Source organism: Electrophorus electricus, chromosome 14 (assembly GCF_041902795.1).
Source record: "Electrophorus electricus isolate QZ-2024a chromosome 14, ASM4190279v1, whole genome shotgun sequence".
Classification (NCBI taxonomy): domain Eukaryota; kingdom Metazoa; phylum Chordata; class Actinopteri; order Gymnotiformes; family Gymnotidae; genus Electrophorus; species Electrophorus electricus.
Genome location: NC_137510.1, coordinates 13748446 through 13890198, shown reverse-complemented (window position 1 = coordinate 13890198; position 141753 = coordinate 13748446). Strand labels below are relative to the sequence as shown.

At 38.2% G+C, this 141753-nt stretch overlaps 12 protein-coding genes and 2 non-coding genes across 28 annotated transcripts in view; 5 read left to right on the top strand and 9 right to left on the bottom strand.

Moving 5' to 3' along the window:
• Positions 1–12938, bottom strand: part of nagpa (N-acetylglucosamine-1-phosphodiester alpha-N-acetylglucosaminidase) — a 14031-nt gene extending 1093 nt beyond the window's left edge. The window contains exons 1-12 of one of the 2 annotated variants that reach the window (XM_081696784.1): positions 12765–12903; positions 12183–12282; positions 11551–12033; positions 10151–10290; positions 9817–9925; positions 8163–8291; positions 4650–4852; positions 3245–3292; positions 2762–2890; positions 2385–2519; positions 1369–1447; positions 1–899 (exon numbers count right to left, since the gene is read on the bottom strand). The exon at positions 1–899 is cut by the window's left edge and continues 1093 nt beyond it. In XM_081696784.1, the coding sequence (XP_081552910.1) occupies positions 671–899; positions 1369–1447; positions 2385–2519; positions 2762–2890; positions 3245–3292; positions 4650–4852; positions 8163–8291; positions 9817–9925; positions 10151–10290; positions 11551–11894 (1545 nt within the window). In that variant the 5' untranslated portion in view covers positions 11895–12033; positions 12183–12282; positions 12765–12903 and the 3' untranslated portion in view covers positions 1–670. Of the gene's footprint in view, positions 900–1368; positions 1448–2384; positions 2520–2761; positions 2891–3244; positions 3293–4649; positions 4853–8162; positions 8292–9816; positions 9926–10150; positions 10291–11550; positions 12034–12182; positions 12283–12764 lie in introns of both variants that reach the window. The other variant, XM_027003289.3, reaches the window with a different exon arrangement.
• Positions 12939–13180: 242 nt separating this feature from the next.
• Positions 13181–20906, top strand: ndufaf6 (NADH:ubiquinone oxidoreductase complex assembly factor 6). 2 transcript variants are annotated; one of them, XM_027002506.3, is made up of 9 exons: positions 13181–13413; positions 13679–13778; positions 14314–14436; positions 14719–14775; positions 15420–15522; positions 15958–16091; positions 17827–17928; positions 18443–18499; positions 19419–20906. In XM_027002506.3, exons 1-9 carry the CDS (start codon positions 13241–13243, stop codon positions 19545–19547), a joined length of 978 nt encoding a protein of 325 aa, XP_026858307.2. In that variant the 5' UTR covers positions 13181–13240; the 3' UTR covers positions 19548–20906. The 2 variants fall into 2 exon arrangements, with proteins under 2 accessions (XP_026858307.2, XP_081552977.1); XM_081696851.1 differs by having other exon boundaries at positions 13272–13413; positions 13679–13782.
• A 3414-nt stretch (positions 20907–24320) lies between these two features.
• On the bottom strand, positions 24321–26799 carry LOC113572523 (uncharacterized). Its single transcript, XM_081696445.1, is given in 7 exon segments — positions 24321–24884; positions 24886–24912; positions 24914–25008; positions 25011–25063; positions 25066–25154; positions 25156–25328; positions 26725–26799. Coding segments are annotated over 7 exon segments (675 nt in total). The 3' UTR covers positions 24321–24721.
• plekhf2 (pleckstrin homology domain containing, family F (with FYVE domain) member 2) lies at positions 26765–42709 on the top strand. 6 transcript variants are annotated; one of them, XM_081696626.1, is made up of 4 exons: positions 26830–26848; positions 26934–26966; positions 37140–37179; positions 37973–42709. In XM_081696626.1, exon 4 carries the CDS (start codon positions 37984–37986, stop codon positions 38716–38718), a length of 735 nt encoding a protein of 244 aa, XP_081552752.1. In that variant the 5' UTR covers positions 26830–26848; positions 26934–26966; positions 37140–37179; positions 37973–37983; the 3' UTR covers positions 38719–42709. The 6 variants fall into 6 exon arrangements, with proteins under 6 accessions (XP_026858645.1, XP_026858669.1, XP_081552753.1 ...); XM_027002844.3 differs by having other exon boundaries at positions 26765–26966; XM_081696625.1 differs by lacking the exon at positions 26934–26966 and having other exon boundaries at positions 26771–26876.
• An 8103-nt stretch (positions 42710–50812) lies between these two features.
• On the top strand, positions 50813–60641 carry LOC113572168 (uncharacterized). Of its 2 annotated transcripts, XM_027001522.3 has the most exons (16): positions 50813–51024; positions 52542–52619; positions 53316–53606; positions 53727–54047; positions 54394–54456; positions 54632–54775; positions 55244–55357; positions 55593–55709; positions 56164–56247; positions 56959–57048; positions 57174–57257; positions 57352–57429; positions 57532–57618; positions 57739–57840; positions 58249–58375; positions 60161–60641. In XM_027001522.3, the coding sequence occupies exons 1-16, from the start codon at positions 50973–50975 to the stop codon at positions 60171–60173; spliced, it is 1845 nt and encodes a 614-aa protein (XP_026857323.2). In that variant the 5' UTR covers positions 50813–50972; the 3' UTR covers positions 60174–60641. The 2 variants fall into 2 exon arrangements, with proteins under 2 accessions (XP_026857323.2, XP_081552605.1); XM_081696479.1 differs by lacking the exon at positions 53727–54047.
• On the bottom strand, positions 58397–62902 carry cfap418 (cilia and flagella associated protein 418). Of its 2 annotated transcripts, none has more exons than XM_027001543.3 (6): positions 62711–62902; positions 61907–61997; positions 61762–61820; positions 61499–61564; positions 60955–61050; positions 58397–59660 (listed from the first exon to the last, which is right to left on the bottom strand). In XM_027001543.3, the coding sequence occupies exons 1-6, from the start codon at positions 62719–62721 to the stop codon at positions 59498–59500; spliced, it is 486 nt and encodes a 161-aa protein (XP_026857344.2). In that variant the 5' UTR covers positions 62722–62902; the 3' UTR covers positions 58397–59497. The 2 variants fall into 2 exon arrangements, with proteins under 2 accessions (XP_026857344.2, XP_026857336.2); XM_027001535.3 differs by lacking the exon at positions 62711–62902 and adding an exon at positions 62316–62700.
• Positions 62903–63084: 182 nt separating this feature from the next.
• cd83 (CD83 molecule) lies at positions 63085–65657 on the bottom strand. Its single transcript, XM_035531204.2, has 5 exons — positions 65517–65657; positions 65285–65409; positions 64425–64656; positions 64176–64270; positions 63085–64006 (listed from the first exon to the last, which is right to left on the bottom strand). Exons 1-5 carry the CDS (start codon positions 65551–65553, stop codon positions 63896–63898), a joined length of 600 nt encoding a protein of 199 aa, XP_035387097.1. The 5' UTR covers positions 65554–65657; the 3' UTR covers positions 63085–63895.
• trnas-aga (transfer RNA serine (anticodon AGA)) lies at positions 63347–63428 on the bottom strand. The gene has a single exon. It is a non-coding gene; the product is annotated as a tRNA-Ser (tRNA).
• Positions 63726–63797, bottom strand: trnae-cuc (transfer RNA glutamic acid (anticodon CUC)). The gene has a single exon. It is a non-coding gene; the product is annotated as a tRNA-Glu (tRNA).
• LOC145651171 (uncharacterized) lies at positions 65595–70906 on the top strand. Its single transcript, XM_081696480.1, has 6 exons — positions 65595–65743; positions 66843–66967; positions 67658–67777; positions 67870–67903; positions 68002–68052; positions 68629–70906. The coding sequence occupies exons 1-6, from the start codon at positions 65662–65664 to the stop codon at positions 68697–68699; spliced, it is 483 nt and encodes a 160-aa protein (XP_081552606.1). The 5' UTR covers positions 65595–65661; the 3' UTR covers positions 68700–70906.
• Positions 70907–71035: 129 nt separating this feature from the next.
• Positions 71036–86446, bottom strand: zgc:113232 (uncharacterized). Of its 3 annotated transcripts, XM_027002452.3 has the most exons (26): positions 86309–86446; positions 85688–85948; positions 82677–82761; positions 82450–82518; positions 81104–81375; positions 80973–81026; positions 80821–80874; positions 80678–80731; positions 80545–80598; positions 79010–79063; positions 78553–78606; positions 78251–78304; positions 78096–78149; positions 77953–77997; positions 77671–77724; positions 77531–77584; positions 77323–77376; positions 76630–76701; positions 75189–75224; positions 74920–74964; positions 74760–74792; positions 74067–74213; positions 72963–73139; positions 72718–72808; positions 72535–72612; positions 71036–71668 (listed from the first exon to the last, which is right to left on the bottom strand). In XM_027002452.3, the coding sequence occupies exons 2-26, from the start codon at positions 85706–85708 to the stop codon at positions 71463–71465; spliced, it is 1971 nt and encodes a 656-aa protein (XP_026858253.2). In that variant the 5' UTR covers positions 85709–85948; positions 86309–86446; the 3' UTR covers positions 71036–71462. The 3 variants fall into 3 exon arrangements, with proteins under 3 accessions (XP_026858253.2, XP_081553065.1, XP_081553064.1); XM_081696939.1 differs by lacking the exon at positions 82450–82518 and having other exon boundaries at positions 85370–86368; XM_081696938.1 differs by lacking the exon at positions 82450–82518 and having other exon boundaries at positions 85688–86368.
• Positions 86447–86523: 77 nt separating this feature from the next.
• Positions 86524–90502, bottom strand: snrnp48 (small nuclear ribonucleoprotein 48 (U11/U12)). The gene is made up of 9 exons (XM_027002464.3): positions 90282–90502; positions 89819–89932; positions 89668–89728; positions 88968–89048; positions 88027–88212; positions 87689–87810; positions 87361–87452; positions 86880–87020; positions 86524–86718 (listed from the first exon to the last, which is right to left on the bottom strand). The coding sequence occupies exons 1-9, from the start codon at positions 90426–90428 to the stop codon at positions 86664–86666; spliced, it is 999 nt and encodes a 332-aa protein (XP_026858265.2). The 5' UTR covers positions 90429–90502; the 3' UTR covers positions 86524–86663.
• Positions 90503–90608: 106 nt separating this feature from the next.
• Positions 90609–101254, top strand: pik3r4 (phosphoinositide-3-kinase, regulatory subunit 4). 4 transcript variants are annotated; one of them, XM_081696934.1, is made up of 20 exons: positions 90609–90847; positions 91270–92032; positions 92115–92248; positions 92411–93020; positions 93131–93265; positions 93464–93685; positions 93791–93964; positions 94203–94348; positions 94490–94693; positions 94915–95116; positions 96158–96255; positions 97212–97434; positions 97705–97870; positions 98178–98342; positions 99141–99352; positions 99469–99600; positions 99743–99843; positions 99948–100036; positions 100414–100534; positions 100643–101254. In XM_081696934.1, the coding sequence occupies exons 2-20, from the start codon at positions 91315–91317 to the stop codon at positions 100811–100813; spliced, it is 4023 nt and encodes a 1340-aa protein (XP_081553060.1). In that variant the 5' UTR covers positions 90609–90847; positions 91270–91314; the 3' UTR covers positions 100814–101254. The 4 variants fall into 4 exon arrangements, with proteins under 4 accessions (XP_081553060.1, XP_081553062.1, XP_081553061.1 ...); XM_081696936.1 differs by having other exon boundaries at positions 90609–91036; XM_081696935.1 differs by having other exon boundaries at positions 90609–91161.
• A 20-nt stretch (positions 101255–101274) lies between these two features.
• col6a4a (collagen, type VI, alpha 4a) lies at positions 101275–127171 on the bottom strand. The gene is made up of 41 exons (XM_027002607.3): positions 127047–127171; positions 122839–122928; positions 122084–122707; positions 121416–121991; positions 120572–121186; positions 119546–120163; positions 118856–119416; positions 118145–118702; positions 117089–117664; positions 116246–116824; positions 115713–116056; positions 115386–115464; positions 114446–114591; positions 114005–114097; positions 113859–113912; positions 113596–113667; positions 113473–113499; positions 112996–113040; positions 112757–112810; positions 112478–112540; positions 112087–112152; positions 111701–111754; positions 111572–111607; positions 111135–111197; positions 110132–110194; positions 109968–110030; positions 109371–109433; positions 109021–109071; positions 108882–108917; positions 107664–107726; positions 107465–107527; positions 107336–107371; positions 107213–107249; positions 107079–107090; positions 106411–106904; positions 106209–106305; positions 105338–106003; positions 104964–105078; positions 103751–103899; positions 102930–102977; positions 101275–102842 (listed from the first exon to the last, which is right to left on the bottom strand). Exons 2-41 carry the CDS (start codon positions 122912–122914, stop codon positions 102661–102663), a joined length of 8217 nt encoding a protein of 2738 aa, XP_026858408.2. The 5' UTR covers positions 122915–122928; positions 127047–127171; the 3' UTR covers positions 101275–102660.
• Positions 127172–141753: the final 14582 nt, after the last annotated feature.

Sequence of the window (141753 nt, the reverse complement as noted above, 5' to 3'; positions counted from 1 at the left end):
CTTCTTAGAACACTTACAGTTCGACCCTTGTCTGCTTCCATAGCAACAGATGCAGCATTAGGAACATGAAGAACTCTACAAGTGACCTAACAATATTGTAGGTCTGCAATTCATATTCAAGCCAGATAGACAAAATGGAAGTTTCTAAGGTATCAAATAAAAATTCATGCCAAAGTGGTGATGCATGTTTTTAAGAAACTGCATCATAACATGTTCCAAAAATTATAACAATGAGTGCCAATTAACTATGCATTAACACAGAATGTTGTGCTTAGTCTGAGCCAAAGTATGCAGAGCCACACCACTGTCATGGCCATTGAATGATCAGCTTGTACTGACTCCCGTCTACTCACTCCCGTCTGCTCACTCCAGTATCGTGTTCCTCAGACTTTTAGTTTGGGCACTGTGAACAATTTATCAGTAGGAATGAAAAGTTTAGCTCAAACTCTCTCTGTCCCCGTATGACTTATAAAGAACAATGCCACTGAGAATGAGGTCAGACAGGCAGCCAACTCAAAAAGGGTCCATGCAAGGACATTAGCCACCCATACAATTTCTCACTAATCTTAGTTAGTAATACACACCCACAGACCCACAAATACACAGACCCATCCATACAGGCAGGCTGACACACTCACATACACACACATACACAGATTCCATGCTCAGGTCACAAGGAGTCTTGTGAGTCTGAGTCGTCCTCTTGAAAGAGGCTTTTGCTAGCCTGTGTCCTCTGTGCTGTGTGCGCAGCCCTGGGGCCATTCACCTCTTTTAGAGGCATGTAAGAGTACTGCTGCTGCACACGTCCATAGTATTTTCTGCACACTTGAATCAGGTTTCCAATGAGACTTGCCAGCAAGAGAGCAGCCAAGGCAGTGGTGATAACCAGCCAGCTATGCCTACATACATATACACAAACAGAGAGGAGATAGGGAGAGAGGGAGAGAGAGGGAGAAGGGGAGAGGGAGAGATTTTAACCTCTGAACCCATCATTGCAGCCAAGAATCAACACAATAGCATAGAAGTTCTAAACAATTGCTCACTTGCATTTGAAAGGCAGGCTGGGCTAAAAAATTTACATTTATTTCACCATTGTATGAGCTATTTAATGACACAGTGGTGATCTGTTGTAAAGTCTAGCCTCATCGACAACTGTCTGGGATATTTATGACCTTTTCCATGGAAACAATCAAATTATTATGTGAACTTTCTAAAATATGACATGACTTTCTGGAGTAAGACATGGCTGAAGAATCAGCTTTTGTACTGGGGCAAAGCCATTAGGATTCAGTAATATGAGTCCTTTTGCATTCTATTTCCGGGTGACTAGGATAGAGGTGTTGTTCAAGCACAAGTTTCGACACTTACTCAGACAGATAAGGCCTTGGTGTTTTAGACTCCTGCTCTTTCCATTCTGTCCACATGTGGGTGGCCAGGCAGTGACCAGCTATGAGGAAACAAATAAACATTACCATTCCTCACCAAGGTCACAACTCTCACATGCCACTCTCACACACATCATCATCTCTCTGCCCTCAGTTTGGATGTAAAACAGAAGCAAAGGCAGGTTTTTTGTTTTTTGCAGATATAGGGCATCAAGTGCACATATTTTAAAGGGAGTTGGAAAGGTTGTGTAGTGCATATTCATCAGCAAAGAATAGGGAGGTCAAATAAGGACACTCACGTGTTTGATACACGCTCAGAAAGAGCTTTAAAAAAAGGATGGGCAGTGGTGGCTAATTTTAAACCTTACACATGGGAGGACAGCTACAGCAGCCAGACGGGGCAGTTGGCCAGGCCCAAGTTAGGACCCAAGAGAGAAGCCTAGGCTCTCAGCGGACAGGACTGGAACAGTCTAGTGCACAGTGGCCCTTGAGTTTACTGCCTGTCACAGGAAGACAAATTGGGCTAGGGAGATGGAAACCTCTGGGATGGTCAACGGGATGGGTCACTGCTTCAGAGCAGTTCAGTGTTGCAAGAGTTACACTGAGCTGAGCGGGACTGTATAACAAAACCACACCCTTGCACAAACATCCCTACACTGTGCTCATCCACATGCCTGTGGGCATGTGTGTGAAAGGCATCACTTAGACAGACTGAATAAGGGACCAAGACATGATTAGTTAACATAGAACTCAAGTACATGCTCAAGTACAAAATCTAATAAGATAAGAAAACATTAACAGCAAGAAAAAGTATAAAACCAAAATAAAATAGCATACCCAGATTACACACAGAGCAGCCTCCTAGATTATGTCCCAGATTACATACAGAGCAGCCTCCACAGGAGCGGGCTAACTACCCCTAGTTGTATGCACACCTACTCGTGAACTGATAAACAGAGGAACATCAGTGATCTAGCCACCATGCTATATGATCTGTACCTGCATGTAGACTGCTGTTCCTCTGGCCATGGAGTGTTGTGGCATTGCAACTGCCTGTGACGCGATCACATAGACAGAGGTCATCACACTGGCATGGCTGTTCACAGTCCAGCCCGTAGAAGCCCAGTGCACATTCTGGGAAGGGACAGAGTGTCCACATGTTGTTATGTTCTGTTACATGTGGCCTTTTGGAAACCAATCAAAAAAATGTTTAAACAAGTAGTGTTAGTATTCACTCTCATAAGATGGCCACACAGAATTGGGTTAACATGAATTAAAAACAGACTTTGTACACTAACTTTGTTAAATATAGTTAAGACACACTTAAGTTAAGACTAGCTATGACTTCTGATCTGGTTAAGACTGCTTTTATACACCTTGCTCACAGGAATCTCCTTGAAAACCAGCTGGACAGGTGCATCGTCCATGGACTGAGTCACAGGACCCTCCATTTACACAAGTGCATGACTGATTGCAACCATCACCATAGAAACCTTCTGTACATTCTAGAATGGGGGACAAAGTGAGAGAAGTTTGTCAGAGGGACTGTTCAAATTCAAATGCTTTATTCAAAATACATTATAACTACAATTAAAACCTGGATGAAACAGTGTTCGCAAGTATAACATCATTCAGTGCAGGCCAGTAAGACTGCCGTGACTTCTGTTGCAATTATATTATGAAACAACTGAATTGTGAAACTACATATCACAACTTTTAATAGAGAACATAAATGTTGAATTCATATTTCTTTAATCCTTCAATCTTTGAGTCAAATTTGATGTGTTTCAAATCCTTTATCATCATCTTAAATAATCTAGTTTCTGTGAAACTACTGAGTAGAGTTTGGCCATGTTTACCTTGACTGCAATTGGCACCCATCCACCCTGCATCACAGACACAGCCATCTGTTCAGAGTGAGATAAAAGAGAGAGAACAGTATTTGAAAACTTCATACATGTTTATGGCTAAAATATATTCCTTATGAAATTGGAGAAGCAGGTACTTGAAACATAAATGTTATTTTGTGGAATAATGATTCTATTGCAGTACAGTCTTTGAAAGCCTATTGCAGGATTACTGACACAGACTTAGTAGCCTGCCTCCCAAACCAAAAAACCACAAACAACATTCTACAAAGGACAATACTGCATATACTGTATCACATATCCAGAATCAGGCATAAATAAATATGCATCTTCCTACAAACTGATATTGTCTTAACAAGTCTAACAATATACTGGTGACAATAAACATATATTTTGTATTTTCAGTATATAAAGAATAATAATTGCAAAAATACAAAATTTGACCTTCTAACAGATATGAGTGTCATGGCTCCCACAAACTACACCTGTCCCAGCACTGCCACGCCCATCTCCTCTTCCCACCGTCATCATCTGGTTCGACACACCTGTTACCTATTCTCTCCCTTACCTGCATCTCCTATTTAAGCTTCTCTCTCTCTCGCACTCTCATTGCAAAATATTGCCGATCCAATGACACATACCGAGTCTTTCCTGTATGTGTTAGCTTTCCTGGTTACCAAACACTGTCTGTTTTCTAGACCATCTTCTGCATGACACTCTGACACCTCCCGGACTTTACCCAGCATTTACGACCTTGGACTGACCTGACCTAGAGTACAGACAAGCCTGACTTTGCTACATTCCGGATCCTACTGAAACCTCTCCATTCAGTATAAGGCTGCTTCACAATCCTAATTAAACCTCATGCATTTAGATCATTGCTCTCATGTTTGCTTTTGTTACAACAAGTACTAGTCCCTGTGCTGCATGTTGACATGCACGCCTCTATATCACAGTGTTAACAATTCACTATTAAATCACTGAAAGAACACTGGCCAAGTCTGGGCTTGGTCTTTTCATTTGACCAAGCACATAACAACTAATTGGAGAGGGACAAGAGCAAGGCTATTGATTAATGTCATCATTAACATTACTGGATTTCTGCTTTAGATTATACTTGGAGTGACAGGGTGAGAGCAGCAGCGCTATCCTTCATTAAACTGTGTGTAGGAACTTATCAGTTTTTGTCACCTATAAATGACAAAACTTTTAAACATATTTAAGATACTTTTTTAAGATACCTTAAGATAGCTTACAAAATAAATGCAGCTTAACCATTGCCCATCATTGCACACACACGAACCCTTTTCTACCCACACAAACCCCATATAGGATATAGGTCCAGGGCAATCACACATGCACTTAAGAAAGAAAAGCATATCACAAATGTGATTACCCGGGGTGCAGATACCATGGTCTCCACAGGCTGGAAGCTGGCACATTAGATTGGCACATGTGGGCCCAGCCCAGCCAGGATGGCACACACACTGGCCATCCACACAGGCACCATGCTGGCTGCAGTCCTCAGGTTGGCACTGGCGTTCATGGATACAGAGCACAGTGGAGACAGCTCGCGGGCACCGCCACATCGCCTCAGCACTGCACATAGAGCAAGCAGCAGACCATTCACACTGCATGTAACTCTAAACACCAGGAACACCAGGAACAAACACTGGTTTGATGACACTTTCAAATTTCAAGGCTTTTATTAAGTGTATGTCTCAAACTTACTTGTCACTTTATTAAGAACACTGCATTAATACTAGGTACCATTTCAAACCATTTCACTGCGAGTTATACTGTGTATGACTATGTATGTGACAAATAAACCAAACTTGAACTTGAACCTGAAGGTAGAACACTCAATTACTCTCAGAACAGCCTCAATTCTTTGAGGCATGAATTCTATAAGGTGGCATGGATTCCACAAACATTCCTTTGTGATTTTAGTCCATTTTGACATGACTGCATCATGTTATTGCATGTTATTATCTGGTGACTGAGAAGGCTGCTGATATACAGAGTGGAGTGTGTCATGGTACCTGAACTAATTTAAGATGACTTGTGCTTTGTAGCATGGTGCATTATTATGATAGAAGTAGTCATTATAAGATGGGTAAATTGTGGCCCTAAATGGATGTGCATGGTCAGCAACAACAGCCAGATAGGCTGTAGCATTCCAATGATACTAGACTGGAATGTGTGCCAGAAAAACACTCACAACACTATTATACCACAACCACCAGCCTAAACTGTTGACATAAAGCAGGCTGGGTCAATTGATTCATGCTGTTTATGCCAAATTATGAGCCCATCATCTGCAGCAGAAACCAACATTCATAAGATCAGGCAGTGTTTTCTGATATACAAATGTCCACTGTTAGTGAGCCTGTGCCCACTGTAGCATCAGATTCCTATTCTTGGCTGACAGAAGAGGAACCTGATGTGGTCTTATACTGACACTATTTGTTCTGTTTTCACTGTTGTAAATATGCTTTCCTATCAAAACTGTGGTCATGTTTGACAAATACAAACTATACTTCAGAAAGAAAAGGGGGCACTTAAGAAGGACCAAAGAACAGGCTCACAGAGGAGAGAACAGAGAAGAATACCGGGCTGCCAAACAAAAACTCAACAAAGCATTTACAGGAGCAAAATCCAAGTATAAGGACATACTGGAACAAGTCTCTGAAAACCATGACACCTCTGCAGTGGGGTAGTTACTTAAAACCATTATTTGTTATATGAAAAAAGCTCACACCATCCTCTGAACTGGCTAATCAACTCAACAACTTTTACACCCTCTTTGAAATACAAAAGATTAAGCCACCCTTCACCTGCCTCAAGGTCTGCAACCTCTCCCCCCTCACATTTGAAAAGAAGTACATTTACATGTTATTAAAATTAAAGGAGGACCGTGGGATATTACCTGGCACACTGAAACATAGTGCAAGCCAGCTAGCCTCTGTTTTCACTGAAATTTCAACCACTCCATCGCTCTATGTGAAGTATCCACATGCTTCCTACACCTCCATTATCCTCCCTGTTCTAAAGCAGGATGATTAAATCAACCTGACTATAGGCCAGTAGCTTTAACATCAGTAGCCACAAAATGCTGGGAACAGCTGCTTCTGACATCCTCCTTGATGAACTCAATCATCTGGATACTCCAACCCCCTATGCCAGAGTCATGTTTGTAGATTTTAGCTCTGTTTTCAACACAGTTGTGCCTCAATGGCTCCATGACAAATTCCTACAACTGAGGGTGGACCTCTTCATCTTCACTGGATTGTTGAATTACTGTCAGATAGGAGGCAGCATGTGCAGCTGGGACCCTACCTGTTTGAAAACATCCCCCCTCCCCCACTCCTTGTTCACCATTCCCACCCTACCTGGAGATCAAGTTTATAAATTTTGCTGAAGACACAAGCCAAGTAGGCTTTAATAGCAACAATGACAAGACCATCTACAGGAGTGAAGCAGTCCATTTGGATATATACCTGAAAACAGTTTAAGCTCCACATAGAAAGACAGTAGAGAAGGTAATAGTTTTCCATAAAAACTGACTCTTCCATCTACCTCTAGAAATCACCAACATTACAATCAAAGTCATTCAAATTCTTTCAAAAGCTCCATCAGATATAGAGACTAGCACAACCACCAACATAAAAATAGCTCATCAGTAAATTTTCTTTTTCAGGAAACTGTGGAAACTCCATATCTCTGAACCACTCCTGACTTGGTTTTTCAGATCCACCAACAAAAACGTGTTAACTTCATTCATAAATGTTTGTCATCTCAGCTATTCCTGCTCAAAAGCCAGACAGCAGTGGATCAGGTGCACAAAAGTTGACAAATGCCCTTACCCAGAGCAACTTAAATATTTATCAGTATGACAGCATGTGTATTCCCTGGGAATCAAACCCATGACCTTGGTGTCAGCTATTGTACCAGGTGAGTTGTAGCAGCAGCAGAAAGGCAGAAGCTATTGGAGATGTCATCTCCAAGTACTAGATGACATCACGGCCAGGAAGAAAGGCAAAAAAGAAGCACCACAGACCCCACACTCAGGGAACTATCAGGTAGATGGTACTATTCCATCAAAACCAGAACCAGACAGAACATGTACAGTTTTTCCCCCACCAATGGTGGTCACCCTTCTCAATAAACCACCAATGACAATTAAGCAGATCTGACCTTCCATTAATGTACTCCGTTGAGTGTGATTTCTGCATCTGTATCATACTCATCATATTGTATTTAATTAATTATATTGTCTGCACATTGCATTTGCACTTTTGCTTGTTGCACATTATACTTTCATATGCTGTTCTGCCTATTTACATTTCTATGTACTGAATTCCATTTATAAATACAATTATTTTGTTTCTTCTGCTGTTGCATTCCAGTCACTTTAAGGCTTGATGTGTTTTATGGTTTGAGGTGCTTTTATGCTCACCACCATTATAAAGAGTGGTTATTTGAGATGTCATAGCCTTCTTGTCATCTCAGAGCAGTCTGGCCATTCCCCTCTGACCTCTCTCATCAACAAAGCATTCCCTCCCACTAAACTGCTAATCACTTTATTTTTTGTTTTTACGCACAATTCTGGGTAACCTCTAGAGACTGCTGTCTGTGAAAATCCCAGGAGAGCAATACCTGGGAAATACCAAACCAGTCTGTATGGCACAACCATAACATTGTCATAATCATTCAGATCGCATTTTTCCCCATGCTGATGTTTAATTTGATCTGCATCATTTTTTGCACTGACTAACTGATTGGATAAATACACGAATAAGTAAGGGTATAGGTGTTTCTAATATAGTGTTTATTTTATAGGAAGTCTTTTACTGACTATAATAAAAATATTTTCTTTTAGGTGAAAATAACAGAGTGGCTTACTCACCAGTGATCTGAAGGGAAACTGGCTAAAGAGCCATTAAGGACGTAAGTGGAGGAGCCGCCTCCGTCCAGATTAATGGCATTGATGACTCCCTGTTTCTTCAGGAACTCTGCCACCTCCCACAGGTTCATACTGCACACACACACACACACACACACACACACACACACACACACACACACACACACACACACACACACACACACACACCTTTGATTAAAGAACTCTTAACAAAGTATTAACTAAATGTACAGCAGGTAATAAAATTAGATGAAGAAATTAGATTCCATTTTAAACCCACCAGCTGAGTGTCGTCTAAGGTAAATGTGTTAACTAACTTTTCTAAATAATGTTATGATAGGTGCTAGCCATTGAGGATATTTTTGCAGAACATTGGATGTTTGTAACATTTGTTCTGTGTAATTCAACTGGACAATGAGCAAACAACAGACATGAATCCCTACTACTTAATCAGAATTATATGATGATCTATCAAAATGCACAGCCCAGAGCGATGCCCATGATTTTCTTACTGGCATTCATAGTCTTAATGGACAGTATCTGTATTCCGGAGAGCATTCCTTGGCTTTATCACTAGCTTTAATAACACTAACCAATAGGCTGCTCAACATCTGTTGAGTTGAGGCTGCTTAACTTTTCATAGCAAAAAGAATTCACAAAGCCAGAAACTTTCCAGTGGAGCCAAAAGGTTGTACTTGTCTTAATCATCATCATCCAACCTAAATGTTAAAATCATGGCCTTAGACCCCTTAGCCTTAAACATTTATTATTATAAAGATTACTGTACACATCAGAAACTCTATCTGTAAAATAAATTGAATTAAATGGTTGCTATTTTGTTGCATTGCTTGTATTGATTTATGCTATAAAATGGTGGTGACAATTTGTTTTTAAGATATTAATATGCTATATGTCAACATAACTCAATGGCTGGCAGTCACATCACAGTGAACTGAATGTGTACTATGTTAAAAATGGCATTAAACTGACATTCATTATTTAGAAATATAATAAATAAAATATTAAAATTATAAACACAAACACAGTATGAATTAATAAAATTAATTTGTTGAGTTGAATGGTGCTTAATCCACTGCAAGATCACTCCCAGCTAGAGTGGAAAGGAAATATAATGTTATAATATCTCAAAATTACACCAGTACAAACTATATTTTTATGCAATAAATGAATCGGTACAAACACAACTCAAACAAATTCCAGCTATTGTGTTTAATTTATTTTTAGATATGCCAAATTCAAAAAGGTCATGGCAAAATCTGGACATGGGCACATTTCCACTCTCTGAAGGCTAAAAAAATCATGGAGTAGTGAATCGTTATGGTACACTTAACAGTTGTTGTGGACAGCAGAAAACAGATTATCCAGGAGGGGTTTTGACCAAAAGCAGATCTAACATGATCTCAGATTTTTTGAAAAAGAATGTAAAAGCTGTGGTTCACAGTTCTGAAAGCAGTTAGTTCTTTATTAAATTTTTGAATAAAAAAAGGTATAGTAGCTCTGAGGGTAAAACTACAAAGGAAAGTATGAACCTAAAGCAATCAGACTCTGGGTAGGTGTAGGATTCTGTAAGATTTTTGAGTTCCTTGCTTTGAAAATACACAGTGACCATTCTCACCCTCTGCGATCTGTCTGGCCATCAACGTGGAAGAGAATGAGTCTGCCCTCCATATCATGGCCCACTGCTGTTCGGGCAGATGTCACATCAACAAACCGCTGGAATGTTCCTGTAACATAACGCAGGACTGATGTTATTCTACAACAGTGCCTCAGAATGAGGCAACATTGCTTAAAAAGGGCTTTCACTGATTAGTCTTGAGTTTATGTGACAGTGACTACTGGTCGGTACTGCTGCAGGAACGGAGCTCAGCCTGGGTCAGCTTGGGTGCTACAGAGCTTCCTGGGCTTTGAGTTACTACATTAGTTGGGAAGAGTACTCAGGCTGAGCGTACCTGTCTCCTGAGTCTGGTCACATTCAGCCTGCATGCTTTCGTTGATGTAAACCTCTCCTGCCCTCAGGAGCCACACCACCCCGCTGACCAGCTGCACAAAAGGATTTACCTTGTCCAAAATGTCGTCCTCAGAGAGATAACTGTCACCATGGAGGGGGAGACAAGGAAGTAGATGAGTAAGAGGGAGTTGGGGGGAGGGAGGCAGAGATCATATAGAAGCAGGCAGAGCTGTATCTGGAAGAATTTTTTTGTATTATTGTGCCATTTCCGAAGCACATAAAGAAGCCCATAAAATCATTCAAATGGCAAATCAGTTAATGGGTGTATATTTTTTATAACCACAGTAACTTTGTAAAATAATTATCACAGCCTTTTCCTTGTGGTTACATATGTGCAAAAAACCTTTAACTCATAATGGAAAATTCCATGGAAACTCATAAATTCAAAATGAATGACAGGCTGTGCCAATTTAAGTACACAAAGTTCCTAACTTGTAATTATTATTGTGAGCAGTGGACAATTACATCATAGTTCTGTTTTTGCAGCACTGCTATTTTGAGAAACAGATGGGCTTCTGCATTCCCAGGCCTTTCTTGGCTATTTTTTCATCTTGGGTCTGCTATGTTTATGGTCAGTGTCCTACATTTATCTTGATCTGTCAGCTGATACTGCACCAGTCACTCAGTGTTCGATCAGGTAAGAAAGGGGCGGATCCAAAATAATAACTTTATTATGGAGAGGGCTGTAATTTTCTTTTCTTCCCCCCCCCAAAGATGACAGAGTTTCTTCCACTCCTTTTCTTCAGTATAATGCCACCAGTTGTAGGAATATTAGTTAGGAACATTTATATCTCTTATGGGCCTCAAAACCAAAATATTTAGATACTTTCCTTCTCTTCATATTTAAAAAAAACAACCTAAATTAAAATAAAATGACATTGTAAATTCAGATGAAATGGAAATGAAATTGTAAACTCCCAAAAGTGAAGATTTTCTGAGACCAGCTCAAACAGCTCCACCTGTTTTTTTCTGTCTCCAGTAATCTAGAATGTTTTTCTCTATCTTTACAGTGAATTTTTAAGAAAATCATAATAATTTTCTTGATGTTCATAATAAAGCCTCATTATTACATTTGTGCACTGACAACTGATCCGAATTGTTTGTCAGGTAGAGACAAAGTGTAGTACCTACCTACCTACCCACCCACCCACCCTGGGGTAACCCAGACAATTGTAATGATCGGAATTTCAGTTATTATCCATAAATCATAACTGCTGCCTTGAAATAAGATGCAACATTTCAATTGTCATTCTCTTACAACAAGCAATAAACTCAAAAAGAATACAATTTGCTAAGGTCAGTCATACTGATAATTTAGAATGTAGTACAACACAGACTTACCCAAACACCAGTGTCCCATCCTTTCTGATGCCAAACTGGGCAGTCTGCAGTCCTCGGCTGTTCTGTACCAGTCTGCCATCACTCACAATGTTCCCATAGCACTGTCCACTGTGCATGTTGAAAAAGCCACCGTTCTGAGCGATCACACACTTCCTCATTCTAGCAGTGTTCTCCACCAGCTCTCTGTGGGATATGGCACATCCACCAGGGCCACCAGGTTCCAGGACAGACACTGCTTTCAGAGGGTCATGAACCACTGTGATGTGGCCACTCACCCATTTAGGAGTCTTTGAATTGCTGCTGATGCTTGAGACAAAAATCCTAGATTCCACCACGGGTGACATGGAGCGGTTGCTGGACAACCAGGTTTCCTGTGTTAGGTTGCCGTGATTGATGGGCTGACAGCTCCTCACATGCCGATGAGAATGAGAGGGGCCGTGAGAATTGGCATAGGGCAACAAGATATCATCATCCACAGAGTGGCTGTAGAGGGGAAGGCATAACATGCATTAATTAATACATATTCATGATATACATGCCATTCACTTACCTGGTAATACCTTCTTATTACTGTTAAATTCATGCAAATGTATTTATTGTCTGCAAGCCCTATGGCTAGCCTCATAGCCTACCTTTCTCTATTTTCAAATTTCTTTCTAAAATGGAGCCTTTTTAATGCCTAGTTTCCAGCCAGTATAAATGTTCTCAGTAGTCCACTTCCTAGATGTGGCCCTTGAAATGAATATTCATCCATCCTCATTAGTTTGGTAATAAGTGGTTCCATGGAATCACAAACATTTCTGTCAGTTATTAACAGATGACCAATGTGCACAAGTAGAAAGGTCGTGCAAGGTGAGCAGAGAAGTGAAGAGAGCAGCGTAAGACTGCAACATGTTCTGTTATTCTCGGTTTGCATGTTATAGTGGTGCACAATTTTACATTACATCTTCATTTGCACATTATTTTCTTTAACTGAATGTTGACTCACTGAATTACTGAATCTCTAATAACAGCTGTTTTGATATGGGGTTGAATGGGGTTCACATGCGCTAAAAATGAATCCGATATGCAACACTAAAGGTTGGTTATATCTATTATCTACAGTTGTACATCTAATCATACAGTAAACATTCCTCGCTAATACTCTTCATAGAAAGCAAGATAGCCAGCTCAGTTACCTACTAATTAACGAAAACTTATAATAAGCACCTTACCGAATATTTGTACTCTCTGTTAACCACATTGCAACCCATATCATGAAGAAAAACATATGTCCTAAACTTTTTAAAACTGTTGCCATATGACCATATAATACTTAATACTTAGCTGGCTATCTAATTAAATAAAACAAATACAGCACAATATCTTCCAACTTCCTGGGAAGACTATCACGTGGTAGGCATCATATGCCAAACTGTCACGCCACCTGTTGACGCGGAAGCGTGAAACGTCATATAAAACATAGATTTTTAATTTATGTTCCGAAGTGATAATGTATTTTACTTTAATAAAATGTACAATAAAATATTACTATAAGTGAACAAAACGAACAATATCAGTTTTATTGCTTTATTGCTTTATTGACAGAAGCGGAACACAAAACGAATGGTATTCATTCGGGGGACCGAAACAGGATGCACAAGGTTGAAGTGGAAGACACTAATATGTTAGACTGTGTGTATACATTAATATGGCACCGGGTATTAGCATAAAATATAGCTTTTTAACCAGGAATAGTTTATTTCATAGTAGGGGTTTCCCATATATTGAATGTATACAGAAACCAACAGAAATTAAATGCTTGAGAGCATCAACAAATTCGACCTTGCAACATCATGAAAAATACTGCATTGATCTTGTAAGGTAAGCTATCCTAGCTAGCTAGCTAGTTAACTAGCTACACATCACAGATGGTAAAGCTAAAGTTCTGCATCTAGAGTACGTGTGTGTGTGTGTGTGTGTGTGTGTGTGTGTGTGTGTGTGTGTGTGTGTGTGTGTGTGAGCAAACTTTAGTGTATTTCTGAAGTTTCAGTATGAGTTTGCAAGGTTTGGTCAGTGTACATCGTTGTAAGGAAAAAGGATAAACACTTGATTAAAAAACAAATTAATCATATGTTTTTGGTGTTAGATCACGAGACTATGAAGGGTTCGTCTGTTCATTGCTTCTTCCTGAGGCTGCTCGACGCTCCTCCTTGGCACTGAGGGCTTTCAATGTGGAATTGGCACAGGCAGGTATTCATAATAAATAATCAGTACAATGACACTTGGAAAAGAGTGTGGAAAAGAATAGGAAAATTGTGCATTGAAATGTTTCACAGATTTGTGGAGATTTCTGATGGGTTCAAGTAACATTAAACTGAAAGGGAAGTAATATGATCAGGTAACTCAGTTTCTGCCCACTCTGAATCTTGGTTGTCATTAGGTGAAGTGTTGCATGCAAAAAAATGTAACCAAGGTTCAGGAAAATCTGATGGGTTGCTTTGAACATAGAGTATTCTTTATGTTTGATTCATGTTCCCTGTTTTGTAACTGTTCTTTGTTAAGGGTGGAGTTGGGGGATGGGGTGCATGGGAATATTTTAAATATGTGACATTTTTGTACATCAGATCTCAAGGTACTTTCAGCACAAATAATAAACTCATATCAATTAAATTAAGTAGTATCCCAGGGTAGAAAAGGGCCATATGTGTAATGTCCCAACAATATATAAAATCCATGGTCTCAGTTATCAGTCTTATACATTTTGTTCACCATTTATTTTAGGTTAAGGACACTGTGTCTCAGAAGACCATTGGTTTAATGCGACTGCAGTTTTGGAAGACTGCATTAGAAGACCTCTACAGAGATGACCCTCCAGTTCAGCCTGTCACTGTGGAGCTGTGGAAGGTTCATTGTCTTCTCAATGCAATTGAGCTTGAACTATGTTTAATAAAAACATGAAATACTGAGCTTTGTTTTACTTCTGTACTAGTAAGCTTATATGATTTTCCCTATATCATTGCCTCCCAACATGTGATCATTTAGTGAGGGTACTGCACTGGAATGTTCTCACAGCTGGAATTATCTTGTAAAATGTGTCTTAGTGTGTAGACTTTAATGTAAAGATAAAATTAATTTAATAGTATTTGAAAAAGGGAATTTGACCTGTAACCATGCTTTTCCTTTCAGGCAGTAAGGAAACACACATTGTCAAGACGATGGCTTCTGAGGATCGTGGCTGAAAGGGTAAATTCTGCCTTTGTGTGCTAACTTTGGGATAACCTCTGCAATATTATGAATGATCTGAATGATCAAGTTTCAGTGAATGTTTACACAGTTTATACCACAGGTCACAATATCAGGTTGTAAGTCACATGGCCAATGATGTATTTAAGTATGCAGTTCACCTATAGAAATAAGAGTGTTTCTGTAAATATTTGGTAGTAATTAAAAAATAGTATTACAGCCAAAACATGAATCCAGTAATCTTGTGGTCTTGTGGCATCCAGTCTTTAACATTACTTAGCTCTTTCTCTACCCAGGGAAGATTCTTGTCATTGAGGTCTGAACATAATTATACTGGCTGCTAAATGACCTTGAAATATTGTTCTTTGTTTGGTAAAACATGAATGACTCTATCAAGCTATCACAGACCCCTAGAGCTTCAGGGTACTATTCAATAAAAACATTAAATTTGATAAACTTTTCAAAATATATTAATTTAAAATAAATGAAAGCCCAAAAGGTAATTTAGAAATGGTATGGTGCTTTCATTGTTTCATTTTTATGTGTATGATAGATTATTTTGAGAGAAACTATAGGGTGTTACCACATCATAATGCATGTCATGTTGTTATGCAGGAAGCAATCGTCTCCTTGGTTTTTGACAGGAGAAGGACATGGAGGATCAAGCTTACAGGAATCTTCAGGATCTGGAGACCTATGCAGAGAACACTCATTCTTCCCTCCTATATCTCCTATTGGAGACACTAGGTGAGCTTCCATTTGCCTGTCAGTTTGAAAAGCCTGTCAAGACACAGTGAATTTCACTGAAAAGTTCAATTTCCCGAACAGCAAAAATAAATTAACTATTTAATAAAATCATTGTTGAGTAAGTTTTATTTGTTTATTTAAATGTTCTTTTTTGAATATCAATATCTTTTTTTAATATTTGTCTTATGCTAGACAAATTCTTCTGACATTGTGTGTATTCTGTCTGTTACAAAGCATTTTACTTTATAAATTTTGCTATAATTTGTCACACTAAAGCACACAAACACTTTTATCAGGTAGGTCAAAGTTGAAATTCAGTCATAGCAGACAGATCACAAATCACATCTATTTAAAATGTCATTGGAAACTTTGTCTTAATATGTGCTGCTTTTAACTTGATGTGCTTTTATCTTGTGTGTGTGTGTTTTCATAAAGGAGTAAAAGACATCAACGCAGACCATGCTGCCAGCCACATTGGTAAAGCCCAGGGAATTGTGACATGCCTACGAGCCACGCCCTACCACAGCCAGAGGCACATGGTCTATCTCCCCATGGACATCTGCATGAAGGTGTGTTCACCTGTCTGTGCCATGCAGTATTTTTTATTACCCTTTCCTTCATTTTCTGATCGGCTGACCACCCACTGGCTCTAGGGACAATATGGTGGAGGAGTACAGCTCATGTATATGGCCTTTAAGGTTTGTTCATACTTTTAGTTTGGTCCCTTGGTCCGGAACAAATAAGAAAATTATACATTTTAGTCGTAGATTGCTTAGCATTCACACTAAAAGTTCTGGTTTGCTTAGTGCTCACAATCACAAATTTACCATCGAACCTAAATTTAAAAAAAAAAAATATATATATATATATAATAAAAAGTGACATATGACGCACATATGATTTACAGTTTATGGGCTTAAGGAACATATTGGGGTTGTTTATAGTGATTAGTGATATTTTTTACCATCTGGAAACACAGCAAGAGGCGCTAAAATGGATAAAGGAGTCAAAACAGCACCAGAAATGCCTCTGCTGCACATACCAATGAAGGTACGCTGCAAAGAGAAGACGTACGTTTCCGATGTTTGTACCTAATTGTAATGGAATACATTTTTTGTTTTCAATGTACTCTGTTCCTTCACTGCACATTTAATGTTGCATCTTGTGACATCACATCCTGTGTTTGATTCGTTTAGATGCCTTTGATTCATATTATGTTCATACTTTAAACAAACCGCACCAGAATTCATTTAGAAATGGACTGAGACCCACCTGCTCAGGCTGTCTTGGTCGAACCAGTGCTACCAAGTTTGAACACACCCTAGAAAATTTTAAGGTTTTATTGAACCTTTGTTGAATCACCTCTGCAGTTATGTCCAATCTTGTGTTTGTGTCAGCCATCTGTCATTATGAAATGTATTGTAATTTCAACTGGTAAATGTAGATCATGGTCTGCTGAAGAGAGAAGAAAAATTCTGCTACCTGCCTAGGCTTTATCACAGCTAGCTACACTGTACTGTAGCATTGTATTTGTTGAAAATATATTGTAATCTAGACTACAGGGGGCACCGTTGTAACATGACAGATGTACAGCACAACATGACATGTGTACAGCACAACTGTAATAATGCCCTCCTTATTTGAAGAACATTGTCACAGGGTTTTACCTGAAACTCTGGCGTAAACTCCAGTGTGAATCTCAGGGTCTGCAGGGTCTACACAAATCTGTTACTAACTGTCATTTGAGACCCCATTTTAGTATGCATCTCATTGATACTTTTTCCTATAACAGTACCTCTATATCTTTTTTTTAAGAATAGAACTTTCAGTAATGTTTTGATCTTGTCAGAATGAGCTCAAATGTGTAAAGCCCTGAGGTGGAATTAGAGATAGTTATTTAAGAATTATGTCATACTCTGAGTATGTCTGCTACAATATTTTGTTTGTGTGTGAGAGAGCATGTATTACAGTGACTTACAATGTGAAGCTAATTGTTTTGTTTGCTCAAAGATGAGTTTTACTGCTCTGGATAACAATTGGACACACTGACAGACTAAACAGTTCACATCAGATAAGACTGGGGGCAAAATAGTGCTCTTGATGAACCATTTTTATGGATTATCATGCCTAATAATAATAAAATAGTTTATTATTATTGGTCTTTTTACTTGGCAGAACCATGTGATTATATACAATAAACAAGGAAGTCTCATCCTGCGCAAGTGTGCCAGTTTAAGCAGCCAGTGGACTAGTGATTCTGAAGGTCAATAACTCCAGTAATAACTGCACTGACTATCTTTCCAGCATGGTGCATCTCAAGAGGACTTTATTCGTGGGAGCAGGGAGCAGAACGTCAGGGATGTTGTGTATGACATTGCCAGCCAAGCCCATATTCATCTCCAACACGTAAGTGTCATTCCAAGCCCATATTTATCTCCAACGCGTGTCATTTCAGTTCTCATTTTGCTTGTGTGTAGTTCAGGTAGAGAGAGAGCCTTTGACACTCTGATAGCCTCTCTGGCTCTCACTCTGTGTTGTGCTTTATTTTCTAATCATTTATACTTTATTTTATTTTTCTCTCAAATTACAACACAATTGCCTTTCATGAAGCTTTGAAGAATTGACACTGACTATCAAAATGCATCATGAGCAAAAAAAAAAAAGATTCAATCAAGGTTACTATGGTCATGCAATAAAAGATTAATCCAAATGTATATAGTCACAAAACTATTAATGCTGTTTTCTCATGAGCTATTATTAAGAGGATATTATTCTAAATTTGCTATAAAATGTAGATAGCCAATATGAGATACATGTTTTAAAAATCTTAATATAATTTGTTGAACCAGATATGCATATTTAGTTGAACTGCATCAGTATCATCAAGTCTGTGTAACTGGTGTAACCTTTTTTTATACAGGCTAGATCATTCAGTAAAAAGGTTCCAAATGCAGCCTTGCCTGCTTTCTTGCACACAGTAAGTGGTTTCATTTCCTTCTCTACCTCATACAGAAACACTGTCTTGTCCTCATTCTCATCTATAGTGGAGCCCACCTCCCCCATAAGCCCAAGGGCATGGCTGCCAGCTCTCCATGTTATTACATGGCTAATCAGTGAGCCAGGTTCTTCATCAAATTTCAGTTATTATCAGCTATTTAATCAAGCCTCCAAAAAAGAATAACTATGGCAAAAGAATGAAGCACTTTCAGGGAAAGTTATGGGGCAATTTCCAGCCACTCAGTATGCCTCGCAACCAGAATTATGACATAATTATAACTTTTTATTGTTCACACTTGCATGTAGAAACATTTTGAAAGCCTTTTAAAAGGTTGCTTATATAAGTTGGTTATAAGTAAGGCTTTTATTTTATATCTTTTTTCTCTCTCTCTCTCTCTCTCTCTCTCTCTCTCTCTCTCTATATATATATATATATATATATATATATATATATATATATATATATATATATATATATATATATATATATATATATATATATATATATATATATAAAAACATGGGAGGACTTGTGGGAGACATGGGGGGGGGGGATGCTTGTGTTCACCATTTTCTCTCTGGAGAATGGGACTATACATGAGAGGTCCAGATGGGAGGGTGGAAATAGAAGGAAAGAGACAGGACATTCAGGTCAGCTTCTGGTGGCATTCTATGTTTATTATGGAGCTGAAAGTTATTCAAAAGCCAACAACCTCCAATATGTGCCTTCTAAATTCCATCATCACCTACGCTAAAGCATATCTAAATAAATCAGTTTTTAAAATACTAGTAAACAAATTGTGTTCCTTCTGATGCAAGTAAAATATAACTGAAAACTGTTTGAAACGCTGAACAAAGCTCTAATGGAAATATCTTTTGTGATTGTGTGTGCACTGCAGGTTGCTATTGAGGATTATTTGGAGAGAGTAAGGAAGGTAGACTTTAATGTGTTCCATCATGGCCTACAGAGGAGGAATCCACTTCTGCCCATTCAGCTTTACATTCAATCATGGAAGAAATCATACTGATCTTTTTCACATACACTTTGTGGTATACTGGTAGTTAATTTTTCTTTGTCTTCTTTTTAACAACCATTTTTATTGCTTCAAAATGAAAGCAATAGGTTCTGATATAGGGCCTCCCCCGCTTAACGATTGGCTTATTTGTTAAGATTAAATCTTGTAGGAGAGTTAATTAACTGTTTAAAAAGTCACATTGTGGTTTCAATGCATCAGATGCAGGTATTAGCCAGTCTCAGCTTAAATCACCAGCCAACAGAATTTCATTGTATTTCAGCTGTGACAATTTCAAAAGAGTAGACAATGAATTACTTGGGGAAAATGGAGGTCTGTAAGATCCCACCAACGTGATGATTTCTAGCAAGTTCTGTACCAAGCGAGAACAACTCAAACTCTCTACTTACAGACTCAGTGAGCATAATGCTAAAGTTTCGTGTGTGTGTGTGTGTGTGTGTGTGTGTGTGTGTGTGTGTGTGTGTGTGTGTGTGTGTGTGTGTGTGATGTGTATATATATATATATTTCTTTACTTATCAGTGTGTAGTATATAATATGTGTGAATCAGCATATCTCAGATACTATCTCAAAATAACCCCTAAAAGCATACTCCCATATCCAATCTTTTTATTTTTTTGAAGATTTGACAGATGTGTATACAAGTTTTACTTTGTACTGAGACTTGCATATATCAAATGCACATAATTACCTCTCTGATCTATAAAAGTAAGGTTGAATGGGAGTTTCAAGGTTTTGAAAGAAGAAGTATATCAAGACAATAAACCTTTCTAATAGTCTAAAGTACAATTTAAGGCTCTTATACTTCTGGACTTGATTGAACATATGAATTTCCTTGATTGAACATTGAATTTTCACTGTAAAGTAGAAGAAATATTCAGTTAGAAAATATTCATGCATCAGAGAACCCTTTCTCCAATTACACAAGATAATACCAGAAACACTGGATTGGAATCAGTGTACAATACCCTGGCTTTACTAAATATGAAAAAATATCCAATCCAGTTTTCATGGATGACATATGTTGTTATTATATGATATTGGGTCAACATAATGAAAAATATAAAATATCTTCTGTTTATATTGCATATGTAGCGCATCCAGTCAAGATGTTGACCTTATTACAGATGGATTGTCAAAAACTGGAAAATAAATAAATAAATAAATAGATTAATTAATTAATTAATTTGTGTGAAAAATACAATATGAACATTGTATAATATGTAAAGTGTTTTACTGACAGCATGTAATTGATAGTTGATTCTCTACTGCAAACATTTTTGACAATTTTAAGCTATGGCTTGATATTAATTGAACAGGGTACAATGAAAACCATACATCCTTTGCTTATTGGACCTTTTAAAAGTGTGTGTGTGTGTACATTACCATGTCTGATTCCACAAATTAATAACTGATTGCATATAACAAATAGTATATATCCCAAACTAAAACTCAACTATATCCAAACTAAAAACCGTTACTGTTGATGGGAATTTGTCCTGAAGCTGACAATCATCATGGTATATTAGCAATTCCTAGCCCCTCTACAGGTGTTGAAATAGATAAAGGAAAAGCACTGGGATAATTACAAAAATGATTTATTTATGAAGAACTTAGATAATTTTAAAAATTATTGATATGTAGACACTAAATCAAAATTTGTCATCTCTTTCCGTAATGTTAAAGCTGTTGTCCCTCACTTTCGCTGCTCATCTCCAGTCCTCTCCCCTAATGTCCGTTTCAAAGCTATCCTGTCCTGATGATATTCATTCTATATGTAACGGTTTCAACTTTTGATCTGCTTGAACAGGAAGCACTCTCAAGTCCAGGCATGTTCTCTTCGAGATGTTCCTCTCCACGGTTTACCCCTGAGCTACGTACCCTGAAAACCAGGTCGGCGTCTTGAGTGCCTCTATAAGAAATCTGGTCTTACTGTTCATAAAGAAGCCTATTCTGACCACATGCTTAATTATAGGTCAGCTCTAAATACTACCCATTCACACTTTATTTCTTCTATTATTAATGGTCCCAGACATAAGCCCAAAACACTTTTTTCCACTATTAATAAGCTTCTTCATCCTCCATCATCTACTCCTTCTGGTACTGATGAACAATGTGAAGGTTTTCTTAGATTCTTTAAAGAAAAAATAAGCAAAAATAACCAGTATTTTCCCTCTGCTCTCCCTAAATCTGATTACCATTCTTACTCCTGCTGAACAATTTTCTGCCTTCTCTCTTGCCCAACCTTCCCTAATTTCTCATTTTATAACAATCTAGCTTGTCTACCTGCCAACTTATTTCTGGCCCCACTCCCTTTCTTAAGAAGTGTTGTTCTGCTATTTTTGCTCTCATCTGTCATTTTCTTAATGCATCCCTTACTGCATTTATATTTACATTTACGGCATTTAGCAGACGCTCTTATCCAGAGCGACTTACAAAAGTGCTTTGTCATTTACTCATAGAATATATCCTAGTACAGTACAGTAGGTTAGAATCAAACATACCAATAAACTAGAATACTGTAGAATGCAGCGATGAATGCTGATACCTAGAAGTGCAAAATACATAAGGTCTATCTTAAACAATGATAAGTGCTATAAACAATAAGTGCTGGAGTTTGTTAAACAACATAAACAATACCCTACAATAAGTACTAAATTAGTCAGTCAATATGGGAGCAGTGTCAGTTATCCTTTAAATATTCTGCAAATAGATGGGTCTTGCAGTCTTCAAACAAAGACTGAAGGGACTCTGCCGTCCGGACAGCAAGTGGGAGTTCATTCCACCATCTTGGAGCCAGGACAGAAAATAGTATCTTCTTGTCATCCATGAGACCTGAAGCAAGGTATTTCAAGCCGAGCTGTACTTGAGGTTCAAAGTACTCGAGGTACAGATCGGGCTTTGCCCATTGACCTTGTGTATGAAGGGGCTGGTCCATTTTTGGCTTTGTAGGCAAGCATCAAGGTTTTAAATCTGATGCGTGCTGCTACAGGGAGCCAATGAAGGGAGCGCAGCAGTGGAGTAATGTGTGAACTTCAGAAGATTGAAGACCAGTTGTGCTGCTGCATTCTGGACAAGTTGTAGAGGTTTCATGGCTCTTAGAGGAAGACCAGCAAGTAGCGAGTTGCAGTAGTCTATCTTTGAGATCACAAGAGACTGCACAGGCACCTGGGTAGCTTCCTGTGAAAGAAAGGGTCGAATCCTTTGTATGTTACAAAGGAGGAATCTGCAAGACCGGGTTAGATTAGAAACATGAATTGAGAATGACAACTGGTTGTCCAAAGTTACGCCCTTACAGCAGCTTCAGATGGTGATACCAGTGAGGTCATAGTAAGGGTTGGGAGTACCCGGAATGAACAGAAGCTCAGTTTTACTGGGCTTGAGCTTCAAGTGGTGGGCTGTCATCCATGATGCGATGTCAGTCAAGCATGCCGAGATGCGTCTGGAGACCTGCGTGTCAGAGGGTGGAAAAGAAAAATAATTGAGTGTCATCGGCATAGCAGTGGTAGGAGAAACCATGAGAAGATATTACATCACCAAGAGAATGAGTATACAAATAGAAGAGAAGGGGGCCTAATACTGAGCCTTGTGGAACACCAGTGGAGAGTCTACACGGTTTGGATGTGGATCCTCTTCATGTCACCTGATAGTTTCAGTCCTCTCTCCAAGAAGAGTCAGTCACGCCAAGCCTGGAAAGAACAGAGAAGAATGTTGTGGTTCACTGTGTCAAAGACTGTTGAAAGGTCTAGCAGAATCAAAACAGATGACTGTTTGGCAGCTTTAGCAGCATGAAGTTTCTCAGTCACTGCTATGAGGGCCATTTCTGTAGAATGTGCTGGTTTGTAGCCAGACTGATTGGGATTATGCAGCTGCTTCTGGGTGAGAAAAAGACAATTGATTATAAACCGCTCATTCAAGTGTTTTTGAGAGGAAAGAGAGAAGTGATACCGGTCTGTAGTTGGTAACGCTGGAGCTGTTAAGTGTGGCCTTCTTGAGGATTGGTACCACCCTGGCGGTTTTGAATGCATTAGGCACGTATCCAGAAGATAAGGAGTTGTTGATGACAGAGATGAAAGGAAGCAGATCTCTTGCGACTGTCTGGAACAGAGCGGAAGGAATTGGATCCAGTGGACATGTAGTTGAACTGCTGGAAGTCAGGAGTTGAAGAATTTCATCTTGGAGAGAGGAGAAAAAGAAGTCAGAGAGTTAGATGTTGGGGAATGCACATTGGTTGGAGGAGTGGGAACAGAGGAAAAGGACTGGTGGATTGCTGCAACCTTCTCGTCAAAGAAGTTGATAAAATCCTCCAGAGTAAGAGATGAGGAAGGAGGGGAAGGGGGAGGATTAAGGAGAGAAGAAAAAATAGTTAAGAGCTTGTGTGGATCAGATGATGCTGATGATTTGAATTTCTTTCTGTAGTAGGATGACTTTGCAGATGTTACTTCCAGTGAGAAATTGGAAAGGAGAGACTTGTTTGAGCTGAGGTCTGAATCTACGTGAGATTTCCTCCACCACCTCTCTGCGGTCCTTAGTTCTCTCCTGTGGCAGTGAAGTATTTCTGTTAGCCAGGGTGCAGGTGGGGAGGACTTAGCAGGTCTATAGGAGAGCGGGCACAGAAGATTCATTGATGAGGAGAATGTAGAAATGAAAGTATTTGTAACCGTATCGAAAGAGAGAGAGGATAGAGTGTCAGGGTGAGGAAGGGTGGGCAAAAATAGTAGAAGTAAGGGAAGAGGGAGTTATGGAGTGCAGATTGCGACAGAGGGAGGAGGAACATGTTGGGGAAGACTGGATGGAAAGAAGGAAGGAAGAGAGAGAGAGAAGGATAGAAAGTGATGGTCCGAGAGGTGGAGGGGGGTGACTGCGATGTCTGATGTTGTGGTGGTACGGGTGAAGATCAGGTCCAGAACATTGCCTGCTTCAGGTTTTGTTCCTTCAAATCCTCAGATATCATTCCCATTCTTAAAATACCTGGACTAAATGCTGCACTTCTTGATAATTACCAGCCCATTTACAATCTCACCTTTCTAGCCAAGGTATTAGAAAAGGTTGTGGCCCCTGAGAAAGTTAAACGTATTGTTACATTACAAAAAATCTAAACATGACAATCCTTTTTGGACATCACTGGGAGAGTTCTTCATGCCACTGGACACAAGCAAAATGACGGGCGCTATATCTGAATATATTTTGGTCTCTTACAAGAAAACATAAAATTCCAACAGCTATTTGTGGTCAAAATCCAAAAGGCATATAATGAAAAATTGCACCATTCATTTCCAATAACGTTTCCGACTACAAAGTTTCCTGCTACTGCCATAGGAGTAAAAGACCCTGAGTGCCCCTATAGTCTTTGCAGCCTCTATCAGAAAATGTTTGTTTTGATGGGCTTTAACAGTCTTCAACAGCTTCAGTAAGATTCTTCCTTCTCTTTGAGTGGTGATGAATTGTTGTTAATATTAGACTATATTTATAACACTAGTCCCTCCAAGGAACGTAAAATCGAATGTTGGAAGAGAATATGCCATGGTCAAGAAAGAAACGCAATGGTGTCCTACATGTAATTGCACATTCTGCTGCATGAATTATACTAAGGTGCGATCTCTGCTAAAAGTGAGAGGAGATGTTGCTAGGTAAAAACGAAGTATCTAAGGAAAGGCAATCAGTATAATTGTTCGCTTTCTTGTAATAAAGGACTTATAATGCAGAGGTTTCAAAACAGCAATAATAGCATGTGAGCAATGATGCTGATCTGACGTGGGATATGCAATTTCCAGGAACTTGTTGCTTATTTATTTATTGTTTATCTGTCATATCATTCCATCAAATTTTTCAAATATGCAATCCACAAGTTTTGGCCATATCTGTGAAGTTTTTAGATGTGCTAAAATGGGTTTTGTGATGTAAGAATGTGCAATGAACTAATATACATTTCAGTGAGGGCACTGTTCTCTACAAATCTAAATGTTTAAAGATTTATTTATAGATTTTACATAACTAATAAAATACAAAAGCAATATTTAGGCTTATCTGAAATGTATCTCTATTTTGTGAATAATCTTTTAATCAGAAACATTGTCATTGGGCATTCTGCTCACTTAATGTTAATTTTATATTCAGTCATCTTACTCTCATTGACTTTATAAAGTGTTTGTGAGCACTAATATTCTGGAAGATCCATTTGCAAACCATGGTGCAAATTCCAGGTAAAAACACACAGATTTGGGCTAGAATGTACTGATCTCAATGGCCATCACAAGGACTTTGCTTGTTTATTTATTTATTGCAAGTAAAAAACCTAGAAATCAAATCAATGTTTATTTTATGAATAGGTTTGATTGTAAAATACCTAGAGTTTATTTCATTGTTTATTTTATATTTGGCTTAGTTGTTTATCTTGGGTCAATAATTTTGAACCTGACTGCATATTAGACACATGGGGGCGAAAAAGAGTCAAACCAGGCTCATCATGTAAAATGCATGACAATATCTTATTTTAGGTGACATTTGGCACATTATGATCAAGGGAGTATTTTTTAGTTAGGTAATTTAATATAAAAAAAATCCATGCCTGTTGAAAAAGGAGAAAAAGATTTGGGAAATAGCGTTCGTTGTTATTGAGCCAGTTTAGAAATCCTACTTTGTGAAACTAAATGTTTGATGTATTATGTGTTATTTGCAGTGAACTATGCAATTGAAGTATGATTGTGTATACTTCCCATGAAATCAATTCAATGATCAGAACCTAAAAATCAAAATTAGTTCTGTCGACCATTATCACTATTACTATAACGACACGCGTTATAGACGGCAGATATCACATATCTTCATTTTGTCTGTCTGTTATGGGGAATTATGACATTGGAAAAGAAGTCAAAGCAAAATGCAAAAGAACCTGCACAGATAAACTAAGGTGTTAAAAGAAAGTGGACTAATTGAATTCTTTGCCTAACATAGAAAATGTGTCAATTGTTTGGCCAGGAAACCCTGAAACCAAGTTGTTATTCTAGGTTACTAGAATTTAAATTTTGCAACACATTAACAAAATCAAGCATAGGCTAACTATCAATAGAAGAAATGATTTTTTTATGAAAAAAATACCAAAGTTGTTGAACAACTGGGTATGCAGTCCAAGTGGTTAAACTTCACTACAAGGATCGCTTTAATAGGACATACCCCTTCTCCCACACTAGCTCTTGAGTGGAGAGGAGTGGCGCTTGCATTCCCTTCCTCTCGACCGAACTCAGCCATATTGTTATTGCTCGCCTTGGATTCTACCCCGGCAGAGAAGTTGGAAGGGGTAAACAGTGGACAGACTTCTTAAGAGTGTAACTAGGTTTTACATTTTATTACTATTATTGAAACAGTTTCGCATCTTTACACAGTCGCTGCTAAGGTTGACGCTGTTGCTGTGCTGGGTAAGTTTAAAGTAGCTAGCTAACATTAACCCATTCTGAAGTTAATGCTAATCCATTAGCCAAAACGGTTAGCTAGCTAGCTAGCTGCTTCAATTTCAGTAGAAAAAAAAATCTGAAATGTGTTTTTCATGCAAGCTTCTGGGTTCACTGTCTAGCTAGTTCCAGGTTGTTTTAACAAGCTAGCTTGGCAGTCAGCAATGGTTTAATATCGAACTTAGGTTAGCTAAGATGGACTTACCTATTTTATATCAACAACACTTCGTGTATATAAACATTATATATGCTATAAATATATTAACTTGATACCTTGGTACTACCTGTCGTAATATTTACAAAGTGACTTTACAGTTTTGAAATCACGGATTTACACCTGTTATCCCGACGTCAACGTAGCTTGCTAACCTAACTCTAGCTAACTGCTAACTTCTAGCTACTCGCTGAATTAACCAGCTAGGTTAGATAGTTAGTTAGAATAACTATATTATATTTATAGTCCTGTTGTAGGAATTATGTTAACCTGCAATACCATTTATCCAGTTAGTACGCAAACAAACGTTGTCCATAGCTATGAAACTTTTTATATTACTTAAAGGCGTTCATAGATGGACGACTGATGACTAAGGAGCAGTAGTTAGCTAACCAAGGTTGCCTCATTTAAATGTTTTGTCGAAAACACCGAAGCCTTAGCAAGCTAACCTATCTGGGAAAATCACCACTTTCGCCATCTCATCTCTCCCTGGAATAACTTGTTGGTCTAGCGTTTGGTAATGTTACTGGAGGCTGCTAACGTTCACTTGCTAAACATTTCCTCCTACTTAATACCTTACCGTCCAGTTTTCTGAAATTATAGGTATGCCAATACCAGTAATTTAAATATCTATCAGTCCAGTCATGTTAGCAGGGGAAAACGGCCATTTTCAGGCAGGTTAAGAGTGCACCTGGATGACAGCATATCTTGCTTGCTAGGTTAGCTAGCGGCCACGTTTCCGGGAACTTGCTAGCTAACTATAATAATAAAGTTTTTATCATAGTGGAATACTTGACTGACTGTGTATGTTGATGCACAGCGGCAGTGTGTATGCTGTTTTTTTCTGTGTCCTACTATATGTGGAGCACTTTAGGTCAAAAGTATAAGTTTATCAGGTGGTGGTAATTAGCTAAATCAATGAAATCCTAAGTGTTCATTAGTCGATTTGGGTTTATTGGAGCAATATTTAGTAGTACCATAGACCTTTATAGCCTGCGTTTGATAAACCTTGCTTTAAATGATCTGTTATTGACCACATACAAGTCATCTTTGATAGAGAGTTGAATTAGAGTAGATGTTATAGCAAGGAACAAGATTTGGCACTCATAATAAAAGCGGAGGCTTTTAAGTGCAATATTTATATAAAACAGCAGTAATAAATGTGCTAAATGGCACCATCTGAAAAATGATTAGATTCCTTCCTAATAGATGAAACGAACCAGAAATCTGCTTAGCTACACCAAACCTGTATTCCTCTTTGCAGTGCACTTGGCTTTTTTTTTTTTTTTTTTTTTTATTATTATTATTATTATTATTTTATTTTTTTTTTTTTACCCCAGTACATTTTAGCTGTTTCATTTTATAATTTTCCTTAGGGTAAAACGGTGGTTGGACATTTGATTTTAAAATCAAATACTGATTTCCTGAGAACATTTGTATCTGTTAAGTCAATTTGGAGCTAAGTGCATATTAGCTCATTTAGATTAGCTCCTTGTAGATGAACCAGTAAGAATGTAAGTATTCACAAGTATACCAATAGCAGATGTAATCAAGATGTGAATATTTCCTAGCTCTGTGTACAGGTGTCTTTTAAGAATAATATTTGGTTGTTTTACTAATAATTTCTTGTTGGTGTCTCAAATAAGAGAAGGCTCTACTGTATGAAATTGAAAATATAGCCAAATATAGTCTGAATTACACTTTAGCATGCAGATAGTTGGGGGTGGGGTGTATTCCCCCCACCTACCTTCCTTTCCTGCTTGCTTTTACCAATATATGCTTTTAAGTTTTTCTATACATTTAAAAATGCTTTTAATGCTTTGCGCAGGAGTTTGCCTACAGCTCAATTAATTTTTACAACTGTTTGTCTATATGGAGATATCTGTTATTCTGATGTTCCTTGTACTGTTCATGGGACCCTGCAGAGGAATTGGAAGGGATTGTGAATGAGGGAAACAGATGTTGAAATGCATTCCTCTGACTAGCTTTTCTAGTGGCATCACCCGTGTGGCTTCATGAATTTTATGCATTAAGTTCAGTAGTGTTTTCTATATAACAGAAATGTCAGGGAAAATGTCAGTTAATCATAAAATAGATTATTAGTCTGCGATTAATGGTTAGTCAGAAGTTAACATTTAGATGTCAGAAAACCAGAAGCACCAAAAGGAGTATGGCTTGTTTCTGTTAGCTCTGTTGGTTTATTATCTCTAATCTGGTCATACTGAATCTCACACCGGATTTTGATGTTGATGATAATAGTGTAGGTGCACCCCTGTGTATAATTGTGATAGAAGTGTGTGTACCTGTCATACAAGTACCTCAACTTATTTAATGTATCAGTGATGCAAGACTGTTGCATTATTTCAGGGGGAAAAAATTACTTCTAACTAATAAAAGTGAATATTACAATTACAAAAAAAAAGGGGGGGGGTGTCTCCTGGTTCCTTCTTTGCACCCTGTACTGCCAGTATAGACTCCAGCACCCTGCGACCCTGACTTGGATCAGTGATTTAGAAGATGACTGAATAAACCTTTTTTAAAAATACTTCCCAGTATTTTAAGTGCATATCAACTAAATAATTATAAAGTCTGTCTCATTAATTGCCATAACTACTATGCTAATGTTAATTCTAATCTTGGACAAGTTGCCACAATTTTCCTGTGTCAGGATGGACACTTTTACAAATGTACTACACTGGTATTATAGCCAGTGTAGGTTGCAGGGCATCCCACAACTGTGTTAAAATGCCAAAGGTGATCTTATCTCTTGTTTAGTGGGATGTGCTAGTTTAACAGGATGTTTGATGAGACTGCATGCATGCAAGAGCTTGCTTCATATAATTTTGTGGACTCAAAGACTTAGCACTTTATTTGGACACTCAGTGAGAATTTATTTTGCTACTGACAGTGCTATGAAACAAGGCTCACTGCTATTTTGATTTACAATATCAGCCTCAGTTACCTTTTTTTAAATACATTTATGGCCTGTTTAGCTTCAGTCAGTTAGTGTTGCTAAATAGGATGCCTTATGAGTAGAAGTGAGTTTATGAGCTGAGTGAGTTTAGAAGCTAGGTGGTTTGAAATAATCTCTCTCAAAACACACAGCATTTAGGTGTTTAGGTATTTGAATTTCATTGATCGGTTAGTTTTACTTCAGGCAAAGTTCAGTATGTCTACATCCAATAGGACAGTATTGCCTGCATGTTCTTGTTTGAAGGCTTTAGTTGAAGATAGACATGCTGCCTAGTAGTTTTTTAAGTATTAATGTTTATCTGCTTAAAATACATTGCTCTACAAGAGACTTAGAATGTTGTACTGACTGATTTACACTAAATAGCCATTTTTAATTTTAATTTTGTTTGACCACTTCCCCCCCCCCCCCCCCACTTTCTGCTTTTACACTAGAATGGAATAGGACAGTTGTGTGATTAAACATGCATGTTTTGTTTGAAAGTCAGAAAGTAAAGGTGTTTAAACTGAGCTGAAAACCTAGCCAAATAAGAACATTTTTAGTTTACATTTAAAAACATAGTCTTAGTCTTTACCTTGGGCAGGACCAACTGACTAGTTCCTACTGATGTAAGAATTCTGTCTGGCTCATACTGCTGCAGCAAATCATATAGATAAGCTTGTCTTGTACCATTTAAGAGATTTATAGACCAATAATGCTTTAAAGTCAACTCTAATATACTGGTAGCCAGTTTATGAACTTAAGAATGGGGGTGATGCTTCTATTGAGAACTCTGGCAGCTGTATGTTGAATCAAAGTTTGTTTGTTTTTGTTTGTTTGTTTGTTGCCAGTTCAATCTCCACCAGAGCCAGGGTGACACTGTTGGACCCCTGAGCAAGGCCCTTAACCCTCAATTGCTCAAGTTGTGTTCAGTCAGAATTATAAGTTGCTTTGGGTAAAAGTGTCAGTTAAATGCCGTAAATAACTGAGTCCACAAAGTCTGTGCCTCTTATGGCTGTTACCGAATATTATGATCTGTGTTTTATTTTTACTGCAGGAAGTTTTGGCCCATCCAGTAGATTATTATTTTTTTTTTAATTTCAACACCTTAACAGCTTATGTTATTCCTACATGTAACCATCCCTACACCTCATGTTGTGGTTTAGAGAGATTTTTCTTTTTATTTCTAAAAAGTAAAGTGAAGCAGGCAGAGATGACTAATTATATTGGCCTAATTGGAAAAATACCTATAGATTTTACCCCAAAATTGAGGCAATAACTTGCAGCCACTTTTTTGGGGGTGGATTTTATCCTTGTTTATTGAGTGAAATTTAAACAATTGTACGTAAAAGCTGCAGTGTACAATCTGTTTAGTGTCTACATATATTTATTTAACCCCCTGATTATTGCAAAAGTACTTTAAAAAAGTAGGTAATATAAATTCCAAATTCTGTGTTTTATACCCAGTTACTTTGGTTGTAATTTATAGAACACATTAAAATATAATTCTGTTAATACTATTTTTATTTATTCACAGCTAAAACTTAATCACTTACTCAAATTGCTGCAGAGCAAAACACAGATCTCACAGACAAGCAACTTAAATGATGTTTGAATTTATACATTGAAACAGGAGATTAACCTCCTACAAAACCTTTTGGACATCATGGAAAGGAAGAGGCATATTTTAACTGAAGTTTGTGTGGAGTGCAGTTATGAGCTGGAAGTTGAGATGGTTCAGTGCTAGCTATGATGTTTGCATTGCAAATCACTGGATATTTCCATTCAATGCTGGAAAAATTCATAGTATAAATGAGAACATACTGTTTCTTTACAGTTTTCCAGCATGTACAGTATTACAGTATTTTCCCCAGCATAACCTTTTAGCTTAATCGCAATGAAGCTAATATTGTTTAGCCTTTAGCAGTGAAGCTATAAGGAAGCTTAATTGTCTTTTTGTAAGTTGTTAAACATTGTTGTGATGTTTTAGCTAAAAACAAAATGTATAGTGACTGTGAATTTGGAGTGTTTTTTTTGGCACTTTGGAGTAAACACACCTAGTGGAAAATACTGTGTAGTCCCTGAGTAATTTCATGTATGTGCTCAAAATTGTTCACTTTATTTGACAAGACCCTGGTGAATCAGGAAATGTAGAGCATGACTGAAAACATTATAACACCCCACCCCCCCAAAAAAATTAAAGGTGTGTTTTGACATTTTCTAAACTAAATTTTTCTTTTAGACTTGCATGAAGCAACTTATGAACATCTCTGCAATCTGTACCTATATCAAATAAATATATGTATATTTTCACACTGTCTTATTACTATCTAAAATAACAAGTTAACATTAAATTTGTCAGAAAAAGGTTGCAAAGAAATAAATTTGCAGGCTGTTGCCAAGCCTTTTGTATTCAAGTTGTGTTTAGGCTCATTCGCCTGTAGACTTTCTTGAGTTTTTGCTTGCACTTGCACCAGTGTGACTATTTTATGTGCACTTGTATATTGAGTATATAGGTTAGATATCATATAAAAGTATCCCACAGCTCTGTTCTTACATCTGAGTGCACCCACTGACTTCTGCTCTGTGAGTTTTGATGATCATAACCTCCAATGAATGCCTGTATTTACGTTGGCATAGTTGCATAAATAGAGCTTTCTTTCCCATGGAACAGACATACCAAGAACATCAAACACCATTGTGTATTCAAATGCAAATCCCAACAAAACAGGGTGGTACGATCGACCAATTCCAAAATCATAAACTGTCAATTAACAGTCTTGACTCATTAATATTTACAACCCCACAATTTGCATACACCAGCCCACTTTTTAGTCCAGGCAATAACATGGACCTGCACACCTGAAATTTCAACAATTCTGCAGGTATTGTGAATGAAACGATGGCCATTACCTTAATGTTAACGTATCCAATTTTAGAGGTGTGGGTTACTCGGTATTCAGCATATTTGTTATAAGAAGCATGCACCTTGGAGAAGCAATGGTTGCCTTATGATATATTTTTTTGGTGATTGAACAGGTACAGAATGTATCTGTGTGTTGTTCATGTTGTTGACGGTGTATTAGTGTGTTAAATCATCAGTCCCACACAGTTATTCAGTGTCAGTTTGGTGTGTTTCTTCTTTCTAAGCTGTATAGCCTGTGTTGTCATATAAATCTACATTATTAGATATATCTATAGCAATCCCTTTGTGAAGTAAATTTTCTAATTTATATATAATTAACATAACTCGGTAGCTAGCTAACAAGTTTGTTTGCTTAGACATATCCACTCTATATGTAATTCACTTCTAGTTGGGTTGGGTGATGGTAAACCAGCCAGTCAGGCCAGAGCTCATCAAATTATTCAGGCTCCCATCAAAAAAAGAGAAATAGGTTGTTTCATTCCGAGCCAGATTAGTTTTGTAAATGGGAGTGTAAAACTGCATCTGGGCATTTTCCACCCCTGAACAATGTTGCATACCTGCTACATATAGACATTAGAGAACAATTTAAATTGCTGAATAAATGCATTCTATCTTCACTTGCAGGTAGTAGTGTTTTAAGATATTTTGAAAAAAGCCTTCCTTCCTTTTTTTCCCTCAAGCTTATTTTTCTTTAGACAGCAACCAGACATGTAAAGGCAAGAATGTCACTTTCATCAGAAATCATGGGTGTATCCTAACTCTAGTTTTAATATCCCAGCACCTCAACCTGAGCTGGGAGTCTAGGAGTGCCAAGCCCGGTCTCTGTCTCTCCAGCCCCACAGAATTATGCACGCCTTCCATGTGTGTGGGAGGATCTAAGCTGTGTCATGTTCTTACTCAGTTATCTGACTTCATCTGTTTCATGTAGCTGAGATATTTCACCGATGAATATCTTATTAAATGCTGCAATTGTCAAAGGAGATCCCAACATATTTGCTCATGCCTTCTTTTTCATTATAATAAAACAGTGAATCAGCAGCATTCTACGTGGAGAGGGAGGTCTGCTCTCACACATGGCTCTGAATGTTGGGCTCCACATGCAGACCCTAAAGCTCCAAGACAGTAGTGCTTCACTTACGCCTTGTGGTACCTTCTGTTGGTTTTAATGTGTGAAATCAGGTTCTAACTATGTGCAGGTAATTCTTCCACTAATGTGCTTTCGGTGTGTGTTTGTGGTCTTTTTTTTTAATGGGGTTAGACTAGTTTGGCAAGATTTGATGCATCAAGAGAGCCAGTGAGATTATGCAACTCATACTGAGAAATACTCACACATAGAGAGAATTGTTCACACTACTTCCTCAGTTTCAGCCCCCTTACTCTTCCAGGCCATGTCACTCCACAGAAATCTAGGTCCTTGAACAGAAAGTGAGAAGCAGAGAAAGTTTAAAACAAACAAACTCTTGATAAAGGAACTAGTGTGTTGTAGAAAATATAGGAAATTCCAACAACAAAATTTGTGACCAATGAACTGTACTTCCTGTTTATGTATTGAGGAAAAGGCGTTCTGGTATTTGAGATCTGAGATGGAGGTTGCAGAGGGTTTACAGTTTCTGTTATCTAGTGGTAGAGAAATACATGTTTACTCTTTTACATCATTGTGAAAGAATCAGTATTATTGCTCAACAAGGACCTCACCCACCTGAGGATTCGGTGCCATTCTTTCAGCTCACTCACTGCTGGCAGCTCATCATCTTCTAAATGCCATTCATTAGAAGCATCTTATTTAGATTTGTGCATACCAGTGAGCAATTGCAATTAGAACCTCTAAATGATATGCATTCATTATTGAGGGTGAAATGTAATGTATTTTATCTTTTGGAAATTTATCTTTGTTTCATTATGCATTAATGGTGATGAGTTCCCAGCATGGCTGTCTAGCCCTTTTTGATGATCATCACAGAACTGTTCTTGGAGAGTGAGCATAACCAGTGAATGTAACATTTTTCTGAGTGTATGTTCCCAGGAGATTGAATGCTAAGCACCAATTCAAACAAAGTAAAGGTGGTCCTCGCAGAAGTGGTATCGGTGTTTCGGAGGTGTTTACTTCTTTTGAACATGTATTCCTCTCACCTGGAAGAAAGATAAACATTGTTTACAGCTTTAGAAAGCTCTAGTGTGGTATAATGGAAGAGCCAGTTCCATTTACACTGCCTCTCTCTCTTGCTGGTTTTGTCCTCTCTGTATTGTCATTTTAAAGCTGCTGCAATTGATTTTGTGTTTTTGGCACATGATAATTAATTGACATGCAGGGAGGACCTCCTTGTAGGGAAGTTTCCTGTTTGGTAAGTAGCCACAACCAGGCATTTGACACTGACATTTTATCATGCTCGTTACAGAGCCCAAGACACAGCAATGTTTTCTTTACCAGGATTATTTTACTTATTTCCATCAGCATGTAAAGACAGTTTGCTGTCTTTTTTTTTTTTTTTTTCTGTTTTTCACCAGTTTAAATCCGTTATGATGCCCTTTGGGTTTAGAACCCTCTGCCTTTTGTCCTTCATTTTCATGTTGCTACTTGCAAAGTTTTATTAATCTGTGTAACATCCTCTTTTTTTTACAGTTTGAAATGCCGCTGTGCATGAAGTGCTATATAAATACACTTGTCTTGCATTGATCATAAAAAGTAGGAATACTTTGTTAGTATAAGCTGTCTCATAATGAGCTTGTCTAGTTTGTTAATGGTATCTTGTCTCTTTTCATCATACAACAAAAATATCGTGCTATTGTTCAAAAATATGGTATAGTTGCTGTGCTTTTACAAGTTGATACACCTGTGTACTTTGCATAAGTGGTACTACTGTGTATTTGCATTAGTGGAAGTAGTGAAACTGAATATGTATGTAATCATGTCGACAGTATTTTGACAGGTGTTTTTTGTGTCTGAGAAATCATTCGTGTATAGCTAGATAATATGCCTGGTGACCTGCTTATAATGTGCTTTTGGAATGCGACTATATAGCTACGTTGCAAGCTAAGTTTAAAATGTGCATTTACTTATATAAGTTACTAAAACAACATATAGGTTTAGATAAATATGGCCAGTATGAAGCTTCCGACACATCCATGCGTCAAATCCTTGCATCCCTTCATGAGACGAGTATTACAATAATGCTTTAAGCAAAGTCACACAACCACAAGAAATTATGCTATTTCAGAAAAATCTGTTTCTCTAGCTGTTTGTAAATTTCGTAAATGAGATGTAGGTTAGTTGAGAACAAACGCAGCAGATGGATAGGTTTCAATCACTACTTGCTCGCCACAATCACTACTTGCACAAGATCCTTGAAGTTTTGCAAAACTGTATGCTCTTGGTTTTGTCCAGTTCTCTTGCCTCCTCCTGACTGGTATATTGTGTGATTTTCTCTCTAAATAAATGAAAGTAGGAAGTGAGTCACAAGGCTAACTCTGTAGTAAGGGCTCTTTTTACCACATGTTTTGTTTTTTCAAGTAAGCTGCACAGCTTCCCTGATTTGGTAGCAGTAGCTGGAGAATCTAAGATGGAAAATGTTTTTCTGTATGTGTTTGACTTAGCTAGGTTTTCTGTTATGATTTAAGTTAATTTCTCATGGAAAAAAGGCAAACTAACTGCTGTTTACATCATGCTGTTTTAATTTATTAAATGTTTTTTTTTTTTAATTCATGTTTAAATTAATATTAGATTAGTTGGCTTGTGTTTAAAGAGACCTTGGGTCTTTTTCAAAAGGCGTGGTTGAAGCTGTTGACCGGCTAACAAGTCACCATAAACAGTTTTTGTTTTATGGTGTATTGGAAGCTTTAACTGGAATGTGTGTATGCTACTGTTTCAAGGCTCCTACAAAGTTAATCTTGGAATATTTTCCTTGGCTGCAATGGATAAGCCAATCATTTAAAGAGTGGTTAAGATAAACTGGACCATGCCATATGGAAATTACTTTTGCCATAGTGGTGAAGTGATTTGAAGGGCTGCTATAAGTGATTCCACACAGATTTACTTTGTCTCCCACACTACAGTGCATGGACCTGTTTGGCCAGCGTGCTGCTTTTTCTTGAGGTATGGTGAATGTTACTGCTCTGTAAAATGTACTGCTTTTGTCTTCTACTAGTAGAGAATTTGTTTTTCTGGATCTGTCTCCCTCTACTGCACTGAAAATGGCAAGATCCCCTTTTCCATGATTTGTGGTGTTGGCCACTTTTAATTTAAAAAATAAAGAATGTTTATAAAGTCTTAGGCAGGGGCATATAAGAGATTTGCATATACATTTATGTGTCACAAGTGTGTCCATGCATGCACGTAAGCAAATGGAGACTTCCTGGATGATGATGATGATGATGATTGGAGTAAATTATAAAATGTATGGAATCATTTATAAAATAATTTATAAAATTATGTAACCTGTGCCTATTTGGTATATGAATCTGAAGATTTATTAATTGATCAGTCTTAAATGTAAGTGGTATTGGGTAAACATAGTAAGCTGAAAGCAGGTTTCATCTATTTCAAAGGGTAGTTGTTTTACTGAAGTTATTTCATATTATCATAGCATTAATTCTGTCTTGTGTTTCAGTAAGATGTCTGGATTTAGTTTTATTTTAACTGTGCTGTGAATCTGATTATTGTTGGCAGAAGGCTTTGCTTATTTGCTTGAAGTTTCCCTTCCCCAAATTGGAGATGCTCTCTTCAGTTCTCTCTTCAGTGTTGGGATCTAAATTCTTGTAAAACTGCTTAATGACAGTAACTCGTACATTAAATAAAGGGAAAAAAAACGTGTTTGAGGTAGAAAGTTCCAGGTATAGACCTCATGGTTGGTAACCTAATTTTTCCTCTTTTTTTCTCAATTTCCCAGGTTACTGAAACATGGTGGACCGCTTGGCAAACAGCGAAGCCAACTCCAAGCGCATTGCAGTGGTGGAGAGCTGCTTTGGCACGGCTGGACAGCCCCTAGCCATCCCAGGCCGTGTGCTCATCGGCGAGGGTGTGCTCACCAAGCTGTGCCGTAAAAAGCCCAAAGCCCGGCAGTTCTTCCTCTTCAACGACATCCTTGTGTATGGCAACATCGTCATCCAGAAGAAGAAGTACAACAAGCAGCACATCATCCCATTGGAGAGTGTCACCATCGACACTGTGGCTGACGAGGGCGACCTGCGCAATGGATGGCTCATCAAGACACCCACCAAATCCTTCGCCGTGTACGCTGCCACAGCCACAGAGAAGTCCGAGTGGATGAGCCACATTAACAAGTGTGTGTCAGACCTGCTGGAGAAGAGTGGGAAGGCGCCCAGTGGCGAGCATGCTGCTGTGTGGGTGCCTGATTCGGAGGCGTCTGTGTGCATGCGATGCCAGAAGGTGAAGTTCACGCCTGTTAGCAGGCGCCACCACTGCAGGAAATGCGGCTTTGTTGTGTGTGGGCCCTGCTCTGAGAAGAAGTTCCTGCTGCCCAGCCAGTCGTCCAAGCCAGTGCGCGTGTGTGAGTTCTGCTATGAGCAGCTCTCCACGGGGGCAACCCTGCCCCCTCGTTCGAACTCCTACAGCCGGCAACCCTGCAGCACCAACGTGTCTGATGACGATGATGAAGATGACAGCAGTGACTGAGACCAGTGAACATAGCCTTGTCCATTTAGGAATATTTCCTATCTTCTGTTTAGGCCCAGTGCATTAGTATCTCCACTTTACATAAGAGTTTGAAATTAGCAAAGATTTCATAATCCTTTGCTGTGATTTTATTCATTAGGCTACAATACTGATGAAGTAACATTTTATAAAGTTACTTTTATGTGAACTTGGATGAAATGAACAATAGGAATGCAGAATTCCTGTGTACACATAAACATAACTTGCAGGTTTACTCTACATTTTGCAGACTCCATTTGGCACATCATTGTGATAGCCCACTACAGGAGAAAATGGATGCATTAACATATTAACCCTATTTGCTAATTTCACCCTCTAGCTGCTTTTATTGTTTTTTCTTTGCAATGTATTTCTTAGTTTCTTTTTGTATTATGTTACCAATGAATCTTTACATAGAGCATGTCTGCAATGACATTGCTATTTCTGCAGGGAAAAGTGCTCAGCTATGTCAGTGCTGATTGTATGTGTACTGACTGAAAAATCTTTCAGGTAAAACCATCTGGTGCATGTTATGAGGATTTTGGGAACTGTATTTTTCTATTCATACTCTTGAAAGGACCCATATTTCACGCAGTGGGGATGATGATGAACAAATAACAAATGGATGCATATTTTGTTAGGTATATATGTAAAAGTTATCTTGGTCAGTGGACCCCTTCAGATTCCTGCTAATGACAAATCAGTTGGAAGCTTTTTGAATTGTTTAGCTCTTAAGTGTATATAATGTGGAATAGTCAGTCCCAGATGTCATCTGACAAAGGCCTTTCTTGCCATAGTGCCTTCTTAAATATTTTCTGTAGAAAATTATTGAACTTATCAGCGTTTAGAAATGACTTCCTTACCAGCTCTGACTTTTCAGTGACTAACTGGTAGAGCTGACAAAGAAAATGGATATAGCAGTCTGATGTCTTTAACATGTATATAGATGTGTTTAAAACTTTATTTTTATTAGTTATTTTTCACTTAGCCCAAATGCAAAATATACTTTAGTACAGTCCAGATATTGCTATGCACAGTCAATATTTTTTGGTGTCCTGAGAGTGTAGATGTTGGTTCCACCCTTTGCAGCCATAGTCCAGAGCAATCCTGAGGGAGTACTGGCTCTGCATGTAGCTTTCAGGTTACGAGCACTGTCCATCTGCAGGGACGAAGACCATCCTCCCCTTTTAGCTATTGCTGAAGGAGGGCTTTGTATTACAGTGGCTACATGTACAACCTTGGTGGTCATTCCCACAGGTCTCAGAATGAGAATTGAGATGTGGAGCATTATGAGGAAGTAACCACATGGCCTTGCCTTGTTCTGTGTTTTGAATCACACATGATTAAATGCACTAACACTTTGGTTTTGTTTCATTTATAATATTGCAAGACTGTCATGATCTAGCTATGCTAATGATTCACTGACCGCTATTCAGGTGAGGTTTACTGTTCTTGAGCATACAGGATAAATCTGTTTTTGTAAATTTTGTGAACTCTGCATCTCCATAAAGACATGGTTGATTTATCTTTTTGAAGAGGTTATGTTTGTATTCATCTATGGAACTGACATTCAAAAGGGAAATTATATGAACTTGGATCTAGTAAAGGGTCCCAACGATGCTCAATCATTTAATTAACATGTGATGTGAGCTTAAAATGCCAAGCAATTTCTTATGATGTTCATATATGAAATTCCTGAGAAGTGTGATCAATTACACCCCCCATTTGTTGTGCATTTTCTTAGCAATGTATGTTTGGTTTTTTGTTTTTATTTTATTTTTTTTTATTTTTTTTATTATGAATAACAGTAAACTTCTGGAGGTCCAGAAGTGTACTGTTCCCTTTCAGTGCAACTGTAATACTGAGAATTTAATCCTGCCTGTGCTGTACATTTTGGGGTGTGTATGTACATGTGTGTGGGTTTGTTTTTCTTCATGAATAGTATTGAGCTGATGCTGTTCTGCATGTCTGTGACTGTGTGCGTGTGTTTGCTGACCAGCTCCAGACTAGCTTCCAGCACTTGGTCCTCCCTCTGTTAGTACGGATGAGGGGGAGGTGCTGCACACAGAGCCATGACTGCAGTGTTAAGGCCATCTATACTGATGAGGCTCCAGGAGAGGAACAGCAGTGTGCACCTGTTGGATCCCCCACCACAGGCCAGTGTAATGGAGGTGGCTCACGTCTACGGCCCTGTGCCACCCATCTTACTTTAAACACACAGTGAGAGCAGCATGTCTTCCAGAAGATGCAGCTTCACTGTGCTGACTGGCTGCTCCATTTGAAACACTTCCTTTGCCACTTCAGCACTTGCATAACAATCATGTGGTGGTGTATGCGACAAGTGCACAAAGCAAGATGAGCTACAGTATCAGACATAAAAAACACAGAGGGAAAAGGTTGACATGATTACTCACTGAATCAACACCCTCCTCACCCCTTTGTTCATATTATTTGGACTTTTTTCACCAATCCCCACTTTTTTTTGACATCCTACCATCTTGTCATTTTAACTCTTATTTAAAACTCTGAAAGGGCTCAAAGCTGAATGTAATCCATCATATCATTGTTAGATACTAATTTACAAAAAGAATATATCTCAATTGATTAAAAACTGTCTCTTGTCTTTAATACCACACAGATTGACAAATAGGCAGGCAGCAGATATAACCTAGTGGTGTATAAAGGGCAAATGGGGAAGGCAGGGAGGAGCTACCTGAGGGTAGGGCAACCTTCAGCCAGTTTGGTGAGCCCATCACTGTGACTGCTAATCGGTCAGCAACTGTCTTTGTGAAACAAACGAACTCCACCAGCATATCGTGTGTGTGTGTGTGTGTGTCTGTGTGTGTATAATCCTGTGCTTTACACACAGTGGCCAGATAAAGATTATAGAGTACAGTCTCTTTCTTTGATTTTAGGTTGAGGATTAGTCTAATGTTTAACATTACCTTGCCTCTTGTGTTATGGTAAACAATCTTATTTTTGCCTAAATTGGTCTATACAGAATTGGCCAAAATGACACATTTAAAAGGAAAAAAGGGTAAAGGGTCGATTAAAGCTGAAACAAATTTCTTAATTTTTTTATTTTCTTTCAGTTTTTAAATAGTCAGTAATGGTTAGACTGAAATTCATGAGCATTTATCAGACTAATGAAATCCTTTTTTTAACCAAATCTATTCAGCCACATTATAGGACTTTTTCTTGGACACTTTGTGAAGTTGTGCTATAGCATTTAGCTCACATTGCTGTTTCAGTAACTACCAGGAATAAGTCCCATGGTTGGCTACCATATAGTTACATTTCTATAGTTGTTATAACTAACTAGGTATTAAAAACCTAATCTTGAATATCATAACCTTTTTAAATACAGAGCCACCTTTGTCATAAAAATTATGCTTAAGGCTGGCAACCTATAAATGCCTGAAACATAGCACAGTCTTGTTTAGAATGCCAGTCTATTGTGAGCTACTAGTTCCCCCAGGAAAGTGCTGATTTCAGGCATAGTATTTGTATTATCACATAATCATGTTTATAACTTACCAAGGTAAAGAGTAGCTTGTTTCAAATTGGCCTCTATTAGACTAGAATAATTCTATTTGGAAGAAAATGAATTTGTTAAAGAAATGAAAACCTTGGGAACTTGAAATCAAATTTTAACTATCACTGAGAAGATTGACCTTTGCAAAGAACTGATGTGAGAGTGAAAAAATTACACATTTATGTACTTTATTATAAGTCAGAGAAACAAATGAAATAAAAGTAATGGCTGAATGCTATATATTTCTAATGCCACGGGTGCTACAGTAATATGCGTCCTCTACTGTATATTGTGCCCACATCACTGTGTCATTACTGTATTTGCCCACCAGTCTTTCTGTTTTGTTCATTAAAGAACACGGAGTTTTATTTCCTTTATCCGAGGATTATAGATGGAGCGTTCTGTCCATTTTGCAGGCACACCCATATATATTGAGATAAGATGTTAAGATCATAGATGACTCTTCTAGGGAACAGTAGCAGTGTTGAAACTTGGGTTAAAATTTTATAAACAGTGCATAATAGTAATATATATATATAGTATAGTGTATAGCATTAACAGTAATGTTATTCTAATACATGTAATTCCAACATGCTTGTCTGTTATTGCTGATTATTATACTAAAAGTAAAAAAAAATTTTTTAACTTAAATATGTGAGCAGCAAACATTCACTGCAAATCTATGCACAAGTCGTTAGAAAGAGTTCCATTTGACACTGAAATACTGGAATTAGCATTTATTTTGTACTGACTGACTATGAGAGGAGAGATGAATTCTGTCTCATATACTTTTCTTTTTGTATGTCTGCTGAAAGTAGCTGAAATACACCAAAACACAAAGGTTTAAAAAAAAGAGATTACAATGTACCCTGAGAGAGTTGGTTATTAGTACCACGTTTACTAGTCTGATGAGAATAAAAAGTCCTTAATTACATTAAAAATACAGGGGCAAGGTCAAAATTACCATACGAATTGATGCAGCAAGTCAACATTCTGTCTACTATGGTCAAGGTTGCTTCTCAGACTAATAGTACATTATAGAAGCTGGAAGACAATGGATGCCACGTTGACCATGGAGATAATGATATGATATTTAGATTGCATTTACAGTCTTTCAAACAACCCCAGTGAGAAGAATAGAGTATGAAACTGGTGCGTGCAATGAGAGCTCTCGGAACGATAAATCTTTATTTGGTCCGACACCACGAAACACATTGCTTTCTCCTCTTATGAATATACTCTGGAGATGCAAGCTACATATTCATGCTGGGACATGCACCCTACCACCTTAAACACGCACGCACAAAAGTTAGGCTACACATATTTATTTGTTGAAACGGTCCTACCTGTAACTTACTCCAGTATGTTATGTTTAGGAACTTTCCTTTTTATTCAAATGTTTTGTCGTTATCACCTGCGTAAATAAGGCTTTTGCTAAAATATGCATCAAATCCTTATTTCCAGCCAGAATTACCCATGCGTTTCCTCGAGTAGACTACCAGTACACAGCTCCTTTTCCCTGTTGCTCTAACATGCTAATAAACGCACGCTGGGCTGAGTCTGTTCAGTGTTTAGAACAGTCAAGGAAAGGGAAACTTAAATTACCTACAGGCAGAGACATTTTGTCGTGAACGTTTTTCGTTGTCATTAGAACAGTGTAGCCAATTTACAACTAATTTACATAAAATATAATCTTATTAGTTTTAAAATAAAACACGAAACGTTATAATTAGCACGCTACTAATGTTCTTGTGGGATGCCTATGCCTCTAATCCTTGTGCACATACCAGAATTCTGCCAAATGGACTATAACTCCTGACATAAAGTTTGAGACTTCAGTGCCAAAAACGTTGAGTAGAACGTTTCAACTAATCGAGAGACGCAACTTTAAAAATTGGCAGTGGGTCTAGGCTACTTCATAAATACTCAATTGTTTCTAAGATGTGTCAAATTTAGGAATAATCATATTGGTCTCCATTTGCAGGAGACTGGGCATAAGAATGCGCTTTCGCAAAAAATCGGGTGGGTTTTCTGAGATTGAGAACAAACGTTTGTTTCAGCGCCCCTTACTGGGATATCTTGAAAGCCACACAGTTTCTCCTTAAAAAAAAACCGTATTGAGTCGACTTTGGTGAATACTGTGATAAGCATGAGTAACGAGCAACACCAGCCACATCACTAGGAACTTTGTTAGAACATTTATTAGACTACATACTGTAGTCTTAGTTAATTAGATGACCGTTTTCTAATAATAAAAAAAAGAGGGATCTATTCAAATCTATAAAACATACAAATCTCTTCAATGAGTTAAATTATGTAGTCATGTATTCTAGTATCATGCTGTAAAAAACCTGCCTTATTTAACAGGATGTGTCATAACACTACTCATGGATAATTAACAATAACAGTTTTACAATATAATTGCTTAAATTTGCATATATAAACAAACACAAATACACAAAATAAATAAAGCAAGAAAACCACAGGTATTCTGTACTGTATCTGTTCTTTCTGTTCTTGTAGTGCCAGGTTATTACAATTCCACATAATCAAGTCAATTGTATAGCTGGAAACTAACAATTTTACTGAAAAAGCTGCAAAGTTACCCTTAGCCATTGGCATTATTTAGCCTCAACAAGCACCCAGTGGAATGGGGGAAGGAATACAGGGAGTAGGAAAAGAAAACAGCCCAACAGCTCCTATCACTTCCATTCAGGTAGTCTGAAGGAACAGAGCCGCAGCTCCAGCACCTTCTTTTCCTCCCCAGCCCGACCTTCACCAAGAGCCTCCTGCCCGGGTCAGCTGCAAGCCACACCAAGAAGCATAGCTTCACCTTCTAGAGCCATGGGAAAGGTAAGGGGGGCTGCATATCCTGGAGCTCAGCAGTGCAGGCAGCATCAGGCAGTAAAGCAGACACAGCCCAGGCAACAGGGGCCAAGAGAGTTCCAGTAAGCTGAGAGAAAAGGATGGGCTTCTGCAGAAGAAGCCAGGGGAGGAGAACTCTCAGAAGGCACACGTGAAAGCTAGCTCCTCTATTTCATATAACTGACCTGCTATACGCACTCGCAAAGGTGAAGACAAGCTCATAGCTAAAGTGAGTGAGAAGTAATGGAACTGTCTGTGAGTAATGAACTGATGTTTGGAGTGTGTTACAGCCTGTATGGAGACACTTTATGAGAAGGGGCAACTCCTGGCCAAGAGTGGATGTTTACTGTGTTTGCTGGGACACACAGAGCAGATGGAGCACCAGTAAGACTACTCTATGTCAACTCTACACTCACTGTAAACTAGTTCACTAAAGGTCTTAAGCAATCTTTAAAGAATGTGTTCAGTTTAAGTGCTAATGACTAAGAGGTTCTCTTTGTAGCAATTATTAACAGAATTTCCTGCCACGATAAGATTAATTGGTAAAATCTCTTTTAAATATTGCTCTTGTAAATATTGTGTGTGTCTCTTGTAAATATTGTGTGTGTGTGTGTGTGTGTGTGTGTGTGTGTGTGTGTGTGTGTGTGTGTGTGTGTATATATATATATAGTGTATAGTTATATATTTGTACCATACACCATTATACTAGTTGAATTCTCTTCCGTTGTCTTGTCTGGTTTTCATTCCCTATCATTATTCACCACGTCACAGTTTCAATTCCCATGTCCTTTGTTGCAGCCTCCAAGCCTAGATGGAGGTTCATAACATCCTCCAGAGTGGTTTCTGCAGTGGCAGTATCTGGCAGACCTAGCCATTTTCTGGTCTGGGCATAACAATGTTCAGTTTAATGTGTGGCTTTCTGTCTTTCAAAACCATCCAAGAAAACTTAAAAGGCTGTTTAGGAAGGTACTACAAACTCAGAATACTTTCCGAAAACTTGCGAGGAGTCTTTATTGTATGGTGGTCCGAAGACAGCATAGTATAGGAGTAATTTTATATTATTTTTATATTATTTGCCATGATGTAGGTTGCATTTTGTTGATTGTTAAATGAATGTCGTATAACAGAGTGTTATCAGGTGATCCACTGGTGTTTGAGTCCTTAGGCAGCAGGCTGACCCAGTTTGGAAGAGATAGAGCTCCACCCGTGGTTCTAGTGGGTGGGTGTGGTTGGTGGTCAGTCAAATCTCTCATCCTGCTACGCTGCTATTTAACAATCACAGTTATGATGTATAGAAAACCATCATGCTTCTCATTTTTGGTTTTCGAATTTCTATTATTTATGTGATTTTTTAAATATGTTTTTTAGTATTAAGGATGAGCTAAAGTGTGGTGTATGCAGTTGCTGTGGAAACAGGAACATCCAAAGACTTCAAGCTCATCCTTTCCTTTTGCAAGGAGTAAAAATTCAATAGTCTAAAGCACAACATTATATTGCTTCATGTTGGGCAACTGTGTCCCTGTGATAAGTTATACCAGATAGATGGCTAAACCACATGCAACTTGAGAGAAGAACCTGCAGACTGAATGATTTATCCACCTTAAACCTGCAAATCCCTTGAGGTTTGGCACAGTGATGTAAGCTTGCTTGTTGGCTCATTAAAACAAATCCAGGGGAATGCCTACTAGACAGTTATTGAGATTAAGAAAAGAAGTTAACCTTCCTGAAGAAGTAAACCACATTAAAAATACTTAAAGAGCCTGAGACCCATAGCTATCTACTCTTCTACTCTTATTCAAACAGGAATAACACATAGAAAGTATTTCTGTCTGATTTTTGGAAGCATCACAGTACAGAATCTGTGTTCACATGAGTGACCTGTGACCTACTGATTGCTGTGGATTGTAGATATTCTGCATGTTTCTTCTGATACTGTTGGGCTTGATCATTTTACAACACTGACTGTATATTAATGGACAGGCTTGAAAATACTGTTTCCTTGCCTAGTATCAATGTTACTTTATAGATAGTTACCAATTTGTTAGTGTAAACAGATATTTTAGAGTGTAATAAATGTAATATGGTACAACAGAAGGTTCTGTTTTAGACCCATGTTCCCCCTACCCCTCTTGGATATGTAATTCACAATCATGTTGCTGGCTTTCATTTTTATGCTGATCCTGACAACAGTTCAGTTATCAGTTTGGTCAGCTTTAGAAAACAGAAGACTGTATTAATGATATAAAGGTTTGTTGATGTTTTAAAATATTACAGCCCATCCTCACCACTTCCTTCAGCTGAGACTGGCTTAATGTTAAAGTGTTCCAGACAATATTAGGAATGCATAGTCTATAGGTACTTTAAATCCAGATAAAAGAAGTTGTTTAGCCTGGCCTATACATAGTTTATTAGGGCCTAAATAAATAAATAAATAAAACAATGCAAAAACCTTTTAAAAAATCAAATATATATATATATATATATATATATATATATATATATATATATATATATATATATATATATATATGTATGTATGTATGTGTGTGTGTGTGTGTGTGTGTGTGTGTGTGTGTGTGTGTGTGTGTGTGTGTGTGTGTGTGTGTTTGTGTGTGTGTTATTTATTGAATTTTTATATATAAAGGACTATGCGACTATAAAATCAACAACAAGACTTTTTAGATTTTTATTATTATTATTATTTTTATTATTATTATTTAGGCCAGAAATATATTTTGAGTCCTTAAGGGGGTGAGAGGAGACCACAAATCAAAACAAAAAGCATCATGCTATTGTACTGCTGCCGTGCCCCTAGCATTATCAGGTGGCAGATTTAAGATCACAGCAATGCAATAAACCAATACTGCATATATTTGATTGTGTGTATATACATCCTTAAGTATTGTATACTTTTAAACATAATGTGGTTACATACATTTTGCATCCACAGATGATGACGGACCCCTGTCCTATGTTCCTTATAATTTTCTTCACACACACACACACACACACATACATATATATATATATATATATATATATATATATATATATATATATATATATATATATATATATATATATATATATATATATATATATATACACACACACACATATTATAATATATTACATGTTTTACATCTATATGGAGCAAAGTGACCATTCTCTTTCATTCTCTCTCATGCTTCTCAGAGCAAAGGTGGCACGATTACCCACAAATGTCTGCCATGTTAACACCCATGTGATGTTTCCCTTCAGATATGAGTGGAGAGAGGGTGATTTGGGTTATCTTCTGCGACTTCTCTGACCCTGCACTTTCAACCTCCTCATCCAGCAGCTTATGTACTCATGTTCCCTCCTCAGTGTCATCTGCTGCATCCAAACTGCAGAATAGGCCTTCAAATATGAAGAGGCCAAAGCAGAATTTCTGATTGTTTTTATATGCCACATGTTGAGAGTTCATGTTTCTGCTTTAATGCAGAGCATGTGAATGATGCCTTCTGAGTCAGCTCAGGTGCTGAAGGCCAGTTGGTCTGTGTTTATAGATCACTTTGGTGACGTGCATGTGATGTGTATCTTGCGCTCCTCTGGCATTGTGTAAGCTGTTTGAGTTGGGGTATGAGGTTGTCTAATATAACATTTCTCCCTCAGACTATAAATGAGCCTTACAGGGCTGGTTTAAATCCAGTTTATATCAATCATTGAAGTATATTTTTAATGAAAATCGCTGAAGTGCTTAAAATGTTTGTCGATATCAGCTAATGATATAGCTTTTGTAATGTTTTAAGATAGATTTTTACCAACAATTTCCATTTTCATTACCTATATATACAAATATTTTAAGTGCTAAAGGAAATTTTGTAAAAATCACTTAAATGGAAACAGCCTATAGATACCAATTTCTCCTTTGTTTTCAGTAAACCTCAACCCAGACAGTGGGATATCCATGCAAGAAATAGAATTAGAATTATTCAAATGATTTGTTTAATTTCATTAATTCAAACACATTTGATATCATCAATAATTCAAATTTAAACCATAATTAGAAGATGGTAATTGTTTATGACTTCAGAATCTGTGGTGTAGCTCTGACAGTAATTTCCACCCCAACTTTCTTTCTCCTTGTTGTTTGTCAATAACAAATTAACCAAATTAATTACAATACCCAACATAGCAGTAATTACAAGTAGTTAATCTTGCCTACACGTGTTGCAGAGGCTAATACATGTGATTTTTGAGGAAAATGTACATTTTAGCATGAAATGGTACTTTCCAAACATGTTGTAACACATCTGCACTCTTTAAAGAAGGCACACACACACAAAGGAAAGGATCCAATTGCAAGAGGTTTTGTTCAATTTATGAAGCAGGTAGTAACTGAAGGGAGAGGTTTCTAGGCCTTGAGCATTTCAAGTCAGGTAAGAGGGGGTTAGCTGGTAATCTATCTAGCGGTCCAAGGATCAAGCAGGAGACAAGGTCTGGAAAACAGGCGAATTCGGAAACCCGGAAGACAAACACATACAAGGAAGGCTTGGTATGCGACATGAGAGGCAATACTTTGCAATGAGAAAGAGAAGGGGAACTTAAATAGGAGAATAGTTAATGGAGAGAATAAACTACAGGTATATAATTTGTATTGTGGTGAACCAGATCGGAGACGATGGTGGGAAAAGGGGGGCGTGGCAGTGCTGAGACCAGCGTGGTTCCTGGGATCCGTGACACACTCAGACCTTGTACATATAAGCCTTGGTGGGAGAGGAGGTGATCAACCACCCTGCAACCTTCTATTGTGATTTCTAATGTATACAGAAATAGATACCATATAACAGAGCACTGAGAAGTCAAAATAGAGAAATCCAAAATCTTTTGTTAGTTGAGATCATTCACATGTTGTTCATTGCTAAGCCCACCCTGAAATGACCCCAAGCCTTCCATGCCAGCCTGCTTGAAAAAGGAAAGCAGTACATTTAATTAGCAAATTTTTCAATTGCAAAATTTCATTAGCAAAATGCTAATTTCAACTTAAATTTATGATTTCATCTTAAATGAAACCTGTGGCACTGGGGATGATTTTATTACACAGTGTGATGTGTTGGTTAAACAAGATTATTGACAAGTAAGATGACAGGATCACTCTTCATTTTCGTTTGTAAAACACCAGTATTCACAACACGTGTTACTTTAAGGTGGTTGCCTCTTGTGGTACACAGCACTGTATGCAGAGAAAAATCTGATGAGGGATCAATACTGCTGTTGTTAGAGCCACTGTGAAGAGCAATACAAAATTATCTATAGATGGTCTGATGATAGCTTTCTCTCTGAACAGTCATGCAGTATTCTACATTGACATTGACATCAATTAACTCAGAACTACTTTACAATTCCCGTGTTTTGTAATGTAAGATTTATTGTCAGTGACCTGACCCAATCTTTCATTAAAAAGGAATACTTTTAAGTTTAAAAACATACAAGAAATACAAATCTTAGTTACTAAAATCATCCCCCAAACTAATAAATATTCAGAAATTAGCTTTTTTTTTTAAAAACAAAAAGTTAAAGGCTCGTCAGGGGAAGCAGTCTAACAGCAAGTTACGAATGTACTCTTGACCCATACAGAATGCAAGCAAGGCATGTGTAAGGCACAGAGCGCATCTCAGTCTCACAGTGGAAACCGCATGTTGCAAGTGTGCAGATGCTGTTTGAACGTGCTGGGTCACGCATTTGCTGCTGATACTATTTTAGATCAAATACAAAAGACTGTTTGCCAGAGCTCTCAGAGCAATATTCCACAAAGACCCAAGAGATTTGTAGCTATCCATTTGTCTGCTGTGAAATGGAACCTGTGCTCATGGTGGCTGCTCTCCACGCTCTGTGTTTGTGTCAAGGTAAAACAGTCCCTGTTTGACGTCTGTCTGGTAGACTAAGATTTATGTTTAGTGTATATGATTCAAAACATCATATCTACAGTGATTATCTCTTTGAATAACATAAAATATTCCAGAAAAGGATCCAGGAACATGTTTTCAGTTGTTCCCTTTTTGTATTTAGTGATGGTTAATTGTGTAGATTCTTCAGCCATCTTATGCAACTTAAAAGGCAGATACATGAGAAACAAGTCTTTGTAAGTTGGTAAACATACAGATGCTTTGTTGCACTGTTCTTGTAAGACCCGGTGTCCACATTTGAAGACATTAGAATTTAAAGCTTTGGTCTTCATACAAAGGCTTTCCTGTGTAAAGACATTCTTTAGTCTCCATAGTTAGCAGGTGGTACTAGTTAAAGATTGCAATGAGAAAAGGGGGGAGTAAAAATCGCACTGGGAAAAACATTAATTGCAGAAAAATAGCATAAATTCTAGCAGCGGTTTATGTAAATATGCCTAACAATAGTATATGCTAATTTTTATGTTTCAGAAAAGTACAGGCTTTCTAAACACGTTTACCAAATTTACAAACACTTGAATTTTAGTCTGAGAATGCCATTAAAAAGGCTTATTAGTCTAGAAGATGTTCATTGTAAAATAAAAAAAAACACCTTTCTGTGAAAACCTTGCTATGTTGCTTAAAGTTTTATCAGGTTTTTACAATTTTACCAATGTGGCCTTAAGTGTACGTCACTGCTGTTCTTTCTAAAGAAAAAATATAAAGAAAATAAAAGGTTGAGGATTTTCAGTACCATCTACAATTTCAATAAATAGCTCTTTCCAAATAATTGTTATGCGCTGCAATCTAACATAAAAAGAATATCCATAGTAACCCATATTCTAAAAGATTAAATGACAATACTAAGTACAGTAGCCATTTTTACACTGTCCCCCAACCCCTGGGATTTTATTCGATTAGTTATTTTTTTATTGTACTATTTCCATTCAACATTTCTAAATTTTAATTTACATTTCTGGAGCTGTAAACTGAAATATGTAAATAAGGAAATCCTTACTAGGTTTGATATTGTTGTTAAACACTTCCTTTAATGCCTCTATTAACACATTAACCCATTGTGACCAATTGTGCTGAGCTCTATACAAACAGATACAATCTAAAAATGTGAATCACAGGATGTGTATGCGAAAAGAAACCTCAAGGCATTTGTGTTGGGGCAAAAACATATCTCTGACATCTCACAGCTACACCGTAATCCGCTCATACAGATACCCCTCATAATTGTCTGATACACATCTGAGACATATCATGGGGGATAAATGGTACCTTTTTTCTCACTGAAGTGGATCACATTTATATATTGCCATTCTAGCAAAGAATCAAATTCGAAAAGCTTGATAAACACACAATAATTCTAAATTCTTAAAATGAAAAACGCTATACCCTCTTTCTGAACCGATCGTTACAGCCTGCAGTCAAGATGTAGGCCAATGTTCTTTCTATCCACTGTTTATCTTCAGGACTCCAGGGTGCACCTGATTCTTCTAATGGCAACAGGACAGAACCTGTCATGAGTGACAAGCCTGTATTCAAGCACAGTGAGTCTTTTAGATTGTTATTTTGTTTGATGATTTAAAGTCCTTATCACTGCCTTCATCATATTTAAATCAGTCCTCTGTCAAAGCAGATGTAAGCCACCCCAGAACAATGTTGCTTCAGAATCAGTTCACTCTGAAAACACAAGGAGCAATCAGCACAAGTCTGAGAACAGTTGTTTCACAACTCCTTTGTGGATTTCCAGCTCTACAGAAATATATTAATTCATGGTATTCCATCTAAAACAGTAACTTCTGACCTTATAGAGTCTCCTCGCTTTTTCAAGAATATCAGTTTGCAATTCGTACCAATATTCCTCCACTATTCCACAGCTGCCTCTCTACCTCTAAAATTTCATAACCAGTAACCGCAGTTGTATTGTTTTTTGCCTTAAAAAAAACAAAACAAGTTTTCCCCAGTGTCCTCCATGCCACAGTTTGACATTTCCACAGGAAGTGACTCACGGGATGTGGCTGTGTGTGTAGTTTACCTTGAGCTCTTGCAACATAGCGTACACATTAACTCTACTGTATGAGCCTTAACAAAAGCCTGTTGACTGATATATAGCAAATGCAAACTGAAAAGCAAATCCAACATTCAAATCTGACACAAAACCCAATATGAAAAAGCAATATAATAATAGAAATTAGCTACTATAACCAATAGTCCATTTAAACATTTCTCCTTATTCATCGAAGGTGGGTCCTACATTCTCAGCCTCTCTCAGGCTTGCTCTGGAACTCTGGGGACTCTTCACCAAGGCAGGTGGATAGCTTTAAGCCTTAAACGTCTGAGCACTGAAGACATTAGACCTTTGGCCCATCAAGCCTGTGAGAACCTGGGCTGTGGGGGATTCTTCAGTGTCACGGATAATGGGACAGCACCCAGTAACTCCTGCCTGACTGACTGCATCATCAGAAACTCCACAGTGCACAACTGCACAGAAGATCCACTGAGCGAGTGTGTGCAAACAGTAGAGGTAGTCTGCGGTAAGTTAACCGCAGCTCATGCAGACATTGTAGACTTCTACTCTTAGCAACAGTTACGTCCTTATTAGTGTGCCAGACTTGTCTGAACCTTTCTGAAATAATGAACTGGATCTCCCTCAGAGCACCAAGCAATCCGGTTGGCTGCAGGCAATGACAGGTGTGCTGGGCGGGTGGAGCTGCGACATGGCGGGCAGTGGGGCTCAGTGTGTGATGATGATTGGGATTTGAGAGAAGGAAATGTGGTGTGTGCCCAGTTGGGCTGTGGTACTGCCGTGATAGTGACAGTTGAGGCTGTTGCATTTGGCCCAGGGACAGGCCCCATTAACATCAACAAGCTGAACTGCACTGGGACAGAGAACAACCTGTGGCAGTGCAGCACGCAGAAGCCCTCCCACAGGGACTTCTGTGGCCATAAGGAGGATGCTGGAGTAGTGTGTTCAGGTACCGCACATTCTCGAAGCAGCAATGCCAGTACAACAATTGAGTTGTTTTTCCCATTCATTGATTAGCTAAATGAATAAGATATAGATAAGAAAGATCTAAAACACTCCCTACGAAGACTTGCTTTGTCCTTAGCCTTCCATACTGTGTCTTCTTGTGTTGTTACTTTTTATGGATGAAGTGCTACTCTCTGAATGGTGAGGTTTACCCAGAAATTTACTTTGCAGACCAAAATGTCAGTCCCACTGGCTCTGAAAGTTCAAAAGCAAAAGAAAGCTTCTGAGTTGTATTTAGCTGTATTCAACTGGGACAATTAAACTAATCCTAAGCATTTAATTTTAAACAGAAAGTGTTAATGTACCAGTGACCCTGACACCAATTGAATTAAGTAAAACAAACTGGACAACAGGTGAGGTTTTCTTTCTATCTAAAATATGAAACAATGAAATACTATAATTTTTCATTTAACAATGAAAAGAAAAAATTACTGGATTGTGAGTGTGAAGAGATCTCTCGCTGTGCATCTCTGTGTAGATTCACAGATGCACAAGGTGATATGACAGATGCACACTGTTTCTGTGTAGAGTTTCTAATGGAGGTGGCTGCTAAGGACCACAGAAGCAGGTTTTCAGCTCTAGCATTGAGCTGTATTGGTCTGTCCATTGCTCTGCTGTTACTGTTGATTTCAAACATTGGTACTTGCACATATTACAGAGGAAGAAATAATGGTAAGTACATTAAACTTCCTTAAATATTTGGTTCAGTTAGCATTTTGGTCTGTTATGAGTAAGCCTCCAAACAACAATTCACTTTGTGGTGCACACAGCTGTTGCACAAAGATTAGGATCACATTTAATGTGTATACATAGATAGTAAAAATTTCAGTGTAGTGCACAAAGTCTAGAAGGTTTCCAAAGAAAAAGAAATATATCTATATTGGACATTTTGAATCAGTATGATACTGCACTACAAGCCTAGACACATTCTTGACAAGAGCTAATTTAATATCACAGCAACTAGCTTGTTTGATTTTCAGACTGGTCCAACTGCATTAAAAGCAATTATTTGGTATACAATTTTTCCTTGAAAAGAGCAATAATGGAAGATCAGGTTGTTGTTAAAAAAATGTATTCTACATAGTGCACAAAAAACACAATGAAAAGTATGATAATTGTTTTCACCCTCTGTGCTTACAGAATTTTTAATTTACGAAAGACAATCTAACTCCCACACATCTGTGGGGCTCCAGAGAGGAGAGCCGAGAAACAGCAACAGTCTGCATGCTGTCACTGCACAAATGGCTGAGGATGGTCTGTGGCCTCAATTCTATTCAGTACCTGAAGCTCCCCAGAAAGCAGTTTTGAAACAGCTCTATTTGAGAATAAACTTGTAGGAACTGTGACACTCTCTGCTGAGCTGATGTTTACTCTGGGCATGTTTAGCTCACCTAGTGCTTTATGTTCCTTACCTATGGCTTTGTTTGTTTGCTTGTTTATTATTTGTGGCAACAGGCAACATCAGCCTTACTTATGATTTTTTCCACAGGAGGACTTGCAGTCAGGAGATCCTCACAGAATGACAGTTCTGACACCTCAAGTGACTTAGATTATGAACATTATTACCACTGTAATATCCAGCCACCTGTTGCTGTGAACTTCTCTAGTAAGCTGTTAAATATCTTCTGCATAAAAAAGCCTGATTTTCAAAACATCACCTATTTGTTAAATCATGTTCCATATAGGTTCAGTTTAAATCTGCAGAGTCCCATTCATCATAGTATTCAATGCAAAACTAAACAACTGACAGGTGCTGAGTGTATTTCATAAACAATTGTCAATTATTATCAGATTGGCAAGGAAATATCACCTTCAATGCACATTGACAAAAAATGTAGATTTTGCAATCCTAGGTAATGCAGATGTGCTTGGTGAGGGCTATCAAGCACACAAAAACATCTACACTGAGGGAAACGCTTTGAAACACACAAATTGTATACATCATATTTGCACTTTTGAAGTCATTTCAGTTAATCTGCATGTACTATGTACTGTAATGTCATTACATGGGACAATAGAGAAGTCAAAGTTCTGATGACCTGTTTCACTATGATATATAGGTGATGTGCTTGATTCAAAGAGCACATCTTCGGGGGAAGGATATGAAAACTCACAAACTGAAAGGCAGAAACTTTTCGATGAAGGTCAGCTGATATAATTGTCTATCAAACAGCAAACTTATATTAACCAATGTGTAATGCCTTTATCTCTTTATTTTAAAATGTTAACCGGTTATACCTTGAACACTGATAGGGACAGCATGGCACAGTATCAATGAACAAGTCACAAGTGCCTACTGACAAACTATGATTAGTTACAAAATGTAAAACAATGTATCCATTTGTTTGTTTCACTCTGAGGGCACCATAAAATTAAATGGAACTTCAAGATTTCAGAATTTCTACATAATTCACTTTTTGAGAAAAAAAAAGTAATTCAGATTGTTTTGATGAAAAACACACCAAAGAACTGTACTGTGTAAGAATTGTTTACTTTTATGATTGTTTGAAGCTTTCCAAAACTCTAAAAGCTACTTCACAGAAAGTTTTGCAATATTTCATGTTGAGATTTTGTGTCACAAAAAATTATCTTTGTGTTGTAGATGTTGCAAACCCTGGTTCCTATTCGAAACAATTCAATGGACTCTGAGTCTTTAAACTTCAAATCGCTCTGCATGACTATGAACTTATCAATAATCAGTTATGCATGTTGAAAATCCAATGGAATTCCAGAAATTATAACACTAAATAGTTGATAATTGATTATTATAATTCATAAGTCAGTGCTGTGATTATCAGATTAGCAAGACAATAACAATCACACCAAACACACACTGACAACTTTCAATTTTGTAGCCTTAGATGATGCAGCTGTGGTTGGTAAGTGCTTTCAAGCACAAGGAAAACTCTGCACAGAGGGAAATGCTCTGGAAAGCACAAGAAGTTGTAAGCTACTTCAAATTTACACCTTTGGGGTTGTTATAGTCACTTCACATGTATGTTAATGTCACTACATTCAATAATGTTCTGTGGAGGTCAAAACTAATGACACTTTTTATTGTGGTGTATAGGTAGTGTCCTTGATTCAGAGAGCACATCTTCAGGGGAATGTTACGAAAACCCACCAACTGAAGGGGAGGACCTTGGGAATCCAGGTCAGTTGAACTAATTGTCACTCTAAATATCAAACTTGTATTATATTCTGGTATTATATTCTAGATGATTGTGCAACCTTTATCTCCATTAAAGGTGTTAACAAGATTTACCTTGAGCACTCACTGCAGATGCTACCTTTGCACAGTACCAGTGAACAAGCCAAAAGAGAATGTAAGCTAAACTAGTCTATTCACTTATTTTATTAAGTTGGTAATATATGGATGAAATGTAAGAACCATGAACATATACATAAACCGGCTTTCCTCTGTGCAGTAGTGGACTCAAATGATTCAGATAGTACATCTTCTGGCGAATGCTATGAAAACACAGGGATTGACGCTGCAAACCTTCTTGAGACATGTGAGTGCAAATGTTAAGTGAGAAAAAAAAAATGTTAGTGTATGTGTAACCCATTGTAGCCTTGGTGTTGTGTAGTGCATTCTATAATGACAAACATGTTCTCTCATTTATCTCCAAAAGTGGAGCGAAGCCCATCACTGCTTGTGCAGCCCCTCCTGTGCCACCACACACCTCAGCTGACAGGAGACTGCAGTCTTCCCCAACCAAGATCCCCAACCGAAGGTATTCTTAAATGCATCACCATCTCTAATCAAAGGTCCCTCTTGCCTCAAATTATTTGGTTGTCAGTTCAGTCTATAGTTCACTCTAGCAGAAAATCAGGTTGTTATACCAGTGTCAGGAGTGATAATCACGGTCATACCAGTGCCTGAGTGAGTAATTGGGAAAACTAGGAAGATACCCTGTGGGCGGCTGTGTTTTGGATCTGTAGGATTCCAATGACAAAAATGACAATAATTATGTAAAATAAAGACCATCGTGTGGACTGGTGTTGTGCCAGTGTGACCTGTGTAATGTGACTTCTGTAAAAGGGTAAAGGGGCTTACAAATGGTGATCAAGAAGATAGGTCTACTCATTCATTTCAGAAGTACATAGCATAGAATATAATTGCTCTTTCCTTTTCTCTGTAGGTGACAGCAGCACATCATCTGAGGAAGCATATGAAAATGTCCCAATAGACAATATGAGTGGCCTTGGTGCAAGCGAACAACAAACCCAGTCCTCTTCAGACAGTGACTATGATGATGTTGCAAACTGGTGAATGAAATGCTTATCACTAATGAAGGTTCTACAAACCTCAATCAAATCAGTTCCCCAAGAATACCGTGCTATTTATTCCATCTCTGGCCTAGGTAGTGATGAACTGCTGCATTTTAAAAACTATTTTTATTTAAATACATTCTATACACCCCATTATTTTCTGTACATTTTATCAGAACAAAACAAGGATTTACAACAATATACATGTTTAAATTATACTCAGGTGTAAATATGCCTATGTCTTTATTTATATTTATATATATATATATATATATATATATATATATATATATATATATATATATATATATATATATATATATATATATATATATCACACACATTATGAGATCACTTTTCACCTGTGTCTCAGTAAGGAATATTATGATTTGCAAAACATGAACTCCCAGCAACCTGTCAACATTCACAGTACAAAAATCTCATCTGATTACTCTTGCCTTATTCAGTTCTATGAACACTCTCAATATATAAAACCTTTACTGATTAAATCTGAGTATAGATTTCCCAGGGGGCCAGTTTAACACAGAACCAATTAGTTATTCTGTTATTAAGTGGTCTTAGCTTCACTGATTAACACATTTTTACACAAACCATGTACTTTGTGGCTGGCATGAAAGAAACTGCATTTTAAAAGAAAATAGGTTGCTTAAAGCAACACTTCCAAACCCAGTCCCCAGGGACCCTTATCTGTGAAATCCCTGCACTTAATACACCTAAGCCAAGCAATTATGATGACAATTAACTGTTTCAGTTGTACTGTAAGGAGAAACATTACAGACATGTGAATGGCCTTTGGATCGCAGAGGACTGGGTAGGGAAACCTTGATGAAACCTTTTAATATTTCAGCATTTGAATTTTAAAAATTAAAGAATGTTTGAAAGATGTACAAAGTTGAAATGCAAATAATACCACACAAGCTAATCATATATTAAACACAGTCTACCTTATTAATATTTCTCCATCCTAAAATAAAAATGAGAGGAATAATTAAGGAAAATGGCCTGCGTCTACAAGTAGGAAACATATCTACTTATCTTCACTTGTGAACAGTGTGAAACTGAGCTCTTTGGTGCAACATGGGAACCAGATAAATATGATTAGCAATCTTTGTGTTGGCCGCAGACCCACTTGAGTTGCTGTATATGTCTCAGTTCAGAGAGGCTGAAGGCTGAGTGCCAGCTGCACTGGCAGGCATATGCTCGCACACCTTGCCTCCTCTTTAACTTGGCTTGCAACTTGGTAGAGTCTGGCATGTTGTTTCTATGAGGAAAGAGGTTAAGACAAGATTGTTTTTTTTTTTAAATTTGATTATAAAAACACTCCCCCCCCCACATCACTATCTCTGATTGAACTTCTAACACATCTATGCATACCATTAGAAGTAATTAACCCTGAAGGTCTATTTTTGATTACTCAAACATTTATTTTATTGGCATTCTAAATCTGCTGCTTGTACTTTTCTTCTTCTTCAAACACAGGTTGCTACTTGACCTTACAGGGTTCTTTCTAGAGATTCAGCTCTGTCCTAAACTAAAATTCACAAATGATTTTCTACTTAAAACCAAATTTGCTGTAGGAAAACACTCAAAATGAAATATTGAGTAATATTGAGGTGACATTTACTTAGCTAGCAAACTGCAGGCCATTTGTCATATATAATGCTGAAAATCTAATGTAATCTATGCACCTATATCAGAGATATTCAAATCTCAGTCCTTAAGGTCCAGGTCTTACAAGTTTTCTACCTTCCCTTTATCTAGGAGTCAGGTGTGACGACACAGTGGCCAACCAGTTACATGAATCATTTAACCAACTACAAGGGATTACAAAATCCAGGACCAGATTTGAATACATCTGACCTAAAGGTTTGGCTCTAAAGACACTCTGAAATTAAATACCAATTTGAATACTACTGGCCTAAATGTTTGGCTCTAAGGACACCTTTTCTCAAAGCTGTTAAGAGTAACAGTCCATCAAGTTCTCCTCATAGTGCCTTGTACTGGACACTGACAAAGTATAAGAAAATCACCATGAAGCAAAGATTCTGGCTTAGCTTGAACATGTGATCTAAAAAAAAAAATGCTGTGCAAAATAAATACAATTGAGATTACAACATAAAGGTATATGGAAAAATTAGTCACTGTCTGTTGGTGAAGCAAATCTAGAGCACCCAAACACTGAGCCTAAAATACAGAAACTGTAGAGTGTGAAAAATGTACTTAGCCACCCATTACTTTATTCTTTGCACCAATGCTGATAAACATATCTGACATTGCCTCTTTCTTATGCATGACCATACTTATTCTTGCTTCCTTCCCTGCAATATTACTCTTTGAAAAAAGCAATGGCAGACACCTCTCACTCGATTACCTTAATTGAAAGCAGAATGTCATCATCTAAGAGTAATGCACAGACATTAAACAAAATGGCTAATAAAAAAATTAATAACTGCCTAGTGGTGGTTTCCCATTTTTTTGGATATTGGCTCAAGATATCCAGCATACCCCACTGCTGCCCTCTCTTAGTTAAAATGCTCCAACCACTATTAGCATACCTGAAAAACAGATAGTCACACGATGAATCCCACTCATGATCATCAAACATGGCTACACGGAAGTCACAAGATGTACATCTTAGTTGGTCACACACCCTAGAAGAAAGGTTAAAGCAAAAAAAACAAACAAAAAAAAACAACCAAGCAAACAAAAACAAAAAAACTATGGCCTTGTTCCCCTTAAATATAATTTCCTCTTGCTGCGTATTATGAGTCATGCAACACACACCATTACTGGAGCTGAACTTTAATATTTAGCATTCTTGATTAGTCTAATGTCAATTTATTTATTAATGAACTAGAGGGTACCATGACCTTAAATAACAAACTAAAATCTTGAGCAATCTGTAAATTTATATATTCTAAGAGTCAAAAACAAACTCTAAGATGCAAATTAAGTATCAATAAAATAATTAAACTATATATATATATATATATATATATATATATATATATATATGATTATCGTATTTACTGGAGTAGTCTTGAATTTTGAATACTAGGGCAAGTAGTGTGGGTAGAAATGATTCATCTTAACACTCACCTTTTTGACATGCTTGTTCCAATACCACTTGTTATTGAACTACCACCCACAAACACAGGGCAGCATCTACAGAATGCAGTAGCACCATTAACGTTTGTATTTTGAACTTAGAAAAAAGGTCACGGTTCAAGGAAATGCGTCAGCACACTGACCGTAACTGAACCGAGATAAGCATATAGATATAGAAGATGCTGCATCGAATATAAAGATGATGAGATTTTAATAAAATCTAGTTTACGTCCACTGCCATCTATCTTACTTACTTTTTAAAAGTTCTTTGAGGAGAAGAATCTTTAGCACAGGCATTTGTTGCAATGGGTATCTGTGTAAAACCAGTTAAACTTAGTTAGCAACACCGCACCATCACTAAGCTATACCCCACTAAGATAATTTACCGAACCTACTCACGTCTGAACTGATAGTCCGCCAGTCATCGTCGAGTATTTCCTGAAGCACCGCATCAATATCGCTCCCTTCGGATTGTTTTTGATTTGAAGTCCTAGCGGTGAAAAACGAACACCTCCGTGTACGTTAGTACTAACAAAACGGAATATATGACTAGCTAGCTACAGAATGATAAAACTTTAGCTAGCTGGCTGCATAACATCATCAAATGTAGGTTCATTTTTACTATCACAGTTTTCCAAAAATCGTAGTTTCTTTTTGTAATTATCTTCAGTCTGAGTAGTAAACTGGTCTCATGCAAACAACCTTAACCCGATAACTGGCTAGCTAGGTTACTAGCTAGCTAGGTTAGTTAAAACGTTATCCTAGCTAGAGCGGTTAGCTAATTGATTTACCTATCTAGGTTATATACCTGTGCATAGGGTTATCGTTTTTTTGTTGACCGCCTTGGTTTGCTTGCAGATTAGAAAACGAGGAAATACTGCGGCAAAATTTTGTTTCAACCTCGTCTAGTAAGTCGTCCAAGCTATCCGCCATGATTGAGGGTCTGTATCAATTATTTGGTAAGCGGTTAAGCTCCCTTCACTTCATTTGAGGAATAATGCAAACTACGAGTCAGTGTGCGCAAGGGAAAGGAGAGTTTCTAACTTAATAATTTGTAAGATTTCTGATGTTCAGGAGGTTCGTTCCTTCAGGCGTTTCAGTTAACACAAATGACAACGTCATGAGCCAAACGCATAAAGTGAAAAACGCAGCTTTCGTTAGCTAGCTAGCTAGCTAGGTTAACTACCTAGTTATCGTAGATACCTGCTTGACATTTTCAAATATTTCCACAAAAAAATCCGGCTGCTGGTCAATGTTTTATGCTTGACCAAACTTTCAAAGCAAAGAGTTTCCTGTTTTCAGTTTCCACGTTGCGTTTATTAGGTAGGTATTGCAAACGTGTATTTGTCTATTTGGGATGAATAAACATCTCCACTGTTTGCGTATAGGGGACGAATCGAGGGAAGTTGTGGGGGATCTTAGGAAGGCTCCCAGTGTATTGAGTTGCGCTTGTTTCTGTGTAGCTTGGATACTTGTCAACAATACCGGTAGAGACCATGACCAAAGAAAGAAGCAATATCAGAGCCGTTTTATCTCTATAAAATTTCTGGTAATATGAAATTTATTCAGAACCCAAATGAATGCGAAAATTCTTACTTTAATAATATTTTTTAAATACATAATGATAATACTAACAATTTAGCTTACATATTTTTCTGGTGGCATTACATCGTAGTTTTCATATTAAGTTTTAATATCAAATAAAGGTTGGTTGCGTTGATTAAACGAAGGAAGCAACTTATTTTAAAAACTCGTACATATACAGTAAGTCTTATTCGATTATGAGCACATGACGTTCCAGTACTTGCACACTTAAAAAACTGCGAACAAAACGAACCTCGTTGTCGGCAGGATTCGAACCTGCGCGGGGAGACCCCAATGGATTTCTAGTCCATCGCCTTAACCACTCGGCCACGACAACACGCCATAGTCGCTTGAATTATTATCCAGTAGTATATATGGAAATAAAACTGTGGTATTAGCTGCGGTATTCAAATCGGGTCCATGGGTTAGCTGTAATTAATATGGTGATTCATGTCATTGTAAAGAATGGCTAGCATATCTAACATGATAACAATTACCAATATTATGAACTCCTACGGGTCAAGTATTATTTTCTGTTATTTTTATTCGGCGATCGATTCGAGTGACAGGATTCGTTGCTTCTCCAGTAAAACACACAAGTATTTCTGGAGTAAGAAAACACCCAAAAACTCTATTCCCTGACCGGGAATCGAACCCGGGCCGCGGCGGTGAGAGCGCCGAATCCTAACCACTAGACCACCAGGGATCACGGAAGGAAATGGCGTTCATAACAGTACATAACCATGACTGTTTAGGCATTTGACCAGGTCCCAAAATCAAGACCAGTATATGAACATTTTAGTGTCACACATAATCCAAACTAACAATTATTGTTTGTATTTGATTGGTCTTCTTTAACCGAACATCTTTTGAGAACTTATCTTTGTGTTTTATTAGTGTATTCCTTAGACAAATCTGTAAAATAAAAAATAAAAAAGATTAACATTAATAGTGTGGTAAGCGCAATAATGTGTAGTGTCTATATTCTTCGCTCTACAGTTTTATCAGTCGTTTGTAGGTTATTATAAAACATTATCTGCTCTTTGCCTGCAGTTATCAAAATACATTAATAAGCGTTACTTACATAGCTTATAGAGAGCATCAGTAATGATACTACAAGTAGGCTGATTGCCAACACTACATAAAGGGAATCGTCTTCATCTGATTCCTTGGCATCATCTTTGGGTTGCAATAAGGAAGACAAAACATAAGAACATTTCCATATTAAACTCACTTCAACAGCCATGTTATATTTACAACATCCTGGATTCAATTCATGAACGAATCACAGCAATTCTATATGTTCAAATTTAAAAAGTGCATTTGTACTTACTATATACCCTGAGGTGAACATCTCCTTCCTGGTTTTGTTGGCCAAGGGGTGCAAGAAGAAAGCAGCGGTACCGCCCAGTATCTTGCAGAGTCAAATTGTGTAGGACTAGGCTCTGCGAATCTCTCAACTCCATGTTCCGCACTGAACCATTGTATTTTTGAATAGTGCTGTTAGGTTGTGTCAGTGTCTTTCTTACTAGACCATTTAACTGGCGAGAGGGAGCCTCACTGATCTGAAAATTTAAAGGCAATAAATCAGTTGGATTTTCAAGTTGTTCAGTATCCCACATCGTCCTACGGTTATTGCGTTATGACTGACGAATTATGAAGCAAAGCGGGCTATTTTAAGTAAATTGTTTTCAAATCCTAAAGCAAATTACGGTTGGAAAACAGCATTTAAGTAACATGAATTAACATGAATATGGGTATTAAATCCAGTTTTTTACTTATGTTCTGGAGTAAGAGAACATGCAGACCTGAGTTTTCATGGTAACCTTATACACCAGATTCAAGGTGTCTGAACGTTAGCCAGGTGTGCTAAAATTACTTGGCATGGCAGTAGTTCTCCAAGACCCGAGTATTTAACTATGTCGAACGTGCGTATACACCCTCTTATGGTGCTATAGTTGTTTATTTCTTTCAACAACTCCGTGTTCCTTGATTTAATATTTCTTAGTTTTATTCAATATTTCTCAGGTTATTTGTGGAAAGGCAGAACTATTACAAGGATCAACATGGAGTAGATATGTAGACTCGCTTGTTGCCTACTAAAGTAAAGATTACTGTATAAAATAATTACGCTTGTATATGCTTTTAGCTTGTTCATTCTGAACATAAAATGTAACATTAAATATAACTTACCTTGTACCATATGACAGACCGATACTGAACACCGGGTTTAGACGATGCCGGACACCTCAAAACAGCATCCTCGCCACAGATGGAGAGCACCTCGTATTTCACAACGGCGCTATTTGCTATGACAACTGCGAAAACAAAATTGCATTTAGGATTAAATCACAAATCACTTTGCTGTCAAAGTAAACAACCAAATGTATTAGCGAAAGCAAGAGATATAGGTCCCGGTTTTTACCAAATGTGAGGAGACGGAGACAAAATACACTGCACATTGTTACGACTAGACAGATTAAGGATTATCTTGATGCCGCAGTTTTTATAATGACGTATATCGAAAGTGAAGTGGGAAATACCCAAAAGAAAAGCCCACATAACTATTCATGCTTCATGCTTTAGGGTTACTAGACACTTCAGAAGTGATGAAGACTTCCATATTAATTACAGCTATTTTTTATCACTATGGTAAGTCGTAATTATCATACATTTTAGAGGGATATATCGCTAGCCCGAACTTCAGACATCTTAAGTCTCCACGTTGCTTTAGCTACTGTATTTCTTTCAAGCCACACATACGATTCTTCGTAGAAATCTGTCGTCTGCGCCAAAATAAAGATTTGGAAATTACGATATTTTGTTTAATGTGCAAGGACTATATGAGTCATAGTTTTCTATTTTATCTCTTATCTAAACTTGATCATATCCTAACGTATTATTCGGAAGTACGAAATACCGTGTATCACGTGCGTATTATTATTATTCCACCACATACATTTTTCTTAGTGCATTAGACATAATATTCATTGAAATGCTGATAACTAATTGACGTAGCCGACTTTGCATGCTACGTTTTTTAAATTGCTGTTATACAATAGCTTTAATTTTCTTACAACCTTGTTTTACAAACACATTTTACTTCCGTATTTATCGTTTATGTAAATCCCCTCGTCATGGGAACTCCCGGGGAATCCCCAAGCAGGCGTACGTTTCCTCGGACTTACTTTTATGTCATTTTTACTCGTGGAAACTGAAATTGAATTCTCGGTTACAGCTTAGTTCAAAATGTATGTTTTCGCTCTTTGGGTATATTTGTGGTGTTTCAAGATGTTTTATTTACTACTGGAACACCTGTTGCCTGCCAGCACACATGAAGACACTTGGGGGGGGGAATACGTTGGTATCGTTTAGCCAGCGGAATCAGAAACATTCACAAACTGAAATGATGTCATATTGGCATCTATCTTGTCCATATAGTTATATGTTTCTATGTTTATTGTTCTATATGTATGTACACTTTGTGTATTTCTAAAAGAGATAAACCTAATAATACTAAAAAGCAAAAGAATAAGAATAACAAGCTGAGACTTTGTTACAATGGCAGATGTTCTGTTATGGTGGTGAATATGTGGTAAATGATTTTATGTGCTTAAGATAAAGGCATGTGTTATCTCATACCTCCTTTTGCTGGCAGCTATAGCCCGATAAGTGATGGCTTGCAAGGTAAGAATGACAGTGGGAGGTAAATGGTGAATGAAAGTATCATCTGATTTATTTATCTCTGTAGTGTTATCTGCCTCAGTCCCAGAAACCTTTGAGAATTATACCTGTGGAGAGGGGTCACATGACATAAACTCTGCACGTGCAAGCACAGACTTAAACTGTGAACAAATCTGGACTATTGGGGACAATGTAAGTAAAACAAGGCAGAATCCATCTCATGTCAAATCAAGTCAAGTTTATTTGTCATTTGCATAAACATACAGGACATTCATGCATTGAAATGCCTGTGGTGAGGCATAGGTAACTCTTTTTCAGCAGCTCTGGCATCAATACATGTAAGTAATAACTAAATGACAACAATATACTAAATATACACAAAATATACATAATATACATCAGCAAGTTGACTAAAATAAACAATATGAATATGTATTTTTCCTGTCTAAGCAAGTGGGGGCAGTATGTATTGTCAGTGCAATGGCATCATCTGGAGATCTGTTTGGGCAGTATGTAAATTGGTGAGGGTCCATATGTCTGGAAGTGCAGAGCAAACGTAAGCTTTGACAAGCTGTTTGAAGCACTTCAGTGCAACAGGATGATAGTTATTTTTGGCAGGTGACAGGTGATTTATTGGGAACTGGACAATAGTGGCTTTCTGAAAGCATGTGGGGACCACTCACAGTCTTATGGACAGGTTAAATATATCTTCTGATTAATGATTAATAGGTTAAAGATATTTTATAATTAATGTTTTGTGATTAATGTTTACATTCAGAATGTTAAAATAGTTAAATTATCTGCTGAGTTAAAATGACTGAGACCACAGAAAGGCTTCAAGGAATATTCAAGGATGCTTTTACTTGATGCACTTATCCTCAGCCCATAGGAACCTTTGTGAATGGCAGTGTGGAATGCCATGAACCATGCAACAGGGTGACTTCTGGTGGAATTACCATCACAAACTGTGATAATCTCACTCTGACTGTTATATGTCTCCAGGTACCGGCCACTGATTACACTAATTTAATTTGTTACCCTTTAATTGATGATTGATTTACATGCATTCTGTATTTTTATTGTTACTTTTATAGGAATATTTGTCAGAATATCGAGTACATTTTCATGGTAAGTGTCTGTCTTTGTGACCACATCATCAATTATTTTAATGAAGTCAAGACATATTCATTAATTTATATAATCATTGTTTTGTTGTTTAATTGTAGGCATAATCAACCCTATACCACCAATTTATGCAAAAAAGAGAGCTCACACTGGTAACACAGAACAATTCAATTAAATATATATGATCAAAAATGCTAGAAGTTTCTTATGTCCTTGTAACGAATCTACTGGCCCAATTGCCGAAGGGCGTAGAGCAGCACGCACAGACTCCCTCGATGAAGTGACACGTTTATTAACAAAAGACACGAACAACAGTGGTGGCACTCATATACAACATTAACGAAACTATGACTATGGCAGACTATGGCAACATTGAACAAAGATTACTTACGAGTTTCACATATAACAGAAGACTAACATTGACCAACACAGTACACACACTAGAGATTTAAATAGACAAAAGACACAAGACATTAAACCCGTGCAGGTGCGTACAATTACAAAGGGCGTGGTTACAAATAAGGTGAACCCCTTATTTGAGGAATGGAAAAAAACCCTGCAATATAAAAGTGAATATAGACACAATAAAATGTCAGATTAATAACAAAATGTAAACAGTTATATTTTAGATGAAAATGATAAATTATATATTAAAGTGGGAATTGTAACATGGTATCTTCATGTATTTATAAATAGATGTCTGACATCTGCTGTTGCCTCTTCTTCAGGCATCCTTGCAGGTCTTGCTGTGCTGGTGTTCATAGCTCTAGGACTGATATTCCAGTACTACAAATTTTAGCTTCATTGAAATAGACACACTGGATTAATTTGTCTTTAATTATAAAAAGGCAGCCTGAATTCAAAACCACATGGACATTATAAAAGCTTCTTTTTATAATTTATTTTGTTTAGTTTATTTTAAAGATGTTTAAAACAAAACAAAAAAACCTCATGCTGTCAGGGGCGGACTGGGTTTCAAAACCGGCCCGGGCATCCTTCAACGAGTGAGGTGACAAGGTCGACCTACTCGGCCCATTATTCATTGTAAATTTTTTAAAATTTGTAAGGAGTTCGCAGCTCGCTCCTTGCTATGATATGATCTCTATCTAAACTGTTGTCAAACCTAATCTGAACACTATTGTTAAAATTAGTTAAACAAGTTAAAATTAGATGACAAGTTAAAATTAGATGACATGCTTAGAAATAAAATTTAATGAAAAATAAAAAATGTAGTAACACGGCTTACTTGTTATTCAAGTACATGTCAAATGTCAATGTCATGTCCAAGTGCCAGTACCCTAGTAGGCTAGTAGTTTATGCAGTTCGCTGCTTTTAGCAGCCACATCATCAACAATACTGTTAGTGTCAGGTTTGACTAAGATACTTTTCTCCACTGACATCAACATGAACACCTCAAGATGTTCTTGCGTCATTTTGCTTCTCAGGTAGCTTTTAATTCTCTTCAATGCAGAGAATGATCTTTCACACTGCACTTGCGACACAGGCAGCGTTAGCAGTAGCTTGTATGCAAGCCCAATGCTCTATTAAGCATCAGTTAAGAGGTTCAACCAGAGTAACACCTTGTAGCAGCAGAGAGGACAGTCTTTACAAGTTAACACAGTTGTCCGTCTTCTTCACGATCACTGTCATTGTCATCCTTCACAGTATGTGTCTGCTACTGATTGTTTAAGTGTTGACCACTGCTGTCCAAAGTTTTGCATTTCTGTTTGTAGTTGTTCAGCAGTGATGCCATCATCAAATCTGAGCAAATGTCTATGCAGCTCTTCCATAGTTCCCAGTGGAACTTCACCAAAGTTCCTCAGGTGAACAAGGAACAGATCACCGAGGAACGCAGATGTTGGTGATGCGTCCTACTCCGATCAGTCTGCGTTCTACGCTGATCTGGCTCATATTTGGCAACAGACACTGAATGACTGAAATGAATGATAATGATACGAGCTCAAACGAGGACGAGGTCATGAGTGAGTGTTAATAGAACTTAATTCAATGCCAAATAATTACCCATATAGGCGGTTAGGCCTAAAGTATAGTAAGTTATTACAGGTATGAAACAATTATTTTTAAGTCGATAATCCAACTGCTCATAAAACAATTGAATAAATTATAACCTAGATTATAATGTAAACCTCACATGATTGAAATAGTCCATTAACTTAAGGATAAACTCTAAATGTTCGGTCCTAACATCAAACATTCCTAATAACCGCAGCTGAAAATCACAAATTATTGCTCATGCGGATGACCAGACAACAATAAAATGCATAATACATAATGTACACTAATTATTAATACCGGATAATTTAAATAATAGATATGAGATAAAATCAATTGAAATAATGTATATACTACCTGAAATGTAGCGGTATCGAAACAGAAATCGGCAAAAGGCCGAAAACGTTTTTTCGCTGCAACGTTGTGTATTGACAACTGAACCAACTTGATGACGTAATATGGTATATTATATAGGACTATATAAATCACAGTACCGGACAGATAATGTTTATTAGTTTAGACTAGTTTAGAAAATTAATTTCAAACAGTAACCAGTACATAAAATTTATTTCATGAAACGGCTGGCCCATGGCCAGACCAGAGTCTGCAGCCCGCTGGGCATTGCCCTAATGGTCAGTCCGCCCCTGCATGCTGCTAACTGTCAGTATACCAAATGAACTATGTATTTTCTGTATACATGGAATTGGATTTTTGTTTTAACAGAGCAATTTTTATTATATTGTTATTAAAATTATATTTATTTGGATATCATCAATAGTTGGTATTTAGTGTTGTGCAGTTTGTTGTTGCAGTTAATAGATTATGATATACATCTCATAATCATATGCAGCTAGTAGATTATCAGATGACAGTGTTCTACTATCTGAACATGAAGGTGCTAGAACAGAACACCTCATTTCATTTTTGTTTTCATTATTGTTTGTATTTGTGCTAAAATTAAGAGATTATATTTGTGAATTTATATGATTAAATGATTAAAATGAAACTGTATTCTTTCCTTCCTTTGCTTCTGTGATTTTGGAGGATGTTTTAGTTGTAGACAGGTCTTATCTCTTATACATGCTTCATTACTAAATAAGTCACAGCGCAGTTTGGAAAAAGTAATTTGTTTATCAGTGATATTTAGGAACACAGTACATGTACATAAGATTACAATATTATTTACATATCCTCTTTATTTGCAATGAATCCACATCATTTATGATACTGAGAACAAAATCAGATGTTATTCCTCACCAACTGAGGTGCAAGTCATTTTCTATATTCATACACTCAAATGTTTTTCATTTTGGTCCTAGTTAGTTTCAGTCATATTTATTTGTCTTAGCTTGGGAGAAGGCTCAGGAAATATCAGAATGAGATGGTTAAAATGAGAGTGAAAAAGTTCTCTGGCATTTCTCATCCTCCTTGTGATGTCTTCCAAAAAAGTGCACTTGAGCTCTGCCTTGTTACCAGTGAGCAGACCACAGGGATAGCACTGCTATGCACTGGAACTGCCATCCTTCAAGCCCCAGCAGCCTTTATGTGCTTAGATCTTGGTACTGAGAGGGCCCTTTACTAGACCCTGCTCTTTACGTACAACCGGCGCATGAATGCTACAGTCCCGTGCCTCACACACTCCTGGTACACCTGCATCACCAACCATACCTGGCTGACCCAGAGGACCTGGGAACCCACGAGGGCCAGGAGGTCCATCAAGTCCATTCCTAGGCTCTGCAGGATGGCCTGGCAGCCCTGTGTGGAAAAGCAGAGTTCACTCATAAATTATCAATAAGAACATGAAATATGCCATGGTATTTCCAAGTAAAAGTTCCTTCTGCGACAAAAATGTACTGAGGTATGGCTGATAGTATGTCAGGAAACATCAGCACAGACATTTAAATGCTGCTCAAACGACACACAAAATGAAGCATCCGGTCCCGCACCTCCAGACTGTGCAACAGCTTCTTCCCAGAAGCCATTAGTTAGACTCCTGAACTCTGGCTAACTCCAATTCAAATTCAGATTCCAAAAATGGGCACTTTTATACAAACACACATACTTATACACAGTCACACACACACACACACACACACACACACATACATACATATCCATACACACACTCACACATTGTTTTGCATCGGACTAGTGCTGAAGTCAAACCTCACACAAATAAACTATGCACTCCTGTTGCAGTCTTGCACATTATCCTACTTGCTGCTAGAGTACTGTACTAAACCAGCACTGTACTCTGAACTGTTCTGGCTGCTACCGGTGACTGTATAGCACTGACTGTATAGTTCAGTATAGCATTTCACTGACTCCTATGCACAACTCACTTTACATATTCCCAGTACTGTATATTGGACTAATTAATTGCACTGTCTACTCATTTTGTATTTGTCCTGTCCTGTATTTATTATTGTTTATTTAATGTTTAATGTTTTTGCACTATATTGGACTGTTTGCACTTGTGTAGCATGTTGTCTGTTGTACTGTTGTTTTGTGTTGCACCATGGTCCAGGAGGAACATTGTCTCGTTTTTGTTGTGTACTTGTATATAGCTGAAATGACAATAAAACCTCTTTGAATTTGAACTTGAACTTGAGGTATCTTACCTCTGGGGCCTTGGGGACCATCATGGCCAGGAAGGCCTTGACCAGGGTTTCCCCGCTGCCCTTTTTGACCTTTTGTACCTTCAGGATTAATCAGAGCACATTTTTAAGAGTTGTACTGGTCAAACTGGTCAGTCAGCTCACCAGTGTATTTATAACACTTAAGGATTTAGTATCAGAAAGTACCTCTGTCTCCCGTTGCTCCTTTCTGTCCCTCTACACCTGTCACACCTCGAGGCCCTCTGGCTCCTTTAGCTCCAGGTTTGCCAGCTTTGCCCTGTGCAGACATGTCAAGGAAAAAAAGCATTTAGGGAAAATATAGAATATAAGCCAAATACAAACATGATATTTATTTATTTATTTGACTTCTAAAACTGACTGATTGACTGTGTTACATTTAAGTATTAAGTTAGGCATGCCTAGTCACTCACAGATTTGCCTGGATCTCCAGGGAGCCCTTGAGCTCCAGGCGGTCCAATTAGTCTTCGGTTGTTGATAGGACAACCCTGAGAACACTTAGCTCTAATGGAGGCAGCATACTGGGAGATCTGTGCAGTGACCACACCTCGACATAGCTGTAAAACCTGGTCATCTGTCAGTCCAGGACCCTACAAAAGACATGCAGATCAACACACAGGACACTCCAGAAAATTACTAATTGTTTTATTTGTATCAACCAAGCTGTTATCTTGTCTACTGATTGACACAATATGACCAGGAATCTCAGGCATCACACAAGCCATAAAATAACTAACAGGTGCATGGTTCTTAGAACTGCTCATATTACACTATTACTGTTATAGTTTAAGGAAATATATGTATTTTCATCTTATTTTTATTTATAATTTATCATGATATTCATATCCCTACCAACATTTAAAACGGTCTCTTTGTTCTATTGCTGCTTATTTAGAAACTGTTCTTTGATAAGGTCACCTGTGCATCTGATATTGCTAGGACTGCTGAAACTGCTAGGACAACTGAAAATTGCTAGAATATTGCTCAAAACACCCCAAACTCCAGTTTTTAGTGTTCTAAAGTACACGTTGGTTGTTGGCTACATGCCACTGTTAATTGGCAATATACAGTTTTTAATTGTGAGGAAGACAAAATTGATGGATTAACTTTCTTCATAAAAAGCGCTGAGCTATACACTGTCATTGTCTGGGCAGCAGTTTGAAATGATGGGGAGATATATAAGATACCAACACCTTATTAGATTACGCTACAGGGCAATTAGCATTGGGAGCTAATGGGGGTACTGGGCAAATAATTTATATTGTACATATATAGAATATTTTGAAAATGTGTTAAAGCTCAACACTCGATTATTTGTTCAGGGCCTTGTTTCCCAAAAACATTGTAGCTTTAATTTTAAATGAGATACGGTGATACTCGCTCTACCATTGTCTTACAATGTTTTTGTGAAAACTGTCACTGCTTTCTTTATATGTAATAATTGCATAATTAGTTTAAAGCTTGGAGAGCTTGACTGACAGCAGAGGAAGGACATGTGTGAGCTTTGCGATACGCACAGGTTCACCTGGCTCTCCCTTTGGTCCACTGTGTCCTTTCTCGCCCAGGTCACCAACAGGACCAGTGTCACCCCTGGGGCCCGGGACACCTGGAGGTCCCACCCGACCAAGATGGCCAGCAGGTCCATGGTAGCCTTTCTCTCCTTGCTGCACATATGCACATTGCACAACTCAGAGTGACAAGCAAATTATCTATTAATTAGGATTCACAGCAAATCACTATACAGAATATTTTTGTTGTATGGCTGACATTTATAGTACCAATGACCTTCCAGAACTAGCTTATGAACTAGAATATGCCAGCTGCCCTATTACTACCAAACTGAATACCCTACTATTTTCCTATCATTTATTGACTGACCATCCTACTGTTTGCCTATACGTCCAGACTGAACACCTTACTGTTGGCCTATCACTTATAGACTGAACACCCTACTGTTAGGAGATACTTACAGACTGACCAATCTAGTGTTGGCTTAAATTTACATACTGACCACCCTACTGTTGGCCTGTCTCTTACAGACTGACTGACTTAATGTTGGCCTATTACTTATACACTGACCACCCTACTGTTGCGCTCTCATTTCAAACTGACTGCAGCTTTTGGACACACAATAAGAATTTGATGAAAAGGGTTTCAATGTTAGCAAATACATAAAAAAAACTTAAATAAACAAGGCTTAAACAACAAACCTGTCCTTTGTTACCACGGGGGCCTAAACTTCCCTGTTTGGAAAAAGGAAGTAAAAGTTGAAAAAAACAAAACAAAACCTCCATCACATCTAATGGAAACAGGAAGAGAAAACATGATGCGAATCTCAACAGGAAAAAAAGCAAATACCACCATCCTTACCCTCTCTCCTTTATGCCCTTTTACACCTCTTCTTCCTATTTCTCCCTAGAAAAAAAAAAAAGTAGAAATTCTCATCACAAGATGGGACATCTCTGATGTCATGTGAACAACCAGCTGGTTTCATGTGATATTGACTACATCTCAAATGTCATGCTAATCACACAAACATGGTCACACAATTTTACCAGTGCTATGAATTGTGTGGGCAGGACACTTATAAAGCATGACCTCTGTAAATGCATCTGAGATAAAGCAAATTTAAAGATTACCTTAATGCCATCTGGTCCAGTCTCCCCTTTAGCACCCTACAAAATGGGAGTTCTGATAGTCAATTTAAGTTAACAAGTACCCAAGCCAAAGCATTGTTAAAGAAAATATACATGTTTTAATTACTCTAGAGATTCTACTTTTGTCAAGCAATTACAAGAGACCTGCAGCTACATGTCACAATGACAAATAATCACAGGTCTATAAGAGGGCAGCTTAACTGAAATATAAAAAGAAGGATAAGATGATTAATTAGTGTCTTCTCAGCTAATCATTTGACTAGTATTAAACATTTAAAATATATTACACAATCATTTAATACAATTGTACATCAGGAAAATAGTTTATCAATGTCTTATATTATTTCACACAGCTCTAAAAGTGATATAGAATATGAGATTTGTCTATTGTAATGTTCAGATATGTTTAGACATGACAATAATTCAATAGGCTAACAAGGGCGTAATAAACTAAAATGATACTCAAGTCAAAGTAGTTAAATTAAATAATGACTCGGGTGCAAGTAGCCTCCAAAACAAAAATAAACAAAAAAAGTGTCCAATACAACCCCCAACCCTCTCACATTAGAAAGAATTATAAATGTTTAGGCCACAACAATTGTAATGCATACATAAACATAAGAACTGATATTTGTTATATGCTTTTGCTCTCGTTTTATGATAGAAAGCCTGAAATAAAAATATAATAAATGTTTTAAATGGGAGATGTGACTAACAGCAAACACCAAAGTGATATGACCAGGTGGTGCTGTCACCAGCAGAATGAAATTCAACACACAAAAAATAAATGTCTAAAATATAAATGAATAAATATCAGATTGTTTTCCTCATAAGAACAACTGAACATAAGTAAAATTATGATATTATTGAATGACTAATTCTAAATTGTAGTTTCCAGGGGACTACACAAGAAATTCAAACATTTTAAGGGAGATTCCAAACTGTAGTGAATTAAAACTTTCAGTTTGCAATGTACTTTAACTTGTGCTGAAAACTATCAATGATGTGGGAGTTTTAGGAAAGTTGTCATATTAGCTGGACAAGTACTTTCGCTTGTTAATTTTTACCTAGTTAGTTAATGTTTGTTATCCTGAAGTAAATATTATCTATAGCAAGCTGTCTAGCCAATTTCAACCAGATATTTGTTTTTATATGCTAAATATAGGATTGACCTTACATGGAAACAGTTCAGTCTAGCAACATTAGTAAATAAAATAAACTGTCATATTCTCCAACTGAAAAAAAGAAAAGGAAAGGATTTGATCAACCACAGTTCCTTTTACTGAACTCATGTGATTAATATGTAGGGAATAAAAGGCAATGCTAAGTGTCCCTGTAGAGTGGAATGCATCTTGGAGATTATAGTACACTCTGACTGAAACTATTGGTTATTCCTTTAGGAAGTGTCAGGTATGATCCTTACAGGCTGCCCTTGTAGACCTTTTGGACCTGGCTTTCCTGGAATTCCAGCATCTCCAGGTTCTCCTTGTAGACCCTGAAACCACAGTAAAAATATAAAAGTTGTTCAGCAGGTTTAGATTATCTTTATCTACCCTATAACCTTTTCCTTATATAACGTTTTATTTCAAAGGGAGGTCAATTAATTTTAAAAACTTTATTAAAAAAAGAATTCTTTCTGTGACTAAATTATAACTTACTTAACTGATTATTAACTATTTTCTAAACTAAAGCTTAATGTTCTCTTTTCCTTTTTCTCTCTCCCTCTCTTTCCACACACGCCCACACACACCCACACACACCCACACATGCACACATTGCTGAAAATGGAAGTTATGTTGGCCTATAAAAATAGAAACTGCTGGTAGTTTCACTTCCACTCATACATTGTAAATCCCCTTATCACGTATGTGGAAGAGGGAGTACCGAGAGTGCCATACTTATACTCACAAATGTCATGTGATAGGGGGATTTTATGCTAGAACTAGAAGAACATGACATTTTCTGTGTCTGGATGTGTTTTAACTGGATGCGTTTTTCTGGATGTGTTTTGTCTGTGTTCTATCTGAGCAAATATTTAGCAAGCAAATGGTAAACAAGTATTAGTCTTTCTGTCATTTATACTGTTTATCCTGCTGAACGTAGCAGAATGGCCTACCCTAGTGCCTACTCTGCCGGGAAGTCCCCACTGTCCACGGTCTCCTTTCAAGCCCTTAGGAAAGAAGAGTGGTGTAATAAGACTTCACAGAAAATCACAAGTCATGTAAAAAAGATCTTCAGGTAATATTGAAGAGGCATGAAATGTGATCATCAGTTTGCTAGATTTTACTTCAGATTCTATATGTTTATTTTATTTTATTTTTTACCTTTGGTCCCATTGGCCCAGGAACCCCAATAATTCCAGGAACACCTGGAGGTCCCTAGGGGGTGTCATGCCAGAAAATATATTTTAAAAACTTCCAGACCTGTTTAATAAAATATATAGTAGCTGCAAGCTGAAACTTACATCCTCTCCAGGTTCTCCATCACTTCCTGGCAAGCCACTAACACCTTTACTACCCTGAAGATGAGACAGTGAAGAAAGGAAGAAAGGAAATGTTATTCTTCTTGAAATATTGAATTTCAGTTCCTATTTTCTGGTAAAGTATGTACTGGATAATGTATTTTTAAAAGCTTTCTATCAACATCATAGCTAAGCGTTAATACTTGAATACTTGTTATTTATTCAGTGACAAAAATATTACATTTTTTGATTTGGGAGATAATAAAAACAAGAAATAAATATAACCTTTGGTCCGTGTACTCCCCTGTCCCCTGGTATTCCAGGATAGCCCTATAAAACACATGTAACAAGGAATGTTTCATATTAAAAAAAAGTTATATTTCCCATTTGTTAGTGTGAAGAGATGATAAGGATAGCAATTAACTCACCATGTAACCCTGTTCTCCAATGTCTCCAGGAAATCCAGGTGCTCCAGTCTGACCCTGTAAAGAAAGAAAGATTTATTTCAACATAACTGATTGGTTCAACATAACCATATGGTTCATTGTCAAATCAAATCAGAATCTAAAAGGACTCTGTCTACCTTTGGTCCTTGTCGTCCCTGGGGTCCCTGTTTCCCAGGTTTCCCAGTGGATCCCTATAAAGGTAGTTCGGTATAGTTTATCATTCCTTATATACAGTGTTGCTTCAGTTTTGAGCCATGTTTTGGACAAGAAAGCATCCCAACATGATCTTTATATCTGTATGTTCAGTTCCTTTTTTCTGGAAAAAATAACACTTATGAATGTGGCATAATCTTCCTTTAGAAAAATTGACATAATTTGGAATTCCACTGGTATAATTTATTCATGAATAAAAAAACTGAATAATGCGGGAGTTGTTTACCTTAATGCCTTTAGCCCCTGCAGTTCCTGGTGGGCCAATTGGACCAACGGGGCCCTACAATCAAAGTGAAAACACTGAAGTGAACTTTAGAACTAAGTGGGAGTATATGACAGCGGGAAGCACATCATTATGACTACTGCTGGGATATCAGAGTTCAGAGTTATGGATGTTGGATATAACACTAATAGCACCCTCATAGAAAACCCTAAACAGTATGTTTGATATAGTGGCAACCCAGACCATGTTCATTTTTATTTTCTAGTCCTGGTTAAGTGATATTTTCTGTTTTTTAGGAAATAGAAAAATCAATAGGGCAGTGAAGCACTTAATAAAAATGGCATTTTGGCCTCATTGTTCATGCTGATGAGAAACAGCTGATTGGAGATGGTTGGAGGCTGAACAAGCTGCATATATTCCTTGGGTGAGTCACTCTGACTCAATGTCTCAGTTTACTCACCACCTCTCCTGCAAGTCCAACTCCCCCACGGGGGCCGTCCATGCCTACATCACCCTATAACAGACACACTCAGTCTTATAGTCTACTCATCACATAACGAGTGATCACTTAATCAGGCACCACTACTCTATGGCTGTACCTATATGTTATCTGTCTTTTTGAGTCAGTTGTATATACTGAGATGTTAGTTAAGCGATGGTAACTTATCTTGTTCTCTACACATGTATGCAATGTTTCCTGTGACCTCTCCCGTGAGTTGCTTGTTGTGAAAGCAGGGAAGGTGATATACTCACCAACACCATTCTCTCTCAGAACAGCATAATTAAATCATTTACTTTCTGCTTTCATCTGCTTCCAGCTACATATGCTGCAAATCTTCTAATCTACCACACCCCAAAAGGTTCTCTATTGGAATTATGGCTGGTGGCCAGGGAGTTGGCCAGTGAAATATACTCAATTTGTTGTCATGGTTATGGAACAAGTTTGAGACAACTTGTTGTTTGTGACTTGGTACATTTATATGCTGAATTATCCATTATAAGATGAGTAAACTGTGGCCATAAAGGGATACACATGGTCAGCAACAATACTCTGCTGTGCCATTCAAATTATATTCATTAGAAATTAGAGGGCCCAGTGTGTGCCAAGTAAACATTGCCCATACCAATACACCACCAGCAGCCTGAACAGTTAATACAAGGCAAGTTGAGTCCATGGATTCATGCTGTTGACATTAAATTCTGACCCCACCATCTTCATATAACAGCAGAAATCAAGATTCATCAGGCCAGGCAATGTATTTCAGATCTTTAACTGTCCAGTTTCGGTATGGTTGTGCCTACTGTAACAACAGATTTCTGTTCTTAGGTGACATGAGTGAAATGTGGTTTGGTCTTCTGCTGTTGTAACTCATCCACCTCAATGTTTGACATACTATTTGTTCTGAGATGCTTTTCTGCTAACCAGGGTTGGAGACAGTGTTAATTTGAGTTACCATAGCCTTCCTATCAGCATTTCTGTCTGGCCATTCTTTTCTGACTTCTCTCATCAACATATTTCTGCCTGCTGAACTTAAGCTTAGTGGATGTTTTTTTTTTTTTTTTGCACCATTTTGTATAAACCTTATAAACTATTATCTGTGTAACTCCTACAGGATGAGTAGTTTTTGAAATACTCAAACCAGCCTGTTTGACATAAACAACAATGCCACGGTATTCATAACTGTTTGCACAAACATTATTTATAAGGACAATTACAATCTTAAATCTAACACTTGCCCTTTGGCCAAATCAAGGTCACTCCTGAAAAAGGACAGCACAGTCACCTAAATTTAAAGTGCAATAGTGATACAAATGGTGGATTACAATTTTTAATTGACTGTAACAATGTAGGGTTATCAATTAGGCACAGCCATGTAGTAGGTGTTCTAATAAATGTTCACCCAGTGTTCATAAACACATATACATTTTTTTTACATACAAGCTTTACTAATGGGGTTACCTCCTCACAAGAGTGATTCAAGGTAACTGCATTACCTTTAATCCAGATTCTCCTCTCTCACCTGGGTCTCCAGGCAGCCCAGGTAACCCCTACAGAAAGGGAATTAGAACATGTGTAAGACACTCCAAAAGAATACAAGTCTATGGTGCTGGACTCTTCTCCACTCACCATTGCACCAGAGAAACCAGATTCACCATCCTCTCCATCAGGCCCAGGGTCACCCTAAAGAGAGAAAGCAGGAATTGGAGAGGAAGCCTGTATCTACAAATGACTCAACTCTTAAAAAAGGATATGGAGGGTAAGCAGCTCACCAGGGGGCCTGTGTCACCCCCCCGGCCTCGAACACCTTTAGTTCCTTTGTAGCCCTAACAACACGACAAAGGATAGTCATCGGAAGCTACTAAAGATTTTTTTTTAAATCAGGGTCTGATGTACAGAGCAGATCAAAGTTCAGACCACTTACCTCTCTTCCTTGAGCCCCTGGGAATCCCTGTTTTCCTTGAGGCCCTTTGGACCCCTAACAACAAAAAGCTATTAATAATGTATAAAGACAAAACCAGAGCTGCCAAACCTGCTGTTACTGAGATGACCTACCTTCGGCCCAGCAAAGCCCGCAAACCCAGGCTCTCCTGGCTCACAGTCACACTCAGTGGGTCCTTCCACCAATGAGGCATCCCCTTCAAATGGCACCTCCGTGGTCAGGGTGGTCACTTCTTTGGCATAGCCATATGTGTCTGTGGTAGTGGCATAAGGGTAGGCCTCCTCTGTGAGCATGGTGACCACTGTTGGAGCATGGCCATAGGGGTCATATGCAGATGCAGACTGCTCGTCCTCGTAGGTGTGTGTGGGCTCTGGAGGGTAGTCCACTTGAAATGCATTGAAAAGGGACTGTGAGACTGGTAGACTGGCTGGCTCATATTACTCTCCAGAAAGAGATTACTAGGTCCATTAATACAGAACAAATACAAGTGAAATAATAAACAGAAGGGTAGGAGTTAATAAGTTGTGGGCATCAATACCCATCAGATTTAGAGACAGATGCAGTTGTTACTGAGTAACAGGCAAGTGCAGGCTACTTCCATATCATGAGTGGAGATAAAAGGAGTTTCCATATACTTTAATCCTTTGCAATAATAGCCCACACTGTACATTTTGATTTCAAATACATACATCATGATAAAGCATATATTAGCCTAGAGATCATAACTTCTTTTTGCTATAATTAATTAAATGAATACATATACAGCTGAAATATTGGCACTGATCAAAGAACAAACATATACATCAATCAAAACAGACTTCTGTGATACATTTAGTCCTAAATAGCTGCTGCCTTAAATAAGTTTCAATACTCATTTGTTAAGATGAAATGGTAATGTGACATACATATGCCCCAATATTTGGTTTGTGAATAAAATTTAACCTTGTGGAATGATTTTTTATGTTTCTTTACAGAACCTTTATGAAAGAGTTGTCTAATTCCAATAAACAAGACATATATTCGGAATTGATGGATGTTGTCTATCTGCATTGTGTCTTATTATGCACATCAAGTTCAAATTTTCATCAAAACTTGACAAAATATTAGGAATATTAAATGCAATGATAACAGTAGCTATGGAAATATATTTGGTCATCTGAAACAAAGGCTAAAACAGATATAGTCAGGCAGTGAGAGAATACTGCTTTAAAGGAGTTTAATAGTTTAAAAATGATGAATAAAAAATAGCTGCCTATTAGCATTATTCAAATGACATGCTTATTAGTAGCTACAAGTCACTGTTAGCCATGTTAGAATGGTTGAGCTATTTATTTATTGCTACTGGTAAAGTTGTTGATGGATTTTATTTGTAATGCAGTATTAGAACACTCACATGTCTATGCCAACATTCTGCAGATTAAAACAAACAAACAAAAACAAACAGTTGGCATGACCCTACCAGGCTGTGTATATCCAGAGTGTTCATCATATCCATTGACTAAGGAGCCTTCATATGTATGTTCATCACCTAAGTAATCCAATGGGGAAATAATGGTTTTATTTATTAAATTGCATGTGTTAAGGATGATGATGAATGATGCTAAGTGGATACAGCTTGATTTTATGCAGGTTTACAAAGCTTTAGTTTGCTCATTTTCTGCAGATCTATCTGTTGTGGACTCTGACCTGAGGGGTAGCCAGAGTAGTCATCCTGGGCCTTGCAATGGAGCACACACAGCAGTAGCACTGTGCTTAGAGACACAGCCCACACCTGACAGCCACAGAGGAACACAGACACCATCAAACTTACACAGCACGCACCTATGGCCATTCTCCTCCTCCTATCCCACCCAGTGTTTTAAGGAAACTGGGACACATGGAAACTGGGAGCAGCCACAGAAGACACAAAGCTATAATGTGAAACCCCAGAAAGAGAGAAGAAAAATGCCCACTACATTACATAGCAGAAGACAGAAAACTTACATGTGTGACTAATTAATATAGTTTTATATAATATAATAATGCACATAGGCATTTTATACACTTTAAACATTTATATGCTGCTATAAGATATACCAAGGTTCCTTCTGTGTAAATACTGTATTCATTTCATTGAATCATTTATGCATTAATTTGTCTCCATTTTCATTGTTGACAAAAAGTGTTAATTTGAAATATTGCTTGCTTAATCCTATTAACTGCTCTTACACTGAACCACATCATACAGTGTAATTTTATAAATAAGCTTATCAATATTTTGGCCACAAGACCTAAAATGTTAAATGTTTTAACATTATAATGTTGATGAATCTATTTCCTCACTCAACTATAATGATGCATGCAGCTGTTTTCATTCTGTCACACTGATAGTGTTTATTTGTAGAATTAAAGTTGGTATAATATATATGACGTTAAATGACACATTCATTGAATATTATTCTATCGCAGGAATAATTAGGAAGAGTAAATGCTAACATATCGCCTCATCTTAGAGTAACTGTAAGTCAGTACTAGAGCTTTCCTGTATTTTGACAGCAGATATAACTACATCTTATAAGAGCAATATTTTGACAAATGGTATCATATTGTCAGCTATTATGCCATTAGTAAGTAAAATGTATTGCTGTGTAATGTGTATATTTGCTCACTTTGACATTTACAGGCACATATTCCTGTATTTAACTGGGGAAATGACCTCTTGGTTAGACTGATATCTACAACTTCCACTGAACTTAATCCAACAGCAATTACAGGTTGAGGAAAATATATACTGGAATATTCATTTGAACACTAATGCCAGAATGACTTTTTTTTTTCCAAGAAAGACCATTGCAGGATGAAGATATAAATAAGACTGGATGTCTCCCCCTACTGGATAGAGCTAATATTAATCTCTGAGTCATTCCATGCATTCCTGTCAGATAACATCAAAATGAGTATCCTAACATGTAATATGCACTGCCTTGCCAAGAGAAGTTTGTGATATGAATGGCCTCCTACAATGTTGCTCATCTTTATTTAGGTTTAGAGTGGAAGTCCACCAGAGAATTGACAAAGAGTGTTATGTATGTGAGCACTGGGGAAAATGAGGACTGAAACACTCTTCTTTAGTTTTTCCATTTGTAGAATTAAGATCATTACTAGTAAGCAGATATGCAGTACAGGCCTAAAATATTTAAAAATGCTCCTTTGTTAAGAAACAAAGGCAGACTTTTGTATTTTTGTCTGATCTCATTTAGATCACTGCCAAGTGGCAGTCTTACAGTCCTACCCTCATGATTTACAATAATTCTCAGCCTGCTCTTACATTCCGGACCAGAATGTCTGGGGACCCATTTCTACACCATTACAACTTTTTGTTTTCAGTATCACTTTCTTTCTCATGCATGCACACAGCTTTTCACTCCTGGGTGCACAGAGATGTACAAAAGATTTGTTCTACATTTTCTTGATGTTTCTATGGGTCATTTACATTATATAGTAGATGCGAACGAGGTTTTGCCAGACAAACATTTGAAAGCCATTGCAGCACAAAGACTGGATGACTACACAGGGCAACACAATTTGAACTTTTACAAACAAAAATAGATGTCTTACAGTGCTTTTTACACTCAACTCAAAACTGTTTTTGGTATGGCTCCATCATGCATAGCTTCATGGAAAGCTTTACATTGAGTATATAATGGCATGTGAGTATACTAGTGGGGGGGGGGGGGGGAATCTAATAGAAATAGAGATAGAAAAATTTTGAAAACATATTTGGATTTAGAGTAAAAAAATGTACAATAAAGGTGTTTTTGCTGAAAGAAAAAATATTATTGACCAATATTATCTTTCCATATAGTCAAAGACAGGTTATGTTTAAACTCTTGATATTTAACAGCTGAGTTGAGAGTAGAGGATGAAGACCTTTGTTTGCTGTTTAAAGTTACGAGGTCCATTCATTACTGTTAAGTTACATTACTCCTGTCAGTCCAAGAGGTTAGAGTGAGAGGTGGAGATTGTGGACTCCATCAAGGGCTCTCATCAACCCACAGGCCCTCTGGGACAAAGAGGTGCAGTGTGGGATACATGCACTCTCTTACTTCTCTAAGTTCTCCACCTATGTGCCAGTGCTCACCACCCCTTACTGAAAACTAAGGAGCCACTTACAGAACTGTGCGATATACATTCAACCAGCAACAGAACCTGATATAACACTTCAACTACTATAAACTAGTAAAAAATTATTGGAGAAAAAGACAATTCTTGAGAACATGCTGGATGCTTTTTGCAATTAGACAAACCATGAATAAAAAAAACTAATTTAAAAGACTGAGCCAATATTTCACTTTATCCTGTATTGGAACAAGTAGAACTCAAAGTACTGAATGTCTTACAATCAAGATCTTGTATGCCGCTCCACGCAGACAATAACATTAATTTGTCTAAGGCAAAATAAGACAAGCACTGTTACATTAGCACTGATAACATTATGTGAGAATAATTTAAATGAACAGTACACACAAGCACATGCATACATTTCCGTTTTTGCTCTTAAGATCATATAAAGTTAAATCCATGACACTACACTTCACATGCAAAGGTGGAATTAATAATCCCGTATCTTGCAAAGCATCTAATTTGAACAATAGAATTTGAATCTGATGCAACATCTTCAGTTTGTGATCATGCACTGAAGAGCTCCTCTCGCTCACCTTCACCCTGGAGTTTGCCATGGCCAGTGGCCCTTCCTGCTCTGGATTCTCTCACGTCTGCAAGGTCCACAGAGGGGCCTGTCACTCCGAATGCAGGCTCACAGGCTCAGTCTCAGGCTGTGTGCGCACGAGTGTAAGACTGGCAGTGCTTCTCACAGCATTCTCCCTCCCCACCCACGGTGCCAGTGCCCCTGTGCTGAGACAGCCATGCAGATCTGCTGGGCCCTTACCAGGGTGTCCCAGGCTCCCTCCTCTCCTCAGCTGGGTGAGAAATACCAAACCCCCCGCCCCCATGAGAAATGCTTGTAGACTGTGGGCAGGAGATGCATAGTATTTTCAACATTGATGATAAAAAGGGTAACTTATTGAACCTGATTGTCCAATCTGTATTTTGTTTGTTTGTTTTTAAGATATACTTTTCACAATCACAGGACAGTATTCAAAATGATTCATGAAAAAGCTTTTACCAGCTTTTCTTCCTTTCAATATCAGCTAACAAAATTAACTTAATTTTAGGCAGCATAGCCAGCATGGGACAGTAAATCCACCCACTATAAGTAAAATCTCACACATGCAAGTGGACAGATATGTAAATGTGGAGGACCAGTAACCATGGCTTACCTCCCAAAATATGTATGGCCAGGCCAGGCACACTCAACCAGGGGTTTTGTGGCTGGGAGAAATGTGCCATCACATATTCAAACCAGAGCTTTAGTATTGTGTAAAAACAACTACAACAGCCAAGAGATTACACTAAACACTGTCATATGACATGCATCATATAATATGAATTATAAGAATAATTGAGGAGAAATAAATTTAAAAAACAGCACAAGATCAGTTAAGATTTAATTTAATGCACCCAAATAATCTGGAAATTCTTATTCAAACTTCTGCATTGAGAGTTCACGCAGGATCCACAAAAAAACCAAAAATAAAATCCAGCATTCTGACCTAATTACAAACACACAATTCATTACTTCTTCTTCTTCTTTTTCTTGTGATGCCTCTCTTCAGAAGAACGGGAACCCCTATATACAAAAGGACAGGAAAGGGTTGAAATTAAAATTAGCAACACGGGATAACATTATGAGGAAGATGATTAGAGACACATAATGAATGACCAGTGAAAAACACTGCTGCTTCCATATATGACAAGAACTAAACGTGCAGATGGGCCCCTGAGCCTCACCTCCTCCTGTTTCTGCTCTCCTTATCTTGGCTCTGCTGGCGACTGCGCTTCCGCTTGTGGCGGGAGCTGAACTTCTCCCTGCTGCTTGTGTGGGACTCCCGCGACTCAGCAGACGCAGCGCGGCCTTCGTCTGATGGTCTCCTGCATACCGCAGATGTCAAACTGAGTGACCAACAGGATACAGCATACCCATCATCTTATGAGGACAGGACAATGCAGGAGTGTGCAGTTTGCATGAATGCCTGCTCAGGGAACAGCTGGACAGGTAACAATTACACTTAATGTAGTGGCTGCTGCCACAGAGCCTGCTAAGAACAGACAACAACCACAGCTGAAGCAGCAGCTACTTTTACTGGATAAAAAAGTGGTAATCCTTCTTTAAAAAAAAACAAAAAAACAAAAAACAATCCGACAATGAAGTAGCTCAGGCTACTTCACCAAGATTATTATCTTTGAAAGGGTGTGGCATAATTCACGTTACCTATATTGTAATATTTTGTTCTCTTCCTCTCTTTCCTGCTGCCACAGTCTCGCCAGCTCCCCAGAGTGGACATCAATCACTTCACGAATAACCTGTGGAATTAGTAGCACACAGGTGAATACAGACTGCTACATGGACCTCTGCTGTACCAAAGACTTTTTTTCTCCCTCACTCTCATTTTTATTGCAAGTACATAAACAGGGCTGATAACACGAAACTTCATTTAATTGGCTTACTTTTCGAGCCATGAACTATGTAACTGATCTTGCAGGCTGTATCTTGGCATATCAGGCCCACAAGGTGGGAAAAGAAGAGCTAGAATTCTGACCTCAGTGTAAGATTTCTTGGTGATGTGAACATTTTTTGCCCTGTATGACTGGCGTCGTCTCCTGTAGTCCCTCATCTCAGCCAAGACCTCGAGGTGAGACTTTGGGCCACTTTGCTCCTCATCTATGTTTATCAAAGAGATTTTACAGAGGGGGCTTCACAAAACAGGAATATGTCTTAATAAAACCCACAGTTTTTTTTTTAAACAAAGACCCAGGAAACTTTCAGACAGTTTTTTCAGTACTTGGTCTGTTATTGGTAAATGTTTACTATTTAAATTCACAGTATGTGCATGGAAATCAAGTTTAATGTGTTAAAGGTCAGACACTCAAATGATACCTTTATTAAGCTTAGAAACAAGATCCACATACAGATCCTCATTGCTGGATGATTGTGCCTTTGCACCCTGCTGCATGGCCACTTGTATAACATGATCATACAAGGCCAATCGGTCAGCAACAGTGAGGTCACATATTGATCGCTTGTGGTTCTGAGGAACTTCCACAGGTTCAGTGGAGTAATCACCTTAACACAAAACAGGAAGTTTTAAACATACTGGCTTCAAGGAGAGTATTCATAAATGAACAGAGAACTTTCTTCCTATAACCACCAAATGAGCAATGTACAAAGTGAAGGCTCACAAAATTATATAATTTACTGAACACTACAAAAAAGTAATAGCATCTCCAAATCATGATTTTACAAAAAAGTATGGACTCTGTTTGCATCTGTGTGTACATTTTCTTATTCTCACAACCTTTGTGAGAGCATAAAGCTGTAATGGTCCTAATGTCAGGGAAAAAATACTGATGTGAAAAAGGATATTTTCAAAAGGATACAGCAAGTATGAGTGGAAAAATGTCTTGACCAGACAGCCTCTAATACTCACCCCTGTTACTAGAAAAAATACAGAATACAGATAAATGATAACAGTACTGGATTAAGACATCCTTAACTATGAGAAAGCAAAACAAAAAGTCTTAGAAAAAAAATTCTGCTGCAACTAAAATATTTGGCTGAAAAAGGTTCAAAAATCACTTAAGTCAATAACCAGTAAATCATGCATTCAACAGAATTTCCAAATGCATCCTGCCGTTTCTCTCATCTACAGTCATGTCCAGAATAACTGTAGTCATACAATCATAAAGGTCTTTGAGGTAAGGTTTTTTGTATTCATCCTAAAAGAGTAGATTTACATTCATACTTCAAAATGTAAGTAGCCAAAAAACTGTGTGCTCACAGTGAGATATCACAGAGTAGATCCTTGGTTTAGAACTTACTTTGGCAGTATGCTCCTGCAGACTGAAGGGGAGGGGCAATTGCACAAGCTTGCAGGATTACTTCATGTTGTGTATGTTTATCTGTTACAAGGTTAGAATAACAATTACAATGCATGGTTGTAAACCTCTCTCTGGTACTTGGAACATACACTCGCTAACAATATAAGAAATACCTTGTCTGTACACAGTTATGGTCTGGAGTCTATTGGCACAGTCTATTAGATATCCTGTAGCTCTTCATATATGGTCAGTTTCTGACCATAGGACTGCTTCTTGCTTGGTGTGTTTGAGAGGTGGACTGCTCTCATTTCAGCAGTGACACATACTCATAAAAACACCAGCAAGACTGCAGTACCTGTAACAGCTAAATAATCCTAACCAAGATAGCACCATGTCAGTAGCTAGGGGCAAGCAAAAAAAATATCAGCATGTTGATAATAGTCTGCCACCCAAAAATATCCATGTAACAGCTGTTTATTGTCAGAAAACGACCAGTGAAGAACAGAGTATAAGGTGGCTGATGGCCTGTGCAGATCAACATGTCAAAGTTGCTTGAGAGTATCGTTCATTGCATTGTGTGTTTACTCAATGCACTCTGTCCCAGCCACCCTTATTACTCCATTACAAGAGGAAAAAAAAAAAAAAAAAAAAGAGCGAGAGACTTCCTTAAAACGTCACTCCCTTTGAGCGGACAACTCACCTACATTTATGCTGGGAACATTTGCCCTCTCATAGCAAAAGGATGGATCGTACATCTCTGCCTGTGTTCATACAAGAAGCAAGGATTTAGTGTGACGGGGAGACATGTCTGCACGTAACACAGGCAACACAAAGTGAAATGTTGATTTTACCTGTTCCTCTTTGGAGTATCCTAACTGGACGAGCTGACAGTTTGCTTTGTGTTTTTCCATGCTCCCACTACGAACAGTGTGATTTGTATCGTAGGAACAAACCTCCATCTTTTCCTGGTACAAAGACCATAAAGGAACATTTTAGATTGCTTCAAGCAATACATTAAGTATTCTAAATTAATAAATGTATGAAAAATTACAAACCTGGTTAATTAGGTAGCTAGATTATCTAACTAATAAGGCAGCGTTAGCTAGCTACCTACTAACTTACGTAACCTAGAGTTAAGTTTAATTTTAAAAAATACATTATTAGTACATTTTCTTCCACACATAATAAGATGCTATATCTAGAACATTTCAATCTAGCTAATATGAGCCATAACTTAGATTTATTCCTATAGCTAGCTGCATTCGACAATTGCCATTGTAAGATAGCATTAGCTTGTTAGCTAGCTAACGTTACCAAGGAGTATGACTCCAAATCCGGATTCCATTCCAGTGCATTAAAGAGCTCTGCCAGTTGTGTACGACAGTTTTCCGTAAATTCTGTCAGCTCGTGCAAACTCCGTAACCGATCCTCTAGTGCTTCTGTGGTAAACGTTTCACACATTTCGCCCGTGAACAGAACCAATAGCACGAACCAAAAAGTTTCGGTTTTGATACGTTGAACGTCGCATGATCCGGAAGAACTAAACTTCCGCGTTCCGGTTTATTGTACAGATCCAGGATCAGTTTATTTCAAGATTCGACCCAATGCAGCAGCACGGGTAGTATGTTGAAGAATTCTCAGATCAGCGACGGGGAAGCTCAATCAACGACTATTATCGACTATATATATCAATACATCAAGCAACACCCCGTGTGTTGGATCTAATATTCAAAATTTGTTAAGATATGACATATTTTGTCAGGCATTAGGTTGAAATGGGAGCGTCTAGCCGTTAATTTATGTTTTCAAGGTGATAACAGCTCCGTCATCACAAAACTAACTAGCTAGCTAGCTAATCTTGCGGACTGAACTGAAAGAAGGTAAACAACTGAGCAAGGCTATCGACCTCACGTTCCCATTATAGCTGGTTAGCTAGCTGTTAAACATGTTCATGCAGAATGGCAATGTTATAAACATACTAGATGCTTATAGTTTAGAAACAGGGAGTCAGGTTCTCTCAGGTTGTCGTTTTGTCATACGTAGCTAGAGAACTTGACTATGTTTTGAAGGTAAGGCATTACAATAAATTTAGCTAAATAGCTATCTATCCATTAGCCTGCTGATTTCAGAAGCTCAGGAAGGTCTTAAAGCTGTGCAAGTCATTGAGATATTTCAGCGTTTCACGTTTGTAAAGGTTGAGTCGACTTCATAGTCCTTTTTTGTATTTTAAAGTAGAATCTAACCTCTGTCTGAAATCATAATAAATTATAAAAAGTTTGTTTTTACATTTTCTCGTCATCAGATTAGGATCCGACTTTGGACAATTCATATAAAACCTAAAAGAAACATGGGAAATCAGTTGGCTGGAATCGCTCCCTCACAGATATTGTCTGTTGACAGCTACTTCTCAGACATCCATGATTATGAATATGATAAAAGTCTTGGCAGCACCAGATTTTTCAAGGTGGCCAGAGCGAAGCACAGAGAGGGTTTAGTGGTGGTGAAGGTCTTTGCCATTCAGGACCCCTCACTTCCCTTAAGCAGCTACAAGCAAGAGCTAGAGGAACTGAAGATCAGACTACACTCTTGTCAAAACTGTTTGCCCTTTCAGAAGGCCACGCTCACAGAGAAAGCTGCCATGCTCTTTCGGCAATATGTTCGTGACAACCTATATGATCGAATCAGCACACGGCCGTTCCTCAACAATGTGGAGAAGAAATGGATTGCATTTCAGATCCTTAATGCTGTTGATCAGGCCCATAAATCAGGTGTGCGGCATGGTGACATTAAGACAGAGAATGTTATGGTGACAAGTTGGAACTGGGTGCTGCTTACAGACTTTGCTAGTTTTAAACCAACATATTTACCTGAGGACAATCCAGCAGACTTCAACTACTTCTTTGATACATCCCGGAGGAGGACATGCTATATAGCACCAGAGAGGTTTGTGGATGGTAGTATGTTTGGCACAGAGAGTGACCAGACCATTCCGCTTGTGGATCTCACTAGTAATAGCCAGAGGACCAGAGGGGAGCTCAAACAGCCCATGGACATTTTCTCTGCTGGTACAATTTAGTTTTGTAGTTATTTCTTTAATTACTTATTGGAAGCTATGTATGGCTTTCTCATTATGTTTTTGTTTTTTAGGATGTGTTATCGCTGAACTGTTCACAGAAGGGGTCCCACTTTTTGATCTGTCACAGTTGCTGGCCTATCGCAAGGGACATTTTCAAACCGAACAAGTTCTAATGAAAATTGAAGACCAAAATATTAGAGAACTGGTACTTTTAATATGTTTATTCACATTCACATATTTAACATTTTTTTTCATTTATTAATTCGGCTACCTTTCATGCAACAACTTGAGTATTTTGCCACCTTTTAACATAATCAATATACAGACATTTCTGTGTGTTTGTTTGTATGTATGACATTCTGCATAGGTGGCACAGATGGTGCAACGAGAACCTGAAAAACGTTTGACAGCTGAAGATTACTTGAAACAGCAACGAGGCAAAGCCTTCCCAGATATCTTCTATACCTTCCTTCAACCTTATATGGCTCAGTTTGCTAAAGAGACATTCCAGTCTGCAGACGAGCGGGTGTTAGTCGTTCGAAAAGACCTGGACAATATCCTTCACAACCTGTGTGGAGGAGGGCACATGGGGAAGGCTGAGAAACAAGAGAAGGCATCCCAGGAGCTTGGATCTGCCAAAGAACATGGGCTGGTAGTTCTTGTGTCAGTCATTACCTCCTGTCTGCAAACCCTGCGCTCCTGTGACTCCAAGCTGGCAGCGCTGGAGCTGGTGCTGCACTTGGCCAGCCGGCTAAGTGTGGAGATACTGCTGGACCGAATCACCCCTTACTTACTGCATTTCTGCAATGACTCTGTGCCTCGTGTGAGGGCAGAAGCTGTGCGCACATTGACCAAAGTGCTGGCACTGGTCAAAGAAGTTCCCCGCAATGATGTCAACATTTACCCTGAGTACATACTGCCTGGCATTGCACATCTAGCCCAAGATGAGGCCACTATTGTCAGACTTGCTTATGCAGGTAATGGCAAACTAGGGCAGAGAAATGAATGCAATGCATAATCCTGTATTTCTAAAACAAATGAGCAACCATTTTATTGTTTAACTGATTTTATATGATTTGTCTGTTAGAGAACATCGCCCACCTGGCTGAGACAGCACTGCGTTTTCTTGAGCTGGTGCAGGAGAATAATCTCAACTCTGAACAGGACCTAAATGGAGAAGATGCTGAGGAAACTCTTCATCCCAATGAAAACTATGATTCAGGTATCTGTCCATTCAGAAGACACTTTTTAAATCTACATAAATTTCAGGATTTTAAATAATTCTCATTACGTGAGCATGTTACTCACATTCCTGTGATATTAAAAAATGACATCAGTTATACTGAAGAGTTCTGAGCCAGTTGCAGATTAAAATATTCTCAAACAAAAGCTATTGATGTGCTCTATCCTTTTGTCACAGAGCTGCAGGCATTGCATGAGATGGTTCAGCAGAAGGTGGTGACACTCCTCAGCGACCCTGAGAACATTGTGAAGCAGACGCTAATGGAGAACGGCATCACACGCCTCTGTGTGTTCTTCGGCAGGCAGAAGGCTAACGATGTGCTCCTCTCTCATATGATCACCTTTCTTAATGACAAGAATGACTGGCATCTGCGTGGAGCCTTCTTTGACAGTATTGTGGGTAAGTTTTTATCAATGTTTATTGATAGATGTTACTGAAATGTGGCCTTAGACACACACTGGGAAGGAGTCCAAATATGACTTCCAGCGTCTACTTCGGCTGCAGGTGTAGCTGCCTATGTGGGGTGGCAAAGCTCATCCATCCTGAAGCCGTTGCTACAGCAGGGTCTGAGCGATGTGGAGGAGTTTGTCATCTATAAGGCTCTCAATGCTCTGACCTGCATGTGCCAGCTGGGACTACTGCAGAAGCCACACATCTATGAGTTTGTTAGTGACATTGGTGAGAGAGCTTGTTTATGTTCATAACTAGTTATAAAGTGGACATTAGCGAGATGTAGATTTCTATCAAAATTATGTATGGATGAACTGATTTCAGTGATGATGAGGCTATAACTTATGACAAGTAGTGAGCATGCAGTGCAATTGACAGCCCAGGTTGGGAAGTAATTCCCTGTGATTCAAATACATTTTTAAAATTATTAAGAAAAAAAGAGACATTGTGTCTGTTGTCCTGCCAGCTCCATTCTTGTGCCATCCAAATCTGTGGATACGTTATGGAGCTGTGGGCTTCATCACTGTGGTTGCACAGCATCTGAACATTGCTGATGTGTACTGCAAGCTCATGCCTCACCTCAGCCCTTTCATTACCCAGCCTATTATACAGGTGAGACTTGCATATCAATCAAAAAATGAATCAATCAATGCACAAATACAAATTGTTACAATAAAACCAATTTATGATTATACTGGAGTAATCTCTAGTCTTATTACTTAGCAACAAATAATTTTCTTTGTTCTTTGACAGATTGATAAGGAAATAGTTCTTCTGAGTGTGCTTAAAGAGCCTGTGAGTCGTTCTATCTTTGATTATGCACTCCGCTCCAAAGACATTAGCAGCCTCTTTCGACATCTGCTGCTCCGTCAAAAGAAACGTGGTGGCTCTATTCCTGAGTGTCCTATTCCTGAGGATCCTGCCATTGCACAACTGCTTAAGAAGCTTCTATCGCAGGTCAGAGAAGTCCTGTCTGACCTCTTTGTACTAGAAGGGTTGTAACAAAAAAATGGTGGTCTTATACATAGGTTTATTTAGCAGCTGTTGGATAGAACAGGTTTTCAAACTAGAAGTTTAATGGCCTCTGGAAAGATGTCAACCTTTGCCTTAGGTCTTACTATGGTTCTTCATGGTCAGCACCAGTGTTAGCACACCTCTTCTGCTTGAATCTCTCCTAGGGAATGACGGAGGCTGAGGAGGACAAGCTTCTAGCCCTGAAGGACTTCATGCTTAAATCCAGCAAGGCCAAGGCCAACATCATTGACCAGACCCACCTCAGTGATGGTGCCCATGGTGGAGTCATCGACCTTTCCACGCTGGGGATCACCGGCCGACAGGTGGACCTGGTTAGACCCAAGCAGGAGTCTGAGGACAAGAGAGGTAGACAGCCTTTTGAGTTGCTGAGTAGTTATTTTTTTATATTTGGAATGCAGATTAATATATCATGTTTCTTCATTTGTTTGCAGACTTCTTTGCAGACATCTCTGCTGTTTCTGGTATTACTTAGATATTGATGTGCATGGCTCTCTTTGAAGTAATCATTTTATCCTGTCACAAAAAATAACTCACTATTATTGTGTTTTGGCAATAAACCTACAGATGTGCTATGGAAATCTCCAATCTGATGCGATGTTGTCCCAAATCTTGCATGTGATTTTCTCTTTTTAAAGTATAGGCTAATTACTATCAGAACCTCTTTTTAAAAGACTGCTTTTAAAGTTGCGTTTAGTTTCTGTGGGTTGTAGCTCAAAACATAAAGCTTATTTTGGTGCATAAGTTCTTGAACAGTGCAACAAATATGAGTATTTTTCAGTCAAGACCTATGTAAGAGCTTTTATTCAGTTTGTTTATAAAGTTCTACACTGTTGAGTTTATTATTTATAGATGCCTGTCTGTACTGGATTTCACTACTCACACTGAATTCCTTGTTAAATGACATTTATTATGTATTAAATCAGTGGGTTAACCTCTAACTCCTGTATCATGTATGATCCTGTCTCAGAAGCCCCCATATCCACTCTATTCTTCAAGAAGATTGCTGCATAAACTATAAAAAAAGCGTAGGCAGGCTTGGCTATTTATAATGATTTTAGTCATTGTTTAGTTGGAATGATTACCGTCAGATTGTAGTACATATGAAGGCTTACATAATTTATTTGCCATGGTTACCATCACATTTGGACGCAATGATAAATTGAACTGATCAGATTAGGGGCCATTGTTTATTGTTTCATACTGGTTGCTTGACAATGTGTTAAACTGTAAAATCTCAGTTTTATTTTGCGGAACAACAAAGAAAAGTATTAAAAGGAATTTGAGGTTGATCAGCTTTAATATGTAGAGACTCAGTTATATTTTTGTAACAGTTTTATTTTTGGTTCGAATTGATTATTTATTTATTTTTAATCTGTTTTTTACTAGCCCGTAAACACACGAAGCAGGACTCTAGCCTGAATGAGGAGTGGAAGAACATGTTTGGTTCCCTGGACCCGCCTACCACGACGCCATCACTGGCAATGGTAGCTACAGTTCTAGTTCTGAGTGTTGCTGGGCGAACAGATGGAACTCTGGCTGGAGGGTGCATGAAATCTGAGAGTTCCACACAAGCTCTTAACATCCCTCATGTTCCATCCTCAGCCCAGGTCGAGCGCTGAGCTGACTGCACCCTCTCCCCACCCTCTCCTCCTTCTCACTACCCACCTCATCCCTTTCCATTCTGATGTGTCTGCTTTATCCTTTTATATCTTTTTAAACCCCACCCCCCAACAGCTGTGTATGTGTGTTCATGCTCACTTATTACCTCCATCCATGTGCTTTCAGCCTACGTTAATGAGTGATTGTCCTTCTAATACTTTTACTTGCTGCATCATTAGTTGTACTGAAGATCTAATTAAAATCTGATTTTCCGCTTAGTGCAGAGGTTCCCTATTGAGACCATGGAGCCCCCAGTCCATCAACATACATATTACTGTTTCAGCTTCCAAAGCAACTTAATTGTTGAATTATTTAATAATAGTTCTAATGAAGAGCTCTGCAGCTTCCCACTGCCTGGGCTGGAGTGGGCCACTACTAAAGGATGCTCTCTTCTGCATTCTGCATTCATCAGGGCATTCAGTGACCACAAGGCATGCTTTGCAGCATGTTTAGCTACTGAATACAAGGCCAGTTCATATACAGGACATGCTGCAACAGAATAAAAACCTGATCTGGCTGTTGCTGCTCATTAGATTGAGAACATCTGGCTCAGTGTGTTTTTGACATCCATGCCTAATTCCCCCATACATGTCCTGTCCTGTGTCTCGACTACAATGACTGCAGTGTGCCAGTAATGACAGTACAGTTTGTCTTTAGTTAGCTCCTATAAGGCCCTGTGTCTTAAGTTCTTGAGCCAACCATGTAAAGAAGGATCCTAGGATCTAATTAAATAGCCCTGATCAACACTAAACTAAGGCCTCTCCCTCTGTCCTTATTTTAGATGCCTGAAAGCGGAGCACCTCAGCCCTGGAAACCCATAGCACTCCCTGCAGTTCAGGTGGTGCAGTCGATGAGCGGCGCATCCACCTACCAGCGGCGCGTGACCACATGTAAAGTGGAGCTGCAGCAGTTGGTGCAGCAGAAGAGGGAGCAGTGTAACTCCGAGCGTATGGCCAAGCAGATGATGGAGAGTGCTGAGTGGGAAAGCAGACCTCCACTGCCAGGTTCACAGTTATCACTGGGCTCGCCTTCTACCATCTAGGAGTGTTTAGTTAAGATCTTGATCTGGATTAAGAGATATGGATTGTAGTCTCTCTGCCAACAAATAAATTGCTTATATTTTTATGGCTTGTAGATGTCTCCAGATATTAAATTTTATTTTAAAATGATTATTGTTGTTATTATTAACAATTTCACAGTTCAGTTCTTACAGTTGTCTCATATAAGGTTATTTATTACTGCCTGTGTGGTGCTCATAAGTATTGTGTTTGTAGGATGGCATCCAAAAGGTCTGCTAGTAGCCCATCTCCATGAGCATAAGTCTGCTGTGAACCGAATCCGGGTGTCTGATGAACACTCCATCTTTGCCACATGCTCTAATGATGGAACTGTGAAGATCTGGGACAGCCAGAAAATGGAGGGCAAGACCACTACCACACGGTAGCCTTAATTAAACTCTTTTTTTTTTTTTTTTTAATCAGGTTACTTTTTTTTTGGTAACATTAATAAATCTGATTTGTTTAAAGAAATAGCAAATGCTTCTTAGTAATTTTTAGTCTTAGTAATTTATCATAGTAATTCATTTTTTTATATGCAAGGCAAAAATATATTTGGAATATTTCCATGACAGTTATTCAAGGGCTGAGGATTGAGTAATGTCTTGATTTGTTTGTTTTTGTTTTTTTTGTACAAGGGGAAAAAAAAGGTTTATGTAATGTAATGGGAGTGTGCTGAACTTTCATTTCAGGTCAGTGCTGACATACTCCCGTATTGGTGGTCATGTGAAAACCTTGACCTTTTGTCAGGGATCACATTACATTGCTACCGCTTCAGACAATGGCTCCATCCAGCTGCTCGCAGTCGAGGCCAACAAACCGCCCAAATCCCCAAAGGTGCAGCCCTGTCAGACCAGGTAGGCCTGCTACTTCAAGTATACTTTTAACATTGTTAAATTCATACATATGTGAAATGATATCATAGTCATTTTCATAGTTGTATATTTTAATTTATATTTGTTTTTAAAATATCAAATAAAAAGTGTTTCATAGATCAAATGGGATTAAATTACCAACATTTGTTCCAAATATCTGAGGAATATAATATGATTAATTTTTGGTATAATGTCACAAATGCATGAAACAGAGGGGAATGCTCTGGAATGAGGAGTGGCTTTTCAGAAAGTCATAGAGTATGTATTCTGTCTTTCTCCAAGATCTTTCCGATGCAGCTATATTCCACGATCTTAACACATACTAAAGGCATGTGTTTTTGCCCATGTAGAAAGGCCCATATTGGAATTGCATGGTAGCATCTGTTAAGCACTACATCAAGAGTGGTTTGTTAAACATGTTAGAAGTTGTTAAACCCTCTATAAACATGTAGTAAACACACACACACACACACACACACACACACACACAAAAGCATATATTGAGGAGCATTTTTGTGAAGAAAGATTTCTATGCAGTAGACATTGAGAGGGTTTTCACTCACATAAGTGGGGAGTGGGAACTACAAAACCCAGAGCACAGTGAGAGTGCACTGATTAGGTAATGCTTTGAGCGGGCAGTGGAAACTGCTGCTGGTCCACTCCACTCAATACTCTGTTGATGGCCACGATGCCTCAAAATCTTAATCTTAACTAGCTCACCTTTAAACAAAGCTGTCTGTCTTATACAGTCATGTGTATAAGCCAGTCTGTGTTTGGCAGGTTCCTGGACCTGAAGGAGGATGGCTGTGTGGTCGACATGCATCACTTTAACTCCGGGGCCCAATCTGTGCTGGCCTATGCTACGGTCAATGGCACCCTGTGTGGCTGGGACCTGCGCAGCAACACCAACACCTGGACCCTTCGCCATGACCTGCGCCTCGGCCTCATCACCTCCTTCGCTGTGGACATGCACCAGTGTTGGCTGTGTGTGGGTGAGTATGCCATCCAGCATCTTCCAAGTGCTGTTAAAGGGCTCTACTCGGCTTCTTTCAGTTAACCGTCATATTTTTTTCCTGGTAAAAAAATAATCACACTTAATCATTTACAGGTACAAGTAATGGCACAATGGCATGTTGGGATATGCGGTTCCAGCTGCCAATCTCCAACCACTCCCATCCAGCCCGAGCTCGAATCAGACGCCTGCTCATGCACCCACTCTACCAGTCCTCTGTCATTGCAGGTGACAAAACGGTCAAAAAAGTTCTAAATGATTGATCTTACTTATATAATTTGAAATGGAGAGCAAGAGCAGGCCTCTATTTTGCAATAGCCATAGAGACAATAATGATTGCAGTGTATAATGTTTTCCCTGTTTTCTTCAGCTGTCCAAGGGAACAATGAAGTGTCCATGTGGGACATGGAGACAGGAGACAGAAAGTTTACTCTGTGGGCCAGCTCTGCTCCCCCCCTCTCAGAGATGCAGGCATGTAGTCAAATCTTACTTTAACAAATGCCACAGGTTCTTCGTATTGACTTTAGTTCAGGTTAGCCTGCTGCTCATATTGGACTCTACTTCCTCCCTCATAGCCGTCACCTCACAGCGTGCATGGCATATACTGCAGCCCTGCTGATGGCAACCCCCTTCTACTCACTGCTGGATCAGACATGAGAATAAGGTATGCTGGGTTAATCTCTTTAACAGTGGAAGTGGATTGCACAATAGATTCTTATTCTGAAGTGAAAATTTGCTTTTAGTTAAAAGAGGGCACTTCACTGGAATGATTTGTGTTACGCTTCTTGAAGTGAGGCTGTAGGTTGGATGCATAGTTGGGTAGCATGACTGGGAAATAATCTCTGGGGTAGGCACACTAGTTTGTCTTTGTGTGGAGTGTTGTACATTTTCTAGAACACAGGCCATTCACCTTTGGGACAGGTGAAATACAGCATCTTACCTTAAGTGCTCTGGGGAAATGCTGATTTTTTTTAAATTTTTTTTTGTCATTTAATATGCCAGTTGAGATTATTTATCCTGTTTTATGAATGATGTCCTCAGATTCTGGGACCTTGCGTACCCAGAAAGGTCCTACATTGTTGCTGGTGGTGCCAATGACTCCTTACACTGCCCCTCCGTGTTCTACAACCGCAAGATTATTGAGGGAACAGAAGTAGTACAGGTTTGATGCCTTTGGATTTTCTAAGGGTTTCCCTGCCTCATTTATACTATTTATCTGGTTAATTTGGCATTATTTTACTTAACATTTTGTCCCCTCCTGCCTTGACAGGAGATCCATAGTAAGCAGAAGAGTGGCTCCACCGAGGACACCCCTCGCAGAGGCCCAGAGTCTCTGCCTGTGGGCCACCATGACATCATTACTGACATCGCCACCTTCCAGACCACCCAGGGCTTCATAGTAACCTCCTCTAGAGATGGCATAGTTAAAGTGTGGAAGTGAGAGGCACTGCTGATGTTCCGGTCACATAGAGTTCAAAGGTGCAATGTGCAATGTTCATCTCAAGATCACATCATATTGGGATTGTCCAAGATGCCAACTAGTTTTGCATGTGGAGAAGCAGCAAGTTAATACAAATACTACTACATACAGGTGTGTAATGTTTTTTTCTTCTTCTTGTGAATACGTGAAAAATGTAATTGCGACATACAGCATAGCCAGACATATACAGCATAGCCAGACATAGTAAACCAAATACAGACCTTCTTTTAGTTTAGAGAATGGTTGGTAGCCATCAGAATTTCAGCTCTCTGAAGTGCAAATAAGCAGATGCACTGTGGAAGGACAGTCTACCGATGTGATTAGAGGATAGCTGAGGACTGCTGATTTATTTATTGTGTTTTGGTCATTGATATTCTGAAATAAAGATGATCAGTAAACATGTTCATGACTTTAAGACAAACTGTGAATTATGTCCCCAGCTTTATTTGTACAAAATATTAACATACAGAATGGAAAACAGTTAAACAGGAATCTGGTATTGAACAGGTTTTGAAGCATAAGCACCTTCATAGTCACATTCTTGTATGATTAGTAGAACAGCACTGAAGCAGAGGTATATTAAAATGTACATTGGTATCTGTATAGGTGGTAAAGGAAGACACATCCTAAATGGACAAGCATTATTTAAACAGAACATGTAGACCCAATGCTATAATTTTACATTTGTGCAATGCTGAAAGTTTTGGGATTTTAATTTCAGAAAAAATAAATCAGTGTGGTTTAAAAAAAACCAAACACAAACAAAAAAAAATCATATGACCCTTTTACATACAGCATCATATTTAAAATTATAGCACCAAAGCTGAAAATTTGTTCTATTATATTTAAAGTATAAAACAAACTGATTAATTTTAGTTAGAATTAACTAGCCCTTTACCCTTTCAGGAAAAGCATGTTTGCCACAAGCTCATATGTTCAGTTTTGCAGTTACGTTGATGTTTAACCAATACATGAACAACAGTCTTAAAACCTTTTTATGTGGTGCAAGATGGAACAATAATTCAAGTAGGAAATCTGAACACGTAGGTGACATGGGTCATTTGGGTGGAATGGACATGAAAGCCCTAAGATAGCAGGGGGAGTGCTTCAGATTTGTGGAGTGTGGGGTTGCACCTGTGAGGGATAATTAACACTTCCCTTTTAAAAGGAGTGAGTGTAGCCAGGAGTGACCATGAAAACCAGGAAGACCATAGACACCAGAGAGACTGGAGTCATTGGAGATGAGGCCTCTGTCAGTTACGTCTGGTTGGTATATAAGGGTTGGGTTGCCAATGAGAAAGATGGGTAGTGGTGAGTGTAGTGTTTTGCCAGGAGGGGAGGTCTAATTGGTTTGGTTAGATATGCAAGTAACAGAATTTAAAGGTCTCTGGTGTTTGTGTTTGCTGCTATTTCTGTGTATACAGACCCTTTATGAGCTTTGCTTTATCCCTAAACATGGTTGTGGTATGGTGCATTATAGTGGTGGCTTTAAGAATGTGGATATTGGGGAGTTAGATTGCTGGTTTAGTATGTAGTGCTTTTCTAGGAGTGCGTTCCCTAGCCTAACCTTGGAGGAATTGCTTACCATAACCACTTTCAAGATTAGAATTTAAGGCTTTAATAAAGATGAACCTATTTAACTTGCTCTATGTGCATGTGTGGTGGTAAACCAAACCTTACTGGAGGTGGTAGCAGCATTATGCCACCTACCTAAATTCTAGGTTTATTACAGAAAAAAATGGAGTGCTTACAAAAAAGGGGGAAGGGGAGGGTAACTTGCTTGTATTTAATGGGAGGGTTTTGGAGATTCACTGTGCTTTACGGAGCCTCCCACAGTGGGAAATGCACTCCTGTTCAGTGTCAAACCTGTTATCATTTCCTTCACATCCTCCATACCAGAAGCGAGAACATTTACTTTGCTCCATGTCGTAGAACCATTTGAGCATGTACTTTCTGCAGGGCCCTCTTTCAGACTTCAGGAGACAGACATCTTTGTGTGTAATGTGACAGAGAGTTAGCAAGAATCAGGACATGTTTTAGCACCTAATACTGTAAATCACATTTCATTTTTTTTTACTTGCATATGCCTTGGTTGCAAATTCCGTGTCCTCTAGAACTGTAGACCCTAAAGAAAAATTCACATAAAGCTATACTTTTACACAAATATTTCTCTTTTTGAGTACAAATCAATAGGATTTTTATATGGTGTAATATGTTGTAGGATTATGTTTACATTTAATATTTGAAGAAATGTAAGTGGAGTGTTTTAAGTTCCTGATTGTCTCTTCTGAAACAGTGCAAGTGATCATGCAAGTATACTTTAGGAACAACAACCAAAAAAAAAAAAACCCATTGCACTCAGGCACTAACAGCTTCCGTGCAGCAATGATCATCTTTCCAAATACATAATCAACAGCTTTAAGTACAGTTATGTGATATATAGAAGACAGACAACTTACTGCGTTTGATGCATTCATGTTAAAATGGCTGCTGCTACCGCCACAACCGCCATAACAGAAGGGTGCGCATGCATCTTTTGCACTATCATAGTACCATCTTAGCACACAGTGCCAATATCCATATGCAGCAAACACTGGGCTGAAAGCAAAACACTCATTTACTGCTGAAACATGCAGGTAGCATGCAGAGTGCAGGAATCCACCAGAAATGCTGATATTTGCAGTACTCACTGCATCATGCACATCTTTACTGTTTTTAACCAACATGCTGAAGTCCACTTCTTTTAGCACAAGAACATTGGAAAATGGTTTATGCACTTCACAAGGAATTTTGGCAGATTTTGAGAATGCATTGTTCTAATGGCTGCACTGACTCTACTTTTGTACACTGGGGGGCACCATGGTATTTGAGACATTTTTCATTTTGGGCCTGATTTACCATTTGAATGTCCTTGTTCTGCAGGGACTAGGTTGCTATTTTCATAGCCAGGGTGCACCACTCTCTGATCAGTGTACTCTGTGACCTCTACTTTATCCTCCTCTCCTTCCTCTTCATCCTTTGGGTAGGAGAGTGGTGGTAGAGGAACCCTGAGGAAGAAGCACCTCATTTAATCAAACCAAATAAAATCAAGACAGTTTTAGGTCAATTAGCAGACATGGTTTTGAACTGATGATCTGCAGTTGATGTTTGGGATATGACAATTTGTAAGAATGAAGTATGATTTTTCTTCTTAGTGCCAGAGTCAGACATGTGGATTTTAGTGATTTTTCAGCAGAAGACGTAAGTATATTATGTGAAGTTGTATGGGAGAAGAATGACATTTGGGAGAAGAATGAAAATGACAATTTGTTTAACCACTGTATCAAAAGATTGTGAGGCATTTACATATGGCATTAAATTGCATCCTGTCTCTGCGTTATGATGGTTTTACAATAGCCTTACTTTTTATTTTCTACATATATTACCTGAACAAATAAGAAGACTACAGTGGATTTACTGAATAAGGAAACTGAACACCTGGACTGTAGTCACTGGCTAGAATGATATGCTTTTAAAAACTATTATCTACTTAGTTTCTTGTTTGATCTTTAGTTTATCTTTAGTCATTTTCTTTTCCTGTTGTCTACTAAAGTTTAAACCCAGTAAATGCATGAACTAGATGCATTAGTTGAAGAACCATCAGCTTAGTTACTCTTTCTTGAGAAAAGGGGAAAGGGGTAGTTCTCAATACTGACAGGAGCCCAGATTACATGGACATTCTTGTAACTGCTGAATCAGTCATATTCAAGATCTCTGAGTAACTTTGTATTTCAATACTTCAGTTCAGTATTATATCTCAAAACTAAGATCAGAGCTGATCTTGAGGTGAATGAATTAAACAAATTCAGGCATTCCACCAACTGGAAAGGAGCAGGCAGACTGAATATCTCTGAGAAATTACATCTGAACGCACATGCAGTGCCTACATTTAAATAGATATTACCTTGATTAAATTCACAAAATATTAAGAATAGATGTTAATACAAGGAGTAAATAATGCCTGATTAACTTATTAACTAATTATGACATAGTCAATCAAAATAATTTGTGACCATCTCTAATTAAACAGATATCCCACAATTCATTATGGCTATGTTAGATTGATCATTACCTTTCAATGTGTATTCGTTTAGCTTCCTCAAAGACCTCATGATTCATTTGTCCTTCCTCCTGTTTAGACTTACACTGTTTTCTGAGTGATGGAGGAGGGTAAGCATTCATTTGTCCTGCAATTGCAAACAAATTAACATTGTGTTAAAAGGACAGTAATACACATCTAATTCAGCTTAATCATGCAATAGCTTACAGTGTTTCCTTATTAAGTCCTCAAGGACATCCACACAGTGTGTATTTTTTAGCTTTACCCAAGTGTCCAGCACACTTGTGGCACCTGTGTTCATTGTTCTTGTATTGGTACAGTTCTTTGGGAGCTGGAATATGTGATGGTAAACCAATACATTATTTATGTAGCAAAAACTCTCTTACTCTTCAGAATGTTGAAGAAAGTCTTTATAAAGCGTTTAGCGTACTCCTGTTCTTCTTGCTTCACATGACCCAAGTTAACTATGTGCTGTTCAATAGGAGAGCTGGCAAGCTCCTCCACCTGAGTGCAGTTGAAACGATCCCCAACTGTGAGGGTGAAGAGCACCACACCCTGGCACTTCGCTATTCTGGAGATATGGTCCAGCTTTGCTCTGTCATAATAATCCTCCTCTCCAATAATAGCGAGTACCATCTTGCTGGTGCGAGGCTTGGGGACAGTAAGAAGGCCCCTCATCACTACAAATTCCATGGCATGGCCAAGCCTGGAGGACCCTCCAGTCTGCTCTAAGTTTTTGAAGATGCTCTGCTTCATCAGTTCACGATCCGGGTACTGCTCGAAGGTGAATACCTGCTTGACTGGTGCCTGGGCTTGACTGTAGGCAGAGCTTTGCTGGTAAAGAGATACTCTAGCCTGAGTGTCAGCTCTGCTGGGCTCACTGCTCACTACAAGCTGATCTAGCACAGAACCCAGGACCTCCTTCACACCAGCATACTGATCTGCCTGTATGCTCTGGGACCCATCTACCAGTAGTGCTAAATCCATATCCACCTCCTGCGGAACAGACGCCTGACCGGTGCTCGGACATTCCACAGCTGGTTCACAAGGATCTGAGAACAGAATGTTAGATATGCATAAAAGATAAAATATATGAAAGAATGAATATATTCTCAGTCACTAAGTCTGTCTTGTTTTTTATTTACATTACATAAACACACACGTATTTTTAAATCACATAATATTTATTAATTCATTTGTTGTAGACCTGAAAAATCTTGAAAGAACTGGTAATGGATGAGAAGGCAATTGTGTTACCAAAGCAGACGAGACAATTCTGGATCCTCTGTAGTGCTCTACTCGAGTCCTGTGGTCTTTCCAGTACAGTCACAATGAAGCTGCTTGTCTCATCAGCCTGTTTTCAGACACATCACAAGAAAACCACACAAATGTAACATTGTAGCTACATGAGTTCCTGTGAAATTCTCCTCTGTCTGTAGGTAAAATGTTCCCATTTTACCTCAAAAGCGCGACGAACGTTTGCCGTATCTTTAAACCCAATTACGCCAAGGTTGATGTCCAGAGCCTTGTATTCTAGCACAGCCGTGATTATGGAGGACACATCTTTGGAGAGTCCACCAGAGAGGAAGACTGCCACCTTCCTCATTAATACACCTTGTCGCACACGTTTGAAGACATTCCTGCCCACAAAGCGCATGGCTGCACCAATATCACGGCGGTTAGATGTACGTTCCAGAGCAATATTCTTCACGGCTTCCATCAGGTCCTTCTTTTGGTGGTAGTCAGCGAAGCGGATGAGGTACTTGGTGTTTGAGCTGTACGAGACTACAGACACTCTGGCGCCTGTGGGGCAGTTGCTTTCTGCGATGTTGATACTGTCCAACAAGGAAGTAACAGTGGACAGCATCCTCCCGAATAACAGAGGACTCACATCGTTGGACATGTCCAAGCCAATCACCAGTTCAGTAGGATAAGCAGGGCACAATGTATTAGCTATAAGCATAGCCATGACATTGGAGAGAGAAATGTTCATATCTATTAATGAGTGACTTTCTCTCAAAGTTTTCATAAACACTGCATCATATCTATGTCTCATAACACTATTATCTGCACTGTTATGTTCATTTATATAAAAATATATTACAGCAGAGGCAACAAGAGACATACCTTTGCAACAAGCTGTGGGAGTGAAAAATGCCAAATTAGAATTAGAACAGAATCACACACATATTATGAAATATAAATGATTGCTTCAGTGGACATGGAAAAACCAAACACAGTTCAGTTTTATGAAACCTTACCACAGTTGTCTCGTACATAGGTGATCAGTTGACAAGTCTAAAAGAATACAAGGAAATATTTTCCAGAAAAACATTAAATGAAAACATGATAACATTCAGCAACAAAGAATGGTTGGAGCTTACAGACATTCCCCTGCTTCCTCCTGGTCCTTTAGGGCCCTAAAAGGGACAGTAGAAGTCTTGTTGATGACCAAATTGATTGTGATATTTTCTAATCCAAATATTCAGATAGTGTCATGCATGGTTGTTAACCCTGTGTCCATCTGGTCCATCAGTGCCAGGATCACCCTCTTCTCCTCTCCTGCCTGCATTCCCCTGTCAACATATGTTAAAACAAGCATTAGCAAATCAATAGAATTACAATTATTATATTTTAATTACATATATGACATTGAAATTTTTTGAACAACTACTAATCATTATTGATAACATTGATAACTATAAATCTTACCCCTCTTCCCTTGTTGCCTTTCTTGCCATGACCTCCCTTTGTGCCAGGATTTCCTGTTTCACCCTGAACATAAAAAATAAAGTAATTTTGTCAAACAGGGTCACTGATAGTGAGCAAGGCATTCACTACTTTTTTACATACACTTTATCAGTAAAATCAGCACTAGTAATGACTTGACTGTGATACCAATCGGCATTCTTCTCCCAGTTTAGTCATTTCCGATTCCAAATCCATTCCAACACTCCATCTAACTTACAGCTACCATCTTTGATGGGAGTGGCTAAGAAAGGAGGTGTATATATATTCTTTCTCAGCTCAAGTGTATACTGTATATGGAGCAACACATGCTTGCCAGTTATGCTCCACTAGACACTGCCCACAGATGGCTGTGGCATTGCAGGACAAACTTTGAAGTCATGCTCTCGTCTACCCCCACAGCTATGCACATCTGTGGTCTGTCAAAAAGAGCAGTTTGCTGCTTGTATGTTGTCACTTTTTATTGGTCAGGGGCAAACTTAGTTCTTAGGTTAAAATGAGGCTAAAGGAATTCTGACCTGGGGGAGTGAGAACTCCCTTCTGAACTGGAGGAGTGAGTTTTGTTCTCTCTGTCTCTTTCTGTTTCCCCTGCTGCCTGCCTCTCTCTCTCTATCCTCCACCACTCACTCTCTCTCTCTCTCTCTCTCTCTCTCTCTCTCTCTCTAGATTAAAGAATCAGATATAGTTTTATAGATTGCTGACACCATTTCCCTGTACAGTATCCAGTCTCTATTGTGCTTTTTTACTGGGTAAAGCCTAAATAAGGCTAGCTGAATGATAAACCACTGATAAAGCATACTATTTTAGCAATAAATAAGTAAGAAGTTTATATATTTAGTTATGCATATTATCTTAATTTTTGCTGGGCTATGCAATAAAGTGCACTTGCCAACATAATTAGTAATTACAATTTGGAGTCAAACACATTTATTATGCTTTACATGCACTAACCCTTTACTGACACCTAATCTGGTGTTTGTTGTATATAAGTGGGGTAGGGGTAAGTAAATACAGTAACAATAGCCCCTGCAGTTCTGGGTGACCCTGCAGCATGATTAGACACTAGTTTAATATGTAGGCATCATCAACCTACAGCATCATTAGGATTCAATGTTGCAGTCCTCCAATGATAGAGGAAAACCTTACAGAGCCAAATAGTAGTTTAATGAAAATAAAACTTACCTGAAGTCCAGGGTAACCTGGAAAACCAGTGTCACCCTAAGAGTGAACAAAAGAGCAATATAGCATCTAGTTAAAAAGTCGGTCTGTACAATCAAGAAATTAAAGAAAAAGCAACCAAAACAATAAGCCCCTCTTAAACCTTTGGTCCTTTAGGTCCTGCAGCTCCATATCCATCTGGGCCATCGTTGCCCTGTTGAGGAGATCAAACAAAAACAAGAAATAGGATGATTGATTCACTCAAATAAATTAAACTTGGCCTTATCTTATTTTCTTCTTAGCCTTACTCATAAGTACCAAGCCACTGTAAATTGTGTAAATACTTATACCAACCAGCCACTTTATTATAATTCATATTTAATACATATTCACATAAAACCATTAAAAATAAACCAAGACTACTGTCAAATATGTAACAAACACTATCATGTTTCTGTTTGTTTGGTTGTTTGTGTGTGTGAGTGTGTGTGTGTGTGTGTGCTGGACACCTACTGGAAGTCCTCTCGGGCCTGCTGGTCCATTAGTTCCTTTATTTCCAGGGTCCCCAGGCTGACCCTACATAGGAACATGAATTCACATGGGCGTGGTTTAAAGGTACTAGTTGTGAGCCAGATCTACAGTGCAAAAGTCTTAGTCACCCATGAATTGATTTATTTATTTATAACCAAGTCATTTTTATGGGCAGTAAGTGTTAATAATGACATTATATAACTAATAAAAATAACTAGAGTTTTAGAAGTTTTGTAATGGAGAGTACAGGTAGAGAATACAAGTAGTTGTACCCAGCTAGCTATTTCCATTTCCTGAATTTTAAACTTATTGCCATTTTGATTCACAAACACATTAAAAAACAGTTAGTATCGACTTACAGAACAGAACCCCACACTCAACAAAAATTGAGCTGTGGGGGAACATATGGATGAAGTAAAGAACACAAAGCAACCAAGTTAAAAGGAGGGAGTAATCTACAATGGGAGGACCTCTTTTTCAAAGCAAACAGACACTTCCTGCCCTGTTAAAATTGCCCCTGACAATTTCTTGGGGTGCCTTGGGGTGCACACTACTGTATGTAAGAGTGGTCTAAGTCACCTTCGGTCCCCTGGGTCCTATACTTCCTTTAGATCCAATTCCTCCCAGAGAGCCAGGGGCTCCCTAAGGGTAAGTCAATGGCATTATTAGGAAACAAAGCATTAGGGCACTGAAAAATATATTTGTTGTATATGTACCTGCAATGTAGGGATTTGGAAGCATACCTGAGGTCCAGGTAAACCAGGAAGCCCTTTCTGTCCTGGACCACCAGGAGGACCAATTATCCCCTGAGGAGAAAGAAGGAGGTAAATGCTCTGATCACTTATAGTACAAATCTAAAGACATTTAGATACTGATAGCACTTTTTTTTTTTTTTTTTTACCTGTTTTAATTAGGTTTAAGGTTTTATTATGCCTAGTTCTTAAAGGGCAATGGTCTGGTAATTCCTGGAATTTTAAACTCCACTGGATTTGGACATCTCTGCTATCTCTAGGTTTCCATTTAGTCATTTCAAAGAGTGGTCATGAAGTTTACTTAAGGTGCTGTCTTGTAACCTTTTTGGTTTTAAGAGCCTGAAGGATTAGACCAAGCAAGAAAGTTTCAAATCACCTTAAGACTGTTTATTGCTTTATGATCTAGTGCTTGAAAGATTCCCTCTGCCATTAGCTCACAAAACCACATCTAGTCAAAAACACCTAAAACAGCTAATATGTGTTCTTGGGAGACAAGTGGACATCCCAGAGTCAGTCTTTTGAGTGTTTCCCCCCTTTTTTTCTTTAATGGTGCCGTTGTGTTAACCTGGTGAATTTTAACACTTGGGTCTGCGGACTTGGGGCTGAGCAGGTTAATGGTAGTGCCCCATGAGGATCAAAATGCTAAGTTCACAGAAATCTTACTTTTAACTTGTTCAGTGATACTTCACTGTCTTTTAACCTAGACCTTATTAAAATGGTTGTTTCCACAACCTCAGCACTTGTCAACACTTGTCTACAATGTTACATTCTTTACAAAGATCAGCAGTATTAATCAATGATAAAAAGCCTTTGCGACTGTTTTTTTTTTTGTTAAATTATTTTGAATTATACAGATTACACTAAAGCATGTGAATTTTTATGTAAAGTGAAACAAAGATCCAACACAGAGGAGGATTACAATATACTGTGATTATCCTAAAATGTCAATTTAAAAAGTCAGGTTCAATTTGTTTTAAACAGAATGTAGTTGTACCACTGGCCCTGGAGCCCCAGAGGTTCCTTGTAATCCCGGTGCTCCTGGAGGTCCCCTGGCACCCTGAAAGTAAAACCAAAGCATCCATCTGATTGAGGGAAAAAAATAAAATCATATTTCACCAATTCCATATTGCATGGCATGTTATTATAATTTATTTATTAATTGAGTAGCATTACTGCTTAGTTTTAAATTGTATTGAGCTGGTTCAGATGTTTCACTAGCAAACATTGACTTTTACTAGTTTCATTAGTAAGAACTACATTTATATTAGCCAAAATAAATAAATAAATAAAGATATGAAAAATACGATGCACTATAAAATGGTAATAATATGAAGGGTTGAAGGGTGAACCTTCAAACATTTTTTACTTCCTAAGTGTGCTGTATACACATTTATAGTTTTGTAAAGATACAGTTTTATTTAGGTTCCATACCGGTATTCCTGCAGGGCCTCGTCTACCTTTTGTTCCCTGTTAAAAGGAAACATAGAAACAGTTTTTGTTTGGTGAAGGGAAGTCTCAGATGGTTAAATAATGTTACTTAATGGCTTCTTGAAAATGTACAGGCTTGCCAGCTTCTCCAGGTGTGCCTGGACTACCATCTGGCCCTGCCTCCCCCTGTCAGTGAAGAGAGATACAGAGTTATAATACTATTGTGAAAATCCTCATATGACACTCTAAAAGTGATTTAATCTATTTATTTGTTTATTTACAGTTTTTTACATTACACAGCTGCTATCATAAAGCCTTCATGTCCTTCATTAAACAGCTGTTATCATAAAGCCTTCACATTCCAGTGTACATCAGATCATTAATGGAGTCATGTACATAATACATTTGCATGGCTCTTGGCTGACACTGTTTCTTTGGCAGCTAAATACAGTGAGATCTGCTGCAGGAATAGAAATGAAATACTCATTGAAGAGTTATTGAGGAACACATTCACATACCTGTAGGCCTTGGTTTCCATAGTCACCTTTAGGACCACGGATGCTGCTCTCAGAACCTGCAATGCCCTTCATGGAAGAAGGTGTAAGAATATTCAGTCAGTCTAAACCAAATTTTTATGCTTTGCACTTCAATAAATAATTCAGATTGTACATTGTAATACCTGCGGGATTTGTTAAATACAAAAATAAAAAAAACTGGTGTCATGGCATACAGCTCAGAAACGCTATTTGCTGTGCTTCTCATACAATGAATGCATGATCTGTAGTAGTGCAGTGGAACCCTGCACCTGGCAGGGCCCAGTAGGATATTGCTAAGCACTACTGCTATGCATTTCTCTACTTTCAGTTGAGGAGTTTCCCTGATAGATAAAAGTTAATAGAGGCCACTCACCGGGTCTCCTCTCAGTCCTTTTTCTCCTGGGATACCTGGAGTTCCTCTGACCCCCTTCTTGCCCTTTAGCAGAATATTCATCTTTAGTCTTAAACTTAAGGCTAATTGATTCAAATGGAATCTACACTATTTTAGACAATGTCAGCTAGACAATTCTCATTTAATACATTCCTGTTTAATACACTCAAACACTGGACTGTGATTGCTAAAATCTTTAATGGAATACACTAAAACATGCACATTCATGTACCCAAGACAGAAATTTTAAATTTTTTTTACTGGGCTGCCTGGTTCTCCTTGCTCTCCTGGGAGTCCCACTAATCCAGCTTCACCCTAAAGGCAGCCGACACGGAAGATCAGTGAATCAGACCCATTATGTATGTCTGTATATCATAAAACAGACTAAATAGTGATAAATAAATTGCTACTGGTATTACAGTAAAATTATTTAGCTTCTGCTTGATAATGTTAAATGATTTATTATCTTTTGTGATTAAAATCAGACAGAAAGGTATTACCTGTTCTCCATTCACCCCATCCAAACCATGTTCTCCATGTTCTCCCTATCAGATACGGATGTAGCAGGCATGCAGATACAGTAAAGTTATGATGATGATATGTGCACTATTGGCATGCAATATTTCACAGAAGGTCCACCTAAAATGTCATTTCATTTAACCTCATCTTATAATTTCCATTCAACTCTGGGTGTTTGCTTTTTTATGACCATGAAAAGTTATTTGGTGTACAGTATTTACTTTTGATATAACGTGAGTGTCTCAACATGGCCCCCTCCTCCTAGGCTCCTCCCAGTGTTTGTGTTTGTGTGTGTGTGTGTGTGTGTGTGTGTGTGTGTGTGTGTGTGTGTGTGTGTGTGTGTCTAGTGCTATGCCCCTACCATGTTCATTGATCCTGTCACACCTGATGACCTTAAATACATTATCAAAGACAAAGAAAAAAAATATTGATAGTGTTAAAAAACTGCAGGTGCTCACCTTATCACCCCTGTAGCCCCTGCCTCCCTGTGGAGAATTTTAAGATAAAAATCCTTTAGGCAAAAGAATGTGATCATGTTTCCATTATAATGACTCACATGCAGTGAGGTAACCTGCTAGTACCTTTAGGCCTCTTCTTCCAGGGCAGCCCCGATGTCCCTGCATGCCATTAAAACCTGGTGGCCCTCTCTCACCCTGCAACACAACACTGGACATTTATGTGGAAGTGGAAGAAAAAAAAAACAGAAACACAAAGAAAGTTTGCCTCAAGAAATTTTGCATAGGCAAACTCATACATAGCTGGGGACTCAAAACAAAGTCACCTGGGTGTCTGTTGGAAATGTGAATGAAGTAAGATGTGCATTTAAAACCAGTTAAAGTCTTACAGCTCCTCCTTCTTCTCCAGGAAACCCAGAATATCCTCTTTGTCCCGGAGAGCCCTATTTAGATGTAAAAAATATACATTTCTTGAATTGTCCCATAGCTTTGATATTTGTACTTCCTGTTTGATATTGAAAAATGAGCACATCACCTTTGGCCCTGGAGGTCCTCGAGAGCCTCTCATCCCCTCATGACCTGTGCATTTACACATGACATTACAGCACTCTCTTGAGGCCACGGTGTCCTACAGGCAGATGAAGAGAGGGGTGTAAAATATTTGTATCCTCTATTTGCAATAATGAAAAGTTTCAACCAGAATCAGTTTTTATTTATTACATCCTGGGGAAAAAGTTGTTAACAGTTGCACAGATTTGATAATCGCTAACACAAATAATCACTGGCTGTTCATTTCGTTTTTCTGATGTACTAGTGTTGGCTGATTGTAATGTGCCCCAAGAGCTGCTTTTGTTGTTAATTCTCTTTTCCCACCAAGAAATAGTCACATGAAAATCAGGACAAATCTTAATCTAAACTGATCATATTTATATGGGTTCTGCCTTCATATGTATCATGTGACAGTGTAGTGACTCACAATCTGCTTGTGCACCGCACTGGCCACACTCTGCATTCCAATACTGAGAGGCTCGTCGAAGCCAAATCCTCGTCCAAACTCCACCTTCAGCAGATCTGAGGTGCTCTGGACCCCCTCTAGAGCTACAGTCAGCAATGCATGGACTCCTGGCACGTGAATCACAATGAGAAGAATGTGAGGTGGACAGAAACTATTTACAGTGACTCAGTTATATGCAATGAAGTAAAATGTAGATGCATCTTTTAAATATTTTCAGGTGTGTTGTCTTAGTTCATTAAGTAAACCTTCAGCTCTTCCTTCAACTCGTATGCTGTTTGTTAAAAAAAAGTTACATTAAAAATCTATAGTTTACTCAGAATATCATGGGCATAGAACATGCAGACAAACACAAGTCTCCTACTGAACAGTTTAATGAAATGAACAAAAATGAAACTGAAAATAAACTGAAACAAAAGAAGCCAACATAACATTCAGTGACCAACAAACAGTCACAAAACACAAAAGGCTTATAAAAAGCACAACAAAATAATGTGGTGTGGCAAATGAGGCATAACACACACACCACCCAATGGAGGTGTGATGAGAAATCATAACAAAAAATGTGCAACACAAGATGGAACATAAACGCCATGTGCAAAGCTGCCACCACATAATGGAGCCTACCAGCAGGGGTAAACAATTTCACAATTTCAAGTGTTTTGATATGATAACTTGCTCCTAGTTGAGTCAGAGTATATGTTAGTATTTCCGTGAAGTAAGCATTACTAAATACTAAATTATCACTATTTTATTTCTAATTATTACTATATATTTAAATATTACTCATTAAAGGGGGAAAATTAATCTTCCCCAAAATAATTGCTGTAGAAATTCCTTTTAACTTCTCATATACAATGATAAAAATTTTGTTAATACCACTGTGAAACTTTTGTTCCCTTACCACTCTTCCTGAGATTTTCTGAGGCATGTTTTAGGTCTTCAACGGAAGCATCCAGGCCATCAGTGAAGATGATCAGTACCTGAGGACCATTTAGATTGTACATTCAGATTTAATTTGACTTTCTTTAGGTGGTTTGATTTTGCTTTATTTGTTTAGGCATTATCTACTGCTGCTTTTAATCGTTTTAACCTTTAACAGAAGAAAACTGATATTTTCATTTGAAATTGTGAAAGAAGATAGATTTTGATTTGATTTTGTGATTTTTATGGTGTTTCATAAACACCTTTATAGTTCACATGCGCTAATAGTATTGGTGACATGGCTCACCTTCGTGCCAACAATGGAGTGTGCAAACTTATCCTGAAAAGATTGTAGGAGCTGTGGGTTGAATGCCAGTGGTTGAGATATTTGCATTGCTATCACTTTGTTCAGCACTTCGTCACTGTATTTCTCAAAGTTTGTATCATAGAGTATCTTCCCATTGCTGTCAACCAATCGAAAGCCTGTGTGGGTATGCAGTGTGTGCTCAGCAACGCAGCACACATTATGTAATTTGGAGATGTGTTCGATGATCTCCGGCAAACGGAGCTGTAGTTGGCCTTTGAAGAGGTACTGAGAGCTTGCACTGACATGGGAGATATCAAATCCAATGCCAATTTCTATAGTGCAACCTGTGAGGAAAAATACATACAATAAGAATTACTGGAACATATTAAATGTATATTGTGTAGCTGAAGGAAATGATGCCGCACCATAACAATGAAACTGTATCACTTAATAGATATCTTAATACTATTCAATGGGCTACACCTTTATATATGTTCAGCTATATTCAGAAATGAAATCTTCTCCATGCTTACTAGATGGATCAAGAGGTTTTGGCTCTTCGCAAAGAACATCAATCACCCGCTCCGTGGTTGTGTTCAGTTTCAAGTGGTCAAAGTTGCTTAATAAAAACACCCTGTCTTTAGCGATTTGGAGGAGCTGTTCTTGTGAGACTTCGCCTATGCCAACTGCAAGTATCCCAATGCCCTTGGCCCTCAACCTTTCAGCAGCATCTCTGACTTCGTCTGTTGACTCTCCATCAGTGATCAGCAGCAGGTTCTGTGAAATGCCATTTTGCATGCGGCTCCCCTTGTCGGCCTGGAAGAACTCTTGCACTTTAGTGAGAGCAGCTCCAATGTATGTTCCATCTTTCATCTGCTTAATGTTCTGAATGGCCTTCTTTATAGCCTCTGCATCTTTATAGTCATTCAAGTAAAACTCCTTTCTGTATGCCGTACTGAACTGAGCTACACCAATTCTGAAGAGGTCCTCTCTGATTCGAAGACGGTCTATGAGGCTGAGCAAGAAATTTTTCATAATCTTCCAGGGCTCACTTTTGATGCTTTCAGACCCGTCAATCAAAATAACCAAATCAGCTGCCTGTTTCATGCATTCTGTAAAACAGTGAAGTCATTCTGATGAAGAAGGTGATAATTGTGTAATCATAATCATACATGGCGAATATATAATACATACTTGATAATCATACATGGCAAATTCTTGTTGCATTTTTCTACTTAAAGATTCAAATTAGGAGCAGCATGCTTTATTTTAATGACATTTTACAAAGCAATGTTTAAAAAATTTAAAGTTTATAAAAACCCATTTTAAGGCTTTGTGTTTTAATACTGACTTAAATCATGACATTATATACTCACCCACTTTTGTGGTGTTGCAGATGACTTTGGAAATGTTCTGCTGCAGGGCTTTCAAAGCTTCATAGTCATCAACCTGGAAAACCTTGTTTGGGTCTTTGGTGATGATTTCTAGCTCACTTCTTCTTGCATTGACTATCCCAATACCATATACATTAACTCCATAAGACTGAAGCTCATTAGCAACTTTTGGTAAATCTTGACTGTCTGTGGCTTCACCATCTGTGATAACAAACAGCAACTGTGGAACACCTTGTTTGCTTCTTCCACCACTGTCAGGGCCTAAGTATTGCAAGTAGTACTGCAGAGCCTTGGCTGTGTTGGTGTTTCCACCAGGAGATGTCAGAGCACTGATGGCATTCTGAACTTGTATTGTGGTGTCATACTGGTTAAGGAGGAAATGTATTTGAGGTGTGTTTGAATAGACAATTGTACAAAAACGGACATTATCTTGCCCAACTTGAGTGGTCTTCACTACTGAATTCATGAAGATCTTCATGCTCTCAAAGTCTTTGTCAGCAATGCTAGAGGAACCATCCACTAAGAAGACAACATCTGCCACCTGTGATTTTGGACACTCTAAATAAGGAAAGAGTTGTGTCAAATAAAGGGGATTTATACCTGGAACATTAACATTTTATGGTTATATGAAGTATGTATTGGATATACTGAATACATCTCAAAGTGCTTTATATTAAAAAAATTAACAATGAAATATGGCTTTCAATCTGCTTAAACAATAATAAAATCTGCTTAAACATATAATAAAAAATCTTTGATTTAATGCACGGCATTTCAGCTCTAAAACAGCCGAATCAGAAAAATGCAACTGGGAGGCTGTATGTGTCAGATATAACTATGATTCAACACAAAAAAACCTAGGTAGTCGCTGGGAATAGTCTACAAGACCATCATTTGTCATTTGAACTACCAACTAATTAAATTCCCTAAACCTGTGAAGAAATGTGTATGTAATTAATGTGTACTAAAATCCTGCTTACCTACCTAAGAACTATAACATTGCATACAGGCAATTATACTTAAATTGTCATGACTCACCATCAGCAGAAATGCAGATCTCTAATTGGAGGTCTTCACGTAAGAACTCCAAGGCATCAAAATCCCTCTCCATATATACACGGCCCGTAGGTTGGCTGATCTCAGTCAACTGAGCATGGTCAGCATTTTCCACACCAATGGAATAAATGATTACGCCCCTGTCCTTGAGGACTTTTGCTGGCATGGTTACCTCATCCTGGGCCATGCCATCTGTGATCAGAATAAGGAACTGCGGAGCACCGGGACGACCTCCCATGGTTGAATCAAAGGACCTTAACAAGTAGCTGAGTGCCAATCCCAACATAGTCTGTCCACCCAGCTGCTGCATACCATTAATGGCATCCAGTATCTGATGTTTGTCATAAATGTTATTGAGGTTAAGTATAGTATGTGGGTCTGAGCTGAATTGCACTACTCCAACCTGTACACTTTTGTTTCCAATTTTAAAATCAGACACCAAGGTATTCAGGAAGTTCTTCATCTTTAGGAAGTCTTGAGGGGCAATGCTGCCTGAGCCATCAACCAAAAAGATTATATCTGCCAGCATGTCCTTGCAGGCTATGAAAATGAAGAATAAATTAGACTCATCATAATCATTAATGACTAACAAAATGATTAATTAATATTTTGTATATGACAATGCTTTGTGATCAGCTATATCAAACAAAAAACTAAACTACATAACCATTGAATGCTTATATGACACCTTACCCTCCTCTGAACAAATATCAGCAATGATATCCTTCTTAAGAGGATTCAGTGCATCGAAGCTGGTGACAAAGAACATCTTCTTAGAGTTATCTGCTATTTCCAGGAGCTCTTGCTCATTTGCATTTTTCACTCCAATGGCATAGATGGACACACCCTGCTTCCTCAGCTCTTCTGCTGGCTCCTTTACCTCATCCTGTGACTTTCCATCAGTGATGACAATGAGAATCTCAGGAACTTTATGGTCACGTGTCTCTTTGGCCTTCTTGAAGAGTGGGTCCATGAACGTAAGACCCTTGCCTGTATCTGTGCCTCCACCTAACTGGATAATGTTGCTCACAGCTCTTTCAATGGAAGCTCTGTCTTTATACTTAGTCACAGTAAACTCCAGGGTAGGCGTACTGGCAAACTTGACCAAACCCACACGGACTCGTTTTGGCCCAATAGTGAACATGACCAGAAACTCCAGGATGAACTTTTTCATGTCCTGAAAATCTTCAGGATTAATACTCCCAGAGTGGTCGATGAGGAAATAGATGTCTGCTTCTTCTGTCTGTTTACATCCTAAAATTGCAGCATGGTGGAAATAGTGTACAGATTTGTTTGACATATTACATGAAACAATGTCAAACTAATCACAGTCAACTTTATTAAACATTGCTAACTGATCACAGTGACATTGTAATGTCTTACCTTGCTTTAAGATGTATGTACTGGTCTTAATAGCAGTTGACTGGACAACATTGTTACACAGAGTCTTCCTCAGAATTCTTTCCATTTTGTTAAGCTTAGCAAAGCTCTCCACACTGAACACAAACTTTCTGTGAGGGTAAGATGCTATTTCTTTTAGCAGATTTACATCACTTCCTGTGACTCCCAAAGCATAGACCTGGACCCCAGAGCGCCTAAGCATAAGAGCCTCAGTTGTGACATTATCCATGGATGTGCCCTCTGTGATGACAATTGCAATCTGCTCCACCCCAACGTTGCGTCGGCTGCCCAGCTTCTCGCTAAAGACATTCTCTCTTGTATAATTCAAGGCCTTGCCAGTGTAAGGCAACCCACCCCAATAACGCAAAATCCTGATGTACTGCAGGAGTTCTTCCTTGTCTTCAAAAGTGTTCAGGTAGAACGCAGCTCTGGAAAAGTTACTGTACTCGACCAATCCCACCCTTACACCGTTGGATTTTATGTCCAGGCCACTGATCATGCGATGCAGGAAACTGCGCACCAGCCTGTAGTTTGGTGCAGTGATACTGTCTGACACATCCACAATAAATACAATATCTGCCAACTGTGTGGACCTGCATTCTGTGAAAGAAATGAACACATTTGAAGAGCTGTAAAAATCTGAAGTGTTAATAGAAAGACACAGTGCTCGTTTAACCTGGGCTCAGAACAAACCAAGCAGTCAGTGAAATCAAGAAATACCAAGAGACCAGATTTTTCACATCGACACCCAAATTTGCTCTATTCTTAATGGACATTACCTCACATGTTATATTTTATAAATTGCCTAATGTTGCAATATATATTTTATATACTATTGTATATACTCACTACTTAGTAACCATTTAGTAACCATTTGATCACCATATAGTAATAAATGCTCACTAGATATTTACTTTAAAAAATTACACTATCTCCCTTCAGAGGCTCCACAGAACATTTCAGTGAGTAGTTCATTAATAAAAATGTGTAGTTTCTTAAATAACTAACCTCCAGTTACGTTAAATATATCTCCAGTTTCCGTTATAGTCTTCACATCTTCTGCTATTTCTGCAACAGTTTTATTTGCAGTGTAGAAGGTTTTTTGTGGAGGAGTAATGATGGTCTTGTTCACAGAATCTGCTCCAGATGGACCACCCAATGGAAAATCTAGATCAGTAGTTGTCTCCTTGCGTAAGTCAATATTGATGATGGTCACTTCTTCATTCTGCAAGGCATGCACTGCCCTGGCTGTACTGTCATCAGACTCTCCTGAACTCAGCACCAGCAGGTATTGCTTGTAGCCCTGTTCGATTCGGCTGCCTGATTTGGTATTAAGGAATTGAGTACGGATGTAATCCATCGCCTTTCCGAGGTTGCGTGGCTGCCCAGTGCTCCTGGGGTGGAATTTGTGGATAAGTGAAAGAGCCTTATTTCGATTTTTGGAAGCACTGAAGAGGAACTCCACAGAAACGTCCTCACTAAACTGAGCCAGAGCCATCTGGTTGGATGTGCTCCCCACATTAAGCTGTGTGGCTAGCTGACTGAGAATCTCCGTTATCTGCTGGGTTTGCTTAGCTGAGCTATCTACTAAGACAAACACATCTGCCAGCTTTGGTGCTAGAGCTGAAATAAAGGTAAAACAAAAATGGAAGTGTTAGACACAGTATTGATAACCAAAAAAAGCCAGTGTAAGAATGGATTAACATTATACAAAAATGTTTTCCTAATAAAGTGAAAAAGCATTGGAGCACACTATTTGACTTAAACCTCTGCCAAATTTAAAAATATATTAAACAAGAAATGAGTTGGGATTTACATTTAAAACAATATAAATTAATGGGCACAATATTACCCTGCTGTTGGTCCTCCATAATGTGGCACACTTTGAGCACACTTTGAGCACTGAGTTCCAGCATGTGTTCATAGTTGTCAAATGTGTCCACAAAACGTAGATGTGGTTTGCTGGCAATGGATATCAGCTCTTTGATTTCAGATCTACGTACCGCAAAGACGAAGATTAAAACCCCCTGCCTCCGCAGGTTCTTGGCTGGTGTTTGCATATCATCAGAGGATTCACCATCTGATATCACCATCAAAATCTGAGGCACATTTTGCATGGCCCGTCCTTTAGCGAAGTAATTATCCTGAACAAAGCGAAGGGCTTTTCCTGTTTCAGGGCCTCCTTTTCGGTAGGTGAGTTTTCTCACCTTCTCCAGCAGCTCCTTCTTGTCTGCATAATCTCCCAGTAGAATCTCTCCATGAGGGTCATCACTAAACTGCACAACTCCTACCTTAACTTTGTTAGGCCTAATATCCCGACTGATGATAAATTTGAGAAGGAAATTCTTCACTAGCATAAAGTTGTCATCACCGATCCTACTAGAGCCATCCACAAGGAACACAATGTCAGCCAAATTAGCCTTGCATTCTGGAGATTAAAAATATGCAACACATTACTTCATTAGATTAAGTCACAACACACTGCTAATGTTTACCTGTTGCTAAACAGTGTTATTTTACCTTCTGGCACCTGAACTACTGGACCTTTGACTTCCTCCACTGTGGTGCAAAGAACCTGGATGAAACTCTGGGAGATCCCCTGCAGGGCTGTGAAATCATCCAAACTGTAAATGTGATGGTCATGTGGCTCAGTGGCGATCTCCTTTAGTTGTTGCATGTCAGCATGTTTGATTCCAATGACATAGAGGACAATCCCCTGCTGCTTCATCTCCTGTGCAAGTGGCTCCACGTCATCCTGGGACTGTCCATCAGTGATGACCACACCAATCTGAGGGACTCCCTCTTTACCACGGCTTCCTGCCGCTTCCACAAAGTGTTCCCTCAGCAGGAATTCTAGTCCCAGTCCGATTCTGGTGCCACCGCCTTTGTATGGAAGGTTTGCGATGGATTCAAGGATCTTCTGCTTGTCTTGGTAGCTGTTAAGGTAGAATTCCGTGTGTGGTGAGCTGCCATACTGTACCAGGCCAATTCGAACCCGGTCAGGGCTCACATCGAAACTCTGTACTAAAGTGATGAGGAAGTCCCGCATCTTCTGGAAGTTTTCTGTGCCAATGCTCCATGACCCATCCACAAGGAAGACAATATCAGCTAAGCCTTCCTGTGTGCACACTGGAAAGGAAATAACTGGGGGAAATTATATGAATTATTTGGAATACTTTGCAGAAATGTTCACTCCCAATATCCCCTTAAGGACAGTTTAAAACTTTTTTTTTTAATAATTCATGCATTAATTTAAAAGAATACTGTACCTGTACCTGTTTTCTGTGATTGACTGGCAAAGAAACATGATGCAGAAATGCAGACAAACAGCAGTCCTCTTATTGTCTCCATGACCTCAGTGTTCCCTAAAGCGTGGCAAACAGACAAAGACTGTGTAAGATCATGCTTCTCACAGGAGAGAACTACAGCCCTTTGATGTGGTGTGCAGGCACTCATGTCAATCTTTATTTTAGACAAGGCCAGCATATTATCCTAAGAGGGGATAGAAACTGGTATAACAAAACAATTAACATGTTTAAATATCAAATTCACTATGCTTCTGTTAATTGTTTGGTAATTAAGATTTCCAACACTACTACTGATGTTAAAAATACAGACTCCAATACAGACTTGAGAGCAGTTGTCTAGATGACCTTCCCTCTGGTCAGTGGGTTCACAGCATTTATTCTAATGCCTTTGAGAGCTAAACTTGTGTGGAACTTCAAAAGCTGCAGCTGAAACAACAAGCTGCAGTAACATGGTAGCTGCCCTCAATCAGTGTTCACAAAAGGGTTTTTGATCTTTTACTATCAAAATGTGCCCTAAAGTGTGGTTAATTATACATACTCTTGAAATGTATTGTCTTACATTAGGGTAATGTTAATGCTACAGCTTGCAAAATATTTTAGGCAATTTTATGTTTCCAGCATTGTGGCAACAGAAAGGGAAGACCCTTTCCTATTTCAGCATGATTGCACTTCTGTGCACAAAGCAAGGCCCATAAAGACATGGTTTGAAGATTTTGTTGTGGAGCAACTCCAGTGGCCAGCACAAACTCCTCACCTTAATTCTACTGAACGCCTTCCGGATAAATTGAAACATCAACTGTAAGCCAGGTGTGCATACACTTTTGTCTATATAGTGTATATCTGAAGTGCTAATATGACAAATACAGCAATTGTCTCAGTCTAGTAACTCACAGTGACTAATTCAAATAAGGTGCCTAGCATAAACCATGAAAACCAGCCCCAGACCATTATACTGCTCCTCTAACTGGGTAGGTGGCAGTCTCGTGGCATCTGCCAAACCACATTCCTCCAAGTATAACTGCTCACGTTTCCTCTGCTATTGTGTCCAGTGATATATTTTCTACCACTGCAGATGGCATTGTGCATAGGTTTGCATCCAACTTTTCAGCCATGGAAACCCATTCAATGAAGCTCCCAGTGCCCAGTTCTTGTGCTGATATTGCTTACTGAGGCAGCCTGGAAACTTAGAGTGAGTAATGCAACAGAGGATGGACAATTTTTTTTTAATGTGCAACACATTTCACCACCCAGCGGCCCTACTCTGTGAATTTGTGTGGTCTTTCGCATCATGGCTGACTTGCCGTTGGTCCTAGGTGCTGTCATTTCACATTAGCACTTACAGTAGACTAGGGCATATCTATCAGGGCATACATTTTGCACATTCCACTGCCAAATTTGATCTATTCCAAGCATATCTATGTGTTTGATTTTATACAACTTTTAGGAATGAGTGCTGGTGAAACATTTTAAATGAAAATTAAGAGGGGTGTTCTCATATTATTAGCCATATAGTGCAATCATGTATAAGGTGGTGGTTTGCACAAAAATGTAACAGCTGAACATGATGTATCTTCAGAAGTGGAATGTTATAAACATTTCTGCAACATTTACTTTATAGTTAGAAACTGATGGAAGAATAGTGCCTAGCTCTGAATAACACTCAACTGTTTTAGATCAGATTTAAGCCCTGTCTCCTGAGCTGACAGCCCATTCAAAAGATGTGTTATACATCGGAGATACAAACAGCTGCTAATATTCACTCCCAGTCTCAAAGGAGGTGAAGAATTGTGTATAGTTACAGCTGACCGTGGCCAAGAGAAATGAAGAAATATATTATGCCTTTGATAAAATGGAGTACAGATATCAAAATTAATTTTGCCAAATAAAATATTTTCAGACTAATTAGAGCAGTCCAGTAAATTCTTTGTTTTGTTTAGCTGTTGGAAATCTGTCAAATTCTGCATGGCTGTGGACATATCTGTGATAATTTATTTGTGTATCAATACAGCTGTTTTTTTCTTTAATGAATTTACATTAATTTCCTATACTTTTAACCCATGTCTATCACCTCATACTAAATGCACAAAAAACCAGATCAGGGACCCATGACATTCTTCCACCCTTATTCTTCCCCAGTTAAGACTTTTTACATCTCAGTGTGGGTGTCTAAATGTGATAATCACTGCAATGCAGGACAGCCGATGTAGGATAGTATACAATATTACTGAAAAACCAAAGGGTTCTTAAAAGATGGAGGCTCAGGGATAGAAAATAATCTTGAACCAAATTAAGCTCAAACCATTTCAAAGGACAACCATCAAAGCATATTCTTAAATCAAATATTTACAAGAACAATAAAGTAGTACAGAGCAAAAAGCACTTGCAAATCAGATGTTATGAGATAACTCTTCATCAGTTTACAAATATTCTGTAAAACATCTTAAAGCAACACCTATGGTTTATTGTGTAATTACTTTGGTTTATTAGGTGATCTGACATGGTTTACTGCATTAGATCAACATTATGTAAAAATATTATATTTTGTTATGTAATAAATATATGAGCTGACTGGTTTTGTCAATCTGATATGACTGACTGATATGATAAGGTAGTGCAGGAAAAACATTTTACTGGTACAGAAACAAGGAAACAGTTCATGATAATGCTAACTCGGGCTTGAAAGATCAAATTTGGTAGACAAGAGGTAAATTCCAAGAGACAGCTCAAAAAACAGCATATGAAAAAACGAACAACAGGACTACAGAGAACAAGGCTCAGACTCCAAGCAGACATTCAACAATTTCCCAGAGACACCTTAAAACAATAGGAGGACTAAAAGGAGCTGGAGCTTCCAGGTCCATTGGTGATGTGTGGTGGTAGGCTAAAACTGAGGGAAGTGTGGCAGACACTGTGATACTTGTAAAATGCACCACTAAGTGACATCATTTTACTGTGTTGCATATCGATATTTTTGTTCTGTGCAACCTCAGTACACAGCCATATCTCCATTACCTGCAGGACATCATTCTGGGGGAAATTCTTCATCATGCATTATTATGCTCATCGGTACAGAGGAGCATACCATTGAATGGATAAATACAAAGAGAGGAGAAGTGGTAACCCATCTCTACTTAAAAAGCTACTAGATTGGCATGTTTTTCTACTGACCTGAGTGTTTATATTTCACTCTACAACCTTTGCAAAGCTTTTAAAGGCTTTAAAGCTTTTTTAAAAAACTTTTGATCTTATTTTATTTGAGCCTGCCAATACTATATTGACAGGCATAAATATTTAGACATAGAAGTAAGATATGCAGGCAAAATGCACACTTCTTCACAGCTGCATGACATTTCTGTCATCTGCCTTTGAAAATGAGTGTGGTCTATCCTGATGGACATTTAACTAATACTGTTTACCCTTTGTTTATCATGCTGGGTGAAACTTCTACATCATTCTCCAGTTTAGTTTATAAACCTTTTGTAAACATCCCCCCCCCACTCTTAAAGACTCAAGCAAAACCCGGGTGATTAACAGTAAACTATGCAGTCAGTACCACAAGTCCTGATATGGAGCCACATTACCAAGGAACAGATCAAGGATGGCTTTTGGACAAAACACAAAATTGGACAAATCTTCATTCCATGTAAACACATGTTAGGGTATGTGCATTTAAGGTAAAAGAGTTGATTAAACAATAGAATTTGCAATACAACCTGCCAAACATAGAAAAACAAATACAGGGATGGTTGAAGTAAATATTAAATCAGTTCACCAGTCTAAACCTCCCCCACCCAAACCCACACCATACCCATTCACACATACTATACTTTAAATCGATGTACATTAGTCAAACAAAATGTAGCACCGTCACATACCGAACATGTATATAACACCTACAGTTTGAGATACTGAGGTGTAACAATTTAAGATCTAGCGTGCTGACGCAAACAATTTAACATTTTTACTTAAAACGCTTGATACAGAAATAAACGAATAAAATAAATCCTTTAGGTTCCGTATCATATAGCCTACCAAAGCTATTTCATTGAATACGTCCCTTAAAATATATTTGAAGGAGAATTTAAGCAAACTTTGTGTAATTACCGTCCAGGGTTCACTGTGTTAAAGTCTTACGACCGATTATGAATTGCCGTGCATATTGAAGGGTTACTTACATGAAGTTAGGGCGCAGAGTCCGGAGTCTCGCTCCTGTGAACACCACTAGCGCCTTTGCTGATTTCACCAGCCACTCCTCTAATCATGGTTTTTGGAAGCTTTCCAAACACGACAAGAGCTTGCCTTCTTTACCCACAGAATTTAACTACACACAGAATTTATATGAAAAGGTTCTACAATTTTAAGTTATTTCTGTGAACATGTAGAACCTTTTCATATAAATTCTGTGCGTAGTTCCAGACTATAACCACAAATTTCTATGATTTCTCTTTTCATCATAACAGTTTAGGTACTATATACAGAAGTGAAGAATCGATAGCCAAATAGCACAGCAGCGTAGTTAATCCAGATATCGCTAGGATAATTACAAGCCAAATAAACTGGGCTAAAAAAAGAGTATAACAGGTTATTCAGCATCGATGTCTACGCTATTCGTATATATTAGTATATATTGTATCTTTTGAAATTTAGCATCATTTAATATATCTTAAGGTCTGAGTCGAAATGTAGACGTGTGCTCAGGTCATAGTAATGTATAATAGGTTGCAATCTGCTTTGTACTTCAAAGAAACATGAATCATTCTCAGTCTTTCAAGCAAACTATTATTTCATTTCTGAATGCATGAAGGATAATTTATGTCATTTAAAGTGTCATTAAATATATCATGTGCATTGGTCAAGAAAGATAATGAGAAAAACAGCGTCATTTTTTTTTTTCTTTCAGTACAGGTGGTATATAGTTCTTTGAACATGCAAAGAGCCATTGGCTCACCACCACTAACTGAGGCTGAGTTTGTAGATACTGTCTGTAGATGATGTCATTTTTGGGCAGTAGACATATGTTCTGTGTCTGGAGGAATGGTGGTGGGGGGAGCAACATCCTCTGCTGGAGAAGAGGATGGCCAGCATGCTCCGGGGATGTGTGGGGTTGCTGTTCCCAGAGCTTGGGAGGTATGGTGTCCTCTATGCTCCAGGTGGTGTTATGTTCTCCGTGCCCCAAGCCCCAGTAGTTGCACATGATACTACCCCCCCCCCCCCCCCCAAAAAAAAAAAACTTTTCTTTGCAGCCACCTGGCAGAGGAAGGTACTATAACAATACTATGCCTATTTCCCAATAAAAGTTGCAGTTGCTCTTCTCAGCTTATGCGTTTGCTCTACATTACACATGGACCTCAAGAGAAATGTCTCCAGGCTGAGTGGGGTTATTGGGTGAGGCAGCAGGCCAAGCAGCAGGAGACGCAGGAAAACTTCCAGCACCAACAAAAAATAAAGCAGCAAAACAAGCAAGGAAACTGTTGGCCAGAGTCGTATTAAGCAGCCTGTCATTGAAACATTAGCCAAAGCTAAGAACAATTGAAATAGCAGGAAAGCCTGATGATTTCCAGCTTGTGCAGTTCCACAGAAATTCACGAGAATAATTGCTTTATCTGCTTAAATCTTTAATGAGCCACATGTAAAAAGAACATATCTACACTACATTTTACTTTTCACTCTTCTTTAAGTTTCCTGAACTGTCAATTCTTCTTCACATAGAAATAAAAAGCAAATATTAATAACTTACAACAATGAACATTCTTTTCTTTTCTTTGTTTATTTTATCCTCTTATATTTAATTTATTCGTAGAGCCAAACATGCAGCTAAATGCAGTAGGAAAGGAAATGAAAAAATTCAGTATGAGCATACATGGGCTATTGTAAGCATGTAAGCATGATGTGAGCAGTGCACTTTCCAAATGTATTGTCTCTGCAGTTATTACATATAGACATGTGTATGGCATGTGTATAAGATTTATACATACAAGATTTATATGTATTTCATGGTCCTTTAGGCTCAGAATCCAAAACATCAAACCTCAGTGCTGAAGACATTGCAGAAGTGAATAAATCAACCCAGGATTTATTCATACAACTGTGAGCACATTAATACCAGAATGAATAAAACTTGTTTTGGTTTATTGTCTTGTTTTGGTTTATTGTCTTTTATTGCAGGATAACACTAAACCAATAACCTTCAATGGGGATTTAACCTGTATGAAAAACATTCTGTAGGGTAATTTTGAGATGTTATAATAAAATGTCAATCATCCTCATTCACTAACACATGGGAATATCTGCTGCAGGGTTTCCATCACATGGCAGTACCTGCATGGGAGTCACTTTCATTGATGGACTTGTTATTGTGTCTAAATGCCTTTTTAAAAATCCCTTTGCCTATCTATTGTTTGTTTTTAGTACTGTGAATTGCCTGCATTTTCTTGAATTGGAAATTGTGATAGTGGTATTTTTAGGATTTGACAGTGGTATTTTTAGATCTATCTGCACATACAGGCTACTGTCTTCCAAATATTTCACTCACTCAAAGAATGCTGTAGATTCAGTCCCACGCAGAGATAGCAGTGCTTTTAGTTACTTTAATATATATCATCTAGACCCCAGTGACAACTCATCACACATTTTAAAATTTGTATACATCAGATTCAATGCCATAGCAACAGAACTTACCTATAATCAGCTTGCAAGTAGTGATGCAAGCAGTGATCTATCTAAAGGCACTGAAGCGTTAAATCCAGTGCCTTTAGGTCTTAAAATATTAGTTTGACACACAACAGCAATATGTTCTCCTCCTTTCCTTCGTTATGCCGTTGACTTTTTCAGTAAACATTAAACTTAAAATTAGCTTGCGACCCCATAGCCTATGTGTAGTTTTGTAGGGCTCCAACTGTATCACACTAAATCAAGATGTACTACAATACTGGGCACCAAGCTGAGCAACTCCCCAAATGTTTTGTAATTATAATATGCTCAAGTGCAAATGTGTTAACACCTGTGTTCTGTGTGGATATGAATGCTTGTTATTTATTGTTACCACCTGCTTCTTAGCATAAACATCATGATGGGAAGCAAATTTTCAGACCACCAACTAGGAACGCTAAATAAACAGTCTAATGCATAAACACATATGTATAAACACATATGCATAAACATGAAGTGTAACCTGATATGTACATGGATTTAACTAATCATACAGTTTTATTAACTCTACTTACTGCCTCAAAACCCTATAATAAACCATAGCAAATATCCTCATTATTTGTATAGTAGAGATATTTTTGTGGTTAGTTCTTATTATATGACTATGAATAGTTACCCAAGTGTATGTCAAGCAGAAAAGTACTCCCAGTATTTTTTTGGGCCGAAAAGTAAAAAAAAAAAAAGTTACACGCTCAGCTCTCCCCATTCTCATGTGTTCATGCTTTAAGCTGTAGTGAGGCAAAGGTTTAACATAATCCTTGACCACCTGTCTGCTCGCTTTCAATGTTGTTCTTGTCATTGTTAGATGTATCTGTGTCTATTGTTTTTAATGTTAACCATTTCATGTTCATGTTCCTTGTTTGTAATACATGTGAGTGCACATCACTGGAGCTCGTCCACATCACTGGAGCCTGTGCGTCCTGCTCCTCGCCCTTTGGCACTCGGGCCAAACATGTTACACCACTATTCAAAATGTGATGTTTTATGTAGGGGGTGGTATGAAACCACCAAATAATACCGATGAGCAGATAGCCTGATTGGTTGCTACCATGCTGAGGGATGGGGATTTGAAGCCAGCCAACCTACCCAGAGAGTGAGGCCAATCATGGACTCCCAGCCAGGGATCACCAGGGATCACTCAGTGATAGGGCAAGTGTATCTGTGTAGAGTTACAAGATCATAATAGTCTTATTTTTTGGGGTGGCCTCAAGGAGCAGCAGCCGGAGGACATGTTATTCATGTTGCAGGGGGAGCAACAAGCAGGAGGCAGACATGGGTGTCTTATAAGTATATCTTTCTTTATATGATTTGTTCAGGCAGATTCCTGTTTGTCTCTGACAAGCAGGAAACAGCCTGAACAAGCACTCAGTACACCAGGCCTCAGATGACATTGATCAGTGCTCAATTCACTTGCCCGGGGTACACCATGTGTCATGATTGTCCCCTCCCTAGCGTATCTGTCTCCATGGTTTCACTGTCTCATGTCTTGTTTTGGTTCTTCCTTAGTTTAGTTTTCTCCACCCATCATTTGTATCATCTGTCTCGTTTAATTCTCATTAATACATGTACATATACTGTGTGTTTATACAATCTCGTTACTGGTCATTGTTAATCCATGCCTCATTTGTGATCACTTGTATTTGTTGTTTGTTCATATCTCTGCTTGTGTTAGAGTTATTTGTTGTAGTCTGCTTCCCATTTTTCTGTGTTCCCTTTCATTTCCATGCTGTCCGTGTTATCTCTATGACCCTGGACAAGGCCTACAACTTTGATTTTGGATTTGCCCTTAATAAATCTTGCTCTTCTCAGCGAATGCCTCATAATTGCTCCTCGTCACACCATGTATAAGTAGATACTCAAGGGAAGTGTTTATTAGAAAAATCTTTAGACAACCATATAGAATGTTATTTTATGCACCGTTATTACATTTTATAGAACAGCATTAGTCTAGACAAAGGTACATGTCAAATGGAATTTGAAATGAAAGTCTGAAACACAGCACAGAGGAACAGGAGAATTACTGCAAGATGAAATGTAAGGCAAGTGATGCTTTATGTCACTTTGCAGGAAAGGCTATAAGATAAACCATATGGTAACAGAACACTCCAAAGCCTATTTTGGTTCCTTGTTAGGGTCTGGAGTTCCCTCACATTTGGATGGCATGGTGCCAGATAGTAAATTTGCTCTCAGCCATAACTCCAGTTTAATATCTGTTCTCACCAGAGAGCAACCGTTGATGAAGAGTTGCATAGGGCACAAAAGGGTAGGGTTGTGAAGAGTTAAGCATGTTTTAATCCAGATAATTTAAAGAATTGCCTTCATTATACATTTACAAGTGACTTTCTGTTGGTTATTGTAACATTGCTAGTCTCAGAAAAAGTCACTCATGATAAATTGCAAAGATCTTACAAACACCAGAGAAAATGATATAATTGTAAATATAATCAAAATCATCTTCTTTGTCAGCACTGTTATCATTATCATTAAATATGTTGTGATTTAGGCTATTTTATTACTAGACAGGAGCCTTCATTTATGATGATTATGAAGGCTCCTGTCTACTCGGGATAATGTGGTTCTACTATAGTCCACTTGTAATTAGACCTACTATCTAATTATCTCGTTTCCCTTACACTCCAAGCTTTAGTAAAATGCTCCCCTGAAAACATTAAACAGACATCCAGCAAGCTGTCCCATACAATGAAATCAAAAAGGAAAGGGATTAGTACTTTTTTCACCAACAAACTAATTTACTGTTTAAAGCACACATATTCTTTAGCAAAAAGGTAATTCGTGAGAACTCATTTCAACCAAGGAAAAAGGGGGAAAAAAACCACTCACAGGGCTACACTTAAATGTCTGGCCTTTTTCCCCAACTCATTACAGATATTTTGACTTTTTACATAGTTTTTGCAGTTCAGTGCTTAGCTCCAGACTCCCACACCTCAATATAAATCTGCGCATAAAATGACACCATACTGTAGTTCAGGCCAAAGCTCTACGGTGCCAGCACCTCAGCCAAGGCCTGTAAATGATCTTTTACTTCTCTGCAATGTGCATGTATTATGGAAACCATTAAGAAAACGGATACCACAGTCTTGGTATCTTCCTAATCATCATTTCAGTTTACTCTGATCCTTAACAAGCTAAAATGGATTTGCAGTACAGATGTTTCTGTTCAAGAAGATATCATAAATAGTAATTTGTAAGGAGTTTATTTGTTGTCTTTATATGGGTTAGTTGGCCACAACCAGTCAAATACAAAACAGGTTTATAACCAGGATCTGAAAACAGACACATAAGCAAAAGGATTTGCTAGGAAACAAACGTAACAATTACATGACTGTAGATAGATATGTTTTATATTTAATGAAAAACATGGCTGGTCATTACGAGCACTGGAGCCTACCACTAAGGGTTAAAGATGAAGTAGCATCCGTTAACTCTAGGTAAGGTCCAGTAGAGCTTTGGGTTGAAATAAAGTTCCATAATGAGGTGACCAAGGGGTGGAGCTAGTAGTAAAGGTGATGCTTCTTTGAGGCAGAGCCTTTTAATTGGGGTAACTATAGACATGCATCTAGAACACATTTTAGGGAGAGTTAGATGAGCTTTGCAGCAGTCTCTAGAGACTGGGTAGAATCTGTGGAACGTCCCAAGAACTATCTGAAACCCTTCTAGCAGATTGTTTCATTCCTCCTAACTAGACATTCCAAGTCTAACAAAGGTAGTGTTAACTTAATGAATTTGGGACTGCAGTATTTACGTGCATGATAGTACTTTTCTTTAAGCTTAGCAAGCACTCACATGTCTGTGTACATTTATGAACTGCTTCTTTTCTCTGACAGTTTAGTCATCTTATGCACTCATATATTCTCTTTATTTGTATACACTAAGACATTCCACTACTTTGAATGCAGCTCTTTCCACTTCTCTACACATATTTCCTGAGTGGCTCCACAACATCCAGATAAACCTGTCTCTCAGTCTGGTTTCAATCATTTCACTGTTTGTACTGCTTTGAAATATAATGCAATACATTATAATGTAATCTGTTCTTTTTGCCCATTCTTATTGAAATGCAAATTATTTGTGAAGGAGAATCTCTATATTTATTTTGTGGACATGCTTTCCAATTCAGGATTGGGTATACACATGTGTAAATGGTCATTTTATGTTTACTCTGAATTTCTGATGACTAGTGTTACATATAAACTTTCTTTGGCCAGGAATCTGTCTTACCTATATGTATACTTTCCCATATGTGACTCTAAAGTAGAACAGAATTTGACTTTTTTCTTTTGAAACACTTACAGTTTCAGCTAACACTGTGCACTTCTGTTAAATCTTATTCAGTGCACCTAAATTAAAATATTGATAATAATATATATTGCCAGAAATAAAACTTGAAGATGGAATCAATGCTAAGTACAGTTAGCCAATCTCTTGTTCCAATCATGCACCATAAATTCTGATTTCAATATTTGGGTTCCATGGCTAATATTCTTGTAAATACAGAAAGTATTAGTATATGTATATATTTTATGTATTATATTTTTTAATTATTGAGTTAGGAGCTTTCTATTTATTACATGCAAAGACTGTGGAATCTATGAGTCTTCATGTTTGACATTTGAATCTACACACTATAACAAATTGCTTGTATTGCAAGCTGACTGTTGCCTGACTACTGGGGTTTGGTAAGATTTATTTTGTAATCATGCTGTAGTAAATATATCTCCAAATCAAATCTAAGATTACTTAGTTGCTGGCTTTACATAAATGTCTTTAGAAAACCTTCTTTATTGAATTTAATATAATAAAGTAAAAATATCTTATCTTTATCTTTCAGATTGGATTTATTTTTAATTACACATTTAAAATTAAGTAATATCAATTCAAATAAAGTAGACAGGTAATGTTATAGGCACCTTACATTTTCTAATTAACACACATTAATTGTCTCAGTTTTTTAAAAAAACTCAAACAAAAAACAAACAAACAACACCCCATGAGTTCGAATTTGTCAAAATACAGAATCCAACATAGAAAGGCAGTCAAAGAACACATCAAGCAGACCTTTTGAGTTTACTTTTGGACCACATTCAGCCAATGACCACATGATAGAGGAAAAGCAGACTGAAGGAGCCATACTAATTTGCTTTTTTTTCTAGCCCCCTCAAGTGTAACTGTTCATTAAATAGAATCAAGTTTGTTTTCTTCACACCAAAAACGTTTGCTAAAATTGCTGGCAGTATGAATGAGATCTTTATTAATTAGAATTGTCAGGCCAGCTTTCTGCTGTTTTAAGGACCAGAAATTCATTGTACAAGCTGACATACTGTTAGGAAATTCCAATATATGAACAATCCTTCCTATTCCAGAGCAGACTCAGATGGTCTTTTCATGCCTGAGAATGATTGTTTTCTTTTGGGTTATATGAAACCTCCTTGCAACAAATGGTCAGTCCAGCTGCTGATGAAAAGTACAACAAAGTGATGTGATTTCTAATATTGCACTATAGCCCTTGGGCATTTTGATCATTTTAGTTTCTTCAGATTCTGTAGCTCACAAAGTGATTGCATGATTTTATCATCTGTCCAAGAGTGAATAGTTATTGTTTTTGTTTTTTTTTGTTTTTTTTATGATGGAGACCTTGGCAGCACAGCACAAGCCCCCATTATACACTGGTATGTATTCTTGGCTTTAGATTTGTTGGATTTATTTGTTTTCAGTGCATAAACAAACAAAGCACAACCAATTCAGTTTGTAAGCAAATGTATTTATTTATAGGCCTAAAATTTTCACACATAACAGCAAAAAAATTATGCTTGGAAGAGTGGAATTCATGAGATGTCAGTAGGCCAGAGCCAAATAAGTTTTATCTATATGATGGAAAATATAAAGATTCAAATGGATGGACATGTTTATATTCAAGGGATTGAGAGGCAAGAGAGGGCTCACAGATCCCCCTGGCCTCCACAGTGTCCAGGGGGAGGAGAAAAGGCTGTGAACTACACTCTCTAAACTGCTGTATCTCTTTAATACTGCTGTCTTGTCTCTGCTCTTACACACAGCTTTTTATCAGGGCCTGAAGAAGCTCATGCAGGAGGGTCTGGCTGGAGCAGGGAGCTCAGCAGTGAGCCTTCCACTGTACTGCCTGGGTCCCTTGGCATCTCATGACAAACAATCCTGTTAAATACTACAATCATCCCCTTGTTTTTTCTTCAGTGAACTAGGCAGGAAATTGCTTATTTTCTCAGTGTCTTTCTCCTCTTTCTGTGTCTTTCTTTTTCTCTCTCACACACTCCAAAACAAACATTCTTTTTCCTGTATAGTTCATTAAGCTGCATTCCTGCTCTGTGATCCTTGTTAATGTAACATGCTAAGGAATGGTTCTTGGGAATCGTTGATGGAAGAGCTGACTTATAAAAGACTAAACTCAGTTTTACTAACTTTGTGTGAGTGTGTGTTTCTGTGTGTATTCTTTCTCTCTGGTTGGTACTTTACAAAAATTTAAATACATATGTGCACCCTAAAAAGACCAATTCTGGAACTTTCCCAGGATCTGGAGTTACTTCACATGTGGATGGCATGGTGCCAATCTTAATTGCTCTCATTCCTCCAGTTTAGTATCTGTCCTCACCAGAGACCGACATTTGATGAAAAGTTGTATACAATAGGACTGGGATGTGAAGAACTAAGAGTGAGGTTTAATTCTGATCATTTAAAGCATGCCCTTCACTATACATTTACAAGTGACTTTGCTAGTCTCAAAAGCTACATATTTTGAGTCACTCATGATAAGTTGCAAGGATAAGTTATAAACAACAGAGAAAATGATAGTATTAATGTATGTATAATCAAAATCATCATCAGCTTCATCAGCATTGTTAGCATCATCATTAAATATGTCATGCAATTTAGGCTTCACATAAGATGGCTACATCTGATATTAATACTGGGACTATTTATTTAGACCTTAAATAATTTATTTACATTTATTTAGAAGAATCTTTTTTCCAAAAGTATTTGTCTAACCAAAGTAGGAAACAAACATGTAACAACTATAGATAAACAAGTTGTACATTTAACAATCAACATGACTAGTAATTAGGAGCATGGTTATTCAGAATTCCAGGTCACATTTTTCAGTGCTCACTATTTAAGCTTAGTCTTTATTTATTAAGCAACATCTGTTACAATCATTTTTTATTAAATGAAGTTGCTGTACTGACAAATTTAATAATTAATTCTATGTTTATATTCCAAGCAATAGACTTAATAGACTTAATACTATTTAAATCCAAAAACAACAAGTGTCCAAGTCAATGTGTGGGAATGGTTGTTCCCCTGGGAGAAAGAATAGATGCATGTTTCCCTGTAAATGTGAAAACCAAATCAGTGAAGTTCTACAGAAATTCTTACTAAGTCTTATGAAATGCACATGACCTTGTATTTATAGGTTCCACTGAGACTTGCCTTGGTAAGTGTTCTCAAATGTGCAGTTGAGTAATGCCAGGTTTTCAAGAACCAGATGAGAGCCGTTCTCCATGAAAGATGTAAAAGCAAAAACAAGAAAATAACTCTATGTTCCATTTTTCTGAAGTTAATGAATATGCATGTAATGAATATGCATATAGTTGTTCAGTATAGTTAAGCAGTAAAGTTATTTGGCATAGGTAATGTCAGTTAAAGAGGATGAGTCACTTGTATCATCTGTGTCTGTAACAGTAGCATTTAATGGTAACTTATAGCACTTGGTAGCTATTTTAAAATACTTAATTAGTTTGCTTCTATATTGTTTCCCCCACAGGATACTCACATGCCTAAACATGATAAATGGGGTTAGACTATACACATTTTGTACCTGTTTTATCAAACCGATATCTCTGCATTCTGCCAATAAATGTACATTTGGTACATTCAGGTTTGTCAAAACCTATTCTTTATGATTAACTAGTTGTGTGCTTACAATACAGTGTATAGTTGCATGCTTGCAAAGCTAGATTGTATAGACATAGGATGGGTGGTTCAGCACAAATAATTACACATACCATGAAGGACTGTTCCAGCAAATCATAGCCGATAGCAGTCTGGTTTCCACTGCAGAATTTGATGTCTGGAATGGATCTAACCTGTATAAACTCAGCACTCTTGACTTACTTGCAAATACATTTAACAGTAGATTAAACACACACACACACACACACACACACACACACACACACACACACACACACACACACACACACACACACACACAAACATAGAGGCAGTGTAGCAGAGGCAGTACCTTGGAGTTCTTCCAAGACTGCGTTCTGAGGCAGAGTGTGTTGAGTTTTTGGTGAACAGGGAGTATAGGGTGCAGCAGGGACTGCTCCTGGAGGGGAAGTGACCTCTAGTGATCAGAGCAACAGGGTACAGGAGGGACTGCATCCTGAGGAAGAGCACCCTCTGGTGGGGTGCAAGGAGGCACAGAGCACCGGAGGAGCACCAGCTGAGGAGGTGGAGGGTGCAGGAGGAGCGCCCACCAAGGTGCACCAAAACAGCTTTTTGGTGACATATATTATATTAATGCTCTGTTATTTTGCTTAGGAACAATTCATTAGCAATAGTAATGTGATTACTTTTATAACGTTACATTTTTTCTGACTTACATTCTCTGTATGATTGAATGCAAAACCCCAGGCGAGGAGGAGGGGGGATAGAGAGGACACGGGTGCAGACAAAAGAGGAAAACAAAAAGGAGATGGCTGCTTCCAAAATGGTGGGTCATTCTGTCACGGGTGAAGAGCAAACGGCAGTCTCCAACTGAAGAGTTTAAGGAAACAACACTGAACATGAGCGTGCACAAAAAAAATAAAGGAAATAAAGAAAGCCACTTTAACATTAATGACTGACAATTGGGCATACTAACAAAAAGGAACAACAGAACATAACAACACAGGGGTGTCACCGCAATGAGTATGGGGCATGCCTCAACCCCAGAACATCTAACACATGCAACAGAAAAGCACAGCACAAAAGAAAGGGTAATATGCATGCCACCACTGCCAGGTGAAGGCTGCTGGAGGGCAGGCACCATTGCACTCTGCTAAAATGATGGTAATCATCCATGTGTTACAATTGTGGTAGCTAGAGATTAGATTTCAAAATGCTGAGTATTCCTTTAATTGTGCCAATTGTAGTCTTCATCAGAGTCTCTTACAACTACCAAAATGCCAAAGAGCTGTGTTTGTATTGTAACAACCACTGATACGCCCTCTAGCAGATTTTGTCATTCTGCCTCACCAGTACACCGATTTCATAATACTCCTCACACACCTGAAGGACATTACCTGAACCCTTTGTACAGCTCTCTTGGCTTACTGGAAAGTCTATTGTACCTTAGCCGGGTTTCTGGGCTGGTTTTCATGAGTGCTTTTCACTGTTGATCATTTACCCTTTTTCAGGACTCTTTTTTGACTCTACCTTTTACCTGCCTCTGAAACCTCTGTTTGTCCCTGATTGACCTTATTTTTTGTAATAATGTATTCTATAGTCACTCGCACTTGCTCCCCATTATTATCAGGCTTCCTACATGTATATCTTTTTTTTAAAATCCAAAAACTCTCAAAAACCACATAACAATGTAACCAAAAGAACCAGGTGAGCCTGATCTAGCGGGGATTTCTTTCTTGGGATCGAGAAGTGCAAGCAATCAGTACTTTGTGATGACATGTCATTATGACTGAGCCCATCATGTATAACTATTATTTGTCTTGTCCATTCTTGTGAAAGTACTCTTCATGAAGAGGTCTGGGATTGTATCATGTATTAGATATTATATAATCTGTAAATAATCGATACATTTTACTTAATGATAAAATATTGATTTAATTCTTTATTAAATAGTTCCTCCAGACATTGTATTGTGAACACATTAATATTACCATATACAGTCTTGGCTCTAAACTGTACATTCTAAATGGTGAATTGATTTACATTTTTATTTATGGCATTTGGCAGTTGCTCTTATCCAGAGCAACTTACAAAATTGCTATGTAATTTACTCATAGAATGTATTCTAGCCAGTACAGTAGGTTAGAGTTCAAGATACCATTGGACTACAATACTACTGTTGAAATATAGGGCTCAATGCTGATGCCCAGACAGCAATAGGTGCAATAACAAACAATACCCTACTCCAATGTTACTCAACATTGATAAGATTTGATACTACATCATTATTTCAGTATTTGTATTCCAGCCAGAAAGTCATATTTCACTGAGTCCAAGTCAATGTGTGGGGGTGGAATTTTTCCTGGAAGAAAGAATAGATGCAAGTTTTCCTGTAAATGTGAAAAAAAAATCATGTAGTGTAGTCCTACAGAAATTCCTACTAAGTCTTATGAAAAACATGACTTTGTAATCATTGGCATATGATGAAATTGCATGTTCCCATGGATGCCACGTGGTATAGTTTTTAGGATAAGAGAGTCAAACAGTATTCTGTTGTGCACTGTGGATAAGTTGTTGATTAAACATAGTGTATTTAATGTTTTATTTCTCCTCAAATGTAATTACAAGGGTTTAGTTCATACATTCATTCATCTTCTAAACCACTTAATCCAATTTAGCGTCATACAGGACCAGAACCTATCCTGGCAGTACAGGGCAGTACAGCTAGCTCTGGACAGGGTACCAGGCAATCACAGGACCAATCAATCTAACATGACCGTCTTTGAAATGTAGGAGGAAAACACAGTATTCAGAGGAATCCCACACAAGCATAAACTCCGCAAAGGCAGCAGCTGGAATCCATGGATCAAAGCCAGGTCTCTGGAGCTGTAAGGCAGCAGTACTAACCACTACACCACTATGACACCCTCAAGTGTTTAGTTGAACAGAAAGTGATGCTGATTTACAACAAGAGGGCATTCATTTGTAGGGTGTTTTACATTTGTCAAGCATGTGGATGAACCGTAATTAAATAATAATGTAATGATGACATTCTTTCCACAAACTGATTCCTACATCGTTTCACTGGCAACTAACTTATCATTACTAAACATTTTGATATCAGAGAAATACAAAAATTAGTTCAATGATTTAAACAACTGTTTTCTGAGTAGGTACCTAGGTTCAAAGAGGAGTACCTGAAGTAAAGTTCTTTTTGTGTTACATTGTTCACAGACAGTTCAACTGAAAGGTACTTAAAGGTACTGAAAGTAAACAATATAAGTAAAAGCATGTGAGTTTACCACACGATCTTGTTTGCCACAGGGATGACATACAAAATGAATAATTGCATATGTGGATATGTGGATATGTGTGCTGCTTAAACTGTCAGGAAAACATAGATTTAGCTGAATAATTCTTCCTCCCTTCCAGTTGCATCCAACAAACTTTAATATGAAATTCTGGTTGACATCCTGCTATTATTCTTAAACAGTTTTGCATAGACTTTTCTATTATTTGGAGTTCATAGAATAAACATTATTTTAGTGATTATAATCTCACTTAAGAGCAGATTTTTTTTTTCTCACTGTTCCTTTCCGTATATATGTATTGTTGCATACTTGCAGTCGCCAGACCACGCACTCTGACAGATGTACGCACACAGTCCCCACACTTATTCACTTCTCTATTTAAGCCCATAGGAAAATTCCTCCAGTGCTGCACCATTTCTACTCTTGCGTGTCAACGCCTTGAAAGATTCTGCTAGCTGCTTGTTCACTGTGCCTGTGTGGATTTCAGTAGATACCCTCCTGACCCACACTCGCATTTCACGCCATGCTTACCACGGTCACACTATGTCATGTCTTCCACAAGAACTCAAAACTCTAAGGACTACCCATAAACATCTTATTCGTTCAGTTACCTGATTTATAATAGCATCTGTGTCTTGTTTTCCCTGATGCATTTCCGTATATAAGTCCATACCGTTAATTTAATAATTTTGAAGTCTCATTTGCCTAGCCTTTCGCGTCTGAGCCGTGTATATGCTTATTCTACTCTGTATTCTCGGATATTTTTATCTGTTTCCCTGGATTTTGCTTTCTTGTCTGCCCCATACTGGCGTTGGATAATACTGCTGTGTTTTGGAACCCTGTAATATTAAAGTAATCCTGTTTGACTACAGTCAACTCCGTCTCTGTGCCTCACTACCTGACACACTACTTCTTAATTCTT

Bases quoted from the DNA above. Each gene is read 5' to 3' on its own strand.
- ndufaf6 (XM_027002506.3), top strand. From the start codon at position 13,241: ATGGCACCGGGTATTAGCATAAAATATAGCTTTTTAACCAGGAATAGT. The intron at 14,437-14,718 runs GTTCATTGTCTT...TTTTCCTTTCAG, and splicing joins TCACTGTGGAGCTGTGGAAG to GCAGTAAGGAAACACACATT. The intron at 17,929-18,442 runs GTAAGTGTCATT...TTTTTTATACAG, and splicing joins CCCATATTCATCTCCAACAC to GCTAGATCATTCAGTAAAAA.
- plekhf2 (XM_027002868.3), top strand. From the start codon at position 37,984: ATGGTGGACCGCTTGGCAAACAGCGAAGCCAACTCCAAGCGCATTGCA.
- LOC113572168 (XM_027001522.3), top strand. From the start codon at position 50,973: ATGGAACCTGTGCTCATGGTGGCTGCTCTCCACGCTCTGTGTTTGTGT. The intron at 51,025-52,541 runs GTAAAACAGTCC...GTTTATCTTCAG, and splicing joins CGCTCTGTGTTTGTGTCAAG to GACTCCAGGGTGCACCTGAT. The intron at 57,430-57,531 runs GTAAGCTAAACT...TCCTCTGTGCAG, and splicing joins TGAACAAGCCAAAAGAGAAT to TAGTGGACTCAAATGATTCA.
- cfap418 (XM_027001535.3), bottom strand. From the start codon at position 62,440: ATGGCGGATAGCTTGGACGACTTACTAGACGAGGTTGAAACAAAATTT. The intron at 61,998-62,315 runs GTATATAACCTA...TTTCACCGCTAG, and splicing joins AACGATAACCCTATGCACAG to GACTTCAAATCAAAAACAAT. The intron at 59,661-60,954 runs GTATGCTAATAG...CTTTCCTCATAG, and splicing joins TGTGACTATCTGTTTTTCAG to AAACAACATGCCAGACTCTA.
- cd83 (XM_035531204.2), bottom strand. From the start codon at position 65,553: ATGTGCAGTGTATTTTGTCTCCGTCTCCTCACATTTG. The intron at 64,657-65,284 runs GTAAGTTATATT...TTAAATTTTCAG, and splicing joins GGTCTGTCATATGGTACAAG to ATCAGTGAGGCTCCCTCTCG. The intron at 64,007-64,175 runs GTAAGTAACGCT...TTTATTTTACAG, and splicing joins TGATGCTCTCTATAAGCTAT to ATTTGTCTAAGGAATACACT.
- LOC145651171 (XM_081696480.1), top strand. From the start codon at position 65,662: ATGCTTCATGCTTTAGGGTTACTAGACACTTCAGAAGTGATGAAGACT. The intron at 66,968-67,657 runs GTAAGTAAAACA...ACTTATCCTCAG, and splicing joins TCTGGACTATTGGGGACAAT to CCCATAGGAACCTTTGTGAA. The intron at 67,904-68,001 runs GTAAGTGTCTGT...GTTTAATTGTAG, and splicing joins ATATCGAGTACATTTTCATG to GCATAATCAACCCTATACCA.
- zgc:113232 (XM_027002452.3), bottom strand. From the start codon at position 85,708: ATGGCAAACTCCAGGGTGAAG. The intron at 78,305-78,552 runs GTAAACAACTCC...CTACCTTTATAG, and splicing joins CAGGGGCTAAAGGCATTAAG to GGATCCACTGGGAAACCTGG. The intron at 76,702-77,322 runs GTAGGCCATTCT...CTGTGGTTTCAG, and splicing joins CCGGCAGAGTAGGCACTAGG to GGTCTACAAGGAGAACCTGG.
- snrnp48 (XM_027002464.3), bottom strand. From the start codon at position 90,428: ATGTGTGAAACGTTTACCACAGAAGCACTAGAGGATCGGTTACGGAGT. The intron at 89,729-89,818 runs GTAAAATCAACA...GTATGAACACAG, and splicing joins GATACTCCAAAGAGGAACAG to GCAGAGATGTACGATCCATC. The intron at 88,213-88,967 runs GTAAGTTCTAAA...TTTTGTGTTAAG, and splicing joins TGCAGGAGCATACTGCCAAA to GTGATTACTCCACTGAACCT.
- pik3r4 (XM_081696934.1), top strand. From the start codon at position 91,315: ATGGGAAATCAGTTGGCTGGAATCGCTCCCTCACAGATATTGTCTGTT. The intron at 94,694-94,914 runs GTCAGAGAAGTC...AATCTCTCCTAG, and splicing joins TTAAGAAGCTTCTATCGCAG to GGAATGACGGAGGCTGAGGA. The intron at 99,353-99,468 runs GTGAGTATGCCA...AATCATTTACAG, and splicing joins CCAGTGTTGGCTGTGTGTGG to GTACAAGTAATGGCACAATG.
- col6a4a (XM_027002607.3), bottom strand. From the start codon at position 122,914: ATGGAGACAATAAGAGGACTGCTGTTTGTCTGCATTTCTGCATCATGT. The intron at 108,918-109,020 runs GTTTAAGAGGGG...GTTCACTCTTAG, and splicing joins CAGGACCTAAAGGACCAAAG to GGTGACACTGGTTTTCCAGG. The intron at 107,727-108,881 runs GTAAGTTTTATT...TTTTATGTTCAG, and splicing joins CAGGTTACCCTGGACTTCAG to GGTGAAACAGGAAATCCTGG.